The sequence below is a fragment of the Mercenaria mercenaria genome, chromosome 2, assembly GCF_021730395.1.
Source record: "Mercenaria mercenaria strain notata chromosome 2, MADL_Memer_1, whole genome shotgun sequence".
Classification (NCBI taxonomy): domain Eukaryota; kingdom Metazoa; phylum Mollusca; class Bivalvia; order Venerida; family Veneridae; genus Mercenaria; species Mercenaria mercenaria.
Genome location: NC_069362.1, coordinates 19,409,553 through 19,553,731, shown reverse-complemented (window position 1 = coordinate 19,553,731; position 144,179 = coordinate 19,409,553). Strand labels below are relative to the sequence as shown.

General features: G+C 34.6%; 2 protein-coding genes and 1 long non-coding RNA gene across 15 annotated transcripts; 2 read left to right on the top strand and 1 right to left on the bottom strand.

Annotated features, from left to right (window-relative positions):
- Positions 1 to 30,006: 30,006 nt before the first annotated feature.
- Positions 30,007 to 99,752, top strand: LOC128551186 (uncharacterized). Of its 4 annotated transcripts, XM_053531762.1 has the most exons (9): positions 30,897 to 30,976; positions 42,475 to 42,540; positions 45,512 to 45,574; positions 64,246 to 64,311; positions 65,062 to 65,127; positions 66,540 to 66,605; positions 92,474 to 92,524; positions 97,044 to 97,160; positions 98,629 to 99,752. In XM_053531762.1, exons 1-9 carry the CDS (start codon positions 30,949 to 30,951, stop codon positions 98,697 to 98,699), a joined length of 594 nt encoding a protein of 197 aa, XP_053387737.1. In that variant the 5' UTR covers positions 30,897 to 30,948; the 3' UTR covers positions 98,700 to 99,752. The 4 variants fall into 4 exon arrangements, with proteins under 4 accessions (XP_053387743.1, XP_053387751.1, XP_053387737.1 ...); XM_053531765.1 differs by lacking the exon at positions 45,512 to 45,574 and having other exon boundaries at positions 30,925 to 30,976; XM_053531768.1 differs by lacking the exons at positions 30,897 to 30,976; positions 45,512 to 45,574; positions 92,474 to 92,524; positions 97,044 to 97,160; positions 98,629 to 99,752 and adding exons at positions 30,007 to 30,435; positions 84,561 to 84,687; positions 87,070 to 88,141.
- On the top strand, positions 49,401 to 59,488 carry LOC123523958 (uncharacterized). 10 transcript variants are annotated; one of them, XR_008368693.1, is made up of 9 exons: positions 49,401 to 51,311; positions 51,706 to 51,850; positions 52,306 to 52,377; positions 52,837 to 53,001; positions 53,508 to 53,598; positions 54,074 to 54,187; positions 57,205 to 57,293; positions 57,993 to 58,195; positions 58,694 to 59,488. XR_008368693.1 is itself a non-coding variant. In XM_053531797.1 (5 exons), exons 1-5 carry the CDS (start codon positions 51,309 to 51,311, stop codon positions 58,742 to 58,744), a joined length of 360 nt encoding a protein of 119 aa, XP_053387772.1. In that variant the 5' UTR covers positions 49,402 to 51,308; the 3' UTR covers positions 58,745 to 59,488. The 10 variants fall into 10 exon arrangements, 1 of the variants encoding a protein (XP_053387772.1); XR_008368690.1 differs by having other exon boundaries at positions 49,403 to 51,311; positions 52,306 to 52,494; positions 53,508 to 53,591; positions 58,694 to 59,487; XR_008368689.1 differs by having other exon boundaries at positions 49,403 to 51,311; positions 52,306 to 52,494; positions 58,694 to 59,487.
- Positions 99,753 to 135,534: 35,782 nt separating the features above from the next.
- LOC128551185 (uncharacterized) lies at positions 135,535 to 137,598 on the bottom strand. Its single transcript, XR_008368673.1, has 3 exons — positions 137,448 to 137,598; positions 136,737 to 136,837; positions 135,535 to 135,750 (listed from the first exon to the last, which is right to left on the bottom strand). It is a non-coding gene; the product is annotated as an uncharacterized LOC128551185 (long non-coding RNA).
- Between the last annotated feature and the right edge of the window lie 6,581 nt (positions 137,599 to 144,179).

Genomic DNA, 144,179 nt, shown 5'->3' with positions numbered 1-144,179 from the left:
TCTCGTTTAAATGTGTATTATTATATCTTTTAGGTTGCGCCCTTGGAAATATTATTGCTTAAATCTAAAATAAAAATATAAGATTCTAACATAATGATTAGTATTGATTGAAACATTTGCCATTTCTAAATAAATATGTGTTCCCTTCTACTATAGAATGCAACAGTTCTTGTGAATTTTGTGAAATGTCATTAGGTTGTATTGGATATTTCCTTATTTGATGACAGACTATGGGTTTAAGCGAATGTTGTGAATGGCATGTTGAAAGCGTATTTGACTGACAAATCTGGTTGATGAAGCTACGTCTAATGATTCATTGAAAGCCATTAGGTACAGTTAGAAATCTGTATAATTGCTATCTAGATATTTCTCTTCTTGTGCTAATATGTCTGGGTGTCAAATGCAAACATCTACCGGCGGGAATAGGTCTGCTGAAAATGTGATAAACTATCGGTATTTAACGAAAGTGTCACTGTCGTAAAGAAACATTTCATGGTTTGTTTAGAGATATCAAATGTCCATCTTTTCCTAAAATATGTCATCTTTATTTCAAGCATCAAAAAATCAGTCAGTTTCACCTCTTTCAAAAGCAGGTTATACAATGGCTGTTGTATTTTCTATTTAACCTAAATGAATATTAGATTGACCTGAAAACAATGCTTGTTAAAAGTTTTTAACAACTAAACACTTTTTGACCAGGATAACTTTAGAATATTCAGACATATTCAGAACTATAGGTATCGCACAGTATTATGGCGTTTTGAAATGTAAACAAACAAAAGAGTAACTTAAGGAGGTAGGTTACCTTAATATTTGTATGTGCGCATGTCCAACCGGAAGCTAACGGGACGATTTACGACGACGTTTACGACAAACTAAATGTGTTTGTATATCCATTCTTCTGAAAACAAATCATGAACCTGTCTCCGATCTGATGCTTTATAGTTTAATAATGCAAAAATAATGAATGAATTGCCACAGAAACGCTTCAAAACAAGGTTGCCTTAAAATGACGTAATTGACGTCATGACGTTATGTGTCAGTTACCGCGCAAAATTAATAGCTTTTATTTTGAAAGTACGTAATTCTGTGCATTTTCTTTATTTGAACTATTTTCAAACAGCCATTATTTGCTGAAATATTTTTTATGAATCTTTTGCTCTGAATAATAATCAATATTGTGCTTCTTTTATGTAGTAATATTGAAATGTTCTGCGGAATGTAAGAAAATGGATGATGGTAACCACTGTTATTTGGAATATAGTTGATTGAAAGGTTACTTGTTACGTCCATTTTCAAAATAAAAAACTGGCAGTTTGATTTGTAATAACTATTTTTCAGTTTCCGTTGATAATTTTTTACTTATATACTAAAACTAATATCTAAAATTGTACAAATTTCAGTAGAAAATTGTGGTTTCTTGAATTAAATTGATGTTACCATGGAAACGAAGCCCGTGACCTATACATCTAAATGTAAAATTCAAAAGCGTTGACACTGGTCTATTTAAGGAACACAGCTTCGGCTTTTTATTTTCATTTCAACAATATCCATGAAAATAATAGCAGCATGATGAACGATTTTTCCATGAAAAATGCCAGACGAAGGCTACTGCTGTAAGTATTTTAAGCTGTGAAATTTGTTTGAATAAATGCAAATAACACGAAAATATAACTTAAGTTAGAAATAATATGTTTTAAAGCTACATTAGCAAAAAAGATAATTTTATTCAATATTTTTTTTATAAGAAATTGCGACAAAAAGCAATATACAAGCTGTTTTAAACATCCGTGTTGCCATGGTTACTTTAAACTTTAAGAAAAATAGGGTACCATATAAAGTGCTTGGTATTTTGCTAATAATTTTACCCAAATATTCCATGGTGGTCAGTAACTGAAAATTTGAATTTGAAGGGACAGAGATAAACGAAATTGAGATTGTAGCAGTTAAAACATCATATTACACGAAATACAAAAAAATGCTGCGGTTCAACTAATCTGTTCAAGTAGAGACAAATTTCAAAGTGATAGCCACTATCCAAAATGTTTGCAGAGAACTCATTTTACCATTAATTTTAATAAAAGAAACATCAAACTATTGGTAAACAATTCTAAAACAGAAAATAAAAATGTCAATATCATTTTTTCTATGGTGCCTCAAGTAAACGGATTTAATGAGACAGAATTCATACTTCAACATTGAAAAAAATAAGGTCGAATGCTGTGTTTTTGTTTTGAATTTTGCTTACTCCATTTAAAAATAACCTTAGGGCAGATGTAAAACCTACCTAAATTTCTTCCACAATATATAATCTAAGAGTGAAAGCAAAATAGAGAACTTTCACCGCGTGTAACTCAATATTTTTAAAGATGTGTAACTCTACCCCTTTTGTTTAAGTAGTGAATTCACTTTGAATACCAAGAAATCGCTTATAAGATTCATCTTTTTCCATTTTTGTACAAAAAAATCGATAATAAGTCTTGAAAGAAGTAAAAACTTACAAGAAAAAAAGGAAAATAAGGAAAAAAATTTGGTCCCAGTAGGGCTTGAACCTACGCCCCACTAAGAATTGCAGTAAAAGTAGGTTTATGGTAGGAATTGAATACTCTTCAAAAAGGAGGTTCTCTATTAGTGATCTTATACCTTAACAACGTTTCCAATGCTAACACTAATTCCTCCTTGGCCGAGTTGTTACGCACTCCGTTACGTACAATTACAATTTCCAGACCTATTTTTTTTTTAACCTGTATTTTTCTTACTTATCAGTTAGGTTAAACAAGGACAAATGAAGTTAGTTAATTAAGTTCCAATTTTTTCATTAACTGATATATATGCCATTTTTAACACGAAATCATGTTTAAATACCCTTCAACGTAAAGATGATGCAATGCGTTTGAAGCTCTCCTGTGAAATTTTATAGCATAACGCGTTAGTTCTTTAAATTTTATGACAATCTTCAGCATTGCCCTGCATAATTTCAGTTCTGATTTATTTGAAAATGCTGTAATTTTATAAACAATGGATTAGAAACTGGAGAAAAACTTATAAAAAGTATGTTACTAGTAAGCTTTAAGCACTGGTATCGGCAATAGGGGTAAAATAACCTCAAGGGAAGGGTGCGGTCATGACTGTTTCAGGGCGTCAAGTTACCTATATTTACCTATATTTTCCTATATTTTAGCCCTCTACCTATAATAACCTATAAAATCCTATATTTTGCCGAAATACCTATAAATACCTATAATCTGGAAATTTTGTGGTAAGCAAGGAATACAAAGGTCATTCAAACCATTAAAAAAGAAGTAATTCTATGATAATTGAGTTTATAAATATGCTGTTACCTTTTAGGCATTGAAATTTGTATTCCTTTCAGGTGTAGCGACCCTGCCCAGCCCAGATTTAGGAAAGCTTTAAGTAATGGAAGTTCTTTTTTCAATTGGAATATTTTCCATTTCTTAAAGCATTCATGTATAAAAATGTGAATAGGAAATGCACATGTTTTTATTTTGTTTTCAGAATAAACAAGCCTTAATGTTTCATAATTAAGCCTCATAATGCCTGCTAATAAGAGTCAGTTTCGAGATAGGTGGCTATCAGAAGTAGATGGCAATGGACATGAACTGAAATTATGGTGTGTCAAGGGGAAGAGTGACTCTTATTGTCACTGTACATTTTGCAAAACTGACATAAAGTGTGATAATGCTGGACTGAGACAAATTCTTCAACATGCAAAAGGCACTCAACACAAGAAATTAAGTAAAGTTGCTTTCTCATCAACACAAGCTAAACTGAAATTTAAACCTCCAACAGCTGATGAAAACCCATGTTCAACTTCAGAAGGAACAGTCCATGGTAGCATTAGTGAATCACCAGCTTCCACCTCAAAGCAAAAGCAAATTTTAAGCTATTCATATGCTAAAGATGATGTTATTTCTGCTGAAGTATTGTGGGCAGCAAAATGTGCCTATTCTAATATAAGCTTTAGAGCCAATGATGGAATTGGAGAAACATTCAAAGCTATGTTTCATTGTCCAATAGCAGATGGATTTAGTATGAGTCGAACAAAATTGTCATACCTCTTGTCTGATGGGTTAGGACCTTCCTTCACCAAACTGTTGCTGTATGATGTGAGACAGTCAAGTAACTATTTTTCTCTTCAATATGATGAAACTACTCAGGCTCAAGTGAAGAAGTAAGTGGACCTTTTAATAAGGTATTGGTCTCCAACGTATGATGAAGTCTGGTGTAGGTATTTCAAATCCTTGTTCTTTGCTCATGCAGATGGAAAGACTGTTGCATCAGCAATGGTAGAGACTCTTCTTGGGGACACTGTACCAATTAAATATTTAATTGCACTTGGCAGTGATGGACCAAATGTCAACAAAACAATTTTTAGGGAAGTGTCTAAACAAATTAAAGAAACTTCACCTCAGTGGGAAGGACTATGGAATGTTGATACATGTAATCTTCATACCATGCATAATGCATTTAGCAAGGGCATTGAAGAGTATGGTCAAGAAGCAGAAGACCTTGCAATAGCCTTATTTGGTTTGTACAAATGCAGGCCCAACACAATATTTTATACTTGTATTAACAATGTACATATATATGTTGTTAGCAATATGGCTTGGTTTGCCTAATTCCCTGTTAAACTGATTTGAGTACCAGTATTGGTAAAGTTTTGTCTGTTGGTGAATTAATAGTTATGAAAGTAAGATATATGTTAAAATGTTATTTGTTTAAAATCATAAAAGTAGCCACTTTTTCTGTTCCTTTGTATTTTATGTTTAATAAAAGAGAGTGCTGGTAGGTGGTGGAGGAGGATAAAACACTTGTCTGACTTGTTTTCTTCATTATAAACAACCTATATAATCCTATATTTCTGGCCCCCAAATACCTATATTTCAGGATCCTACCTATATTTTTGACTGCCAAAAGCACTTGACGCCCTGCTGTTTGTTACAATAAGGCTGTTGTTATTATTATTGTCATTATTAATATTGTTATAATAACTATTATTATTATGTACAGCGCCATTGAATATATCATTGTATAAAAATAGGCGTTTAATCAAATTATTCAGTTTCAGTTTCAGAAGTTTGCAAAGTAAAAAAGAACAATATCTTGGACGGATCGAAGATTCGAACCTCCAAAAGTATCGCTACAAAATTAGGGTGTTTCCATCGCCAACAAGCCAACTATTATCTAACATTGCATATCTTTTATTCTAAATTTGATTTAAACGGGAATGGTACTGGTTGTTTATTGACTTGATGCCTAAAATAGAAACGCCATAATACTTTGCGGCACTTAAATGTCTGAGAGTAAGTTTGTTTGTTTATTTGTTTTGGGCTTAACGCCGTTTTTCAACATTATTTCAGTTAGTCTGAGAGTAACAGATGTTCGTGAAAGATGTTCCTTGCAATCTTTTGTTCGAGACAGTATTCACCTTTACTTTTCTCAATCCTTCGACTTTCTAATTATCTTACCTTATACGTTGTGTTTCTTTTTATAATTTGTGCATTACTTTTCTTCACTATTTAAGAAATATCGTATTGAAAAATCGTGTTTTAATTTTATTAACATACGAAATTGAGGTTATACGTCCGCAGGAAAATTGCACGAAGACATAGCCCGAGTGTATTAATTCAAGTGAAACTATATATTACATCAATTCTAATATACCCTTTGTCTTAAAACAGAAAATATCTTGGTCGCAACAAAGACATTGCCGTCATTGACCGTTAACGTGATGTCTTTTTCCGTAAACGTATTTTAAAAGAAACAAGCGTATTAGAATATCTTATATTTTATGCTTTCCAGTGAATTATAGAATTTTCTCAGTGAAATAAAAGTGATAATCCACAGTTTTGAAACAGTAGATTATCATTTTTATTTTTCACTGTTTTTGCCGAACTAGTTCCGGTTCTCCCTCGCAATTGACGTCAAGTTGTATACCGAGCGTTATGAATACCGGGGACCATAATGACGATGACGTTGTTAAAATGACGTCATTTGTGTTATGCTTTCTGTTGACCTTTCCCGCGATTTTCGACATTTTATAAATTACGCAACAAAAGTAGAGTTTTACACATGAAATAAAAAGAAAATTTGTTTGTGTCAGTGAAATATCAATTTATTTCACTCGTGAGCACCAAAAAAAGTCGCCACTCGTGAAAATATCAGTTCTTGATGCTCACTTGTGAAATAAAATTGATATTTCACTGAAATAAACAAATTTCCTCTATATAATCGAAAGAGAGTTGCATATGAATACTTCCCACTTCATGTGTAATAAATGCTGTCACGTAATCCTATTTAAACCTTTTTTTTCCGCTTAGGAAGAGAATTCTATAAGATATGTTTTCAAAATCAATTTATCTTTTTCTAAAATTGTTAACTTTTGATGTAATTTTACAAATCTATATTATGTACTCTTTGGAAAAACTGTGGTCAAAACATTAGAGCAGCTTTTGCTCATTGTGGTATTCAGGCCGTTTAACATTTGATTTTAAGTGATTCAAAACTTATGTCAAGAATTTTAAGAAAAACATGCCAAGCTAATAAATAGAGTGTCAATTATCTAATTAATTTGATATTGTATCATAAACCACATTAATCTGACATTGCTCATAATCGTCTTTATCACAAGCTATATACTATTATATTTTAAACGTCCTTTAATGGGAAGATAAGTTACAAGTTACAAGTTTATTAGCAAAATTCAGCGTTTCGTCTTAGCGAATTGAGTTCTACAATTTAAAAGAAGAGCTGTCTCTATAGAATGACACATCCCCCGATGGCACTTTGACCTACGGACCTGGGTCTTGCGCGCGACACGTCGTCTTACTGTGCCACACATTCATGCGTAGTTATTTTAAAATCCATGCATGAATGACAAAGATATGGACCGGACATGCCCATCATTGCACTTTCATGAAAAATGACCTTTAACGTCTAAGTGTGACCTTGACCTTTGAGCTACGGACCTGGGTCTTGCGCGCGACACGTCGTCTTACTGTGGTACACATTCATGCCAAGTTATTTGAAAATCCATCCATGGATGACAAAGATATGGACCGGACACGAATGCACTATCATGAAAAATGACCTTTAACGTCTAAGTTTGACCTTGACCTTTGAGCTACGGACCTGGGTCTTGCGCGCGACACGTCGTCTTACTGTGGTACACATTCGTGCCAAGTTATTTGAAAATCCATCGATGGATGACAAAGATATGGACCGGACACGAATGCACTATCATGAAAAATGACCTTTAACGTCTAAGTGTGACATTGACCTTTGAGCTACGGACCTGGGTCTTGCGCGCGACACGTCGTCTTACTGTGGTACACATTCATGCCAAGTTATTTGAAAATCCATCCATGGATGACAAAGATATGGACCGGACACGAATGCACTATCATGAAAAATGACCTTTAACGTCTAAGTGTGACCTTGACCTTTGAGCTACGGGCCTGGGTCTTGCGCGCGACACGTCGTCTTACTGTGGTACACATTCGTGTCAAGTTATTTGAAAATCCATCGATGGATGACAAAGATATGGACCGGACACGAATGCACTATCATGAAAAATGACCTTTAACGTCTAAGTGTGACCTTGACCTTTGAGCTACGGACCTGGGTCTTGCGCGCGACACGTCGTCTTACTGTGGTACACATTCATGCCAAGTTATTTGAAAATCCATTCATGGATGACAAAGATATGGACCGGACACGAATGCACTATCATGAAAAATGACCTTTAACGTCTAAGTGTGACCTTGACCTTTGAGCTACGGACCTGGGTCTTGCGCGCGACACGTCGTCTTACTGTGGTACATATTCGTGCCAAGTTATTTGAAAAACCATCCATGGATGACAAAGATATGGACCGGACACGAATGCACTATCATGAAAAATGACCTTTAACGTCTAAGTGTGACCTTGACCTTTGAGCTACGGACCTGGGTCTTGCGCGCGACACGTCGTCTTACTGTGGTACACATTCATGCCAAGTTTTTTGAAAATCCATCCATGGATGACAAAGATAGGGACCGGACACGAAAATTGCGGACAGACTGACAGACGGTTCAAAAACTAAATGCCTCCCTTCGGGGGCATAAAAATACCTTGTTTTCATGGGACATGTTCGACAAATAATTTCGTTTAGCAGACTAGAACTAGATTTAGCTTTTTTACATTCTTCATTAAACCAATGAGACTTTTTCTTTTTGTGTTTACTATCTTTTTTATTGTTTTACCAAAACAGTTGTAAGACATGTCATGGACCGTACTAGAGAAGTTATTCATACATTGGTTAATGTCAAGTTCACCAGATAATAATTTTTCATTTAATTCATCAAAACAGCCTTTTTGTTTGATAACAATTCAAGGAATGCTTTTTTTTGAAGTATCCCACACAATTTTATCATAAGTACATGAAGGTTCAGTATTTAGATTACAAAAACAGTCAATAGAATAGGTCACCGGACAGTGATCAGAAAATTCCGTTACGTCTAAAACACACATATCATTTATAAAATGGGAAGATAATAAAACCATTTTTCGTCAGTTGGAGCGTATTAATAGAATTTGTTCAGTATGCTGATTTATTATTTAATTATGTTGATGCAGTGTTGCGCAAAGGATGAACATATGAAAGAATCTCTTTGATGTTTGACCAGTATAGGCATCACTCAATAAAATCAAACCTCAGAAAATAACGCACAATGACATATCAACCAGTGAGAAGAGTAAATGAAAGTAGTACCACTACCAAAACAACTTTTCTAATTTTTTAGCACTTCCTGCAAATAAAATTGATTCGGCTATCAGAAGAGCTGATTATGCAAGCCCCCCTACAGAAAAGTTGTTTTGGTGGTGGCTTTTGAGAAGAAACAATTGAAGCATGCCAACGAATTTAATTTGGATGCATTAAACGCTAAACACAAAGAAGCTGACACGAAAATCATCCTTTATGCTGTTCACTGCAGTAAACAGTCAAATTGTAACAATGTTTTTGTGTCTACCAGAGATATGGACGTGTTTTGCTCTTACTATGGCAACTGCAGAAAATAAATGCAACATTATGGATGATGGCTGAAACAGCAAAAACACCAAACTACATTCATGACAACACAATGTTAAGTAGATCATTAATAACCAAAAGGTCGCGCAGAATTTTAAATTTAAATTTAAATTTGCTTGCCATTCATGCATTCCCTAGCTCTGACAACATCTTATCTCTGATAAATTGTTAAAAACAAATACATTTAAAGGTTTTACAGCCAATGCAAAACTGATAAAAGGTCTTGGACATGGACCAATGTCTTATGAAGTAATGAAAAACTGTGAATATTCATTTGCAAAATGTATGGTCAAGATACTGTAAGCTCTGATACAGAATCATGCAATTGTTCTTTTTCCAGACCTCCCAGCACCTATCGACACGGGATTGAAAGTGGCCTTTAACACACAAGCCAGTTCTTATAACCATGATCCCATTCTTCAAGCTTGTATGAAGTTCATTGCTTGCAAGTGTACATCTGGGTGTAGGGTCCTTTATACGAACTAAATCACCACCACAATATTCCAGACCAATTAAGGCAAAGCGCCTATCAGTACAAACGAACACGCACATGCCACAGCAAGTCCTCTAACCCAATAAGATTAGTTTCGATGCTGCTTTATATACGAGCATGTGCGTGTTCGTTTGTACTGCTAGGCGCTTTGCCGGAATTGGTCAGGTATATTGTGGTGGTGATTTTGTTCGTATAAATTCTCTCTACTATATAATAATTTATAATGCGAACTTGTATCCTATATTTGAATCTGTATTACTTTGAAATGATAATTTGATATGTAGCTTCTGTGCTGTAAACTGATTTCTAACATAAAATTAAAGTAATGTATATAACAATAATCAACATGAAATAGTATTGTTTAATAATCATGTCATTTCGGCAAAAAATAGTCATGTCAGTGTTGTTTTTTTTTTGTTTGTTTTTTTTTTTCATTTTTGCTCTTAAATGAGCACACATTTGAATTAAAAGCTACTTATTTTTGAAAAACTTTGTTTATTTTATCTTGTACTATGTTATTACTTTGTTAAAGAAACACACATATTTTTGGTAGTTGTGCTATTATGACATACTTCTATTAAAATAACTTAATTTGGCGGCCATTTTGTTTTCCGCCATTTTGACCTATAAGGTCACAATAGCCTAAATAATTGTCCCTATATATTCTATATAAAACTGACCTTTCTCAAAGAGCTACCACACATAGCTAGACCCATTTCAGAGAACAAATCCTTACCTCATTTTAAAGAGTTATGATAAAACTGATATAAAATGAAGAGAAAAGTAGGGGTCATGTATCTTCTAAGAGAGATTTCTCTGGTCACATTCGCTTACTGTAAACTGACATCAAAATCACACTGCTGTGACCTGGAAGTACTACTCATACTAAAATTCAGCTTGACTTCACCAAATACAACATGCTCTCCCATGTTCCTACCAAAATGTCAAAAATACATCCACAATGAAATTTAAACAGAAACTCGCCTTAATTTAGACCTCTGTTGTCATGCCAAGTGAAAAATTAGTGTTCAAATACCTGGCAGCCATTACACGACTAGACCAGATGGCTCCCACGCTGGTTCCTTTAGTATAGTTAGGCCTATAAGAATTATTTGTCAGATAGCCAACATATATTTTTGAACTCAGCCTATCCAAATTATACTTTAAACATATATGGGACCAAATACTAACAAAATGCCTGTACCACACACATTTATTGAAATTGAACATCGGACAACAAAAGAATCACTAGTAAAATTTGTCCGCTATACGTAACATTGACCGTTCAGCTTTAACAATATTAAGGTGAAATGCGCCCCAATTTTTTTTGCCGAATATTGTCCTGAAATTTATACTGTACAAAATTCAGGATATATGCGATTGAGTTACGGTTTTACTTTGTCGCCATATTGTTCGTGTTTTTTGCTATTGTGCCATAAACATGGCCCCTGACGTCAGTTTTCGTGCAACGGCGAGTTCCGAATCTTTTCGGCATTTTTCCTTTCCTGCGCCCTGAATGTCATATAAATGAAAAATACAAAATAATTATCAGTTTGCATTCAGAAAAGGCTACTCAATGGTATAAAATTCAGTGAATTGAAATTGACGCTTAGGACGTCAGTGACGATTTTGTGACGTCAGAACTGAAAAAATCACATCAAGTTTTGCTAAATATTTTGCCTTAAAATTCAATTTATTAAAAATCGGCTCGATAAAAAAACTGATAATTTTGGTATGTTGTTTGGCAATGTGTGTACGTCTAGTAGACACATAAATACTTAGGGGTCACCGACTTCAATTTTTCGCAATATAACGTATCTTTACCCTCACCCCCAAATGGTTTGTGGCTATATAACGTTAGAGTAAAAAAGAACGTGAACTTACCATCTCACGTTCGTGTTAAACGAGATGTATTTATTATAAGATCACGATATATTCGATCTCAACTTCAGATGACATGTACTAGTGAAAGAAAACACCTTTGACAAAATATATCTTGTACAATTGTTCGTAAGTATTTAACCTGGCACTTATTAATCTTCGCTAATATTTTCGGACGTTTTCGTTACGTTACGCAGTATTGTATCTTGAAAAGATCTATAATTACACAAATAACCTTTATAGTTAACCGTCTGACTTCCACGCACGTTACCATGGGTACGAAATTACCGCAGACCATTTTCTAAATTCAATATAAGTAGTGTTACCGTATTTGCTTTTATTCTTACAATGTTTTTTGCAACGATTTTCATGAATCTTAATTATTTTCTCTTGTAGTATCTATTTTCGGGAGTATTTTGTCTTTTTATCTAAGATACCTTTAAAGATTTTTATTCGAGACTTAATTACTACAAAATATCTTGAATACAAGTATATTTCTTTCAATAAATTAACCATAAAAAGTAAATAAATAAGTGTATTAATATTCCGTCCTGTAAAATCTGGAGATAAAATTTGAAAATAAAGATGATAGACTGAGGACTACAACCCACAACTTCGAGATTGATGGCTGATCGTTTTGTCCCCGCAGCCACTTGCATATGCGATATTTTTAAAATCATAAAGAATACTTACGCAGTAGTTATTTCTCTGTTGAGGGCCAGGTCAATACTTATGGACAATACACTCAGTTCCAAAAGAAAGTGTGCACTCAGTTTTCTGTTATTTTTTCTCGGTTATTTTCATGAAAACTTATAATGTTTGGTACCAAAATTTAAATCAGTTCGTAAACAAATTGGTGTGCATTTTAGATTTTGAGTTATACCTGAGAGTTAGTGTATGAAAAAATTAAACAAAAACGTCGGGGAATTTTTTGAAATATTTAAACTTAAAAAATGCACACTTTCTTTTGGAACTGAGTATATATCCACTTTTTACTATCCATTTGTTATTCCTATTGATGGTGTCAAATTGCAGATTGAAGAATAGATGTCTTTTCGGTTACTAATCTTCTCAGTCTAATGCAAAATGCTAACTTAGCTTTGTAAAAAAGCTAGTATGCTGTCAGTTGACGATTTAATTTCGTCAAAATAGGTACTTAAACATGTTTTAAACATTTAGAAATTTCGTTCATATGTAATTTTATTACATGAGGGTTTGCCTGATTTTACCAGAAATATTTATCACGCATGTCGGACTGTTGCTCCATTTCACATGTACTAGTATATAACATTGTAATCAGGACGAAAACAGTATACCAGATGCTATATCTGATATGAAATTAATATTTTTTACACGGATTAATTTATTGTGAATCATGAAATAAATTCTACCAATTTAGACATCAATCTCCACATCTCATTCGTGCGAGATTACGAGTTGAGAGAAGGGTCTGTTCTATACGCATAATGCTGAGCAACTGATATCAATTTTTATATCTTTTGTAAACGACTAGCGATCAAAGTCCCGACATTCCGCACGAGAGAGACAAAGCGACAAAGACAATGAGGTCATAGAATGGCAGAGTAGCTAGTCCAGCGAACAGATTTTATTCTTAAACAAGAAATATCTTTAAAAATGATGGTCGGCGAATTGTAATAAGGAAAGAAGTTTATGAATTTTTCATCTAACATTCATCTTTCATCTAACATTTTTCAAATTGCAAAACTAAACACCGCACTTTAACAATTTAAATGGTTCTCTTTTTTTTCGCAAAGGTTTCATAGGGTTGCAATTTTGTTTCGTTTATCCTTAGACGAATAATTACAGCAGTAGTTTGATGAAGATTCATGAAGCGGTTCATGAGAAGAGGTCAATAGACCTGTTTATATTTTTAGCTAAATTGGTCCCTATCCCCATTTGTAACAAAATAGCAGGAGACCTTACGATATTGTTACACATCGAGTTTGATAAAAATCCATTACATTTTAGTGATTAATGCGAAGAAAGGCATATCTACTTTTAGCTATAGTGGTCCCTAATAGGGCCCAAGTTCCTATATAAATAAATTTGGAAGAGGACCTTATAATGATGCTCCAGACCAAGTATGACAAAGATCCACCAAGCTGTTCATGAGACGTTGTATAAAGGCATTTCTAGTTTTAGCTCTAGCAGCCCCTAAAAGGGGTTAAATGTCCCAGCTGAACAAAGTTGGCTGCGGGGCTAATAAAGATGCTACAAATCAAGTTTGATTAGAATACACGAGAAAAAAATCAATTGAAGTATTTATTAGTTTTATTCATTTCTAAAATAGGCCAACTCATCCCGCTTTAACAAATGCATATTCGCTATTCATGAATCTTTGGACAATGACGTCACACCTATAAAAAAGTGAAGGTCAAGCAAAACATACAATTGTAATTATTTCAAGTAATGTTTGACCGTAGTCATATCACATAGATAAACTGTATTCAGCGTACCTTCATTTCAGAGTAATGAGATTCAGTCATTATATAGCATATATATAATAAAACAGATTTCAACTGAGTTCAATATTTGCATACCATACTAAAGAAAAATATTCATATATAATAAATCATTCAATAATTTATAACCAATATATCAAAGCAAACAAGTACTCATTTTAATATGCAATCTGAATAAGTCACAAAAGCAAGAAACCTTTTCATATACAGACGACAATTGTAACAAGGAAAATCTTTTAAAAAACACTTCTCTACATAAAAGACTCTTATTACACCCTTATTCATGTGATACGCAGACCGTATTCAGCTCTTTCTTTAATTTGATATATGTTGGTATTTGAACAGGTTTTTATCATATTTATTAAACTTACTTATCATTTTGAGATATTTTTATCAATATTCTTGCTAAATATACTGAGCCAAAGTTAGCTTTAAAACTGTGAACAGCGTCGTTTAGGATAAACGATTTGTCTACATTTCATTCAGCGTAGCACAATCAACAGAGTGAAAGAAATTGACACTCTCGTCCAATCAGGCAGAGTGTTGCATAAATCTTCCATTTTGATAAATTATCTATAATGCGTTATCAAGTAGTTTGATTTGCAAACTGAAGTCACGTGGCATAGGTAACGAAAACGAATTTAGACGGCGTCGCCGAAAAAAATAGATCTTCAGATGACTATAAAGTATTGCACCTAGTCAGACGCAGAGAATTTATTCTTGAGACAGTGTCTTTTTATAACAATCAAGCACAACTGCTGGTCCAATGCAAATAATTTATTTCCTGGCGGGAATCTTCTGATCAAGTGCAGTTACAAGCTCTTAATAATGAATACTAGAAAATATTTCATAAAATCCTCAACAGTTGCAATTTCCAGATTTAGGAAGTACGGAAAAGTAAAAGCCATATCTGTTTCTCCGGATGCCCAGGATATATATGTAGAAACTGTAGTTTCGTGTTCACACTCAGAACACATGAATTTAAATAATCATAAGTAATATCTAGGAATCAACACACATCAACATGTTGATTAACCAATGATCAGACGTCTTTTTCGATAATATCCTTAGATGCGAATGTCGTTTACATAATTTACACCCTTTATCAAATATCTCATTTTGATATTTCATATCTACAATTCTTCTTTTCGGAACAGGTCCGTAATCACCTGAATGTTATTACATGTTTTAAGGGGACGCATATTGCTACATTCACAGTTCATACAGCAATGCGGAAGGGGTGCATATTCAAGAAATCGATGGTGGGAAAATAAAAAACATATTCCTAAACTGATATAATACTGATGGACACCTGTAATATTCAGTATTTTGTGGATAAGGATGTGGTACTATGAATGTAATAGGAAAACAGAGGTCTTTGTGAAAGTACATTCAACACAAAATATTAAGCTTTTGTATAAGAAAAATACAGGTTTTTTACAATAACAGTGTTCCAAATAATGTTGAAGGGATGAGATTTTCTTTCTAACACACCAGGTTTGCTTAAACATGTAAAAATTTAACGCCACGTCTGTTCATCCCGGGATGGACGCCATATTTCATTGCAAGGGCATAACATGACATTCTACACAATGAATACCTTAGAACAGATATCTAAGATGCTATACAGGTCAGGCGGGTTAAATGCATAATGTCGATCACTTGAAATTCATCTTGAAAAGGTGGTTAATTTTAGTTTGCTTACATGGTTTTTATTTTTCCCACGACTTCTCGGCGATTCACTGCAAATGTATTACTGCGCCGGACGAAAGGTAACTCTAATAAACAACGGGAGACAACTTAGGTGTCAGCACCTGTACGATTTTTAAAAAAACATGTCGATGATTATAATTTCTTATCAAATAATGAATCCTATTCAGATATTCGTCTTTAATATTAGAAAATTATTAATTTCTATGGACATTTGTCAAATAATATTACTTACAGTGGACTACTTTGCGCATCAAACTGGTTTCCGCTTCAGTTGTGAGGCACTTCCGTTATACTTTTTGACAACAGTAACAAAACACAAAATGAATCAATAAAGTCACTTATAAACCGACTGCTACTTAAATCAGTGTAAGTAAAGTTGTTGTTACAACATTATACATGTTCGTTACGTTATTAGATAAAGTTTATCTTGAACTGCATAATCCATTAATTACGTTTAGATGATATTGCATTTACAACTTATTTGACCCCGTTTTTTTACGTGAATGACAGCATTCTCGTGCAACTCGTGCAAACAGAATTATGAAAAGTATGGTGGAGAATTCAAGGACAAATTATAAATGACATTAAAGTGAGGATAACTGTATATTCGTCCAGTTTTGATCATTGACATTCCTGCTGTTTATTAGTAACTTTTGTGAACAAAATTAGAATGTTGCTTTTGCACATAATTATACACATTGATTGGACCTCTCAACCAAATTTCATACCTTATTTTAGGGATTTTTAAGACAATACAATTCAAAAGTTTGTTGAATGTGTTTTGATATTTAAGTGCATTGTAGTTCATGAATACCAAGTTAAAAATTAATAATGGCAACATTTCTAGGCCTTAATTGTAAGCCACTAGACTTCTGTAACGATAAATGTTTAATGTATTAAGGGGAATATACTCTTTTAGTTTTGTAATGTGGCATTCCTTGACCACCGTATCTTTTCTTATGCACTACTTTGTAAACAAACTAAATAATGTGTTTTAGCTCACATATGCGAAATGAAAAGCAAGACAGTGAACTTATTTCACATTCTTTCTTTAAATTAGAATCTGTAGGACATTGATAAATGTTTGGACAAAGCGAAGCACTATTATTTTCGCACCAAAAAGTCTTAATTGTTGACTTTGAATGTACACAAGAAGTCTTATGTAATTCAACAATAACTTTCTTGTTTCAGTTTTTCTCATTTTTATTTTAGTGAGCAATCCTTTGTGTACTTGTAACAGTTGAAACAGTATTCATTTCATTTACCAAAACCTTGTACTTTTTTGCAGGTAAATTTTATAATACCCCACCCACTTTTTTCTAATTTCAAAGTATGCGTCCCCTTAAAAAAATCGACTTTTTCTTTAACACACTTTCTAAGCAAATCTCGCCGTATGTCTCTAAATACTTACATGTCGATTTATTTCATCAAATCATTCCGAATTTACCGTTAAACATGCAGCTTCGCATATTCTTTAGATTATTTTGTTACAAAAATGACGATTAAACGTGCTATTTCTTAATGGGGTAGGGGTAAAATATCGTCAAATATTGAAAAATTGAAGTCGGTGACCCCTACGTATTTATGTGTCTACTAGACGTACACACACTGCGAAACAACATAATAAAATTTTGCATTTTTTTATCGAGTCGATTTTGTATATACTGGATTTTAAGGCAAAATTTGTAACAAAACTGGATGTGAGTGTTTCCGTTCTGACGTCACAATATCGTCTCTGACGTTCTAAGCGTAAATTTTAATTCGCTGAATTTTATACCACTGAGTAGCATTTTCTAAATGCAAAGTGACAATTATTTTGTATTTTTCATTGATATGACATTCAGAGCGCAGGAAATTAAAATGCCGAAAGCACCCGGAACTGGGCGTTTTACGAAAAGTGACGTCAGGGGTCATGTTTGTGGCACAATAGCAAAAAACACGAACAATATGGCAACAAAGTAAAACCGGAGCTCAATCGCATATATTTTGAATTTTGTACAGTATAAATTTCAGGACGAAATTCGGCAAAAAATTTTGGGGCGCATTCCACTGTAATGTAATGTAATAGATGCGAAACATGAAATGAAGTTCGTACCCTAAATCTGACCTTAACCATTCAGCGAACGTTCTAAGTTATACATATGACACATTATTGCTATATGGTCAACACCATGTCATATGTTATAGACCATTCAAGAAAAACAACCTAGAATATTTTACCACTTAAGTTTGACTTTGACATTTTAGTTAGGGGCCTGAGTAGACATTTCAGTTAGGGGCCTGAGTCATGCATGCGACTCTTAGTCATGGTAAGAATAAAGGTTTCTGTTTCTGCACCCTCTTCAAAGAAGGATGTGTATATTGATATGCAGATGTCGGTCGGTCGGTCGGTATGTCGGTCAGTCCGTAGACCAATTTGTTTCGGACTATAACTCAAGAACGCTTTGGTCTAGGATCATAAAAATCGATAGGGAGGTTGGTTATTACCAGCAAACGACTCCTGATGATTTTGAGATCAGCAGGTCAAAGGTCAAGGTCACAGTGACCGGAACAGTTAAACGGTTTCCGGATGATAACTCGAGAACGCTTGTGTCTAGGACAAATGACCCGTATTGATTTTGAGATAAGTAGGTCAAAGGTCATGGTCATAGTGACCGGTACAGTTAAACGGTTTCTGGATGATAACTCAACAACACTTTGGCCTATGATCATGAAAGTTAATTTGGAGACTGGTCATGATCAGCAGACGACCCTTATTGATTTTGTGGTTAGTAGGTAAAGGTCAAGTTCACTGTGTCCCGGAACACTTAAACAGTTTCCAGGTGATATCTCAAGAACGCATAAGCCTAGGAAAATGAAAGTTGATAGGGAGGTTCGTTATGACCAGAAAATGACCCCTATTGATCAGGCCAGTAGGTCTAAGGTCAAGTTCACAGTGATCCCAAACAGACCGTTTCCGGACGATACCTTGAGAACGCTTGGGCTTAGGATCATAAAACTTAATAGAGAGGTTGATCATGACTAGCAGATGACCTTATATTGATACTGACGTTAGTAGGTCAAAGGTCAAGGTCACATTGATCCTGAACAGTAGAACTTTTTATGCCATGTACTAGAGAATGCTTTAGTCTGAGAACATATTTGATACGGAGGTCACTTATGATTAGTAAATGACCCATAATTACGTCAAACGTTCAGTGTACAGTGACCAAATAGTTAAATAGTTTCGGCTTCTTTTGCAGTTATTGAATGCATTAAGGGATGGTGGGGGGAGGGGTTTCATTTCGTATTTTACGAGCTCTTGTTATATGGAATAACAGGCTAATGTTTTCACATGCGAGGCTGATTTGGACTGACGAAAAACGGTGCAAACATTTAGTTAAATAAACGGTTTTCAGCAAGCAAGGACTAATTCTCGGAATAAAAATGACTTATTGCGTTTGCGGAATAGTAATAAAAACTGACAATTTATTCATTTATATAACTTATTATTATTCAACTTTACAATATTACACACTGTATTAGACCAATTGCAAACATCATATGAAACAGACAGAGCTAATACAAAACATAACTGAGCCAATATGAGAAAAACAGGGCCAATACGAGAAAAACAGGGCCAATACGGAATTCAAGCATTTTGATTGGTTCAAAAGAGAGGGCCAATACGGAGAAGTCACTTCCGTTAGATTTTTAAAGACGCCATTTTGTTTTACATCAGAGTTTTAGATAACATTTTTTCTTTCACATTTTGACAAAAAATCATTTAACATGTTCATGTAATAACCAAGTATAACTTAGCGGGTTGCACGTCTTCATAGATTACAATGATAATTTCGCTTATTCGGTATTGTGTAAAATGCAAGTGTTTCCTGTCAGAAATTCTGGCTGTTGTCAAGGAAATAATGAGAAAACAAGGAAACTCAGATTAATTAAAAGGATGAGACTTATCTTTAACAGACATTTTGATAGTGTGGACTATTTGTGCAATGATAAATAGCGATTCAAATACTGGAAATGGATGAATAAATTGGCGGGACAAGAGTGTCAGTTCTGAACTGCAAACAATTTCGGATAAGAATTAAACGAGGCATGGGAGTGTATAATGTGTGCTTGGTTGGTTGTATTATCTTGATCAACACATATGTGTACAATTTTGTGTCTCGTTGCCTGCAGCCTAAAAGGAAATGATATTTAAAGCAGTTTTGTCACAGTTCACATGATAACATAACTCACTACTGTAAAGAAAATAAATAGGAATTCAAAAAATAAGGTAAGTTCTAGTTACTCTTGATTATGTCACATCAAAAATATCTCTCAAAATTATTCTCAAGTACCCACATACAACTCATTCTGTTTTACCGGCTAAAATGATTATGATTTCTAAAATAAGTCTAAACAACTTGTCAAGATTTTTCACCTGAACGCGCATAACTTCCATAAGGTAACTCGCTCACTAGTGAGTTCTTGTACTGTTACCGCCAACAGTCTAAAGTTGAATAATAATATTATCATTAATCAAGCGATTTCATATTGGCCTAGTTATTTGTCCTCGGGCAGTCGTATTGGCCCTCGGCCTACGGCCTCGGGCCAATACGACAACCCTTGGACAAATAACAAGGCCAATATGAAATTGCTTGATTAATAACATTATATTATTGTGCAGCAAAATATTTTTCTAGATCATAACATGAAACAAAGACGTAAAAATAATTGTGTTATAACGCTGGTATACAAATAAAAAAGTAGAAAAATAGTAATATTTATTTATTAACCCTTAGCCTGTTCTGGGACGTTCTGTGTATGAAAAGAATTGGAACCACTGCTTTACTCTTGCATGATCGGAAAAGGCGACTAATAGGGTCTTAACACTTGGTTTTGCAGTAACTCTGTGATTCCAGCAGGTATGCAAATTTTGATTCCATACCTCATGTTTTTATTTTGATGTAAATGAGATGTGGAACCAAAATTTGTAGTCCTGTTTGGCGCCATATAACCTATACTATGTTGGTGTGCCGTAAAACCCAAATAAATAAATTAGCCCGCTAAATTTCTAAAATGACCTGGTCCATCATTTAATTTGGGCAATACCATATATTTGTCGAAGGCGTGTTCACTGAAAATTTACTGACTGAATAGCGAACAGTGCAGACCATGATCAACCTGCACGAATGTACAGACTGATCTTGATCTGGACTGGCCGTAAAGGCAGAATCACTTGCTGCCAGTAGGCTAAAAGTTAAGAGTTTTAAGTTCTCTGCTGCCGGGTTTGTTTTCAATATACACGAATCAGTTTAGTATGATTTATTAGCGCTGTTTCTTTTGCGCAAGCTTCTAGGACCTGCTTGGGCTCTTGTCCGTGAAGTTCTACCTACAACTCGAGATATGATCGGATTTTGAAGCTCCGACTGTTATCCAAGTGGGAGGACGATTTCTTTTTTTTCGGAAAAGACTTCTTGTTTATTCAAAACAAATCGGTTATCGGTTAAGTGTCGCCTGAAATAATAAAAAAAATAGTCCTTTGAGAAATGATTACGCCAATATTAAATTATATTAGACAATTGCTTTCCAAATAAAATTAGAAATAGGAATTATGCGCGCGTGTCTCCAAATCTACAAGTCAAACGATATTTGTATTAGTATTTTGTGTTGTGTTAAGTTATTAGAGGGCGTCATGGGAAATGTACTGCTAATTTCAAACGTTAAGAAAAAGTATAATATCACAAAAGCAGTGGTTCCAATAAGCTTGAAGCTTTCATCACAATCGAGCTAAAACAAATTAGTATTAACTAAACTAAAAGCAGTTTAAGTTTTGTTAATGATGACAATTGTTTCTGCTGTAGGAATTCAATTATAAGCCGCTTGAAAAATCATAAGTCAAGAACCTTTTAATTTTTACATTATTTGTGTTGTTTTATTCCTTAACATTTTATTCATATTACGATATTATAAAACAGAGTTCTGTATACGGACGAAGCAAAAGAATAAATGAATTCACGAGGAAGCGTATATGCATCTGTTGTCAACAACTATAACATTATTACAATGTTATTAATTGGGTAATTGACTATGTATGTTACTCATATCCGAGGACTATTGTACTGCGACAGTCACAGACCACTTAACAAATCACATGAATAACGAACATTTAATCATTATATAATTTTTTTACAACATAGAATTTAATACTGCTGAATTAATTATCATCGTTATATTATTTCATTGAAAATTCTTAGAATGTGGTAAATTAGTTTAACGGATGGAAGTACCTACGATCGCACAATTGTATTGTTTCTTTAATAGGTGCATAGTATCTGCGAAATTCTTAGACAAACACCGACTAACACCAACGTTACATACGTAAGAATAATACCTGCGCACTTGGTCGTTATTGCACTTAAACGAGAAGTGAATAGAAGAGAAATATTTTAAAAGTAAATAACGTTGAATTAACAATGAACCGAGCTTTAAATTGGAATTTATGTAATTATGGAACACAGTAAAGAGTAGGGAGCTTCACATCATTGCCAGTTCTTATTTAAAAATAAAACATTTACTTACATGATTAACGTGTTCGAATCCCATTAAAGCACTTAAAATTTGAGAAAAAAACATATATAGACGTTTAACTCCGTGTCAAAAAAGTTCTTGAATTATTGCGTCGTTTATGTACTCAAGGGAGATAACTGTAATTTACATAACTGATATACCTGCCGGATTTAAGGAAAATGTCTCCTCGTTTAAAAAGTTATACATCAATCGGATGGCTAAGGTAAGTTACTTAGATATTTAGAGAAATTGGTAACATGGTCAGCTCATTGTGACCTTGACCTTTGACATAGTAACCCCGAAAGCAGTTTGGGTATAAACACATCAATACCAGCATACCTATGAAGTTTCAAAGTGCTAGAAGAAATACTTGTCCTGATATTGAGTGGAAGCCATTTTCAATGTTCAGGTCCCTGTGACCTTGACCTTTTATCAAGTGACCCTGAAATCAACAGGGTCATGTACACATCAAGACCAACATACACATGAAGTTTTAAAGTCATAGGTGAAATACTTGTCTAGAGTGACCAAAAAGGTTAACATGAGACTCATTATTCCATCCATCCATCCATCCATCCGCCCATCCATCCGCCCGGACGAACCAAATCTACAAGCCGGATTTTTCTTCGAAAACCCGGTCAATAAAAGCAAAGAGATATACATTTTTTCTGCAGATATTTGTGTATAAATTTGAAAAAGGGAACTTATAGCAGGTTTATAGCATGAATTTTATGTGCATATGAAAATTTAATATAAGCCAGACGTTTAAACGAATATGTAGACCTTCGAAATAGAAATCAAAATTTTTTATCTTATCTTGACATAACATAACTATGTTCTCTCCTTCAGCACAAGACGCTTTTAACGACATCGAGCTGTAGCATGATTGAATCATAGAACATATGTAAAGTACGTGGCAGATAGGCCTTTGTGACCTGCTAAATGTTCCGCCTTCAGAGTTAAGAGAGTTAGATATTTCAATGCTTCATATTGTTTTAATGGGTGAAAACACACTTGACCTGAATACTTCTACATGACACTACATACCAAGTTAAATGATTTAAATTGAAACTAAAATCTTTAAATGTGTAAAACTTGAAAATATATTACTAGTTTATTATCTGTTTACATCATACGGCACGTTTTTGGTTAATCTCTTATATCTCAGATTTAAAGATTTTGGCTGTGGTTTTTAAAAATCAAATACTTGTTTACATGCATTATGTGAATGATATTTCGGGTCAATGTTTATAAATTATTTACTTTGTTCAAATATACAGGAATTATAACATTCAGGTTCATGTTTCAAATAAAATGTTTTAGTATATACTGAAGTGTCTACCACGGTTTGGTACTTAAAAGTAGTTCACTTCTATTTTTACGCATTTTACAAGAATTTTTAACATGTTTCCTTCTAGTGTTATGATATTTTCATTCAAGTCATGTCCTGAAAAATGTCGCTGCATTTCTTCTTTTTTCTATCCTAGTTTTTTTTACGACACGTGCTGTGGGCGTAACACTTTGTATTCTATGAAACAAGAAAAGTTCATCTGCAAGCTGTCTAAGGCAATATTCTTTATTTAAAATTAAGAAAGATACAACCAAATAATGATCTATGAAACTTAAAGCAAGGTCAGTTCTCAACAGCCTTATATGCACTTTTCTTTCTTTTGGGTAAACTAATTTTGAGTTTAAAAGCAGTTGGAAATACTCATAACCAACTGTTATTGGCCCTTAAGGTATGGTTACTAATCATGACTGTCCAATTTTTTTTTCAAGTTGTTATGGTTACACCATTCATTTTGCATCAAAAAGGAACTTTAATCATACTTATTTATTTTTTTGCTGCAGTTACTATAAAGCCATATATATTAAATGATATTTTTGGATAAAATAACAAAAAATTATATGTGTGTTTGTGTAAAGACTGTGTCCTTTCACCTTTGGAAATCACTTTGTTGCCATGGAAACAAATCGTAATAAAACCAAAATCATGTATATTTCGCCATTTGATTTAATATGTACATTTTAAATACAATTCAAAATCATAAACAAATAACAGTGTTTATCCAAGACTGAAAAATATCATGAAATTTAAAAAAAAAAATATTCATGTAATAACAATCTAGGAAAGTTTATTAGGTTTAAATTATTTCAATGGTAAAATGAACGTTCCCGTTATCAATTTACATTAACTTAAGCAGGATGTAACAAAATTACAATGCTCAGTTATTGGGATTTGAAATACAAATATCCCAGCCATTTCCATCCAGCAGATTTTTGGTGAATATTTTAAATTTGATATTTCTGGACCAAGATACACATTCTTCCTTTAACAATCAAAATAAGTCAAATGATCTACAGAACAGTTAAGTCAATATTTTGCTACATACAACTTTAAATGTATCTATTTTTTTTCAAACTATCAAAACAATGACCAGACTTTTTATGGATAGCTATATATAATGTAGATTTAAGACTTGACTAAGTTTATTCAGAAAAACACTGATGATGCACATTCCAGTGCTAGTAAATACTCAGTAAATACAAACTGCACTTACAGACAAATCTCCTAATGCTTTCAAAAAATTATCAAAATACACAAATAAATCTACTTTATTTATTAATGTAAATACATGCTGGTAAAATAAGATGTTATATTGTGCCTTTTTACAAAAATTCAAAGACTTCCATGTGTCTATTCCATTTAAATATGTTCAAGTGCATCTTTTTCAAAATACATTAAAGTTTTATCAAATTTAAATATAACAAATATAATGTAATACATGCAAAAGTAATCAATCAATATCAGATTTTTTAATTTTAATTTAAAGACAAGAGTTAAGATATTTTTCTATTAAAGGGCCTTTGTTAAACAACTATCAACATTTTTAATAAATGACATTCTAATTTTTTTCCATAAATCTGAAAAGAAACATTAATGCAAACAGCATACATGTACTTCTATTTTCAGGGTGTCCAGTGTGAGTTCTTCCATTTATGTCAAATACACTAATTATTCTTCTGGTCTGTGGCAATCCAAAAAAAAGGACAGATCTTCACTGTTCAGATGTCCATAACTTATTCCAAAAGCACTGATTGATGATTCCCTACTTTCAGCCTCGATCTCTATTTGGAAAACACAAAAACACTACTTTCTTAAACATTTTGCATTCACAGTGACACACAACATTTCAAACTTGTGTCTTCTACTTTATAGATGAAATGTCATCTTGTCAATACTAAACTGTACCCGGATAAGACAGTTAAGTCACAGACTGCATATTTGCAAGTTACAGAAAGTTTTTTAAGCAGTCCTTGTTATTTTCATTCAATACAGAATCTTAAGAAGGCTGGCTGTTCAGGTGACATTAGAGGTCTTCTGACTGCATTTACTTTTACCATGTACTGAAAAAAAAGAGATGTGAGAGAATAACAATCTGCTCACAAACTTGTAAATGAATAAAATTTACATATACTATTTCAATCATTTCATAAATTTTATAGAAGTAAATGTATAGTATATACATCTTTCCTTTATTCTTTTGATGAAAATAATTTATCACATAGACCTCCCCTTCCTTGAAATGATTTTAAAAGGAACAATTGCATTCACTTGGGGCGTTGAATTCTTCATGTGAGGAAGCCATCCAGCTGGCTTACGGAATGTCGGTGGTTCTACCCAGGTGCCCGCTCGTGATGAAATAATGCACGGAGGGGCACCTGGGGTCTTCCTCCACCATATAAGCTGGAAAGTCTCCATATGACCTGAACTGTGTCGGCGCGACGTTAAACCCTACATTCTAAGAATTTTCAATGAAAAAGTTTAACGATAATAATTTATTCAGCAGTATTAAGAATGTGGTTAATTAGTATAACGGGTGGAAGTACCTACACTCGCACAATTGTATTGTTTCTTTAATAGGTGTTAAAGTATCTGTGAAATTCTTGATAGCTAAAGAAGACTAACACCAACGTTATATACTTAAGAGCAGTACCTGCGCACTTGGTCTTTGTTGCAATTAAACGAGAAGTGAAAAGAAGAGAAATATTTTTAAAGTACATAACGTTGAATTAGCGGCGAACGGAGCTTTAAATTGGAATTTATGTAATTACGGCACATTGACCTACAGGATTAACTCGTTCGAATCCCATAAAAGCGCTTACAGTTTGAAAAAAAAAAAACATGTATAGACGTTTAACTTCGTGTGAAAAAAAGTTCGTGAATCTTATTGCGTTTATGTATCTGAGGGAGATTACTGTAGTTTACATTACTGATATACCTGCCAGATTTAAGGTCAATATCGTGAGTTAGTACTTTCCATTTAGGCATGAATTAAATGGACGTGTTAAAGGTTTGTGGAAACCAACTGTTCTCAACCCTAGTTAAATCACGTATGTATTCAAACCTAATAACTAGTACTCAAACCGTGTTACAGAATCATTTCTCATTTTAATTGTTACAGTTTCGGGTATTTTGAAGTTCACTTACTGCGGTTGCTGTAATAGAGACATAAATGTAATAAATCACAAGATTAAGTATTTTTGAAGTCGGCAAGACGTCAACTTCACTTTACCTCATCCTGATGAAACATATGTTCGCTTTGTCAGCACAACGCGCTTTTGATAGTATCTAGCTATAACATAAATGTACATTAAAGGACGTAGTAACATACGTAACATGAGTGGCAGATAAACCATTGTGACCCGCTATATTTCACGCCTTTTCGGTCAAGAGAATTAAACTTCAGTCGCTTTATTATCGTTTTACTGGGTGAAAAACATATGACATAACTGTATTCCTACAAAACTACACGCCTGGAGTGATTTCTGAAGTTTAGTAATTTAAACTTATCTATAAATGCGTAAACCTTAAACCTTACTTGTTTGTTTCGTACGGTATATTTTTGTTTAATGTCTTGTACTTTAGATTTAAAGATTTCGGCCTTTCTTTATAGAAGACAGATGGTAATTGTAGATGTATATCACTAAACGGTTCTCTCTGTGTAAAGTACTGACAAAATATTGCATTTGACGTAAGTAACAAAAGCTCGTCCGTGAACCTAAAATATAATAAACATTATAGTGTAATTAACCATAATCAACTTGAGTGTCCATTTTTAGCTCACCTGTCACAAAGTGACAAGGTGAGCTTTTGTGATCGCGCGGTGTCCGTCGTCCGTCGTCCGTCAGTGCGTGCGTCCGTCCGTAAACTTTTGCTTGTGCCCACTCTAGAGGTCACATTTTTCATGGGATCTTTATGAAAGTTGGTCAGAATGTTCATCTTGATGATATCTAGTCAAGTTTGAAACTGGGTCACGTGCCGTCAAAAAGTAGGTCAGTAGGTCTAAAAATAGAAAAACCTTGTGACCTCTCTAGAGGCCATATATTTCAATAGATCTTCATGAAAATTGGTCAGAACATTCACCTTGATAATATCTAGGTCAAGTTCGAAACTGGGTCACGTGCCGTCAAAAACTAGGTCAGTAGGTCTAAAAATAGAAAAACCTTGTGACCTCTCTAGAGGCCATATATTTCAAAAGATCTTCATGAAAATTGGTCAGAACGTTCAACTTGATGATATCTAGGTCAAGTTCGAAACTGGGTCACGTGTCGTCAAAAACTAGGTCAGAAGGTCTAAAAATAGAAAAACCTTGTGACCTCTCTAGAGGCCATATATTTCACAAGATCTTCATGAAAATTGGTCAGAACATTCACCTTGATAATATCTAGGTTAAGTTTGAAACTGGGTCACGTGCCGTCAAAATCTAGGTCAGTAGGTCAAATAATAGAAAAACCTTGTGACCTCTCTAATTTTCATGGGAACTGTATGAAAGTTGGTCTGAATGTTCATCTTGATGATATCTAGGTCAAGTTCGAAACTGGGTCACGTGCGGTCAAAAACTAGGTCAGTAGATCTAAAAATAGAAAAACCTTGTGACCTCTCTAGAAGCCATATATTTCACAAGATCTTCATGAAAATTGGTCAGAACGTTCACCTTGATGATATCTAGGTCTGATTCGAAACTGGGTCACATGCCATCAAAGTCTAGGTCAGTAGGTCAATTAATAGAAAAACCTTGTGACCTCTCTAAAGGCCATATTTTTCATGCGATCTGTATGAAAGTTGGTCTCAATGTTCATCTTGATGATATCTAGGTCAAATTTGAAACTGGGTCACATGCGGTCAAAAACTAGGTCAGTAGATCTAAAAATAGAAAAACCTTGTGACCTCTCTAGAGGCCAAATATTTCATGAGATCTTCATGAAAATTGGTCAGAATGTTCACCTTGATGATATCAAGATCAAGTTCGAAAGTGGGTCACATACCATCAAAAATTAGGTCAGTAGGTCAAATAATAGAAAAACCTTGTGACCTCTCTAGAGGCCATATTTTTCATGGGATCTGTATGAAAGCTGGTCTGAATGTTCATCTTGATGATATCTAGGTCAAGTTCGGAACAGGGTCATGTGCGGTCAAAAACTAGGTCAGTAGGTCTAAAAATAGAAAAACTTTGTGACCTCTCTAGAGGCCATAATTGTGAATGGATCTCAATAAAAATTGGTCAGAATGTTCAACTTGGTGATATCTAGGTCAAGTTTGAAACTGGATCACGTGCCTTAAAAAACTAGGTCAGTAGGGCAAATAATAAAAAAACCTTGTGACCTCTCTAGAGGCCATACTTTTCATGGGATCTGTATGAAAGTTGGTCTGAATGTTCATCTTGATGATATCAAGATCAAGTTCGAAAGTGGGTCACATGCCATCAAAAATTAGGTCAGTAGGTCAAATAATAGAAAAACCTTGTGACCTCTCTAGAGGCCATATTTTTCATGGGATCTGTATGAAAGTTGGTCAGAATGTTCATCTTGATGATATCTAGGTCAAGTTCGGAACAGGGTCATGTGCGGTCAAAAACTAGGTCAGTAGGTCTAAAAATAGAAAAACTTTGTGACCTCTCTAGAGGCCATACTTGTGAATGGATCTCAATAAAAATTGGTCAGAATGACTTTGGTGATATCTAGGTCAAGTTTGAAACTGGATCACGTGCCTTAAAAAACTAGGTCAGTAGGGCAAATAATAAAAAACCTTGTGACCTCTCTAGAGGCCATACTTTTCATGGGATCTGTATGAAAGTTGGTCTGAATGTTCATCTTGATGATATCTAGGTCATGTTTGAAACTGGGTCAACTGCGGTCAAAAACTATGTCAGTGGGTCTAAAATCATTAAAATCTTTTGACCTCTCTAGAGGCTATATTTTTCAATGGATCTTCATGAAAATTGATCTGAATGTTCACCTTGATGATATCTAGGTCAGTTTCGAATCTGGGTCACGTGCGGTTAAAAACTAGGCCAGTAGATATAAAAATAGAAAAACTTTGTGACCTCTCTAGAGGCCATATTTTTCATGAGATCTTCATGAACATTAATGAGAATGTTCACCTTGATGATATCTAGATAAAATTCAAAACAGGATCACGTACCTTCGAAAACTAGGTCAATAGGTCAAATAATAGAAAAACCTTGTGACCTCTCTAGAGACCATATTTTTCAATGGATTTTCATGAAAATTGGTCAGAATTTTTATCTTGATAATATCTAGGTCAAGTTCAAAACTGGGTCACATGAGCTCAAAAACTAGGTCACTATGTCAAATAATAGAAAAAACGACGTCATGCTCAAAACTGGGTCATGTTGGAAGAGGTGAGCGATTCAAGACCATAATGGTCCTCTTGTTTCTGATACTTATCTCCAATATACGCAATTTTGATCTTTTTACCTGCATTATGTGAATGATATTTTCAGGGTCAATGTTCAAAAATCATTTTCTCTATTGAAATGTAAAGGAAATGTTAGTGTCAAGTTTCGAATAAGAATGGTTTAGTATATAAAGTGGTACCATTCTTTTTTGTCACAATTAACATGGATTGTGACGTTTAGTGGAATATAACCTTTGTAGTTTAATGATATTTTCATTTAAACTTCATGTTTGGGAAAAGAGGGACGGAAATTACCGATAGATCATGATATTACAAAAAAAATGAAATTTAAATATTTTGAGCGCGTTTTGATGTTATACAATAATAAGACACTGTTGACTTAGTTCATAATTATAGTAAAATTTAATGTTTTACGTCCGTTCTACCAAACGTTTTTTGGGAATATTTTCAGTTTAATTGAATGTTTGAAAACCACACGGTTTGGATAATTTGGAAAATGAAGGTAAGATATGTCTAATAAAATATATGTAAACTCTATAAGCAAAGTCGTTTGATATATCTAGAAAACTGTCTTTGTGAAAACAAAAATGAAACAATACAATTTCCAGGACATAAATCTCTGTCATTTTAGACTATATCTGTTTAAGGTATAAAACTACAAAAGTGTGTTAAGTATTAGACTTATGAAATTAATGAAGAATGTTTTAATAACAGTAATCAAATGTTAACGACTACGTCTTTGTGATTAACTGTATATTATCCATTCTTAATGGTCTTTGTTGCGATTGGCTGACAATACTTTTTATGTTTTAAACAGGTCTCAGATATATTTAAAAGAATCGTAATAATAAGTTTTTTTACATATTAATATAATTACAATGTCAGTCTCTAGAATATATTTATCATAAATAAATTATCGATATATATTAGGTACCAATCGTGTAGTTATGCACCTGTGACGGCTTAAATAATTAGCGCATGTGCAGTTCTATTTCCTTTTCCGCTATCCGGTAAAATGGCAGCAGCCGGTGAAAATACCACTGGTAAAATATGTTCGTTTTTTATTGCATTGTATCAGATTTAGAGACTTAATAGCCAGGTTAATAAGATCTGGTATTACTCCGTGCCATTTTTGATATACTATGAAAAATGTAACTGCATTCATTCTTTTTTTTCTGTCCTAGTTTCGTTTTTATACAGCATGTGCTATAGACGTAACACGTTTGAATAGCATTATATAGCTTTAAAGGTAATCTGCTTAAGGCATCAGCATAGGTATTTTGTTCGTCTTGTTGTAATTTCTGGTTATTTCAGTGTCCTTTCAATGTATATTACTAAAGATGCCACCTTCAGCCAATGCCATGGGCGAGGATGGGTGGAGGTGTTGAGAGATGTTATTCTTTTCATTTCCTCTCGTGAACGACTATCAAACCGCGTTTTATTTTTTTATTTTTATTTTATTTTTTTTTCATTTTGCTTTTTCAGCCCTATGCTTCCAAAAGATCTTACTATGTATTTTTTTACTATTGTCACTTCATACTTAAAGATCTTATTTTTACCTAATCCATTTTGTTGTTCCGGACAGTTGTTATGACCATGGTTATGTTTGTTTAGTCGTAAATGGTATTGGTAAATATGCACAATTTAGGGTATAAACATGCACTGATTTCTTAACCAGATGTAGCATGTACAACTGTATATCACATTTTATACAAAAGATCAGAACAAAAATATAACAGAATATCCTAAACAGAACATCTTTTTATCTGATATTTAATAAGGCATAAATCAAAAAATGGGTGTTTCAATGTTAATATAACACACACTTCATGCGGCATGATATATCAGTCTCACACCAGACTTGTGGCTATTTATTATTTACAAAATATGATACATATTTTTGGACTTTTAAAAATAAATGTGTGAAAATGAGCATAATGCATATAAGGATAGTGGATTATTAAAACAATCCATTAACGATTTCTTATCAATAATGATTTAGAACTCGAATACAACCCAAAATAGCTGTTTATGTCGTAATATTGATTCTGTTTAATTTTCATTTTTTTTTCAAATCTTTTAAATCTTCTCATCTGTCAAAAGTTTAAGAAACACATATTTCATTTATTCGCATTTAGTGAACTACACTGTCGAAAATAGCTACGTTTGCGTTACACTGCAATAACGCAGGAGTTTACATTGATACAACGTATATATCAAATATCATACCTTTAGAGGGAGTTCCGAATAGGGAAAAATAAATATCTTGTTTTGTTTCATTGTTTCAATATTGAACGTACACAGTTTGCAAATTTAGATCGCCTAAATCCTGTTTCAAACGTACCTCTTAAGTCCAGTTTTAGACGTTTTGTTGCTGACTGATCATTGTTTAGATTGGATGGACGTAACAACATAGAATAATGCATTACAATCAAGGAAAAATTGATATTTATTCACTTAAAGCTTGTTCGGTAAATCAAGAGTCATAAAAACCTTAATAAAATCTCATTTAAGTTTTAATATTAAAAGAAACAGAAGCTGAGAAATCCTGGCAGTGTAACAATAAAATGAATTGTCTAAAATATCAGTATAAAAAGGGAAATAAAGCAATATTTGACAAATCTGTTGATTTAATTTATACTGCAAATGTAACCAGATGACAAGAAATTCCAAAGAAAGCAAACTACAGATATGCAAACCAAATAAACATGAACAAGTATTATATAGATAATATATAAATTAGTTATAACAATCTTTCATTTATACAGTCTGTTCCTGCCCTCGGTGCTCAAATATATTTTAGGCGATTAGCCCCAGAGTGAACAATACGGTTCAGATCCTCTTAATATCATATGTCTGCAAGCAACAGTAAACAATCGCCCCCAAAATAGTCCTAACATTTCCGAAAAACAGTAATAACATGTTATCTCTGTTATCCTTTCAGATAACATAAGAAAATATTACAGAATGAAGGTAAATTAATTAGCCCCCTATAAATGAAATATGCTTATGAATGGAACTTTTCGTCTTTGATGAAGAAAAACTCAATGACATAATACACACATTGTGTAATGTGCAGAGATAAAGCTAATAAATCATGCGAAATTTAAGACGTATTTAACTAAAATATTCAACACATCGAACTAAAATTTAATAGAAACACTTTGATACTGTTTATGTTTTTTAAATGGAAACGGGATTCCAGCGACCACTTCGTTATAACTTATGACCTCTGTCTTTAAATAGGTCATCAAACAAACATTGGTTCCAAGCACTTTTTCATTCATAACAAGCTTCTCAATTTCAATATATTGTTTTAATTATTGCTTTCATGATCATCAAATGTAACATCAGGATGTGTGGCTCTATAGCTGTGTTTGGGGTGTTCGATGGTTCCGGGAAATCTACCCTTCCCTTTTATCTATTGATCTTAACAAGGGACAGACATCCATTAGTTTAGGGTCGAATAATTCAAATGTCAAGGTCACTTGGATCAAATTTTGTAATAGTATAGGTTAATGTTTGACTTATAACTTAAGGTGTTTCTTGGCACTGGTATCCTTCGCACACTCATTCTGACTCCTATCCCCACTTTCTCCACCCACCTCGTTAGCTTTTACACCCCTCTAGCAGTTATAAGTCCGTCTAAACACCGCGATCGCAATTTGTCTCATAATTTTCTTCAAAACCCTATGTCGGCTAAATTAGGATTACACTGAAGCGCATATATTGTTTTCGCAAATTAAACATGATATCGCTTGAACGACCGTATCATATAAGTGGTATATCATTATAATATGGCGAGTATTTTGCATGATTTATCGATCGTTATTTCTTTTCTCAGAAACATCAAAAATTAGAAAACAAGAAGCGGTTGATGTGTATCCGCGAAGTTTTGTAGCCGCGAACCAGCCAGATACCATGAAAACGCGAAAGTTTGTAGTTTTCCTTGTACTTGACAACAATGCTGTGATTTGTCGTTTATCTTCTACGCCGATTATAGAAACCTACTTGGCACTAGAAAAGTTTTAATGTTTTAATAATGTAGAAATTTCTTATTATAGTTTATTTAATATATTATATACTTATATGACGAATGAAGTAATTTAAACAAACATGTGATACAAACAGATACATCATCTATGTGACAATATGCAAACATCTAATTTTAGCGAAAATAGGTAATTATGTCAAACACTGACAATAGTAAAATATTTGTTTGAGCCTGTTATTTTAATCACCTTGGCTATGTTACCGTATCAGACATTAAATTTTATTGTTAAAACACTGTTACCTTGCTCAGCAACGGTCCAGTTATTACAGGGAACAATGTTTAATAAAATATGATTGTTTGATAAAAATTGATCACAAAAAATTCCGTATAGACATATTGGTCTGCTTTCTTGTGCTACTAAACAGTGATTTGTGATTACAAACGGTATATTGTGGAACGTGAATTTCACTCACGATCACAAAGTTAGGTACATTAAAAATGTATTTAGGATAAGTGACCAATTACTAGTATTTGCACATATGTGCAGCTTTATCTGTAATTCTACCTGCGACCGTTTGTTATGTGCTAATGCTATTAGGTTTCAGCGTATTTCGCGACTGGCGTATTCCGCGAATCTTTATAGCCGCTTAATCGTCTGTCGTCATAAAAACGCGAAATATAGTGTTCGCGAACGTTTCTAGGTTTACAGTATATATATTTCTTGCATGTGATTTATTCAGGCCTGCTTCAAGCTTAGTACATCGAGCTATGAAATATCATATGACATACATAAAAACAAACGGACTTGGAATAGAAATGCTATGGTGAGTATAGTGTTATAAAGGTTTTAATAAAATCATCGTGAGCTAAAAACAAATGGAGGAAATCTGATATAAATCAGTCCTAATCTGATATAAATCAGTCCAGAGGTTTCTAACTTAATCATCTGAGTACCCTGATGACACTGATGAAACTTCGAAAGTCTTGTCAGAAGTTACTGAGAAATATCCATTCAAATTCAAATAAAGGGAGGATATTTGTATTATCTGTCGAAAATTCATTCCGGACTTGTCTATCCTGAGTGTCTGGGTCCACTTGATCACTTAAATGAAATTTGGAACCAATCATACAAGTAGTTACGAAAATATGTTCATTTTAATTAAATACAAATGTGGGTAATTTGAAATAAAATCAGTCCAGAGTTATCTTCCCTGAAACCACCTGATGATATATACTTGAACTTTCAAATCAATCACATACACATGATTAGAACTGGTGAAAAAAGAAAATGCAAAACAATGTGAAATGTAGCATTTTTATTTTTTTTAATTTAAGAGCACATAACTCTGGTCCTACTAAACTGATTTAGCTCTTGGAACTCATCCAAGATCTTTTTATCATACATATTCTGTGTAAATAATATTTGGACTGGTGAAGAAATGAAGTTGCAGAAAAATAGAGCAATTTCTGTAAAATCAATGTCGATTAACTCTAGTCCTTATAGTCAGATTTCACTCATAATCGAACTCATCTGAGATCTTTTGCTCATACACATTGATTTGGATTGCTGAAGGAATGAAGGCGTTATAGTGTAAACTAGTAAAAATAAAGGGATTTTTGCAAAATCAAGGGCCCATAGCTCTGGTTCTACTTGTCTGATTTTATCAAAATTGAACTGTTTCAAGGTCTTATGGCAATATATATACTATGTAAATATATGTTTTGGATTGGTAAAGAAATAAAGGTGTTAGAGTGTAAACAATGTAATATATAGTAATTTTTGTAGATTTTGCTCATAATCGAACTTATCCAAGATCTTGCGGTTTTACACATACTATCTAAATATGATTAGGATTGATGAAGAAATGAAGATGCTAGAGTGTAAATGATGTAAAATATAGCAAATTTTGTCAATCAAGGACACATAACTCTTATCCTACAGGCCCGATTTCGTTAATAACCTAACTCATCCAAGATCTTGATGTCATACAATTTTTCTGGACAATATTTTATTATTATCCGAAAACGATTTTTATTCTTGAACACCAAAACAAGTTTGACCTATAATTACATTCTCACCCATTGATCAATGTACTTTTGTTTAATACGTAAGGACTGCATCAGTCGAAAGAAAAACAAATTATAGTATGCTATTTTTCAGGGGACATAGGTTCAAGCCCCAGTGGAATCTATATTCCTTTTTTCTAGTAAGTTTTCAAGACTTATTGTTAGTGTATTGTGGAAAAGTGAAAAAAATTAATTTGATAAGTGATTTCTTGCTGTTCAAAGTGAATTTACCTCTGAAACAGAAGGAGACAGAGTTAGACATCTTCAGAAATACTGAGCTACACGCGGTAAAAGTTCTCTATTTTGCTTTACTCTTTAAATTAATATTGTGGAAGAAATGTAGGTAGGTTTTACTTCTGCTACAAATGATTTTTAAATGAAGTGAGCAAAATTTTAAAGATTCCCTCTGGGCTCGACCTTTATTTTTCAATGTTGGAGTTGGAATTCTGTTTCATTAAATCCTTTTGCTTGAGGCACCCTAGGAAAAAAATAATATTCACGGTTTTATTTTGTGTGTTATAATTGTTTACCAATAGTTTGATGTTTCTTTTAGCAAAATAATGGAATAACGGATTCTCTGCAAACGTTTTGGACAGTGGCCACCACTTTGAAATTTGTCTCTACTTGAGGTGAAGGAACTATCATGCATTTTACAAAATTTAAAAAGACAACGTCACGGTAAAAGTTGTTAAAATTTTGCATACAAGTCCCTCACTGGATAGTACATTGCTGTAAAATTGTTATTTGAAATATTCACCATTGGGTTCGCCATACCTTAATTCTCTCATAGTGCTACCCATTAGTATCCAATTCAAACTACTCCCTCTCCGCCACAAATGTTATCTCTTCTCATCCCTCAAAAACGTGTTACTTTACGTTTTTAGTAGACATTATAATATCTTATATGTTATATGTTTATATGCTCTCTCTCTCTCTCTCTCTCTCTCTCTCACCTCTCCTCAGAGACACTGCTATCCCAACATCTACTCGGAGGTCTTTTAATATTCTGACTCAAACTTTAATTGCTTCTTAGACACCTTCATACCTCCGTATCCAACTTCTCTACCAAGCACACACATATACCCCTAGAGTGATTTGTTTTACTCAAGTGTCACATTTATGTTTTCTTATAATAATATTAATTACATTTTGGTTAATATTTTGTAATAGTTAACAGATCTTGTCACTTGCATAACTTTTAGTGCAGATCTTGTTGCAACATGGTGTTTACTAAAAATGAAATAAACTTTTGTTTTATCTCCCATAAGATTCCTACATTTTCCTTGGATGAAAGTGGTCACGTGGTGACCCCCTACAATTTTTTCTGTGGAGGGTCAATAGATTTTCATGTCGTTCTAGGCTCAAATATATGTCCATAAACCAAGTTTAGCGACCCTGATAATCATATCGGGTGAGTATGATAAAAAGGAGGATTCGGCTAGCACCTCGCCACCCCGCACTCCTCATCATACTGATTCCACATATTTCCTTTCATGTCACTAACAAACCCAGTAATCAATATATATATATAATTATTCCATTACATGTAAATTTCTATAATTCGCTGAATCTTCTCATATTTACTAAATTCAAATGTAAACGAATATCCATTGACTTAAAAATTCTGCAAATAAATACTTCTTTAATTTCATTGTGTTTTAACATGCAATTATTGAAAACCAGAATTTATACACTGCCTAATCTTGGCAGTGCTGGGAAACCTTTTCTTTTCTTCTTTTGCGCATTTTTTAAAAACAACGGGACTAAATATGGAACGACGTTGTCAGTCCGTCCGTCCGTCGGTCCGCCAACATTTCCTTTCACGACTTTCAAGTCAAAAAGAATAATAGCTACAGATTTTAAATTGTACTGATTAACTAGGCACATCTTGGGAAGGTAACAATTAGTAGGAGACTGAAAATGATTCCTTGAGTAACACTGAGAAAATATGAAATATGAATATGAATTTTGTTCTGGAATATGAGCTTTAAAATAGAAAGTGTAAAGACTACGGCTTTAAAACACCGTACAATGACTGAACACTTCGGTTTCGGTGGCTCACAGAAATAACTACCATGTCACTCGTTTACCTTTCAATTCAGTTTCTTCATACTGAGACTGGGTATCCGTTATCCAAAATCCTTTTTCTATTTTCGGATTACTCCAGAACCTGAGAAATCACATCAAATCCATTGCATCAATATCATTATATAGATAATTAACTGTATTGTTATTGCATTATATTATGGTCCAACCTCCCGTGTCAATGCAGCACTAATCTATTGTTCAAATTTCCAGTCGTTCAGTTTTTGTTTACCATTTTAAACAATTATTAAATGTCCAGAAAAATTATTCAATGGAATTGTCGTGGACTTAAAGCTAATTTTAATGAAATTCTGCGCCTTAGTGAAATATTTTTAAAGGAAACCGACAATGTATCTTTAAATAATCACAGTGTATAACTTTATTAATTCTAATGCAGAAAGAGCTTCTGGTGGGAATTCTATTATTATAAATAATGCATGTCCAGATAGAAAAATTGTTCTCAATACTAATATTCAGTCAGTTGCATTAAATGTTACATTGCATCGACCGATTACTTTTTGCTCGATATATATATACCTCCTAAGTTCAAACTTTATCTTGAAGATCTGGACCATCTTATAAAACAATTACCACAGCCCTTTTTCCTTATGGGGGATTTTAATGGTCATCGTGAATTTTGGGGCTGTTCTGACAGCAACAGTAGATGTCAAATTATTGAAACATTTTTTGAAAGAAATTCCCTCTGTTTATTCAACGATAAATCGAAAACATATCTTCCTCCTGCAACAGGTAACCTTTCTTCACTTGATCTGACAATTTGTCAATCAAACAGTTTTCTCGATTTTGAATGGAAAGTACTAGATGACTTGCATGGCAGTGACCATTTTCCAATTATTATTTCAAATGATTCTAACCCGCCTTCAGACAACCCTTCATATTTTAAATTTAATAAAGCCGATTGGAAGCAATTTCAGACTCTGTGTAAAAATCATTTGACTCTAGAGAATTTCACAAATCTTTATGATCCTGTTGATCGGTTTTCTGTTATTTTATCCGCTATTGCTGACAAGTCTATTCCGAAAACTTCAAAAAATGGAAAACATAAAAATAAACCGTGGTATGATGACGATTGTAAGACCGCTGTTAGAAAACGTAGAGCTGCGATTAAAAAAATTAATATAAGGCCAACTAAGGAAAATCTACAATCAGTTAAAATTTTGAGAGCAAAAGCGCGTAGAACAATTAAACAAGCAAAGAGAAAGTCCTGGCAATCATACGTTTCTAACTAAGGTCTTCGTATTGCTCTCGGTGCATTTAGAACATCGCCTGTTGAAAGCTTGTATGTTGAGGCAAACGAACCCTCTCTTTACACACGCCGAGAAAAAACTTTCATTACAATATGCTTTAAGTTAACTGCCAACAAATCCAACCCTGCTCATAAAATCATTTTTAAGCCCAAATACTTTGATTCATATGAGAATAAACCAAAACAAATCAAACCGTTTGGATTTCGCATAAAATCTTCTATGAATGAAACTGACATTGAATTCGAAGATATCAAAGAAAATTCAATTTCGGATACGCCACCATGGACTCTTGCTTCCCCTACAGTTCTTTTTGATTTGAAAACAGCCTTTAAAAAGGTCAGAAACAAGTCCTGAAATATTTAAATCCAAATATAATGAGATCAAGTCACTTTACAAGGATTATTTTCCAATTTACACTGATGGTTCGAAAGATGATTCGGGGGTGGGCTGTGCGGCCATCAGCCACCTTCATCAGTCAAAATTGCGTTTACCAAATAACGCAACAATATTTTCAGCCGAGGCAAAAGCTTTTGATTTGGCCCTTAATTTTATATCAAAATATATTGAAGAAAAGTTTATTATTTTTTTCCGACTCGCTTTCTGTTTTACAGTCAATTCACAACCGAAACACGGAAAATCCTTTCATTCAAAATATTCTTCTCAGGGTTCATGCACTATCTTTCAAAAAGTCTATCATATTCTGTTGGATTCCTAGCCATGTTGGTATTGATGGAAACGAGGATGCTGATACTGCAGCAAAGAAATCCATTTTATTATCAAAATCTAATATGAAATTACCATATACTGATTTTAGGCCAATGAAGAAATACATTTTATCTAAATGGCAATCGTCATGGAACAATGCTTCGTTCAATAAACTTCATGAGGTTAAACCTACTTTAGGTGAATGGCACCAAGGGAACAGATCAGTTCGCAGGGAGGAAGTTGTTCATTCTCGTTGTCGAATAGGTCATATCCGTTTGACTCATTCTTATCTTCTGAACAAAGAAGAACAACCTGAATGTGTACCATGTCAGACACCGCTTACTATTAAACATATTTTAGTCGACTGTGTGGACTTCGTTCCACAGCGCAGTACATACTATGACGTTCAATCTTTGAAACAGTTGTTTGAAAACATTTCAGTCAGCAATATCTTGTCCTTTTTTAAAGCAGATAGACATTTATCACAAAATTTGAAATCATATATTTTTCTTTACACATTTTGCAATATTGTTGTTTGTCACTAATATTTTTACCCTTTATATACGTTTTTGTATAAATGTTTTAGACGTGCTTTCCAATTTACTTTACATTTTATATGTTTATACATTTTTACAATTTACGTTTCCAAAGCGCTTGTTTTCGGCGATATATGGCCTTTTTGTGTCGGTTCGCCGTAAAATCTAACTCACTCACTCACTTGTATGCATCACATTTCCAGCACATAATAACATAGCATTTTTCTGCATTAAATTTTGCACACAACATCGTGCAATTTTCCTCATGTAGTGCATTGCATTTTCTGGCATATATTTCTTTGCATTTTCTGGAAAACAGTTCTCTGCATTTTCTTGCAAACTTTAGTGCATTTTCATGCAATTAGTCAGTGCATGTTCTTGAAAACAGTACAGTGCATTTTCTTGCAATTAGTCAGTGCATTTTCTTGCATAACGAAATTATTTCAAAGCTGAACCTGAATAGTGCATTAAACCATTTTTCTTTTGTTTTGGAAAATGTAATGAAAATTAGAAACTAGAATTGTAGCAAATGGAATATTCTGGATTCACAAAAACCCTTATTTGCTAGAATAGAATACAATACAGAAAGCTTCCACTTACCCAGGATTCCCTTCACGACCATCTCTCAGTGTTTTATTTTAGAATTTTAAATAATTTCTCTACCTAGCGATGTTTGACCTTAAACGGCAAGTTCAAAGTGAAATAGATTACTTCTAGCAATCTATCTAATATTGGTCAACTTATTCAGGTGTAACAAAAGTCACCTAACGTGTTATACAGTATATTTAAAGATGGTCCAACAGTGTAATTACACAATTTGAGATAAAAGTAATATATAAAATCGGAAATGTTTTTAGTAAATAATCAATTGCTATATATTTATTTCAGAAGCATAGGTGTGTCAATGGTTTTTATATATGAAATATTATGAGAAACATTCAGATGGTCAGCTACTGAAAGTTTAAACTATATCTAATTTCTTCACTCCAGAAATATATCCAAAGGAAGAAATATCGGCTCAATCAAATTCAGTATACAAGTATCCATTATTTTCAATTTCATTATTCAGTTGTTAAGCTTTGATTGTGATCGAACTATATGATTGCCAGGAGTTATACTTAATCCATAGCCCTCTGAACATTTACGTTATGCATAGTTTTTTCAACTGTTCTAAGACTTTTTTTTTATTAGATTTGCAAGTTTATAATGCAGAAGAACTTGACGCAGTCAGAATCCATGCCCTGGTATGGATAAAAGTCTTGCACGCTTTTACCAAGCTAACACCCATGATACTTAAAAATGTTCATTCTAGCTTTGTCAGTTAACTATTCTAGAAAATATGTGCAATAACAAAGAAAGCATGTCAGCCCATTTCCCTTTTAGCAAATAAAATATGTAAAAAGATCATTTGGAAGCATAGAATGCAACCAAGCAAAATAATAGCAGACTCGGTTTGACTGAGTCTGTTCATGAGAGGTAATGAAATGTGCAACACCTCTCACGCCCCCTAGCACCGGCTTAAGCGGAACTCTATAATGGACTCATGATCCCAAAGACAAGTAATGAAAAAACTACTTGACAAAATAATTTGACAGAAAGCAGTATCTGGGCAATACAGTCATAATGGAAGGTTTTTATCGAAAATAAATCCCCTGGTAAAACAAAGCAACCCCATCACTTTATTTCACAAAGATGCCACTTGGACTAATGACAGCCTTTCACGCGGAAATGCACTTTCTCAAGTCTGAAATTACTTTGAAAAGATATATCAAAGATATTATTATTTCAATCTTTCAGACGTATATCTTCGAGTTTTAAATTTGATGTCTTATTTGAATGCGAATGAAAGTTATGAAGTAATTTTGATCTTATATTTAAATTGCAAGGTACTTCAAGCGATGCAGAGGACCAACCAGATGGAAGTAATGCATTTACACGTCCATCTACCCAAGGTAAGTGATTAACAATTCTTTTGTTTTTATTTTTAAAACCGTAGTTTTAGTGTTGTACAGATTAAGTTTAGTTGTATGGATTTTTAATAAAAGAATATATATATTGCAATAATTAGTAAACATTTACATAAAGCTGGTGCTAGTGGACGTGATAGATCATTACCTGTCATGCCCAGATTTAGTTATTTAGCTGAAGTAGTGATTTTTAGCAAACCATTCCTTGTGGTCCTATGACTTTTTCCTATCTTATTATCCCTCATATCCCGCGTCATCACCCCAACATACTTCAACCCAAACCTCTCCCCCCCCCCCCCCACCACCACCACCCTCATCGCCCAAGTAAATTCATTTCTTTCAGTTCAGTTTCTAGATGTTGTAAATATCCGTTATCCCGCACGCTTGCCCACATACACTCCACTGTGACTGTACTGATTAATTCTTACTTTCAGTTCAGTTTCTTAATATTATATTAGTAGCATTCATACACATCCTGCACAACATCCTCATTAGCCCTTCTCCGCTTCTGTATGTTTTTATTTTCAGTTTCTCTATATTGTATCTTAGTATCTTCTAGTTATAGTGCATCCGCACATATTCCTTTCACCCATCTATGCCTTGAATTTTCTACTTTCAGCTAGGTTTCTTGATATTGTAACTTGATATCGGTAAAACACATCCCGTTGCCCACACATACGCCTTCTTCAATCTCTCCTTCCCTGTAACTTTTGTTTTAATTCTTTAGTTTAGCATTTGTTTATTTGTGTTTATTAATTTGTATCATGTTTTCACCTGCAGTCTCTTTTGTTTCTAAATTACGTATTTAGAGGCCCTTTTCTTCTTCTCGCCACGTCTATACCGGCCGCACTCTTATATTTTGAAGTATATTACGGCAACATCAAACCATAGGGGGAATAAGACCAAGAAAAATAATACAAAAATACATGTTTTGCAAACTATTTTGTACTTCATAGGGGGAATAAGACCAAGAAAAATAATACAAAAATACATGTTTTGCAAACTATTTTGTACTTCTGTAACAAGTTCTTGTAAAACATGATCTTCTGATGTTATCTATTTAATACACAAAATAGATGTTTGAAATGGTTCTTCAGACAATACAACAAAAATGTTAAAAAAGAATGATTTTATACTTCATAAATCATTTTCCAGAAGATAATATGCTTCTTGAAAAAAAACAACAACAGAGAATTCCTGCTCTTTAATAATAATTGTTTTACCGTAATTGTATCATCGATAAAACAAAGATTTCTTTTTCCAGCTCTGATTATCGTAGGAGAAGTTGTCTTTGGTGGATTTACTCTTTTGTTTCATTTAAGTGTTAAATCATAAACATTCGTGTAGACTACTTCCAGCCCAGACAGAAATTAAGTTTAAAGGAATTTTCGCTTTAGTGAGTTTTCCCCATTCGAACCACGTTTAAGGGCCTTTATTTCATAAATACTTGTACACACATTAATACAATATTATGATGTGGAATACAGCAAATTACAAGACCAACTGTAAATGTATGATATATGAAATTATTTTATAACTGTATAAATTATTGTCATCTGCAAATAAGGTAAGATATTTTATGTGAATTAAGATAGAAAAATAAATGGAAAAAAAATGGGAAGGAAAGTAGGAAAATAAGGACTATTTACTTTCACAGAAATTGAAACGGAAAAACATTATAATGATAGGAAATTGATCAGGTTTAGAAAAGAAAAGCTGACTGCTGTGATAGAAAACAGCTGTTGTTACAGTGTTGTACGTCATTAAATATTGATCAGTGATATGAAATTCCTCTAATCATTTTCGAAACTATCGAGATAAGTGTTGAACTGTCCTATATATTTCGATTTTTATTCTGTTTAGTTAGTTATACATTATTTTACTTTAAATGTCCGGATTTTTTTAACGGAGGTCATATTCTTCCAGGTATATCGATATCATTACACACAGAGCTTGTTTTTACGAAAAATGTATGTCTCCCATCACATACGTTAATATGCATGTTCTTGTTATTTAGACAATATACCAGTCTACAAGAAGCTTTAAATAAAAGAAATCGGATACTAATTTGAAAAGTGACGTCTAGGTGAACCAACGTAGGAATATGCATACTTCTACTAAAAACGCAAATGGTGGCTAACAACATATTATGCGTGATCGTTACTAGTATATTCAATTTCTTATATTTCATTCGATTTATAGTATTTTTAAACAAGCTTGGTAAAGATCATTCATTTAATTAATACAACATTTTTCAGCCATAATACTATCAATAACGTAACATGTTTTACGTCTTTTAATTTACTTTTATTCAATAAGTTTCCCCTTTTAAGTGGTTTAGTATATTCGTATAATTAACAAAACACTAATTACATAACGCACGAAAACTGTAATCTGCCGTGCGTTTTTTTCCAATGTTTTGATATCGGTATTTTTTAATTTATACATTTCCCAAGAAATTCACATTTTTCTTTCAAATAAGTTATGGTAGTTGAGAAATTTTGCCCAGTTCTTCAGATGTATTGAAAATTGTTCAACCTTGTAGGAAGACATTTTTATGCTGTGCATTCCGTTTTGCTGCATGTTGCAGAAACGTGTTTTTTTTTCTTTTGGATACTACCTATAAGTATCTGCTCACTAGTAAAGTATTGTCTAGAACACTTGTAAGAGAAACACTATAATGACCAATGTAATACGATAAATGTTCAGTAAGTCTAAAGTTACTAAGAATGTAGACAAAACCAAATTGTTTATGATTTCTTGAAACCTAGTTCCTGTTTGTTTTATTAAAGGGGTTTTGCATTTTCCATAACCTCCTCTCATGAACAAATTCTTTAAAACAAAGTCTACTATTATGTATCTTTGTAGCGCTTTATGCTTCCAATCTAATTCAAACGATTCCTTCACGTTCTATCGGACTTGAATGCCTATGAAAATAATGTTTTCTTTTTTCCAGCAAGAACCAACCAAGCAGTAGAACATGACCAAAGCGGTGGTGTTTTTAGATCTAATGCTATCCGTACGTTAATATAATTTTCCTACTTTTGGTATTATAAACCAATCCTTTCGTCTTTAAAGTTTAAATTGTTATACCTAAACTAGCAGTCAGCAAATTAATAATAAAACAATATGGAAAATGTTACAATGTATACATTCTTAATACAATTTAAAGTTTGATAGATAACCTTGACAGCAATTGCAAACTAATTGTTGGATTTGTGTAGATTAATTTGAAATTTACTTAAATTAATATAGGCCCTGTTAAACATAAAATCTGGATATTAATCTATTAGGGGGCCTTCGTGGCCGAGTGGTTAAAGTCACTGACTTCAAATCACTTGCCCATCATCGATGTGGGTTCGAGCCTCACTCGGGGCGTCGAATTCTTCATGTGAGGAAGCCATCCAGCTGGCTTACGGAAGGTCGGTGGTTCTAACCAGGTTCCCGCTCGTGATGAAATAATACACGGAGGGGCACCTGGGGTCTTCCTCCACCATCAAAGCTGGAAAGTTGCCATATGACCTGTAATTGTGTCGGTGCTACGTCAATTTCCATACTCTTTGGGTACACCTAAAAATAACTGATGAACTGCAGACACCAAGGCACATCTGGACCTATATTACCTCCCAGTGAGGTGGGTTTTTTTCAATTTCGGAAAGGGGAAAATGTCGCACGCGGCCTTGGCTGGGCTGTAGGGAGAGTGCGACAATACATTGACATTTTCAGAGAATATGGCATTTTGATAATTTAAAGGTATAGGCATACTCATTTGCTTTAGAATTCATGCTGCAAATTTTGCTAGATAAGTAGCTTAAAACTGATAGTAGGTGGTCTATATGAACGTGCACATTAACTTCTGCGTATCAAAATGTTTGCCAGAATCTGTACTTTTCAGAGCTGCCTGTTGCCAGTTTCTAGTCAATGGGCAAATGCCTCATATTCAAGATGGCCGCCAAGATGGCCGCTGATACATGAAAATGACATCCAATATATAAAATTGCAAAACAAAAGCATTAAAATGCTTTAAATTCATTTGGAATTATTATAACATTTTTAAAGTTATAAATCAACAAATTTATATGCATAAATCGATATGAAATAAGACTTTTTTTGACACATTTTATATCAATTTCATATGGACTTAAATGTGATAAATACTATTTTCTTGAACTTACGACCAATATACTTCGTTTGTGTGCTTCCATTTACTGTTTTGTACCTTACACTATGCAATCCCGAGTTGATCAAGTAATAATAAATTGTAATAGCATTATTATTTTGTTAAAGGGTACATCTAAATTATTGATAATATATATATTTTAGTAGGTGAGGTAAGTCAATACAAAATATATTTAATGATAGGTGAAATCAGAAACAAATTAATAATCATCTTTGGTAATGTATATATCCTTCTATATATCATCATTATCAACACAATGTAAAGTACGAAATATGTATTAAGATGAAAATGTAAAACTATCAAGTTTATTTTAAAAAAATGGCCGCTAAGATGGCTGCCACAGTATTTTTGAACCGAAATATTATTTACTGGCAACAACTTTGAAGAATATGCTTCAGCTTGTTGATTTCTTTACGTTATACCAGTCGTACATCAGTTAATTATTCAAATGCATTGTGATTTACACAAAAAAATTGTCATATCTTTTTACATTTATAAAATAAATGCATCAGCATAATGGTGTATACATGCATACCAGATATAGGTTGTAAATGTTAATACTTATATACATATCTTATGAAAAGTTAATTATCAACAGTAGCATGTTATCATATTAGCTCATCTGAGCACAAAGTGCTGAGGTTGAGCTATTGTGATCGCTCACTGGCTGGCGTCTGTCCGTCCACACTTTCCTATGAACGACATCTCTTCCTAAACCACCGTGTCAATTTTGATGAAACTTCATAGTGATGTTCCTTGGATAGTATTCTTTAAAATTGTTTAACAAATTAAATTTCCATACAGAAGTCTTTTTGCCATGGCAACCGAAAGGAAAAACTTTAAAAAATCTTCTTGTCCAAAACCACGGGTCTTGGGGCTTTGATATCTAGTATGTAGCATTATCTTGTGGTCTTCTACCAAGATTGTTCAAATTATCCTCCTAGGGTCAAATATGGCCCCGCCCTGGAGCTAATTGGTGAATAAAGACGTATTTGGGGAAAACGTTTTCTTTTAAAAACAATTCTTGTCCAAAACCAAAGGGCCCTGGGCTTTGATATTTAATATGTAGCGTCATCTAGTGGTTCTCTACCAAGATTGTTCAAATTATATCACTAGGATCAAAATTAATATGGCCCGACCCTTGAGGTTACATGGTTTATATAGACTTATGAGGAAAAACTTTGAAAATCATATTGTCTAAACCCACATGGTATAAGGCTTTAATATTTGGTATGTAGTATCATCTAGTGGGCCTCTATCAAGATTGTTTAATTATATCACTAGGGTCAAATATGTCCCCGGTGGTCACATGGTTCATACAGATTTATATAGAGAAAACTATGTAAATCTTCATGTATAAAACCACAGGCCTTGGGCTTTGATATTTTATATGAAGCATGATCTAATGACCTTCTAACAATATTGTTCAAATTATCTCCTAGGGTCAAATATGGCCCCGCTCTGGGTGTCACATTGTTTATATAGACGTGTTTAGGGAAAACTTTGAAAATCTTTTGGTACTAAATCACATGGCCTAGGGCTTTGATATTAGTTATGTAGCATCGGCTTATATAGGGAAAAATTGTTCAAATTATACACTTGGGGTTAAAACTGGCCCCGCCCTGGGAGCACATGGTATAAAAAGACTTCTATAGAGAAAAACCTTTTACAAATACATAATGTATTATATTATATACGGACTAGAGCAAAGATATTTAGTATGTGGCATGCTGCTGTAGTTCTCTACCAAGGTTGTTCAAATCATGATTCTGGGGTCAATATATGCAACGTCCAGGGGTTCCCTTGTTTTTCATTGATATAGGAAAAATATTCTTGTCCAAAACCATAAAGCCATTTGATGTTTGGTATTGTCTACTGTCAGGTTTTTTCAAATCATGACTCTGGGGTCAAAATTGACTGCACTCCGGAGTCAACTGTTTTTACTTTGGCTTATATAGGGAAAAACCTTTAAAACTCTTTTTTGAAGGCATAAGTCCCAGAGCTTAGATATTTGGTATTTGGCATACTCTAGACGTTCTCTACCAAGACTGTTCAAATCGTGACCCTGGGGTCAATATAGGACACGTCCGGGTGGTCCCTTGTTTTACATAGACTTGTTTGTTTTTGAAGCAGTCGGATAGAAATTTGGACCACAAGTATAATGTCTGATACAGATTACTCATCTTGAACAGGAAAGAAAGAACGAAGTCCGATTTCATGGTAAAGTTGGAAACTATACAAGTTGACCATGTAACGTCTCTTGAAAGTGCCGACTGTATTTTATTGACAGTATGGCAGTTTTTTAAACGCTTGGGGCACCAGCTTTGTAATCCACATTCTAGGATATGGCAAAGATATTCCTTGAACATATATTGGTAAAGTCAAGATGTGTAAGTGGAATGAAGCAGATACATATCATTTTTGATAAATACGATTGCAAGTATCAGAATGAAAAGAGGTAACATATACATATCTAAAAATGTATATGTACAAGGACACTAACGACTTCTAAAAGATTGGAAAAGTTTTCTCCACTTAATGGACAACACAAAGAAAACCTTGTACTGATGACTGAACTGATATTATGCCTGATTGTTACAGTTCACATTCATTCAGGTGTATGTTACTGCTTTGAAAGAATCAACTTTTCTGATTTTTGATATATATATTGAAACGTACACGGGGTCTGCTAGCCCGCACACACTTCAATATCCAAACGTGGGTTCTTCTCAAACACACGTGGGGGAAAATAGAGAGATCTTTTGGAGTAAATTATACGGACACCTGAAATAAAGTTATAACACAATAATTTATTTATATATCATTTCACAAACAATATAATCGGATTTGGTTAATCTGTATAATGGCCCTGGTTCCTCGTCTACCTCTGGTCAGGAATGTTCGTCTGTTCGTCTATGCCAATTAGAAGTTCCACATCTAGATGTAGTTCCAGAAATTCTAAGAGTAAAGAAAGGCTTGACAAAAACTGTGTCACGTCTTGCCTTGTTAACATAGGAGGCTTGACAAAAACGGTGTCACGTCTTGCCTATATGGTTTTATCAGGAAATCTGGTTGATACTGGCACTCGGAATGAATGAAAGGCTATATAGTTGAAAGGAATCTATGTTAACTTTAAATATGGTTCTCTAGAAAGACAGATTATATTGTATATTAAATTAGGAAATATCTGTACTAGACCGGTAAAATGGTCCTAGGTTTGTTAGATAGGTAGTGGATCTTTATTATAGATATAAAGATATAAGGTTCTATCTAGTCTTGGATTTGGTAATTTTATATAGGACTTTATTATATTTTCGTAGGTTTATGGAATACTGACAAACTGTCAAACCCTGCCAGAGATTCTAGGCAATCTTGTACTATGGTTACTGTACCTTCTTGGTAGCAGGTGACACATCCATAGGATGTTTTGGCATTTAGGAGTTAGGATAATAGTGTAGTGGCTAGCACAAATTCTAACCGGGTACTGACGACAGTGCCAGGGTCTGCCAGCTATTTATAGTCTCAGAGGGGTGGCTACATTGGTATGGGGTGCCAAGCTTGGCAGAGTCGTCATCTAGTGGATGACGTCAGCGCGCGTGCGGCAGAATTTTAGCCCTAGCCGGATATGGCATCTACGTTTGGCGACAGGTGGCTAATTAGTATTTCTTCGTCTCTAATATGGCTCGTTTAATATCTAAAGGCATTATAAGTTCAGAAATATGTTCAGGAGGGATTGATCTCTTGATCCACATCGGGTATCGGTATGAGGACGGTCTCATAACATAATCGAGGTACGAATATTATAGTGTACTAATTTCGGATAAACTGTATCCGGACGTAAAATGATGATGGCATAGTCGTTACATTGCACCCCTTCCACATGGATTCAGCCCCTGAATAGGAGTTTTAGTAAGTATATCTACAGTAAGTATAGCTGGTTATCATTTTATGTGGAGTGTAATGGGTTTAATTCGTATTTACACTTCTATATATCTGGTTGTTGCTAATTGAAGAACAAACACCTGTCATAGGAGGTAATTAATTTGGTATCAAGACATAAGTACACCTGGACTGGATTTCCATTAAACCTGTGCAATTTATGGTGTTGAGGAAACCATTCTGTAACTGGTACGGCTAAAATGAATTATTATTTGACATATTTTCACATGTGATTACTGGATATGTCAAAGTTGGGCAATATATTTATCAAAGGCATTAAGTATTATAATCAACAATACTTGTAAAATTGTCATACTCAGAAATGGCATTTTTAATAATGGATCATGTATACATTATTCATTCATACGGTACTTCTGGGTAACTTGAAGTTTTCATTTATAAACAGCTAACATTCATACAACTTTTCAGATGTACAATTTTCCTCAATTATTTCAGCGCTGAGATTTCATTCATACAAGAAATTTAATACATGTGTATTTACAGGGAATAGAGAGCTTGACAGTATTTGTCGATTGGCCACCTGGAGAACGGTATAAACCAACGGCTCATCTAAACAGAAGTATACTCCATTTCGTCCTCAACCTAAACACTCGCAGCGGTGTACTGCACAATCATGGTTGGTAATATTTACAAAAGTATTCATAATCAACATTCATTTGCACATGGCCGGCAAAATAAGTCACATCGACAGTGGTAGCTACAATATATAATAATGATAATAATAAATTTATAAATGGCCAATAACTAGGTACCCCCCATGGTATACCCTTACTTCACATTTGGGTTACAAATGTGGCATCACGCTAATTTGTGGCATCACTTCTATTTTTATAGAAAGTGGAATACAAAACATTGCACCTTTTTGTCAGTATTTCTATATGTCCGGTTCAACACCCTAGGAATATAAAGCTGTCCATTAAATGACATAGGTCATAATGTTTCATGCTATTATTAATGATGATAAATAAAATATTCGTTACATACACTAACTGTCGTCTATTCTATTTCAGGGTTCATCTAGGGTGAGGTTCTCCAGGTTATGTGAAAGGGACCTCCAGGTTAGTCATAGTTCGGGTAAAAGGACCACTCTGATGTGCAAGCAGAGGAACGGTGGTGTCCACCTGAGGCACACTATTTCAGTGCAACAGGGAGCGGGTAAGTTAAATTGTCCACCAGATGAAGATGCAGTTGGTTAGACTGATGTTCAAATGGGAGCGAGAGGGGGTCCACCTGAAACTTGTCAGTGTAAAGGGTTGACTCATAACAGGGAGCGGTATTTTGGAATTCCATATAGTCATATCAGTATTAGTTTTACCTCGAGTATTATGTACATAACTGACTTATGATGGTATTACCATAAACAGTGTCTGAACTCAACTTTTCGGTTTGGATATCTGTTATAGGGTTAAGTTGTATAATGACAAGACTACAACAACAACTGGTACATTTGCAATTTCTGCATGTTAACTGAATATTTTTCCATGTATCAATATACATAATATAAATAGCATAACTAGGAACAACTATAGTTTCTTTTTGTCACAACTCTCATCGGGTATTTATATTGTTCATTTAATGTCCTCTAATGATCTTTATCTTTCTCTCTACAGCATCTACCAGCTTTGGCAGAATGAAAAACTCCGCTTCTTGTTTAATTTCATTCAGGACCTGCAAGTCATTTGGTAGGCATCCTGCAGGCATTTGTCTGTCATACCGTAAATAGTTCAGGATGAACTTAAAATGGGATGGATCACGGTCAATGATAATCTTGGAGTCTCCGTCAGTAGTTAGTCCGCAAGGTATTGAAATTAATGATTTTGGTTCTTTCATCAATGTTGATTTTGTGGTGTCAAAACACTTGCCTCCTACACATAAAGTGATCTTTTCGGTCTGCCACATTTGCATTTTCGTGATCTGAGGTCTCATTTTATCAATAGCAGCACGTATATCTTCCCCTAAGAGATCACACTCACTGTCCTCTACTAAGTTAATTTTTCTTGGTGGGGAGTTTTGAATAACCGCCGCACAATCTTCTGCAGTAATAGTGAGTACATCACCGAATGATCCTGGTTCAATAACACCTTCATCAAATTCTAGTGGTTGAGCAATTACTATTTCACTGCTTAATGTTTGTTTTTCAGGAGGTAGTGGTACTGTGGCAGTTTCAGTCGGTAGTGCAGGCATAGAGAGTGTTGGCTTCTTCTGATTTATGGTCGGCTTATACGGATGGTAATGTGTTTTGGCAGGATGTTTGTTATGACTGGCACCAAGTACAGTTTCTCTTATTGGAGATAGAGGTTTCTTAGGTATAAAGTTAATTTCTTCAAAGATTTCATTTTCAATTTGTTTGTCGTAACCTTGTCTTTTCTGGATGGCAGCAATACCTGTAAGTCCAGATTCTCTATGCGCTAAAACATACTTCGCGCCTTGACAACAGTCATGATCTTTCTCCGGTCTTCTAGTGTTGGTTTTTCCACAGCCAGTACACTGGTACATAAATCCATAATGGAAAGTCTGGAGATGTCTTTTGCAATCTCCCTGGTGGTTAAAAGTTCTAGGTGGGTTGACGCATTTCATGCAGAAGAACTTGGAGTTCTGTAATAAATAAATGGCATATTTGGGATCGTGGCAATACATGGAACTATTGTAAACTATTGGAGTAAATATATCACATATCTCGTATAACGGATCACATCGAATTGTTATATATCTATATAAAGATAAAGTATCAGTTTATATAATTAGTATAAGTAGTTAAAAATCATGTAAATAGCAGCAGTTTGACAGTTTGACAATATATCGTCTATTTCAGAGGTGTGAGAGGACATACATGGAATGGTTGTTCCTGGATGTTACTGATAGAGTACTATTTTGATGGCAGTCACAGGGATATATGGTAATAGGTAGTAACTGGAAACTTCACATTTTACAAAACATACTATTATATGGGGTACTACAGGCATACTTTCCACAGTATTTGGTAGATTCTGTTGTAACTGAAGAGTTACTGTTGCTTGTACCAAGTTGGTTTGTCTGTTCCAGTATAAGGCTTCAATCTGTCATGATGGACTACCTTTGTAGGTGTCCTAGGTTGCTTTTGTATTCTGAATAAACAGTCATTTATTCTTTTTACAATTACCATGGGCCCAGTCCAAGGCCTTTGTAGTTTTGGACTGATACCTTTTGTACGTCTAGGGTCATGGTACCAAACTATATCACCTTCTTCATACGGGTGATAATAGGTCACTCTGTCATAAAGTCTCTTCATTTGAAAACTTGAGATGTCTAGTCTTGTCCGTGCATAATTATGAATTTCTGACAACTTGTTTTCTAACTCATATACATAGTCTACAGTTTGTTCTTTTTCATTCTCTACAGGTTTACCCATTACAAGATCTATGGGGAGGTTGATTTGTCTGCCAAACATCATGGCACAAGGAGATACACCAGTACTCTCATGGACGCTTGACCTGTACGCTAACATAAGTAAAGGTAAATGAGAGCACCAGTCAAGTTGATTATCACTACCATATGCTGCTAACATATTTTCTATTGTGCGATTTGCTCGCTCTATCATTCCATCCGAGATTGGTCTGGCAGCAGTTGTTCGTGTCTTGTGTATGCCTAAAATTTTACATGTCTCTTGAAATATCTGTGACTCAAAGGTTGTGCCTTGGTCACTGTGTAGTTCAAGTGGTACTCCAAAGATAGAAATAAATCTATTTACTAGTTTGGTGGCCACATATTCAGATTTGGTATTTTTAAGAGGGATGGCATCTACCCATTTTGTAAAGTAGTCGCCTACAACAAGGATATATCTGTTTCCACGTTTGGATTTTGGATATGGGCCTTGTATGTCTATGGCAATTCTTTCTAAAGGCATACCCACATTATACTGTTTCATTGGGGCTTTTGCTTTCCTTGGAGGAGTTTTTCTCCGAGCACATTGGTCACAGGTATTACACCAGTACTGTATATCTTGGCGTAACTTAAACCAGTAAAATCTCTGTAAGACCTTTTGTGTGGTTTTCTTAATGCCTAAGTGTCCAGCAGATACACTGCTACGTAACTGGTCAAATATGATATGCTTAATCTTGTCTGGTACAACTCTCAATTTTGGACTTGGTTTTAAGAAGTTAGGGTCTTCAGTAATATAGAGGATGTCATCGTATACTTCCAGGCGGTCAAAATTTTGCCAGAAGTATTTTACTCTCCTCGTCATGTTTTGATATTTCTTGCCAAGTAGGTTTCTGACTATCATTTACCCATTGTCTCACTATGGATAACTTTGGATCTTGTTTCTGAAATTCTGAAAAGTTTTGTAAACTGTCAATGGAAGGAGAGTCTGTGCTACATCCTGCTTTAGGTTCATTTGATTCTGTAGCACATACTAGTTCGATTTTTGGAACAGAAGTGCTATCTTGTGAAGTGGTTGACAGAAAATCACAGCTTTCAAGGTATATTTCTTCAATACGGGTGCAGTATTTGCACGGGTCATCTGTACATTGTCTACGGCTCAGGGCATCACTGTTTAATGAAATTTGTCCTGGTCTGTATTGTATTGAAAAGTCATATTGACCTAAGATTTATAACCAACGTGCAAGTTGACCTTCACAGATTTTGTTAAATTTTAGACCTCAGACTTCCATGGTCAGTAATAACATTAAAGTGTGATCCATATATGAAATGATGGAAATGTCTTATACTACAGATTATACTGAGCAGTTCTCTTCTGGTCGTACAGTAGTTCCGTTCAGTTTTGGTCAGGCATCTAGAATAATAGCCTATAACTTTCTGTTGTCCATCTTGCATTTGGTTTAACACAGAACCTATTGAAAATTTACTAGCATCACATTCTAAAGTATATGGTTGTCCCTGAACAGGGTATGCTAATATAGGGGAACTTGTCAAAAGATCCTTCAGTTTCTGAAATGAAGTTTGACATTCATTATCCCAGTGAAAGATTTTACCTTTCTCAGTAAGGCGGTGTAGAGGTTTCGCTATCTCGGCAAACCTAGGAATCATTTTTCTATAAAAGCTAGCTAAACCGACTATAGATCGGACCTGTCTTGTGTTTTGAGGGGTTGGCCACTCTGCTACAGTTTTGACCTTCTTTGGGCAGGGTCGAATGCCATCTTCACTTATCTGATGTCCTAGGAAAGAAACTGTTTTCTGAAAGAAATTGCATTTACTGGGACTAAGTTTCAGGTTGGCTTCTCGTATCCTTTGGAACATCTGGTCTAGATGTGTCAAGTGTTCATCAAAACTTTTGCTGTAACATAAAAGGTCATCTAAATAAATGAGGCATATATTGTAAGCTAAGCCTGCAAGACATTTTTCCATCAATCTCTCGAACACAGCAGGACATGTACTCATACCAAATGGCATCCTAGTATACATATAGGTATTTGAACCAAAAGAAAAGGCTGTTTTGGGCTTGTCTTCTTCAGATACTCCTATTTGATGGAATGCTTGTTTCATATCTAAAGAACTGAAATATTGATTGTTAGCTAAGGCCTCTAGGCATGAATCAATTCTTGGGAGAGGGTGGCTGTCATATTTGATTTTTGTATTTATTTTCCTGTAATCTATCACGACACGAGTACTTCCATCTGGTTTTGGTACTAAGATTAATGGAGAAAGCCATGGGGAGCTACAAGGTTCTATAATGCCCTGGTTAAGTAATTTGGCAATTTCTTGTTCGGCAACTTTCCTTTTCTCTAACGGTAGTCTGTATGGAGGGGTACGGACAGGTGGGCTGTCCCCAGTATCAATGGTATATTCTACTAATTTTGTAAAACCTATATCAGTAGGGGTTTTGGAGAATATGTCTTGATTTTTAACCAAAAGTGTTCTGAATTTCTCTTTCTGTTCATGTGTCATTTCAGTAGAACATCTGTTATATGCATCTATGAGATGAGAAGGGATTTCATTAGGGTTTTGGTTCTTTGGATCAGTACTAATCTCCTGAACATTTTCAGATTGCATTACCTCAGTGGGTGACAAATTACCTATTACAGTACATTTGTTAATTGTCAATTTCTCATCAAAGATATTGGCTAGTCTTACTGGTATTGTTCCTTCTAATGGGTTTACAAGTCCCTTCCCTACAAGTACTCCACTGCGGTCTATAAAGTCTAGTTTTCCTTCTACAACAGAAGTCTGGTATCTGTCAAAAGGATCTATAGGTTTTGCATTTACAATGATTTCTGTCTGTGGTGGAATTTCAATATATTCAGTAGTTGCTATCCTAGCACACATTGGCTTAGCATCACTGTCATGTACAAAGCAATCTATTTTCTGACCATTTATAACAAGTTTCATTTGACTCAACAAAATGTCACAGCTGTTACTAAAAAGAAAATCTCTACCTAGAATTGCATCAGTTTTGATATCTGCTACTAAAATGTCATGTTCAAAGACATTACCACCTATATCTATGTTTAGTTTTGTTTTTCCATGAAATGGCGATGTTTCTCCAGTTGCTGTAATAAGTTGCATATTTACAGGTTGTAATGGCGGTCTAGAGTCTGGTGGGAGAATTTCATACTTGGATCTCTTCAGTATGCTAACATTAGAACCAGTATCAAGTAATGCGGTAAGTGTTCTTGTTTGAAATCTACAGTTTATAAAACAACCATGGTCAATGTCAGTCTCATTTATTGATTTGATTGGCGGCCCAGATGGTTGTATCGACCTGTGGGCCTCCAAGTCGACTTGTTGGCGTTTCCCGAAATGTTTTGCTCATGGCGTTGAGTTCTATTGGCATTATAATTTCTACTACTGTTTTCATGACGATGGGCAAACCCATGTCTGGGCAAGTTTTGTCTTGTGGTCTCATAGTGGTTATTTGGTTTATAAGGCTGCTGTGGCAAAGAGTCATTATTTCTGTTTCTCTTAATGTCTGTCAGGTCTTTGTTTATTAGTTCAAGTGACTTGCATATTGCATCAAGCCTTTTATCTTTTCTATCTTGAAACGGATCATTCTCAGTAACTGTTGCTACTAGCTTATTTCTCTGTCGGTCAGCAGTGCGGAAAGCTTCAAGTCTTACAGCTGCTTGTTCAGCATCTAGTAAAGTTTTGGGGGCTATTTCTTTTAACCTTAACCTGATATCTGAGTCAGTGATAGCATCAATAAAATAGTCTAAGGCTATGGCTTCAATAACTTCTTTAGAAGCACTGGTATATGTGTTTCTAGTAAGTCTGTATATATCTTGAGACAGCTGTGAAATTGTCTCCCCTTTTTGTCTTACTCTTGATTTTAATTTTGCTCTGTATAAGTCTGTTCTGTTTGCAGGACCATAACGTTGTGTTAGTAGGTCTACTAACAGTTTGTAGTCATAGTGGTCTCTGGAATCAAGTTCTGTCAACATGGAACGGGCATCTCCTTTTAGACAACTAGCAAGGCATAATCCTTTGGATCTTAAATTCCAGTTATTCAAGTCACTACAAATTTGGAAATATATTAGAAATTCATTCAAGTCGTCTGTACCGTCAAAAGTAGGTGGTTTTACTTTAATAGAATTTGTGTTTGAAATTCTCTGGATATTGGGTGTCTGGTCATAACCATATTCAGTATTTCTGTTTTGTGTCCCAATAGAATTTGAATTTCTATTTTCAAAACGATCTTGTCGAGACTCAATGTTTTTAAGTCTTTGGTCAACGGCTTCACCCATAGAGGTGAGAGCATCCTTCATTTGAGTTGCAATATCAAGCATTTTAGTTTCTGATTGTGTCATAGTGTCATTTTGTGTCGGTGAAGTTGGTCTCGAATAATCAGAGTCTTGGGACAATATGTCGTCTCTCTCATGGTCATTAGCTCTGTGAACTTCAGCGTTCACATCAATTTGGTTCTCTGCCATTTGGGTATGTGGCACTAGGTATATTTATTGAATAAATATACTAGATGGTATATATGGAATGTGTTGGGTATATCAACTAATAATAATAATTACAAATAAAATATAATGAACAATGTCTGTTCCTTTCTGCTTTCAGGTTGGCCGGTCCAGAATGCAGTCAGCAAAAGGCATTCAAATAAGGCTGTAATGGTAGATCCAATCAACAATTTTACCTGTTTGATTGAATGGTCAGCACCTGGAAAAACTATGGAATATCAGTAACTGAAGATGTTGTTAAAACAGCATAATGAAATGAATTGTAAAATAGTCAATAAAATATTCTGTGTCACTGTCTCCCTGTGGTATTCCTGGAAGAATAAAGCAGACTGGTTGATTAATTTTCAAAGATAATCCCACTTCTGACACCAGTTGAAACGTACACGGGGTCTGCTAGCCCGCACACACTTCAATATCCAAACGTGGGTTCTTCTCAAACACACGTGGGGGAAAATAGAGAGATCTTTTGGAGTAAATTATACGGACACCTGAAATAAAGTTATAACACAATAATTTATTTATATATCATTTCACAAACAATATAATCGGATTGGTTAATCTGTATAATGGCCCTGGTTCCTCGTCTACCTCTGGTCAGGAATGTTCGTCTGTTCGTCTATGCCAATTAGAAGTTCCACATCTAGATGTAGTTCCAGAAATTCTAAGAGTAAAGAAAGGCTTGACAAAAACTGTGTCACGTCTTGCCTTGTTAACATAGGAGGCTTGACAAAAACGGTGTCACGTCTTGCCTATATGGTTTTATCAGGAAATCTGGTTGATACTGGCACTCGGAATGAATGAAAGGCTATATAGTTGAAAGGAATCTATGTTAACTTTAAATATGGTTCTCTAGAAAGACAGATTATATTGTATATTAAATTAGGAAATATCTGTACTAGACGGTAAAATGGTCCTAGGTTTGTTAGATAGGTAGTGGATCTTTATTATAGATATAAAGATATAAGGTTCTATCTAGTCTTGGATTTGGTAATTTTATATAGGACTTTATTATATTTTCGTAGGTTTATGGAATACTGACAAACTGTCAAACCCTGCCAGAGATTCTAGGCAATCTTGTACTATGGTTACTGTACCTTCTTGGTAGCAGGTGACACATCCATAGGATGTTTTGGCATTTAGGAGTTAGGATAATAGTGTAGTGGCTAGCACAAATTCTAACCGGGTACTGACGACAGTGCCAGGGTCTGCCAGCTATTTATAGTCTCAGAGGGGTGGCTACATTGGTATGGGGTGCCAAGCTTGGCAGAGTCGTCATCTAGTGGATGACGTCAGCGCGCGTGCGGCAGAATTTTAGCCCTAGCCGGATATGGCATCTACGTTTGGCGACAGGTGGCTAATTAGTATTTCTTCGTCTCTAATATGGCTCGTTTAATATCTAAAGGCATTATAAGTTCAGAAATATGTTCAGGAGGGATTGATCTCTTGATCCACATCGGGTATCGGTATGAGGACGGTCTCATAACATAATCGAGGTACGAATATTATAGTGTACTAATTTCGGATAAACTGTATCCGGACGTAAAATGATGATGGCATAGTCGTTACAATATATTTGAATATGCAGAAATGTTTGTTACTTGAACAGAAGTAACAACGTCTTACAAGTAAACATAAAATGACTGATACAATATCGCCTATGTGTGTTCTTGACATGCATTTTGTACAAATCCTCCATCAAAAGATTTTTAGCATCGCCCCATTTATATGTTTTCAGACAGTGCCTAATGAAATTGTCACATATTTTATCAAATTCATTTTTCAATCATAGGAAATAAGGACTGGTGTAGCATTTGCGCTGGGAGTGCAGAAGATAAAGACAAAGAAATGACATTGTGTAAAAATATGCTTAAATTTTTAGCCTGCATCGTGTGTGGCAGTAATACAGATGTTCTCATTTTACTAATTTATTTTTTCAATCGTGAATGTAAAACATACAGATAAAACAAGACAAACATACTTACATATTTAAAAGTATTTAAATTACCTAAAGACAAAATACTGTTCTACGTTGTTTGGTGAAAAGAAATATAACGTATCGGTCAGTTAACGGCATGTTGTACAAAGAGATAGGTGTTTAGCAAGCTTTTGAAAGCAGCTAGCGTGTGAGCTTCCCCGATCTTGACTGGATTAGAGTTCCAAAGCTTTGGAACAGCGAATGAAAAGGTGTTTTTGCCATACATCATGGTTTTAGCTTTTGGCATAACCAGTGACAGCGTGTCTTGTGATCTTAGGTTTCTGACTGGTTTATACTCTTCTATCATATCAGGGAACTGATTTTGTAAAGCCTTAAAAGTGTGGGTCAGAACCTTGTACTTCACCCTTTATTTCACTGGCAACGAATGGAACTCCTTCGGAATCGGTGTTATATGATTGTGACGGGGCGACTTAGTGATGACGCGAGCTGCCGTGTTCTGAACATGCTGCAACTTGTTAATATAGATATAAGTTACTGCAGAGTAGTACATGTATTTTATTTCTACAGAAACAACTTATGTTTTACAAATACAGGGCGTCAAGTTACCTATATTTACCTATATTTTCCTATATTTTAGCCCTCTACCTATAATAACCTATAAAATCCTATATTTTGCCAAAATACCTATAAATGCCTATAATCTGGAAATTTTGTGGTAAGCAATGAATACAAAGGTCATTCAAACCATTAAAAAAGAAGTAATTCTATTATAATTGAGTTTATAAATATGCTGTTACCTTTTAGGCATTGAAATTTGTATTCCTTTCAGGTGTAGCGACCCTGCCCAGCCCAGCTTTAGGAAAGCTTTAATTAATGGAAGTTCTTTTTTCAATTGGAATATTTTCCATTTCTTAAAGCATTCATGTATAAAAATGTTAATAGGAAATGCACATGTTTTTATTTTGTTTTCAGAATAAACAAGCCTTAATGTTCATAATTAAGCCTCATAATGCCTGCTAATAAGAGTCAGTTTCGAGATAGGTGGCTATCAGAAGTAGATGGCAATGGACATGAACTGAAATTATGGTGTGTCAAGGGGAAGAGTGACTCTTATTGTCACTGTACATTTTGCAAAACTGACATAAAGTGTGATAATGCTGGACTGAGACAAATTCTTCAACATGCAAAAGGCACTCAACACAAGAAATTAAGTAAAGTTGCTTTCTCATCAACACAAGCTAAACTGAAATTTAAACCTCCAACAGCTGATGAAAACCCATGTTCAACTTCAGAAGGAACAGTCCATGGTAGCATTAGTGAATCACCAGCTTCCACCTCAAAGCAAAAGCAAATTTTAAGCTATTCATATGCTAAAGATGATGTTATTTCTGCTGAAGTATTGGGGCAGCAAAATGTGCCTATTCTAATATAAGCTTTAGAGCCAATGATGGAATTAGAGAAACATTCAAAGCTATGTTTCATTGTCAAATAGCAGATGGATTTAGTATGAGTCGAACAAAATTGTCATACCTCTTGTCTGATGGGTTAGGACCTTCCTTCACCAAACTGTTGCTGTATGATGTGAGACAGTCAAGTAACTATTTTTCTCTTCAATATGATGAAACTACTCAGGCTCAAGTGAAGAAGCAATTGGACCTTTTAATAAGGTATTGGTCTCCATCGTATGATGAAGTCTGGTGTAGGTATTACAAATCCTTGTTCTTTGCTCATGCAGATGGAAAGACTGTTGCATCAGCAATGGTAGAGACTCTTCTTGGGGACACTGTACCAATTAAATATTTAATTGCACTTGGCAGTGATGGACCAAATGTCAACAAAACAATTTTTAGGGAAGTGTCTAAACAAATTAAAGAAACTTCACCTCAGTGGGAAGGACTATTGAATGTTGATACATGTAATCTTCATACCATGCATAATGCATTTAGCAAGGGCATTGAAGAGTATGGTCAAGAAGCAGAAGACCTTGCAATAGCCTTATTTGGTTTGTACAAATGCAGGCCCAACACAATATTTATACTTGTATTAACAATGTACTGATATATGTTGTTAGCAATATGGCTTGGTTTGCCTAATTCCCTGTTAAACTGATTTGAGTACCAGTATTGGTAAAGTTTTGTCTGTTGGTGAATTAATAGTTTATTATGAAAGTAAGATATATGTTAAAATGTTATTTGTTTAAAATCATAAAAGTAGCCACTTTTTCTGTTCCTTTGTATTTTATGTTTAATAAAAGAGAGTGCTGGTAGGTGGTGGAGGAGGATAAAACACTTGTCTGACTTGTTTTCTTCATTATAAGCAACCTATATAATCCTATATTTCTGGCCCCCAAATACCTATCTTTCAGGATCCTACCTATATTTTTGACTCCCAAAAGCACTTGACGCCCTGCAAATATACTTTAAATTGCAAATACATATTATGCATGATTGTGTGTGTTTGACGTATACAAAGATACCCCATGAAAAAGTTCCCCGATAGCTTTCTACATATGTTCTCAATGGCCTTTTTCAACCTAAGAATTTTCTACATTTTGTACTGGTATAATTACCATATACTTTTGTAGTATGAGGTAATTATAGCAGTATAATATGTAGAAACATGTTTCCTAAAATAACAAATAAATAAAATTAAAATTTTGGGTTTTCCGATGTACAGGAGATAAGACATTGAAATGTGTAAAAATGTAAACTAAACACACATTGTGTATGCTAGCGACTTAGGTTACTTAAATCATATTATGCCAGTTTGTATCAATCAACATTTGTTCAATGGATGTTGTTTTGTAATTTGAAATTCACATTATAAAGGTTCATGTTTTATTTATATTATTAAAAGATGTATCTTTCACTGATGTTATAATATCTCACAAGTTTACAAGTAATCTTAAAATGTCGAAGACATTGTTACGTATGTTGCATTTGAATCATGTTTACATTCGCGTTTTACAAAAAATAATGAACTGAGTTTTTAAATCAGCATCTTATGTGATTGCTACAAAATTTTCTATAAAATGTGATTTTAATTTTCGAATTAACATTTCAGTCTGTCTTAATTACTTTATAGAAGGAGTTAAGAAACATATGTTTTCTTAAACATCGAACCATGTCATAATGTGAAAATAATATATTTTCATCATTTGCAGATTAACCACTCCCATTATTTAACTTAGTTTTACTAATGTCGGTATATACCAAATTTTAATCATGTTATAATTCTTTTTCTCGTGTTTGTTCTGTCTAATAGAAATAGTTTGAACATTAAAAAAACTACACCTTTACTTAACATGAATTTTAAAGTATTACACTATAATCTTACGTAAGTGTACATAGATTTTCCCCACCCACTTAGCTGTTTACTTAGCCTTTGATTGTTGGAATAATAGATAATAAATTAATTAAAAGCTGTCATGTAAAATGCCGATGATATAGTTTATGAAATTACTGGACATAGTAAAGCACAAAAATTGTAAAATATAATCAAGCAATTAAAAGTGATAGAATTATTAAAGGAATGTATCTACAACAGTATTTTTTTCTTATCATTTTGCATGCAATATCCTCCATATTTTGTAAGGATATATTTCAATTTACTTGAAGATAAAGTATACTGGTTTACGACAGTAAATATATAAATGTTGTTAAACATAAAATCAAGACATTCAATGTAACTTAATTTATTACCTATTAAATTTGCAGGAGCTTTTGGGCAACACGCAAATGAGCAAGGCGGTGGAAATAACCCTGATATTGGTTCTGCTAGAAGTAAGTATTTTTGTATATATCTTATATTTTAAATTCGTTTCATATTAATTTCATACACATACATAGCAATCGCAATGTTCTTAGAGTGATTGATGACAGTTCGTGTATTTGATATTGCTAGTCTGTTTCCTATGTTTCTAATACTTTCTCCACCCCCCCCCCCCCCCCCCCCCCCCCCCCCTACACTCTCTCTCTCTCTCTCTCTGTGCTTACAAACTGTGGAAAAAAAACACATATACGAATGGTGTTTGAAAACATTTTTAAATGACACATTTTCTCCGAGATATTATTTAAAGTTTAAATTTTATGTTTTTGTCTACTTAACTTCAAAAACGTTCCTCTTTAACCAGAACGCATCGTTTCATTCTTTAATCAAATTAATTAAAAGTTGATAATTGAGTTGAGAACGCCTCGTTTCATTCTTTTAATCTAATTTTTGAAACAATTTCCATACTCTTTGGGTTCATTCACAAATAAATGATAAACTGCAGACCCCTAGACACATCTGGACCTATATTACCTCCCAGATAGGTGGTTTTATTTTTCAATTTCAGAAAGAGGAAAAGGTCGCACGCGGCCTGATCTGGGCTGAAGGGAGGGTGCGACAATACATTGGCCTTTTCTGAGAATATAGCATTTTCATAATTTAAAGGTATAGGCATACTCATTTACTTTAGAATATATAGGTGCTGTTAAACATAAAATCAAGACATTCAATGTAACTTAATTTATTACCTACTGAATTTGCAGGACCTTTTAGGCAACAGGAAAATGAGGAAGGCGGTGGAAATCACCCGGAACCTGGTGTTGCCAGAAGCAAGTATTTTTGTATATATCTTATATTTTAAATTCTTTTCACATATCAATTTTATACACATACATAGCAATCACAATGTTCTTACAGTGATTGATGACAGCTCGTGCATTTGATATTGTTAGTTTGTTTTAAATGTTTCTAATACTTTCTCTCTCTTACCCCTCCCCCCCCACCCCCGTCTCTTTCTCTGTCTCTGTCTCTCTCTCTCTCTCTCTCTTTCTGTTTACAAACTGCGGAAAAAACACATATACGAATGGTGTTTGAAAACATTTTTAAATGACACATTTTCTCCGAGATATTATTTAAAGTCTTTGTTTTTTATGTTTTTGTCTACTTACCTTCAAAAACGTTCCTGTTTAACCAGAACGCATCGTATCATTCTTTAATCAAATTAATTAAAAGTTGATAATTGAGTTGAGAACGCCTCGTTTCATTCTTTTAATCTAATTTTTGAAACAATTTCCATACTCTTTGAGTACATCCACAAATAACTCATGAACTGCAGACACCAAGACATATCTGGACCTATATTACCTCGCAGATAGGTGTTTTGTTTTTGTTTTTTTTCAATTGAATGGGTCCGTGCAAAAAGGTACCTATCTCCATTTTTGGTAAAAATTGAGTTAGGGCATTTGTTGCATAAAAAAGAACATTCCGCATCTGATTAGCTCCCCCACCAGCGTATTCTTCTGCTTAAAACTGAAATAAATGCTATTTCATGTATGCAACATTGGGTATAACTCCACAACGAGTAAATATCAGAGAGTACAGGGCTTTGATGACTGTTTCCGATAATAAAAAGATCACAAGCCTAATGTAAACAGACTATATCAGTAGTTTCAAAAGTCATCAGGTATGTGAAATTAATATATTTCATTGATAAATTTAGGCAAAAATGATTTGCAAATCATTGTTTAAATGCAACAATGGTCATAACTCCACGGACTTGGAACCTTTGTTGCATAACTGTTTTGAGTTAGATCCCTTGTTGCATAAACATAAACGACAAAAACAAGATTTTTTATTATAAAATTGATATAAATAGTGCAATATACACGAAACTTTGTAATATGACTGTTTAAAGAGTATACAATCTATAGCTGCAATAATTTTGGGAAATATCACATTTCATCGAAATTTTTCAACAATGCGTTTTCCCTACATTTTTGCGAAATGGAGATAGGTACCTTTTTGTAAGGACACCTTCAATTTTGGAAAGAGGAAAATGTCGCACGCGGCCTGGTCTGGGCTGTAGGGAGGGTGCGACAATACATTGGCCTTTTCAGAGAATATGGCATTTTGATAATTGAAAGGTATACGCATACTCATTTACTTTAGAATATATAAATGCTGTTAAACATAAAATCAAGACATTCAATGTAACTTAATTTATTACCTATTAACTTTGCAGGAACTTTTAGGCAACAGGCAAATGAGCAAGGCGGTGGAAATAACCCGAAAAATGGTGCTGCTAGAAGTAAGTATTTTTGTATATATCTTATATTTTAAATTATTTTTATATATCAATTGTATACACATACATAGCAATCACAATGTTCTAACAGTGATTGATGACAGTTCGTGTATTGATATTGCTAGTTTGCTACCAATGTTTCTAATACTCTCTCTGTCTCTCTCTCTCTCTCCCGCTCTCTCTCTCTCTCTCTCTCTCTCTCTCTGTTTACAAACTGCGAAAAAGACACATATACGAGGGGTGTTTTGAAAACTTTTGCAAATGACACGTTTTCTCCGAGATATTATCTAAAGCTTTTATTTGTTATGCTTTGTCCCTTAAGCAGAACACATCATTTCATTCTTTTAATCAAATTTTTGAAACCATTTTCATACTTATTTTTGGGTTCACCCATAAGAAGCTGATGAACTGCAGACCCCAATGCACTTGTACACCTATATCTCCTACCAGATAGTTTTTTTTTTCAATTTTGGAAAGAAGGAAAAATCACACACGGCCTGGTGTGGGCTTTAGAGAGAGTGCATTAATACACTGACATTTTAAGACTTCAAAAACTGTACTAAAGTTGAGGCTTTGTGGGCTGAAGCATTGTCATGTAACAAATAGACATACTGGAGACCAGATTTTGGACGTACTTTTCTCATTTTTGTTCGCAATGTTTTCGGAACCACATTCTTATAGAAGCTGCCAGACAACACCCCTACCTTTTGGAACAACAATTTGCATGGTTGGCCCACAATTTATGAAGAAATTTGCGAATAACACTTTTTTTGCTGTCAGTATTCGTTTAGCAATACTTGGCCTTTTGGTATGGTTCAGAGACCATATCCTGGTATCAACTTTCCGCTTGGGCTCATAAAAATAGACAAATGTCTCATTACCAGTTATGAGACTATCAAACACCTTTTTCTGATATTTTGGATACTTGCTGCCATTTGCACCCTCGTACGTTTCTGCTCATCGATGAGCAAATGGAGGATCAAGCGAACACTTATCTTCTTACCTTAAGAATTTTCTTCAGAATGAAGTGGACAGATGCTAAACTAGCCTGGCTCCCTGGCTGCATGGTCATTTTTATATAAATACATGAAATGTTTTATTAGAAAATTTTAAGCCTCTAAAATAGCAGAATTTTATCTGATGGCTGAACCATACAGCCTGGTGAAAGTTGGTCAATGTAACCCTAGATTACCCCTGTAAACTGGTAACTACTGAGAACCCTATCAATTGTTAAATAATTACCTATCCAATGTAATGACAAGTTCTCCTTATCAATTTGATAAGGGTCATTTTAGAAAACATCAGATGTTGTTATTTTCTAGAAATGTATGATACTGAGCCCATTCATGATTCAACAGTTTGCTAGTAAATGTAAGTGTGAAATATTGTATGTGGATAATTACACGGAGGTGACATATATTCAGGATCTTTTTTATGATTTTTAAAAGTTTTATTAAATGTTAAATATGGAAACTACCGAAAGTATCTACTGTTATGATAAAATAAACCCGTACATAAAAAGTTCAAATGTATTTTATATGGAGAAATGAAAGAAAACAGAAAAGAAAGCGCTTGTATCATGGTCAAGAAAAAAATCAGATTTGTAAAGGTACATAACTTGCATGCAAAATTTGCTTTAACCAGGATTTTCTAAGTCTAAAAGGGGGTCGTAATTCAGCCAAAATGCATATCAGAGTTATGAAACTTGATGATATCGCCTATTTTTTATAAACAGGAAGACACATGTGAAGTTCCAATTCAGTACATACAATCATTAGTTTTGGGGATGGGAACTTGCACGCAACACATTAACCTGGATTTTCTAAGTCCAAAAAGGGGGTCATAATTTGGCCAATGCAAGTCAGAGCTATGGGATGTCACTTCAGGTACAAGAGGTGACTTAACAATAATGGTACATTGTGTGCTGTTATAATGGAAAAAGAACAAATGCAAATAGGGCAATTTCAAAAGTAAAGCTTTTAATTGCCACTGCCACTTGGTCAACAGAATAAAACATAATTTCCTTTTAAATATTTTTTTTACAACATGCTCTTGTCTTATTTGTTCATATTTTATAACTTTTAAGTATAGCTTCATCCATTTCATGATCACAAATCCTCTAATAAATATGTAAAAGCGCATGACTCCCTTAGGTAACACGTCACAGTGATAGCAGCTGATTGTCACGAAAAGAAATTAATGGGAATTTATCTCACAAATTTGTGAGACACTGATAGCCAACTTTCATCAGTTCCTATGTTTGGAGTGGAGCCAGTGGCAATAAAAACTGTCAGTGTAGAATAACTTTCTGGAGTCACTTCCCTTTTAATGGAGAAAACTGATTTATGTGAATAAGAACAAACAAAGGGACAAGAGCCAGTCTAATGCTAAACCAAAGTTTGTCATTTGTTCCAGCTGTCTGACAGTGAAACGCGCATCTTTCTCAATGATGGATTTGATCTTATTAATATTAGATTTGGTTACTGCAGACCTCGGCCTTCCTGAATAAGAGACATCTTTGACTGATTGCTGAACGAAACTGAATTTTGTAAAGCAACTATAGACTATGGAAAATGGCATTTGTTTATCACAATAAATAACACATACCTCATCATGTATGTTTTTGACACTCAGTCCCAATTTAAAGCGGGCCATTTTATAACCCCTGATTTCAGCAACATTTTCTATTTTTCTATTTGTTTTCTAACCATTTTAACAGAGTGTCTATGAATACACCTGAAAGCAATCGGAATTGAATATGGAGCGGTCTGTGGATTTCAATTATATTTAAACACAATGTACATTTATTAGCAGTCATCCGTTTTGTATTGGTTTTGCACAATTGCGGATAAATCTGGTGATGTTCAAGTAAACAGTGCGTTTGCAAAAGTTTTCGAACACTCCTAGTAAATGTTCTGAGCTATTTACATATTATTTTAATTTTGTATGAAAAGTGAGCCATTTTACGATGAATCGGCATAAAAAGCTCGAATTTTACCGAGAAGACCTAAATTGAAAACCATCTCTAAAACATTTATGTTAAAGACACTGATTCTGGTATGCGAGGTATGTGGCCTATCGGGATGATACAATCTGCATATTGACGGTAAGGGCCAATACATGACTGGACTATTGATAAACTAGCTTCAGTTTAATATAATAAGCTACTGTATCGCTACTGTGCAGTACATAGGTTGCATGTGATATTTCTAACCTTTATAGCAAACCAGTTCTCACCTTTATAACGAGTTTGAAAACCTGATTAAGGGGGAATAGCACTTTGTTATCTTTTTACAACCCGCTTATCATTTTGATATCAAATATAAGTAGAAGTCACCCCCGGCATGAATGTGTAACTTTTGTCTTGGATATAAGTGAATCATTTTAGCTGCTGTGACGTCGCAAACATTGCCATGCACGTCTGTTTTGGCGCTACTTTAAAAGCGATAAAAAATCGTTAAATTTTCTCTCATTTGTTTTTTTTTCAATTTACAGCAATGAAACTTACATCTTTTTGTAAGTCATGTAAAGGTCTACGGTGCTAGACAGTATTTATCACTTTTACTTTCAAAAAGATGGAAAAATGAAGAAAAACGACATTTTCAAATTTTCATTTTTTTTTCTTAAAAAATTACTCATTCGTCTTAATAACGGAAAAAACGGCTCGAAATTTTTTTGCCAAAATTTTATAATTTGACGATAAATTTATATTTGACAGAATATTAAAAAATCAAATACTTTTGCCAACCAGTAATTTTTATAATAAATGATTTGTTAACATACCCGTCAGTAAAAAGTGACGTTAAATTACAACGCATAAAAATCTGTTCAATTATCGTTGCGTCAATTGAATGATATGGATGAAAATGTTCAATGCGTATTCGCTGTTGGTTTTTGGTTTTTTATTTGCATATGGCAGAAATACCAAAGTATCCATCTTTCAATAATTCTCTTTAAAAGCATTTAGAACGGTTTTTTACTGAAATAATTGTTATATAAGCGGAAAACACTTGCTTACATTTTACAAATAAATTACATCTTTTTCCTCACGCTACTCATAGGTAAAAGTATAACTTATAAAATTTATGTTTAACGAGTCTATTTTAGCGTGTGTAATAGAATTTTACAAGCTATTATATTCTGCATTTCGACAACTCGGACGTTTAAATGAATACTAAGAATTGAAATGCTACTTGTATGTGTGCATTTACTGCAATGCTGAAACGTGTGCAAAATTGCACTTGCTAAAGTACATTTTAATTTCATAACTGGTCAAAATGCGATGACATTGAGTTTATTATTTTCTACCTGTTAGTTACAGTTGTACTTTTTCCGACCTTCTCAGTTAATATTGCACGTATGCCCTGTTCACGGTCACGACAATGTGCCAATTTAAGCATTTCGTATGTCAATCCACTTTTGCATATTTTCCTTGCCATACCATGTCACACAATTTTGTTGTTTTTGTTGTTAATCGAACTTTCGAAATTGTCAATCGCTTGTTTTATGTTTTTGTTATGTCGTGTGTTATTGAATGTACTTGATGTATCTACACTCAATGCATAAATCTATGCATTCGAAACTTGAACATTTTCAAATATTTTTGCAATAGCTTTTGCGTCATTGAGTGCATCATGTCTGTCAAATGTTTCGCCGAACGTTTCCTCATACATAACCCGAAGACTGTACTTTTTTTATACTCCCTGTTTCTAAGAGCTGTTTTTAAAACATGAATACCGTCGCAAACTCCCGTTATTGCAGTCTCTGCATTGTTTACAAGCTCTGCTGACTCTCACTGTTTAAATAATATCGGGAAATCGAATCTACTACCGTTGTGAGCGATCAATATCTTTTTCTTGTCGGAAATAACGTTAAGCCATTCAATAAAAGAAGCGGGTCCCGTCTGTTTATCCACTTATCAACTGGTAAACCGTGTTGATACATTTTCTTTATCCCGAAACCAGTTATTGCTGTAGCACTTTATCTTATACTTCATAATGTACGAGTTGTAGACGGTAGAACTGTCAACAAAGGCAGCCAACTGTATAATTTCAGCATTATGTCCCAACCTGGTGGTTTCTAAGTCCACATAAACCGGAAGAATGTCTTCTGCATCAACTATGGTGTTTACTCTATCGTCCGGAATACACATGGTATTAGTTGTATCAGGGTTTTGCAAAGAAAAATCCGTCATGTAGGTAACTGCTTCTTTCACACCATAAACGATTTCCTTTTTTGATTTCTCCATTTTCAAACTTTTTCTTGCCTTTTTAAATTCTCTTACTTTTATAATCTTTTTGGTACTTTTGTTTCCGGTTTTGTCGTTCATTAAATAACTGTCTTTTTCTGCGGGGTGAATTTTGCGGTTTCGCAAACGCTATCGGCATATGTCCTACCCTCGTTGAATTGACATACTGCTCCTGCACAACGGAAGTCGAAGCTTTCACTCAGGGTGTATGTTCTGAACTTGGAAGCTTTACTCCAAGCAATACTTTTCAATGACTCATTAGCCTGAGAATGTCCAGTTGTCAAACGTTTCTGGCTGTTTGTTATAAATGGTTTCAGCGATGTTTCAAGGTCCGACCTTAGTTCCTCGTCTGATAAATCCTTTCCGTACGGCAATTTGTAGTGACGGTATGGGCCATTTATGGAATCCGCGTTTTCCATGTTCACCGGACATATTTGGCTGTTTTCATTTCGTCTGCAGTTTTACTGTTATTTTGATAAAACGCAGATGTAAAATTTATAAGAACGGCTGTTCTGACGGTTTTGTGAGTGATTTATGTTTCTTGCTAATTTCTTCAAATTTGTTTGATATTGGTTGCCTAATATGCCTAATGTCTGAATACTTCTCACGCCAGAATTCACTTTTTTCTTTTATGTGTTTGATGGCAGACGAATCTTCATCTCCTATAACGGCTTTGTATCTTAGACCAGCTTCTTTTGCTTCTGATTGTAGTTGTACCTCTACGTCAGCCTCCATTTATTTGGCAGATTTATCCCAATTCACTCTACAGTCATGCTTTGGCACGTTCCTGTTTCGTCTTTTGTAGTAAGAGCAAGTCTTGCATTGTTTAACTCTTGTTGCAAAATTGAGACAGCGTTTCGTTCTTTTGCCGATCACGTGACCCCATCCTGAAACAGGGATAAGTAAAATATACAAGTATAAGTATATATTCAAATATCGTTTTACCCGAAATATAGAAAAAAATTGTCTACTTGACGCTGTAACCTAAAATCTAAATAAACGGACAGACAAGATATTTTCAGAGAGTGATTTTTTCAGAACAGATTATTTTTCTTCCATGTAACATAACATGTCAATATTTTTCTAGTATGTCATAGGTCTACTTAATGACCATATATGGTTTTCATATCACTGACATGCCATGTCTAGAGTACTGAAAATGAGGTCTCAAGATTTCATTGTTTATATGAAACGAAGAAGGAACTGAATTATGCTGCGCGCGCCGGTGTCCGTGGTTTAACCGAATGCTGCTGCTTAGCTCGCAGTTTGAAGAAAATACTCCTCTGACTCTCGTCTAACGTTATTTGAAGTTAGTCGTGCTAGAATCGAAATAATAGGTATCTATTCCGCCTTCGTGATATATTCATACGCATAAGAACTCCAAACTCGGGTTATTCTATGATAAACCTAATTTTGATACTTATTATTTCTTAAATATATAATCATATAATACTAAATTTATGTATTATCATTTCCATGATAAACACGTTCAATGATGCTTTACAGACAGACAGGCAGACAGACATCAACAGTTACTTACGGGCGCCAAAATCACCTACACCTTGTTTAAGAAATAATTTATAGCAAAAGATTGTTTAAAGATTATTTATGCACGATGGGCGGTTATACTCGGGCGTTATTATTTCTTGTACGACGTATTACCGCCCGAGTATATAAATAGTGTTAAAACACGGTTTTGCTATAAATTATTTCGATTCTTATATGCCCTTAATCTAAAACAGTAGATAAAATATAGTAACGCTCTTTCTTGGTCCCGACATAAACATTGACGTCACCGCACGTTAACGTGACGTCATTCTAGTGTAAGCGTGTTTTAACGGAGACAAGCATATTAGAATTCTATATATGTACAAGTATACGAGATATCAAGTAGATCAACGTGCCACAAAAAATAATTGAAATATCATATGAAAATCTTTTTTCTAACAAAACTAGGTCCAAAATGTGATGCGAAATAGTTTGGGAACCCGTCTAAGGCTGCTACTTTGATATTGGCCAGTTTTTAAAAAGTCATTAGAAAGCAGCCAAACAGATGCTGGCGTTTTGAGACTGGTGTTCAAACTCAGATTTATTAAAATTAACTAAATTATAGCATAGTTACCAGACAAACTGTTCATTTCCCTACTAGTTTTAGGCCATGCTGCGTCTTGACTTACTGTTGCGTCTGCAATATTCATGTCTTAAAAATGTGACTGATTTTGAAAATAAGACTGGAATGGAGTTGCCTCTGGTATATCTGAATTTATTAAATCCGTTGTCTGCAAATTCATAAAACGATTTATCAGTTTGATGTGACACTTCAATAATCTACACAGGTCGCTCAACACGACAAAAATGAAAATGTTGCAGAAGTATTGAACAGAACAGTGCAGTGCAGTGCAGTACAGTACAGTACAGAACATTTTTTACTGTCGGTATTGCATAATAAATTAACATTTAATTTAGCTATGAATAGCTATTTACCGACTCCAGCCGAAATGTTACCAGTTACACAAAAGATTGAAATAAACAACTCTGATTAAGACATACAATATAAGTATTTACTCTATTTACCTTTTGTACCAAGTGAGAAAGGTGAGTCAACTTCATCGCATTTGATACAAGAGTTTATTGTACAAATTTAAGCTTCTTTCTGGCAAGTAACTTTATCCGGATCGTTTTGTCCTGTCGACAAAAAAGTCGTAAATAATAATTTGAACTAGAATGTTGACATATTTTTAAATTCATTATTCTTTTATATAAACATCCTTGTGTAGAAACAAGATCGAACTTTACAGGAGCATGATAGTGTGACAATAACTTTAAAATGCGCTTGAAAAAGTTTGTTGTTCATAAATTTACGCTGACGCCTGACATTTATTGATCAATGTTATAGTAAGCGTGAACTGAAACTGGAAGGATCAAAATTGCTACATCTCGCTATTGGTAACGACATCGGAAACCTCTTTTATTGCCGCGGTGGTCCTGGTTCGATTCCCGACGCGATCATCTGTTTTCCTCCATTTTGCATTTTTGAAATAGCTCAGAAACAAAAACTCACATTGTAATGTTCATAATATGACCAAGTGAGTGAGTGAGTTGGGTTTTACGGCAAATCGACACAAAATGGTCGTATATTGCTGAGAAGAAGCCATATTGCGAACGCCAGCTGTAAAGCATAAACATTTATGTAAAGATGTAAAGCGTACCTAAAAACATCCATATAAAAATGTAAAGCACACTGCACAATGCAAAGCATATCTAAATTATCCACGTAAAAATGTAAAGCATATCTAAAAGCAGTTATGTAAAATGTAAATACGTATGTGATAAAATATCAGCTGCAAACATAATAATATTGCAAAATATATGTAAATAAAAATATGAAATGTTAGATTTTTTTGATAAATTCCTATCTGCTTTAAAAAAGATAAAATATTTCCGACTGAAACGTTTTCAAATAACTCATGGTCATAATATGTACTGCGTTGTGTAGCAAAGTCCACACAGTCGATTAAAATATGTTTAATAGTAAGCGGTGTTTGACATGGTACACATTCGGGTTGATCTTCTTTATTCAAAAGATAAGAATGAATCAAACGGGTATGACCTATTCGGCAGCAAGAAAGAACAACTTCCTCCCTACGAACAGATTTGTTCCCTTCGTGCCATTCCCCTAAAGTAGGTTTGATATCATGCAGTTTATTGAATGGCCAAACTTCAGCTTTAAAGAAAGATATGATATTTACCGCCTATGGAAAAGTCTTCCTGTAAGACATTCTCTTTACTGTTACACTTGCATGAATCCGTTGTACTGTAACCCCGTGTGACTTCACTGCAGTCGTGAAACTCTCCTTTACAGTCACGTGATTCTCCGTGATTCAAATCTCGCGCATCTTCACGAACACCACCATGCTCGTCTGCTTCTTCCTCCGCTTCTTCTCAATAGTTTTGAAATAACAATTATTGATATATACCAATTTAAATTTTGTTAAAAATTCATCCTGTATTTCACAAATAAATATAGACAGGTAGAAAAAATAATCCGTATCGTGTACCGTTTGTATTGTATGTTGCCGGACTATTTTCATTTGATATGCATGACTTTATACAGTTCGCATATAAAAGCTTTACTCAGGTCTATTTCAACACCGATTAACATTGAACATTACAGAACATTTCTTTCAATAACAAAACAACAAACAAAAAGGTAGAGGTATATAATAAAAGGTTCATTATAACTGTAGCTAGATCTTGGATTTTGTATTCGGCTCTCGTCGATTTTGTAAGGTCGGATCACACTCGGCACGCAATCCACTCGAGCCGAATACAGCATCCCAGATCGAGCTACTGTTATAATAACCCTATAATATTTTACGCGCATTGAACCATGAATTCGTAGCACCGCTGTTAGTACTCTTTTATTGCCGCGGTGGTCCTGGTTCGATTCCCGACGCGATCATCTTTATTTCTTGATTTGGCATTTTTGAAATAGTCTTGAAACAAAAACTCGTATTCTAATGTTCATAATATGACAAACTTCAGTTTCAAAGAAAGATATGGTATTTACCGCCTGTGGAAAAGTCTTCCTGCCAGACAAAAATGTCTTTACTACCACACTTGCATGAATCTTTGGTATTGTAACTTCGTGTGACTTCACTGCAGTCACGAGATTCTCCTTTACAGTCACGTGATTCTCTATGATTCAAATCTTCACGAACACAACCATGGTCATCTGTTTCTTTCTCCGCTTCTGCTCAATAGTTTTGAAATAACAATTATTGATATATACCAATGTAAATTTTGTTCGGCCTGTATTTCACAAGTAAATATAGACAGGTAGAAATAATCATTTTATTTTTTGTTGAATAAAGATGGGAGTTGTCTAAAAGGGTGAGAATTCCTTTGCTATAAGAGTAATAATTCAATTGGTCAGGACATAACTCAACATGCCTGAGCAATTACAAGCTAAAATAAGTTTGTGTGTATTCTGAAAAAAAGCTGCATTTTAATCAATAAAATGCAAAACACAGGAAATAACCAATTATCTGTACATATCAATACTGTTTATGATCCTCTGACGTGGACTACATGTCATATTTACAGAGGTTTTATGGACCCTCATCAGACTGGACCAGACAGGATCCTTTATATTGGGGATTAAGATGTCTGGCATTTAGGGGGGTCACTTATATAGGAGATTTTCTTTGCCTATTAAAACATATATACAGTGTTAAATATATCTGTTGAAAGCATAATAGTACCGCAGTAAATATGAATACAAATATTCATATTCAAATTTTATAATTGATGCCAATGATGTTGACAATGTCATCCAGAAGATTTAGCTTCATAGTATGCACTACGCTGTAGAGCGAAGTCCATACACTAAGAAAATATATGTTGATCTTCTGCCTTCAAGAAATAACATTTAGTCAAAGATATTTGACAGCGAGAAAAAATAATCTCCTCTCTGCAAACAGATATGTTTGCTTGGTATTATTCACTTAAAGTATGTTTTTATCATGAAGTTTACTAAACGTAGAATTGTTCAATGGCGATGGCTATTTACATAAATTGTATGGGTATATTGTAATTTCAAATTAGAGATTGGTAATGAAAGAGATTTCTTTGCTGTAGTATTACCATTCTTATTTCCATTAATTCAAACATGACACTGAATCCAACAAAGTATGCCTTTTTTAGAGGTATCGCATGGACTATGAAAAAATATTTTGAATGAAAGGATTTTCCATTTCTGGTTCTGAATCGACTGGAAAACAGAAAAATGGTTGATAACTACATTTTAGATACGTGCGACAAAAACGTTTAAGCCCTTTTCATGCATATTTACTTAGTCAAGGGCCATAACTGCCTTGGCCGTATTTGGTGACTGTGGTTTGATGACGTCAGTATAAATAAATAATAAATTTTTCCAGTATTTTGATGTTTGTATGGGCTATTTCTCAGCAATTATCTGCAAGATTTCCACCAAACCTTGCGATTATTACCAGTACAAGCCTAGTACCATACACATGGAAGAAATTTGTCCGAGCTATTTCTCAGTCATTGCATGCCTGACTTTTCTCAAGCCTTGTTATGATTATCATCAGTACCAAGTGTAGTTGTGCGTGTGTCAAGCACGTTCCATTTGAATGCTTTATAACGAAGTTATGGCCCTTTGTTTCAGATATGAATAGAGTTACATTGGATAAAAAAAAACTTCAATAACTTTCTAACATATTTTATATGCTGTTAAGTATAACGAGTTGATAACCCTTTCATGGATTTCATGGTCCCTTGGCCATGACCTTGAGCAACTGACCTGCTTTTTTCTTCTTTAAAATATTACCTAAAATGTTGTACAGTTTTGAATACACATCTCAAAACTGACTTTCAGTTACCTTGATGTTGCCCTACTGATCTACTTACTTCTTTTTAAGGAGCAGCATGAAATTTGGAGATCTTATAGAGTTTTTCACAACATTTATTTCTGCATCATTGTATATATTATCCCTGTACAAAAAGCAAATGCATTGTATCATTTTTTCATCAACTCCGTCATGACAATAAGCTGCTGGCTGGGGGTTTTCATCACCATTAGAGATATGTCTTGCTGTAATTAAAATCTAAAATTGTTTTTCTTAAGCTGGTTTAATACTTCCAAAACGTTGAACATAACAATTTGATGAGTGTTTTGGACAGATTGTTACTAAAATATTGGCATCATCTTCTTTTGCAGAGGCAATGGTCTGATTTGATTTAACATCCCAAACTTTTTTCAATCGATGACCTAGACAATTACACTGGATTGTTTTTTACTTCACATCTGGTTATATTGTTTCAAATGGTAAACTGAAAACTAAAACAATAAAATAATGTTGCACTGACTCGGTAGGTGTGACCATTTTCACCTTTTCACCATCATTGTATAATCTGAACTTGGAGGAGGAGACAGCGATGTGTCTTCATCATCATCCGATTACATGTTAGAATCAAGAGAATATCGCTTATTAATTTGTATGAGATCATCTGACACTTTCGGTTTTCAAATCAATTATTTCTTTTGATTCGCCCCTAATAAAGTAGAATAAAACTTTACGTACTCTTTAACTTAATGGCGACGTACTTTGATACTTTAATACATTTTGTAATACTGGTGGCAGTGTTGGTTTAGCTGCTGAATTTTGAACATGTGGCTGCGACAGATGGCTGATTTTGATCAGGACAACGAGTGATCCCGCTTGAAGAATTCAGAGTAAGGTGTGCAATAGACTTACATGGACAGTTGAAGAATGATGCAATGCCTAGTAAATTGTTTGCATTTGATACCTTTTCAACTTCGATTAGTCGATCCTCGATACTTTATGTCTTCACAATTTTCTGTACCTATCTATACTTTCGAATTGTTTCCTAAATTACAAAATGAGAGATGCTTTTCAATGAAATGTCTCATTTGTGGACTGAATTAAAAGAAATCTAAGAAATGTGTTGTTGGACGCGAATGACCATCTGTACCGTCAGAGTCTGTTTTGGTATCCGGTCGTATATTTTTATTTGGGTTGTATATATTCAATGACTGAGCTTCGTCACTTGCAGTCCCCATCAAGAGCGGAGTTCAACAGGACGTAAACAGAACGGATATCTAGCATATACATGTTAGGACTTTTGTTGTGATATATAAGTATTTTACAGTCTTGTTTCATATAAAAAACTGCAAATAACGGTGAAGAAGAGGGTGCTATATTACACCATCCGATTTGAGCTAACCCCACCGTCTTCTAGATACATATTACATCAGCGATAAATAATTTCCTGTGAACGTAATGTAACGTTTGTTTAACGCAGTAATATATTTTATTTTGTAGTTTTGCCTAAAAACTACAAGTATATGTGCAATGCAGAATATAACAAGATATGGAAGCAATATAACATAATACAAACGAAAGATGTAAGCGTAAAATAAGATTCCCTAGGCCTAGGGCTTGGCATGACTAGCAAACTGATTGTATTGGGCAAATACGGCAGAAAAAAACGTCCATTGATTAAGAAGCCAAAATTGTATATTGGGAATTTCAAACGAAAAGGGGATATACACATGAAAATAAACTTCCTCTGTTTGTTTTTGTGCATGTTTGGTGATTTACCCTCTACATTTAGTCGCTACACTTTCCTATTTGATGGTGCAATGACTATTAAAGTGTAAAACTTCGTGATGCTTTTCTCCTAAATCCTACAAATACGGAGGGGGGGGGGGGGGAATTTGTAGTGCAATTTGCTTAGTCGTGCCCTTAAAAGTAAGGCTCTTGGTGCTATGACTTTAAACAAGTTGTTGAGTACATTGGTGTATACCTTAGAGTGGTCTTAATTATAAATTTTACTTTATATGATCTGGAACTTTGTCACTATATTAAAGCTTTTCTCGACAGAGAGTTAATTTATTTACACTGTCTTGTCTGGCTAGTTGAAAATGGGATATGCGAGGTTGGCATGCCCTAAACGCGTTTAAACTCCCAGTTTCCTTAATAAAGGTTATTGGTTGTTCTTAGGCGGCTTTCGGTATAGAGCCCCACCTTTTTATTTACCCCTGTTTGTCCCCAACTTTCTCGAAGAAAAGAAAATGGTGCATGGAAATTGGCTCCGTCTGTCTTTCGGTCCGGCCATCCGATTCGTATACGGTTCATAACTCTGCCATCCGTGAAGGGATTTTGATATATCTTGACAGATATATTCCCCATAGTGAGACAACGTGTCATGTGAAAGACTCAGACCCCTAGCTCCAAGGCCAGTGCCACAATTAGAGGTCAATCAATTAGCAGTTCTGTTAAGTGAGCGGTCCATTTCTTTTTTATCGTCCATGACTGGATTTTGAAATAACTTGGCACAAATGTTCCCCATAATAAGACGACGTGTCATGTGGAAGACTTAGACACCTATCTCCAAGAAAACCTAGACCTCTTGCTAAAAGGCCAAGGTCACACTTAGAGGTCAAATGTCAAAATGGTATGTTATATATCCGTCCAATAACTCTTCCATTCACCAAGGAATTTTAAAATTGCTTGACACAAATGTTCTCCATAACAATATGGCGTGTCGTGCTCAAGACTTCGACCCCTGGCTCCAAGGTCAAGGTCACGCGTAGAGGCAAAAGGTTTACATAGTCTCTTGTTCAGGATCATGACTCTATTATTCATCAAGGGATTTTGAAATTACTTAGCACATATGTTCCAAATAATAAGACAATGTATCTTGCGTAGACCAAGACCTTGTACGAATGGAAATTTAAGTAACCTGACAGTCTCCGTCATAAATTTATCTGTTGCATGTAAGATTCAAAAGTTCAAGGTGACTTTTGAAGATAAAACATGTTCTACATTTTTTTCTGCTCTGTAACTTTCGTCATGCATATATCTATTTTTAGCTTACCTGAGCACAAAATGCTTATGGTGAGGTATTGTGATCACGCTGTGTCCGGCGTCCGTCGTGCGTCCGTTCGTCCGTCCGTCAAGTCGTCCGTACGTCGTCAACAATTGTGTTTAAACGACATCTCCAAAACCACTGAATGGAAACTTTGCCACAATGTTCCTTTTGTGGTCCTCTACCAAAGTTGTTCAAACGGTTCCGCTTGGTTAGACATAGAGTCTGCCAGAGCTAAAAAAAGAAAAACACTTTAAACAACATCTTCTTCTAAACCGATGGTCCATTTTTTGAATAATTTCACACAAATAGTGCTTATGTCACACTCTACCAATACTGTTCAAATTATTCCAATTCGTCATAAAACGTGGCCGCCAGGAGGCAGATTGTCATATTATGGGGAACAGTTGTGTCGTGTAACATTAAAATGTCTTCATGGACAACTGTGTCATGGGCCGGAGGGGACAAAACCTATTGACATTTGACCTCTAAGTGGGACCTTGACATTTGGACTAGGGGTTTGTGTATTGCACACGACATGTCGACTCATTTATTTTGAATACATTCGTGTCATTTAATATCAAAAACCCTTCAAGGATGAGAGTTATGGACTATACAGGGAAACTCACTACTGACATTTGACCTCCAACTGTGACCTTGGCCTTTTAGCACGAGGTCTAGGTTTTCCACAAGACAGGCCATTAAATGATTAAATACATTTGAGCCAAGTAATATCAAAATTTCTTCAATGACGAGAAGAGTTATGGACCGGATAGAAAAAAGTACTAGTGATCTTTGATCTCTAAGTTTGATTTTGGTTTTTAAGCTAGGTTTCTGGGTGTTGCGCGTGACACATCGCCTAATTAAGGGAAATATTTGTGCCTAGTAATATTAAAATCCCTTGACGAACTTTTGAGATACAGTCCGGGAACGAAATCGGAACGAACGAATAGCTGGACGCACACTGCAATTACTATATGCCGCCCCCAAGTAGGGAGGGCATAGAAATAATACGATGTGAACAATATCTGTAACGATAAACCGTATATATACAGCTGTTGAACAACTTCCATAAAGATAATTGTTTAATATACTTACTTTTTACCCACATTATTTAAGTGACATGCTTAATACTATGTCGGTGCGACAATATTTACATTTACATGTACTAGATACATCTATTTGTTGAGAGAAGGCAATGTTGTTCTAATATTAATTCCACCTGATAGGATTTCTTAAACCAGTTAAACAAGTGAGAGAATTTTCAAAATCAGCTTACAAATGAGAAGGTTATAAGCATTTAAATATTTGGTCGAAATGGCGGCCAATTTGTCTCCATGGCAACAGAAAACAAAATGGCGGTTTTATCAAATTTCTACATACATATTAAAATGTATTTACTTATTTTTGTCAAATACTTTCTCAACATTTTCAAGCTGTAATGCAAGAAATTACCATGTTACAAATCATACACACAAGAAACATATAAAATTAATCTATGTAAAAAGTTATTTGCTAAATAAAGAATTCAGCAGTGTGTAAACTTACGTCATACACACAATAAAATGGCTTCCTCCATGATCAGCCATTTTCTTTAATTTCAAACTGCCGTATCTTTTTCAATAATTAGTCCAATTTTTCAGTGTTATGGAAGGCTTGGAAATGGCTTTCGTATGGATTAAAGTTGTTTTTTAAGGCATTCCTTGCCATATATAACCTATAATTATTCGAAACACTGACGCTGTCGGAATGTATCACCATGGTACACTTAAATTGGCAGTCGTACCAGTTTTTTACTGCCAACTACAAAATAACTTACATGATCAGAATACGTTTGCCACTTATTAAAACCGAAATGGAAGCAAGAAAGTTGCAAATCTCGAACGAGGAGACGCGCAGGATGTCGGTCAAGTTGTATTCGCGTTATGGTCCGGCAGAGATATTTTCACTGATAACTGGACCTATGCTAAAGATTAGCATGTGTTTCGGGTCCTGGATAGTAAACAAGATGTTTTAGAAGAACATCTGAAAGTGAGCGGAATTGTTTATGGTGTGTTTAGTGACGAGCACATGGTTTCGTAATTTACGCAACAAGAATTTTTTTATCATTTATTGTTCTTTCACTGATAATAAAATGATAATTGGAAAATAAACCAAGGCTATGAAATTATCAGTAAACTGTTATAGTATGCATGCAGTTTCTAATTTGTATGACATTTCTAGTATGCATGCAGTTTCATGTAGTTTCAGGTATGCATGCAGTTTCTACTAAATACTTCTGTGTAAATTGTTCTTTAAAGACACATCTGACGGTTTCCTATATGTATATAAGCAAAAAATTTCCTACGGACAGAATTTCTTTAACCTTTGTGTACTAAATGAGAATATCGTTTTTAACGGAAATATGTATAAAAATCATAGGTACCGGTGCTTGGTCTTGATTTATCTGTCCTTGAAAAATAGATTTTTCAGTAATTTCCGAGTTTCAAGGGCAGACAATTCATGACCAAGGCTGGATACCTATGATTTGCTTCATCTTATATTTCTATATGTGACTTGATTCTATGTCAGTAAACACAGTTCAAAGAAGAAATTCTATCCGTAAGAAGATTTTGCCTCATATCAATATAGACACTGTGGCAATTGTCCTTGACTATGAATATGACAAAATGATACCTCAAAGTCCTGGTTTTTCCCATGAACCGAATTTCTTTAAACTTTGTATACTGAATGCAAATGATGACTTAAACAGAAAATAAATATTAAAATGCACAGTTCTCTTGCCTTAATCTTGAAAATCATCTGCCCTTGAAAATTGGATGTTTAAGTATTTTCTGATTTTAAAGGGCATATAATTCAAGATCAAGCACTGGTACCTATGATTTAAATACATATTTCCGTTTTAAACTTCATTTTCAGCCAGTACACAAAGTTTAAAGAAATTCTGACCTTAGGAAGGTTTTTGCCTATATACATATAGGAAACTGTCAGATGTGTCTTTATAGTACTAGTTGTATGGACTTTTCTTAACACTCCTTTGGTCAATAATTTTCAGCACCTTAGCAATTAGTTTAAGCCCTTGCCTTCTAGATAGATAATTACAAATATGTTAGAAAATTCATATAATATACTGACAATAAAATCCGTTCATAATTGCATCTATCTGATATATTATGCCATGTCCTATAATATTAGAGTTGCATGTTTATGAAAACCTTTTCGCAAATAGTTCACTTCAATATGTGTTCATTCGTTTGTTCGTTTAGTCCTCTTGTGTTTACTTTCTTTGTTAGCGTGTTGGGGGACGGTGGGATGCTATTCGTATGCACAGGGTTGCGGTTTGCAGAGGCTGCGTTTTTTGCTCGTCGGATATTCATCCTAGTTTTTATGAGCCTGTGTCACGTCCAACGGATCAGCTCAGTATGTGTACAATTATGTGGTTCTTTTAAGTGATTCGCGTTACAGTACTTAAATTCTTTGAGAAAGAAATCAAGTCGTACAACCTAATAAAACTAGCCTTAAATATATGATTTTTTAAGTAAAGCGTACGTACTTCTTGTTCTTGGAGGAGAAAAAGCGCTACAGTATATTGCAACTATTCACATGTCGTTGATAGCACCTCTAACCTCAAATTGACAAACGATCCAACATTATCCAAACTATATCAGCAGATATTTAAAATGTATGCTGCAAATCAAGCGTAGAGCAACTAAAAGCACATTTCCTACGGTATAGCTAATGTAGTACGTTTACTGTTTGGTTCATATTTTGCGTGTGTGTGTGTGTGTGTTGGTGCGTGTGTTCGGGTTTAACGTCTTTTTCAACACTGTTTGAGTCATATAAACGACGGTGTCTGCTTGTAGCAGTGAGCACAATGCCCAACTTTATAGTGCTGCCTCACTGGAATATCACGCCGTAGACACGTGGCATGATACCCCGCCCAGTCACATTATACAGACACCGGGCTTACTAGTCCTAGCACTATCCTCTTAATGCTGAGCACTAAGCGAGGAAGCTACTAGTGCCATTTTTACGTCTTTGGTATGACGCGGCCGGGGATCGAACCCACGACCTCCCGCACTCGGAGTGGACACTCTACCACTAGGCTACCGATTTTGCATAAAAATTGTCTTTCTTGATTTCTATTTAAAGATAGTCTGAACTTATCTTTTACTTAAACAAATTAAATTTATATATCTTTTTTAAATGTTGAAAAGAGTTATTTAGCTTTAATATAATACATATTTTATTTGTATGTAGAGCTACATTCATAATTAAATGTATCGCAATAACAGTGGTGTAACACATATTAACATACTGTATTTAGCTATACGTGCATTGTGCACGATTTTAAACGTAATGCATAGTACTTAAATACCAAGAGCTGTCCATAAGACAGCGCGCTCCACTATTCGGGGATTTGACAGTAAAATAAATATATGTCTGAATAAGAGACATCTACTATAAGAGGAAGATACTAAGGGGCATAATTCCATCAAATACACAAATTAGAGTTATTAGGATTGTTACAACAAATGCAGATGATGATGGTAAAGATATATTGCGAGTTTCAAGTCATTATCTTATATAGTACCAAAGTTATGTCCAGAAAACAAAGTTTGTTAAAAAAAATTAAGTATAAAAGGAGCATAATTTGGTCAAAAATACAAATCAGAGATATGGGGATTGTTACCACACATGCAGATGATGGTGATAAAGATACATTTTAAGTTTCAAGTCTTTATCTTATATTGCATTAAAGTAATATCCAGAAAGCGAAGATTGCAAAAAAAGTTTAAGTACAAAAGGGGCATAATTCTGTCAAAAATCCAATTAGAGTTATGGGGTATGTAACCACACATGCAGATGATGATTATAAACAAATGTTTTAAATTTCAAGTCATTATTTTTTAAAGTACCAAGGATATGTCTATTAATAAAGCTTTCGAAAAAAATTAACATGAAAATAATTCCAAGTATAACTCCTTTGTGACCTTGACATTGGGTATAATGGGCCCAGCCCCTGCATATACTATGTTTGTATATTGGGCAATGTTTATGAGAACTTACAGTAAGATATTGATAAAAGTAACAAAGTTATGACAGAAAAACAAATGTTGCCGAAAAACTTTAACCTTACAAATAACCTAAGTATAAGACCTTGGTGACCTTGACCTTGGACAAAATGGGCCCAGTCCCTGTACATACTTTGTTTGCATACTGGACAATGTTTATGTGAAGTTACAGTAAGATATAAGCAATAGTAACAAAGGTATGACAGAAAAACAAAGGTTGCCGAAAAACTATAACCTTAAAAATAACCTAAATATAACACCTTGGTGACCTTGACCTTGGATATAATGGACCCAGTCCCTACACATATTTTGTTTGCATACTGGACAATGTTTATGTGAAGTTACAGTAAGATATAAGCAACAGTAACAAAGATATGACAGAAAAACAAAGGTTGCCGAAAAACTTTAACCTTAACAATAACCCAAGTATAACAGCTTGGTGACCTTGACCTTGGGTATAATGGGCTCAGTCCCTACACATACATTGTTTGTATACTGGACAATGTTTATGTGAAGTTACAATAAAATATAAATAATAGTAAGAAAGATATGACAGAAAAACAAAGGTTGCCGAAAAGCTTTAACCAAGAAGGGTCACGCCAACGCCGACGCCGACGCCGGGGCGAGTAGTATAGCCGAATAGTGGAGCTAAAAAGTAACATGACATGTTAACAAAGACTATATGTAGAAATAATTGTTTATGGAATTTCATACTTTCTTGCTTCAGATATAGACACAGAAACCGCAAAACAGGAAAAAAAGGTTGAAAACATAACAATGGTTTAAAAGTCCGTAAGGAATTGACGTCTGTCATTATCAATACCGTCCAAGAAATATTACAAACGGAGAATGTCCTTATCAGATCGCGTTAAGGGGCGAGTAAATCAAGTTCCAAATGTGGAAACATAAAAGCTGTTACTTTTTCAGTACATCTAACTAATGGCATTGCGAGGCTTTCACAAACCACTTCTTCTAACACTGTTACACATGTGTTGATAACTGATGAGAACGTGCTCGAACTGTCTATAAGCAGGATGTCACGAGAATTACGTCGGAAGAATGTGACGACAGTGCAATAATCTTTCTAAAGGAACCACTGGCGGCTTCCAGTTTAAAGATGAGGGTCAGCCATGATTGCTTTAAAGAACCGGTCAATGGTACCAATATTATGAGACCTGTCAGAAGATAGCGTTTACCAGACATGGAAATTATTGAAACTTAAAGTTGTAGACGACAAATGTTCAGCAGCAAGCAAGAAATTTATGAACATCCTACCAGAATATATAGATGCCATAGCTGGAGTTCTCGTAAAACAATCATGTTATGAAAATTTCTAAATTTAACTTAATCTACGAAAAAAGGGACAAGGCCCGTAACTTGACATCACAAGAACTTGAAAATAAATCAATTGAAAAAAGAAACGCGTGTGCAGGAGGGAGTTGAGAGAAAAAATGAAGGTTGCAAAATAGAAAATAAAGAAGGAAAAGGAAGATGCTGTAAAATCGAAAATAGTCAAATGCAACACTTATCACACCTGCTAGCACCATCTTAAGCGGAATTCTATCACAGTTCAAACTCTTCTGCGTTACATGCTAGTTTATAGCTAGGTAGAACAAAAATAAACTTTAGCGATGAACTTTTATCAGTAGATTCAATATGTGTATATATACAGGATATTTCAAACAATAAAAAACTCAATTTAAAGTTCATTCAATTTATTTGTATCTAAATTAAGTAATAAAGTTAGAATCTGTATACTTTTAATAGTTTTAAAGATTGTTATTTCAAATAAAGTTGTCATTTTCTCCGCTTGTTTAGACTCTATGATAAGCAGTTTTTAAATCCCACTAGGACTGAACTGTTTTGATACCTGTCTTCCGGCCTGTTTCGTCGGGCCCTTAAGGGTGTTTCTCTTGTTGATCTGTCTTCTGCAAAGGCATTGAGTATATATGTTTTTGGTTCTTAAGGCTTGCTTTTTATATATTTATACAGGAGCATTTTTGTGTTTTACATGCCATGCCTTTTTGTTTCCATTACGTGTGTTAGAGATTCACCTGGCGGGGATTACTTTTATTTATACTGTCCCGTGTCTTTGGAAAATGGTGGGGGTAAGATTGAGGTTAGGTGCGCACGATAAACCGGTTTAAGCTCCCCAGTGGTGTTTTTGCCACTGACCGTTCAAAGGCGGTGCCCCACTGTGTTCCTTTATTTGTTCGTTTTGTCCTCGTGTGTTTGCTTTGTATGCGAGTGCGTATGTTTGTAGTGTGCACGTCTGCGTGCTGTGGGTTTCGTTTTGGGGAGGCTGCGTTTTTGGAACATGGCATTCCCTGTTTGATATTTTCTTTGTTTTTTTTTTTTGACAACCCAACTAAACGACACTTTCCACACAGGGACATGGTTGTTACCGAGTAAAGGTTCCGGTGGTTCATAAGTCGTCGGTGCTGCATATACCATCTTAAGTTTTCTTTCTAATGTTTCTTCCAGAAAACAGTTAAACAATAGATTAAATATGTTACCAAAGGATCTTTTTACAGATTGGAACATGGAAACACTATTTAGGAACGGACTGGTTCTAGAGTTTAAAATAACTCTTACACGTCCTTTTAAAAAAGACGTATTATGTAATGGCACATGCATCTGTCCGTCCGTGTTTGTCTGTCTCATATTTCGTGTCCGGAGCATACCTCATAAACCGTTCAAGGTATTGAATTTTACCTTGACATATAGGCAGGTGGCAAAGAGACGATGAGTAGAGCGCTTTCAACATATAATCAAAGGTCACAAATGGAGCTCAAAGGTCGTATCTTTTCATCATATTTCATATCCGAAGCATTGCATTCAAGGTATCGATTTAAATATTGGCAATAGGAAGGTGGCAATAAGAGCATGAATCTAGTCTGCAAGTCGAAGGTCAAGATAACTATTTTTACCAACTCCTTCCACACTATCAGTCTGATTTGCCTAATATCTGACTTTAACAGATGAACAAGCTTGATGTGCAGATGTCCATCTGATGAAAAAATATAAAAAAAGGAAAAGGAAAAAGGTTCAGAAAGAAACCTCCAGTATTGTCACTTACGAAACTGAGAGTTTCAGCAAGTCCAGCAAGCGCAGAAAGTCCTAGTTGTGAATCACATACATTAACAGCAAGATCTATCAAGCGCAGCAAGTCCAGGTTGCGCAGTACGTGTATGGAAAATAGCAAGTCCAGCAAATCCAACAAGTCCAGGTTGTGCAGCAAATCCAGGTTGTGCAGCGAGTTCAGTATGAAGAGCAAGTCCAGTAAGTCCAAGTTGCGCACTAAGTCCATGTTGCGCAGCGAGACCAGTAAAAGGAACAAGTCCAGTAACAGCAGCAAGTCCAAGTTGTGCAGCAAGTCCAGGTTGTGCAGCAAGTCTAGAAGATGAGCAAGTCCAGTAAGCGCAGCAAGTCCAAGTTGCGCAGCAAGTCCAAGTAGCCCAGCCAGCCAAGTGTCACAGCAAATCTAGGGAGTGCAGAAAGTCCAGGTTGGGCAGTAATTCTAGTGAGCGCAGCAAGTATTATAAGTGCAGCAAGTTGAGGTACCACAGTAAATCCAGGAACCACAGCTATTACAATAGTACATTGCTTGGAGGATACCTGATATAATGTCACCTTTGATAGTAAACCCCAAAAACTTGACACTGTCTACTATCACTTTTATCTTCATATATCACAATTAAAATGGCATTGTCTATTTACAATATTTTACTTTGGCGTACATAGATGTAATATATATTTGACAGATTAAATACAACTTTCAAACTGGCAAAAACAATCGGTTACAAAGATAAAATGGTTGTTATATAATCGTAATATAACGGTGGATTGTCTATCTAGTCTTTTCGTGATTACAGCAAATGCGTCAATCTGTCCAGAGGTTACATTTTGAATCAAGTGACGACGAGCATTCGTAAGGCTATCATTTAAAAAAAAAACATAAAAATAATAATACCTGTCATGTGTTTACGAATCGGATAGAAATATTCGTCCTGAGGGCACCTGCGCATATATATTATCAGTGCATGAACCACTAGTTGTCATTAACAACACGAGAGTCATCTTGCATGGGGAGTGTCAGATGGGTTTTGACGGCATGGGTAAAATCACCGGAAACGCCAGTCCGGTGTGCAAGAAAACGAGTGCTTTCAAAATAAAGGATTTGCTATTAGCTTACTTTAAAATATATTCCTTACCTTCATTCTTAAAGTTCCAATGAGTTACCAAAGGTAAACATGATCAATATAAAAGAAGCCATATTGACTTTCAAATCATTAGATGTTACATGTATCTACATTTGAAAATTCATGATAATTCTATTAACTACACAATTTTTCTGTTAACTTATTTCACTGTATTCTTAACGAATGATAAAAATTATCTGCATTTCCCGCTGTATGTGTCGGGATACGAGTCATGTGACCTAGGGAAGTGCCTACGCCTTTAGTATCTTGGGCGCTGAAATGGCTCAATCGCTAAGGTGACGATGTCTCAGAATATCTGATAAACTATATAGAATGTCCTTTGTTAAAAAGTACAGCTGGTGAGACCATATATCTCATATATAAATCTTTTCTCATGCTGCTTCGCCCGATAAATGATTCGTGTACCAATGATTCGTAAATGATTTCATTTATGTGCTAGATAATTTAAGGGATCAGGCAAATCACTCAATTTTACAAACTACCAACCTTCATCTTATGTTAATCAGGTCAAAATCCTATAGGCTCGAGGTACTGTACTTTATTTTGAATCAAAAGTATACGAGTCCTATCGCACAGATATTTAGGCTTTGTCTTCTTAATTGAAGTTGCAGATCAGTATGATTGCTCTGATTTCTGGATGTTCAGCGCCTTTATGCTATAGCTACTATATAGGTATGACCCCCAATACCTTGGCTGTACTTCACCATTAACGTTATACCCCATCTATAAGCTGGAACTCTTTACTGTCTCAGTGTATTACCAAATCATATGTCTTTGCCTCAGCATTCCGATGCTCAGCCTGTATTTGCTATAGTCTATCCCGTAAAAGTTTACCTTTTATGTGCAGGACCTAAAGCTCGAAACTTTGTTACCATTCTTCAACTCCCTTTTTGTCTATGAACGTCAAACTTTTTCTTTTAAATATCTTATCCCCCTGGTTGCAATAACTCTCTCATCAAGTACTGGATAAATTATTACTCGAATCATCGATGTGTCTACATCACCCGATGGATGCAGAATGAATTCACTGTCATCCATCCGCGTATTTATACCTTAGAAGAAAGGAGTTTTGATTGGTGCTATATATAGATTTTGTTTCTGATTAGTCCAAATTCGTACATAGTATTTTACAACGGGTACTTGCTTAAACAAATAGTTGATACCTTTTAACTACTGTATATAACTAAATGTGTGATGTTGGGATCCAGCGATCAACATAATTAACCCAGAACTGTTAATTTAACCCTTTATATGTATATACGTTTTTACATATATATATTTAGACATGCTTTGCAATTTACGTTTTTACAGATATATTTTAGAGATGCTATACAAGTTGTGTTTTTAATAAAATTTCTTTTCGGCGATATATGACATTTTTAGTGTTATTTCGCCATAAAATGCAACTCACTCATTCTCACTCACCAATACTTTCAGTGACCTTCTAAGTATCCATGCAAGCTTCCGACATATCAAATTTTGTTATCAAGTATAATTCCTGACTCAAGTTATTAAGCGAAAAGTTTTTTTTTTTTTTTTTTTTTTTTTTTTTTTTTTTTTCATTTTTAGTTGTGGTGCGTTAGTCTTAGAGACCTTATATGCAACTAACCACTCCCATTCTATGCAAGCTAATATATCTCTCAAGTTGCATTGCAAGCCATTCTCTTAACTCCTGTAATTGAACAGAAACCAAAATTTGACACCACACATCACCACCCATAGTCCCCTCTCCACCACATCCCTCGCGACATTAGCCAATTCGCTAATATCCAGGGTCTTTTTTTTTTAAATGTAAATGAAATAGCAAGTTCTCTTTATCAGTTATCACACTTACAACTAGCTGCACTTCAAGAATGGGAGGTTAAACAAACTTGTATGGTCGTTAACATTATTGTTTTTATATTTCAGTACGCCAACCAGTAGGTCAAGGCCCTGAAGCTTATGTCATCAGTACCATATGTAAGTGCTTCTTTGGCAAACCTAATCTATTATTTTAGTAGTTTGACAAACAGTCAATGGAAATAACTATAAACAAAACGTAAGCATTTGTTGTAATATTTCTTTATTAACTTGTAATGGTTTTATTCATATACTTCCTTTGAAACATTTCTTTATTTATCTTTTTGTTGAAAAAAACCTTCCACTGACATAACTATAATCATAAGTTACATTCCAGCTTTTGGCTGGGTAGAAAGACCCGAGGTGGCCATCTGGGCCTCATTTCATGCCCGAGTTGTCACATGAATAGAACCACGACTGTAAGCTAACCTGGTGTCTTCCTCACATGTAAGAATTCTACATTAAGTGAGGTTTCGAGTCAACGGTAATAAGGACAGATGCTTTGAAGTCAACTACCATAACCACTCGGTCAGGGAGTTTTAGACATCATAATCTGTTAAATTGTGTAAAACCTTTTACGTTCAGTTTGTTTTATTTATAAGTGTTTATAAGTATAACATCATGTTAGATCATCTGACAAATAACATGTTAAATTATCAAATCTCTGTTTTGACGCTAGTTCTGTTCTCCTTCATTTTGCCTTTTTCCGGTGCAGTTGGTGTGAAACCATTTTTAAAGACACAAATAAATTGTAAGAATTGCTAGTACAGATTCGATCTACGACTGGAATGCATAGGTCTATCCGTATTTAGCATATTTAAGCGCTTACAAACTGCCATGGGATATAGTTTATATTGTGGCGCATGTCTGATTAATTCTTTGAAACTTAGAAAAGGTTTAAATGGCTATTCGACAAGTTAACGTAGAATGTCCCGTAGCCCTAAGTTCCTTTTACAACTACATTTTCATTTCGAATTTTGTTGCATATTCCGTATTTGAATTTAGGATTCTTAAGGTGATTTGATTCATTTACATATTTGTCAAAATGTATGGCATGTTTGTTTACGTTATCTACGTGCTCACTACGTATGTATGTAAGGCTAAAGAATATGTGTGGTTCAGGTAGCATTGGTAAAAAAAAATAGAGTAGGTAGTTAGGCTTTTTTTTCTTCCCAGATTCAAGTGGTTTCAAACAGATGTAGTCACACTTATGTAATAAACATATCACTAATATACTAGCATATGCAATTCTTAATGGCATTTTGTTATTACATACACCATATTGTAGTAGGATGGTCTAGTGGTCAAGACATAATCCCTTCTTCGGATTGGAACCCAAGGTTCGAATCCTTGTCCTTGCAAAACTATTAAACCAGAGTTCTGCGTGGAATTCAATTGTTTTAGCAATTCTAAAAGGGGACTATCCAAGAAACATTCCTGTGAAGTTTGTTCAAAATTGGTCAAGTGGTTTAAGAGATGTCATTTGGAGCCTCCCCTGGCTCTTTCACCCTTATAGCCATGACTTTAGCCAATTGCAAAAATCATGGAGCCATTTTATATCCAAAATTGCCAGAATTACTAGCCATTATTTCTGTTTAATCTCTATTTCATTTGATACATTAGCCATGCAATTCGCTCTTGAAACAGTACATCCTAATATCCCATTGAATCAAAATTAGTTTTTAATCTTCTCATTAAAATGTTTTAGCCATTTTTCAAGAACATTTTCAGAGCAAAAGTAATTGCTCAATATATAAAATTACCCCATTAATAGTTTGCCATTTTTGAATTATCTCCCTTTAATGGGCATTTTTCACTACTTAGATGTTTTTTTAAACATGAATATTTAGCACAATATTTTTTACCTTTGTGTCTCAAAATTTATATCAGGTCATTTATCACAAAACAGAATCGTTTTATTTTATTTTATGACTTTTCAAAAGCTTTTTAAAATGCTTGAAGATTCATTATATATACAGATGGGGATTTTAAAAATTCATCCCGTGTATCAATGCTATACATTGAACACGTGAAAGAACCAAAGGAAATGCTTTAGTTCATTTGCATCTCAAAGATTCTTCACTGAAATTTTTCGAACGGACTGAACGTGACGAACGCGCATATTTTACGATCGCGAACGCGTAGATTTATTTTACACATTTTACGATCGCGGATATATTTTTATATTTATATTTATTAATTCTTTGCGAGCGCTTCGACTTACCATTATTTCCAGATTTTTGTTTCGGTTCTCGTGAACGACCAATACTTCAGCTACCATTACTTCGGCGAATCGGCTTGAACCACACATACTTTTTTTCAACCTAAATGTAAATCATATTCGGTCTTATGCCTATGCCTGAAAGTCTGCATCTCATAACACATTTCTTGTAACATACCATTATCTGAAATACGGTCAATATAGACAATTACTGTCCTCATGTGTACGAATTTATTCCTCTGTTTCGAGCGAATGATTTTGTTTTAAAACTAACTGCGGACAAACACATACTATGTGATGTAAAAGAAGAAACCGTTGCGAAGATAATTATACAAGTTATCTGTCTGACATGTTTTATCATACTTATGTATTATCGGGTTAAGTTACATATGTTGTTTAGTTTCACATGTGTCCAGTTTTTAAAGGAACACATGCGTCGGGGGAGTCCACAAAAGTTTTCTAACTTGAGCAAGTCTTATCAAATGTTCACCAAACCTCAGCTAAGATCGGTAATCAGTTGGATTCTCTTAGACACTATTGAGTTATTTCGTTGGATTACTCAAAATTGCAACCATTGAAAGTGTCCGCTCAACCATTATGTTCACGTAACACGGTCACAATATCAATGGATATATTCTATCCAGACCAAGTTTGATAATCTGCTTGTACTCCATGTGTCATTGAAGGTATTGCCTTTAGATTATTTTCAAGTGCGAAAAATAACAGTGTTCGCTCTAATTTGTGCAGTTTTTAACCAATGTACATCAAATACGATCAAAATGTTTAAAGGTACAATAAGTCGATCAAGGTCGTTATCCATACGGACTGTCCCAATGGCTCTGGAGTTACCTTTGTGAATTATTTACAATGCAAGCAAATGATAGTGTCCACCCTCTATAGCAGTTATTATTCATTTTTTACCAAATTTGGTCGCAATATTAATGGGCAAAATATGCGATAACCAACCAGAAAGTCCCGATCACCCTTAAATTACTTAAAAGTGTGGAAACCGGTAATGTGTAATAAATTAAGCAGTTCATATCCAATGTTCATTAACCATATTCAGAATTTTTATAGCCATATTATCTTTGTCAAGTTCGATAACCAGCCGTTTTTTTTTTCCTTTGTAGTTATGACCACTGAATAAGTCAAAACTTAGAAAATTGAAATTTAGTTTTCTAAATAAGGAGAATATCAAAGTTACAAAGTAATTTGCAGTGACGAGCGTGTATTTTGATAGTTTGGCAATCTTATTTCTGCTAGTACTCCGTTGTGTGTGTGTTTTTTGTTTGTTCGTGGTTTTTTTTGGTGTTTTTTTTTTTTGTTGTTGTTTTCTTTTTTTTTTCTTCTTCTTTTTTTTTGCCCTTGAATATTTTGGAAATCATCTTTCTTATTACATATAGTAAATTTATGAAGTTTCTCACACGTTAAGGATAATAAGTTTTAAATCACTTAGTGAAGTTTATTTTTAAAAAATATGTTATGATAGCATTACAATTATTTCTGATCCCAATCCACTTTTGAAAAAGTTGCAAAAATACACTTAAATGTCTAGAAGTTACAAACGAACGAATTTTGATGCAAGGCAAAAATGTGGAAAAAAAAACAGAACGGCATCTTTATTTTGTTATATATGTATCTTCGGAACAAAGTTTAATTTGGCTTGATCAGTGAAAATTCAAAACTTGCACCTCTGTACCCTTCTGAATGATATGTTAATAAAAATAATCGTAAAAATATTTGTGAATTTTAAAAAATGGGTAGAGGTTGTAACATGAATGTGTGTGTGTGCGGGTTTAACGTCTTTTTCAACAATTTTTCAGTCATATAACCGACGGTATCTACTTGTAGCAGTGAGCACAATACCCAACTTTATAGTGCTGTTTCATTGGAGTATCACGCCGTAGACACGTGATATGATATCCCAACTTGTCACATGATACTGACACCGGACTGACCAGTCCTAGCACTACCCTCTTAATACTGAGCGCCAAGCGACGAAGCTATTAGTATCGTTTTTTTACGTCTTCGGTATGACGCGGCCAGGGATCGAACCCACGACCTCCCGCACTCGAAGCGGACGCTCTACCACTAGGCTACCGAGGCGATGTGTAACATGAATAAAATAGTATTCTCGAATAACACTGTTTGGCTGCAATTTTACAAAGTGATAAACAACCTGTATTTCCAAACATAGAAAAATTTATAAACTTGATATATATAAACCTTTATTTGTTTGTTTTGATTTTTGTATGAGTGTGTGTGTTGGTAGTGTGCACATGCGTGCTGTGAGTCTCGTTTTTGGAAGGTTGCGTTTTTGGAACGTGGCATACCATGTTGGATATTTATCCTTGTTCTTCATAAACAGATTTGCAGACGGGCTTAACGTAAGAATAAGAAATTGTTTTTAACTTCCAGCGAAAACGTTATCCGTCAAAGGCAACCTAGAAAATTTACCAGCTTCAGTAGCAGTTGGCAGCGACTCATCTACAGTTAATATACTACTGGAACCTTTAGACGGTCTGGCTATTTCTGGTAGGTAAAAACTAATAAAAACAGAAATACGCATGTAGGTAAAAACTAAAACAGAAATACGCATGTTCGCTTGATGCCTTTGCAAACGACTGAGCAACATGAAATACTAGCCTGTTTTGTTTTTGTTGGGTATAACGTCGCACCGACACAGTTAAGATCATATGGAAACATTCCAGCTTTGATGGTGGAGAAAGACCCCATGCGCCCCGCCGTGCATTATTTCATCACGGGCGGGCACCTGGGTAGAACCACCGACCCTTAACTTCTCGGCCACGGAGGCCCAAAGTACTAGCCTAAGTACGAAGTTTTCATGTAAATGAATAGAAGTAAAATAATCCCGAAAGAATATAGCAAAGCAATGAAAAAGAATTTTTACATGTATCTATTACAAAATAGATGATATAAAAAAATAGAAAAATTCTAACTATATAACTGTAACGCCGTCCAATCTTATAAATTAAGTTGAAGGTATATTTTCCAATGCTAACTGAAAGCACATCTTTATTCCAATCAATCTTATTTCCACGTGCTCGCATATTATGGGAATATTGATCTTTGTCGCATAATATTAAATGGCTCATTTTTATCTTTGAAGTAAGACATGTTCGTATTGGTGTAATACTTGCTGCAACATGTAATTACTTATAATGGAACCTCTGTGACCTGCTGACATAGAGTTACTTGCCCCTACCGCTGTGAGTTCAAAACCTCGAATGTGGTATAGGATTCTTTCATTTGAGAAGCAATCCAGTTCCATGGTTATAATTAGGAGCCCGTCCGTGCCTGAAATAATTATTGGAAGGACTACTGGGCTCTTCCATCAGCATCAAAAGCTGAAATCTGCCTATAATTGTGTCCGTGTGACGCTAAGCCCAAGATAAGTTCACCACCAGTATGATATTAGTTATTTTATAGACGTTTGGGCCCTATGCTTTCTTCAAGATAAATTATTTTTCAAGATATCTACATTTCACTTGATTAAACAAAACTTTAATTAATTCCTTTCAAGTAAATGCAAAATAAGAATGCGGTGAAATGAAAAACAGTTATACACACGAAACTTAAAACTAAGTAAATAATTTTAGACAACATTATAGTTTATCATCTGTACATTTAATCTCCGCTCAGACTCCAAATTTAGTAAGAGCTTTTCAGGAGTGATTGCGCTGCAGTTATCATATTTATACATATAGGTATTCATTATAATAAATAGTACACAAAATATAAATATTTTACACACAAAACACCATTTGCAATAACTTTGGCACTGCTTTTAGCAATCAGAAACAAGATCATAGCATAAAATTATGAATTTCACAAATTTTACTTATAAATCAATTGATTCCTTCCTTTTTTTTTTTTTTTTTTTTTTTTTTTTTTTTGGAAAAGTTTTCAACCTCTAACCGTAAAGGGCGTAATATATGTGTTATATTTCTGGTCTAACTGTCCTTATTCTTTATGTTTGCAGGAAAGCGGCGCTCTTATCAAAAAAATATCGCAGTATATGGGAACAAAATTCTAGCTGCTGAAAGGTTTTAAACGATCCTGGGGCATTTTACGGACAACTATTTATTTTACTGGTGGCCGCAAAACTTATTATAAACAACAGACAGATAAGATGTGCTAAATAAAACACCAAACATGTAGGTGTACGTGTACGTACGTGTAGTTAATATCTTTACACAAAATAACAATATCCGCTATTTGTAATCCGAAAAATCTTTACGTTTAAACGTTTAACATTTGTTGCACATGTTTGTGTAAACATTTACGGCTACTTTGTTGAAAAACTTACACCCAAAAACACAATGAAATCCTACACGTATGCATACTTGTACATGTACAAAACCTGTATTGAACAGTTCACAAATGACATTAGTCGATGTACAAGAGGCATGCGGCTGCTTAAGTAAAGTGAGCTTGAAGATTAGTCAGTCGAGAAGTTTGTGAATATAGTTTCTCAAGGGAAGTGTCAGCTTAACAATGGAATCCGATGTTTTAAAATCGTTTGCACGATGTCAGTACAGATATAAAATTGTTTCATATTACATATAAAAGCAACAGAGCTTGGCGGGAAATGACAGCGACTTAATTTCCTCGTTATCACTTGGTATTGAAAAATTGAAATTATCAAATTAGTGCAATGAATGTGAACGGAAAAAAATCACTAGCTTACTTATCTACACAGGTACGGCAAGAAAGCAAAGCCCATAAACTGATAACGATGCAGATGCTTCTACAGTCATAGTTAATTAGGTGTTTGTCAGACAAAGAAATACATGTGTTCTTAATGTAATTTAAAATCTTTTTACAATAGTTAACAATGTCCCCCGCCAAGGGCCATTTTTCACAAAACGTATTACAAGCCATTACAACATCTTTGTTTATCACTTTGTAAGTAAGGATTAAAAACATACTTAAATGTTTACCAATCATAAATACAGTATGTATAACATCATTCATAAAGAGGTATGTAGTTTGAAAATTCCTGGAAATTTATAATTATAGAATGATTGCAAATGTTAGTATCTGCATTTAAAATATGTTAGGCGATTTTATATATAATTGGTAATAAAAAGAAATAAAATGTTATGCCTTGAAATATTTCATAACATTAAAGGAAAGTAATTAATAAACAAGTGAAATGCATGACTTTTGGAGACAACATTGATATGCTGCTAATGAATCTTGCTTTTACACTACACAACAGTAAAAGTTAATTCCAGTGTTGGTCACTGTATAGAGCAGCAAATAAATCAACCTAACATATTGTAATTCTTATGTTATATGTATCTATACATACATTGAATGTATAACTGATGCCTTGGTGTCCGTACAAGAAATCTACACTTGTTACCAGATTTTATGTCTAGTGTAAAAGTGATAAAAGAAATCTTTTATCTCCAAGTGTGACCTTGACCTTTAGATAGAGGTCTGGTGATATATGTAACATTTAAATTTGTTATGGTGACTGCTTGTGCCAAGCAACTTGCAATGTGAAACCGACACCATTGGTGTGACTCCCTCGATGAATCATGAGTTATTGGCCACCCTTTAAACTTTTGATCTGCAGGTGTGACCTTATCCTTGGACACAGGGGTATGTGTCTTTCGCACGACATGTTACACAGAGAACTCTGATACTCCGCGTATTCTATGTTTTCGTCAACGTTACAGAAAAACAACTTGGATGAACTTGTCACGGGGCTGGAGGGCGTGGACGGAAGCCATGATGTCCACTACCGTCCATAAAAAACTGGCTCAATCATTTCGTGGAGGTGGGGGGGTTGTTGTTGTTGTTTTGTGCGACCTGTGGAGTTTCCACTTTTTCTGTTATAGCCTGATGGTATGTAGAATGTCAGGATTGACATTAGCAACACACGTTAAATTTTGACTGTAAATAGATAATACATTTACTGTATACTGTAAAGCATTACTGCGATACTCTCTTGTAAGTCTGCGAGTTGTTTTATGGGTTGTGTTTAAATGTACATGTATATGAGGTAAGCATGTAATTATTTGAGTCCCTCTGAAAATTTCCTCTAATAACAAAAAAAAATCTAATGTAGTAATCAGTGTCAAGATATTTTTCTGCGCTCCAGAAGTACATGAATAGTTTATTTAATATAGATAGGAAACATTTAACCACAATTGGGACTAACCAGTTTGGGGTAAGGCGAATTCAGGACCTTGACCCGTAACCTGCTAAATTTCTAAAATGGACAGGTCCATCATTCAATTTGGGCAGTGCCACTTATTATTTACAGGGGTGTTCACACAGGCTGATCTTGGTCTGCACTGGTCGCAAAGGCAGAATCACTTGCGGCCCGAGCAGGCTAAAGGTTAATGAGAAATTTAGAATGTTATTTATTCGTTTGCTATTTGAATTCAGAAAGATAGGTTTGTATTAATTGTAATATTCTTACCATTTTAAGGCATTAAAGACGAGATAATTAACTTATGAAGACTTTTAGAAATATGTTAGCATAAATTTACTATTTCTGTCGTGTTCATGGGGTGTTTTAAAAAGGAGAGTAAGCGTGTGTCAACAGAAAGATTCTCGCGCTCACCGCGCTGTTGACACATTTTTACATATGCGCGTTCTATGCAAAGCGTAAACGTATTACGGCCCCATAACGGATGTCGAAAGAAAATGACGTCAACGTGGTAAAACAACGCTGACATTCCCGTGCACTTATGGACATGTAATAACGCTGGTGGACAATATATTCACTTTTTTCCTTTTTACATGTTTTATACTAAAATAGCGTAAGCAAATACTCATTTCATGTTATAACATCCCTGGTAAAATGTTGGTGCTCTCGTCCTACCAGGCCCGGGCACCAACCAAGCCGTCGGGATTCTACAGATGTAATAACATGAAAAATTGCGTTATCCCTAAAGAGAACACAACTTTGAAGATTATGTTTATTATGCAGAGGTTTTTACTCTGAAGGGTTTATTTAGAAAGAATTTTCTCCAATGGAAAAGAATCTGTGTTTACACGCGGGTATTTGTTCTTTGGAGGTCTACAAATGTAACAAATAAAATTACTTCGTAACTGATAGCGCCGAATCTTAAGATAACTAGAAATTATAAATAATGCTTCAGTAATCTGAAACTGGCGTATTTGCAGCACGAAAGTAACCAAGTGTGACATCAGGAAGTAAAATGGTAGTTTACGTTTGTTTTTAGAAATATATGTCTTTAAAGACTTTTCCTAATATTAATAAAGCATAGAAGATACAAAAGTAAAATGGATGAAGCTGTACAACTTAATGAAGATATAGGTGTTTCTGACTTTAGTGTAAGGACATGGAAAGACGATTTAGTATTGACTGTGGAGGACAAACAGCTGTTTGTATGCAAGCAGATTTTGGGTCTGATGTCGCCAGTTTGGAGGGATTTTAAAGAGAAAAATCCGGAAGAGTTGGAGTTGCCTGAGAAAAGCATGACGACTTCTGTGAATTTCTACGGTGCATTTACCTGAACATATTACAACATGTGACTCTACAAAATGTTAATCAAGTGTTGCCACTAGCGGAGGAATATCAAGTGATGCGTTTGAAAGCAGAATGTGAAACCTGCCTTGTGAAAAGCCTTTCAAAAAGAAAAGGCCCAGAATGGACTTGACGGTTGCACTCCCGCCTGATGTAGAAATAGATATACAAAAGAGAATGCTAAGAATTCTAAAGGCGTATTCCAGCCAAACGTACGAGAAAATTAGAACGTTGACAGCTTTGAATGGGTGTCTTGCTGCATCAATAAAAGAAAGCCAAGTTAAAGAAGAATACGCTAAGGGACAGTGGGCAGGTGACAGTGCAATGTTTGAAGTAAATGTAAAAGGTGATCTTAAGGAATTTGAACTACAAGTGGGTGAAATCAAGTTCACCATGAAAATTACGGAACGATACTACGATGCTAGACTGTATATGACGTTGCAAGGTGTTTCGTGTAACGGGTATGATGTCAGAGTAATGGGAATTGTCATTGTGAAAACCTGGATGAAAGAACAGCCAGACAAAGTTGTTTTCTTTACTGGGCTCATGCGTACTTCGTCCTCACACATTGAAAAGGAAATTGGTACCTCCATCGAATTGAAAAACGAGGCGAATGGATATATCTATCAAGATGGGAAAATTACAGGGGACATTTATGTGCTGGTTTTGGACGAGTAGAAAAATTTTATGCCTAGATATGACAAGGACAGAATAAAATTGTTGATTCCCAGCTGGCAAATAAATATTTCACATTTGCGATCTTACAAGTCCTTATTTGGTTTACATAATGTTAATTTAGTTTTGTACATTATTTGCTTTTACAAGCATGGACTTGGTCTTGTTCATCTGTCTGTCTTTGTCTTGCCTTACCTTGCCTTAAATTGCAGTGTCCTGTCTGTCTTTACCTGATATTTGCTTTGGTTTTTTGTTTCGATACTGAATATATTTATATATTGTTTTCTTTTTACCTCTTGACCTGTCTTATTTGTCTTGTCTTGTATTGCCTTTCTTTATCTTTACTTACATTGCCTTAGCTTGTCTTACCACATACTCGCTTTGTTTTGCCTTGAGTTGTCATACTTATCACCGTATCTTGTTTCGTATTGCATTTTCCTTCCCTTGTCTTATCTTCTTTAATTCGTTTGTGAACTTTTGATATTTTTTCCTCTGTTGCAGTTGTAAACCATCTTTGTATTTCGTCCGTACACACATGTGTGCTCTTCATATATTTCATCTGTCTATCTAAGAACTCTCGATGTATTTCGTCAGTAAGCCCTTGAGCTACTTATTCTGTAAACGTTTTGCTATATCTGCCTTTGTATCATGGTCTACCTGCAGTGTCATTATAACTGTTAACTTCTATCTGTAATATTCTTCAACTGAGGAAGAGGTGTGGCTATAAGCCGTACTCTAACTAAGTTAGAGAACATGTCTTAGGTCCCGTCTACATATAGAATACTGTAGGGAAATGTTGAACTTTCTGAAACCGTTCTCTATTTCAGTTAGAATACGCTTGTCACGTGACAGTACCAACGCTTAAAATGGAATCTTTACTTGTCAATCAAAATTAGTAGCCGAATGCGTTGTTCATATTGGCGGACCATGATACAAAACAGAAAGCGTAGGGGCCACTCGAATAATGAGGTTATTCTCGTGAACCCCTACTATTTCTATTACGTGTACTTCATTTTACATACCACGTACATTTATCTATAAACGTTGTAAACGCTCTATTAACATCAAAATTTAATAATGCATATGAAATATACACCTGTCTGATACACATGACATATCTGCATACTCTATACGTACATCAGTCTGTGTACACATGATACATCGGTTTGCCCTTTTTGGTACATTCATTTGTATGCCTATGATATATCTGTTTGCCCATGTAATACATCCATCAGTATGTCTAAGATATATCTGCAAACTCGATATGTACATTAATCTGTATACCCATGATGTATCTTTTTGACCCATTAGTACATTCATTTGTATACCCATGATGTATCTTTTTGACCTATTAGTACATTCATCTGACGAACAACGATATATCTGTTTTCCATATTAATAAATTCTGTATACCCACGATATTTGTTTGTCCTGTAAGTGCAATCATCTATATACCCATGATAAATCTGTAAATCCTGTATACAGATACTTATTTACACCCATATTCATCTGTATACCCATGATATATCATCTGTGTACCCATAATATATATGTAAACCCCATATACACATTCATCTGTATACTCACATTCATTTATTTATCCTTGATATATCAGTAAACCAAGTCGCGTTGAAGACAAGTAAAGTACATTATAGCTTATGTGGGGAAATACAATTTTGATGGATGTTGATACTACATATTGAATGTTTTTATTCAGGGAACAGCTTATGGCTCTGTTCATCTGCCTTGAGACACTGTCATGTTAAAGTAATACGCCTTACAAACTTAAAATATAGTAACTTATAATGGATTTATGCAAAACACTGTTTCCATCTATAAGTGAATAAAATCTGATAAAAAAAAAATGTTAGCTTCCTGGTGTACGATAGGAATGGAAGAGAGATAAATCTTACACAAAGTGTAGAATTGAATTATAAAGGTTATCTGTCTTAGACCTGTAGTACTTTTACGGAATGTGATTAATCACCTTTAACAAATGTTTGGATCTATCGTCTGGTTGAAAAATTATCGCCCCATTAAATAAAACTTGATTTGCGTCTTCTTTAGCCAAATACCTGAAACACTTTTTGTATATTGACTCCTCCTACAGTTTCCACACGATTCACGCGCGCCTAAGAAATAATTGTAGTAATTTGCATGGCGATCCGTTAAAAAACTATTTGAGGGAAACTTCGGCATGCAATTGTGGATACTTTGTTGAAGATGCTGAACATTACCTATTTCACTGTCCCATATTCAAACCTCAACGAATAATACTCTTTGCAGAAACCAGAATCTTTATTTTGCTTAATGTTGATTTATTACTTTTCGGTAGTGATTTGTTAGACGTTGAAAATAATCAAAAAGTATTTACAGCTGTTCAAAAGTTTATTAAAACTACGAAACGTTTTCATAACACTTGACTTTATTGACAATGTGTATACGCTCTTTTTTAAAAAAATATGTGTTGAAGCGTTAATACACCACAATACTATTAACATTCAGTTATTCCAGAATGGTGTAATCACCGAAAGTATACTGGGCAGTACAGACTATGATATGGGAAACGTTTTCAGTCGCGCCAACGTCACATGCGAAAGAATTTTGCAACATGAAAGCAACACAAATATTTTAAAATTGAATATCTTGGTCATTTATTAACCAATTAATGGTGTCACGACCTTTACGATTTGTCAGTTTTCCTTGCCGACGTTTAAACACACTTATCTAGGTGTTAACAAGGGAGATAATTTTATCGATAAACCGGAGCGATGTATGCATAAGTCAGGTATAGAAGTATGATAACGTAGCCATATAATATGAAACTGACGGAACTCCAAAAACACTATGTGTCCAAGAAGTTCGATGACATAGACCACACTAAAAGTAGGGAATAGAACGGGGTTGGTCCAATCGAAGGGCACTGTGGACATACAGCCTTACACGAAAGTAGATAATAATCAAATACCTTTTTCTGATCAATAGTCACACCTACACAAGGGAGCGAACGCAAAGCATTCGAATCCCTGTTGAAATTCTTTCAGAATTCTGCAGACTTCAGATATATCTTATTCATTTATTACGACTTTAATGTTTATGTTAATAAAGTTTCGGATATGGATAATAGTTTAGCAATATGAAACCGCTGTGCGAAAACCAGCCGTGAAGTCTAGTCTGAATCCATATGTTCGCTTACCTATCGCTGACGTGTCAGTGACTTCTGTAACTAGACAAGATAACGTCTACGCCGGAAGGCTGCTAGGCTGCTAATTTCATGTTGCTAGGTCGCTAGACCGCTAGGCTGCTAATTTCATGTTGCTAGACCGCTAGGCCGCTAGATACTTTCCAGCGACCTGGCGGCATAGAATATGCCTTTTCAAAAAGTCATATTTTTTACCCTAAACTTTTAAATATTTAAATGTAACTTGTATCAAATAAGTCACAAGGCCACCCGGAACATATAACTCATGCTTTAAAATATTATCATTCTGACTTCATTTTAATTTTCGTGTAAATTAACATACATTTCCTTGCTTAACGTTTGTTTTCACAGTTTCCTTTAAGTTTTTATCGTGTTTCGAAATTACTTCACGAGTCTGCCGGGTCGCTAAGCCACCAGGCTGCTAGATTGCAATTTTCAGAGTAATGAACAAAATAATCAGTTTCTTATTTCTTTGTAGTACGTCTACTCGCATAGGCTGCTGTGCAAATTTACAGAGTTAACATTCTTTTTGTGTTTTAGTGAGTTTTAACGTCTTTATTTAGTTTTTGTATATTTATCGTTATATTTTCAATAAAAATACGAATCTTTCGGGCTGCCAAGTCGCTGGACCGCCAGGTTGCTAATTCCAGGCCGCTAGGCTGCTAACGTCAGTCCGTTAGGCCGCCAACATCAGGACGCTAGGCCGCCAACTTCAGGTCGCTAGGCCGCCAACTGTTAAACCGCTAGCCCGCCAACTTTAGAAAGATTGTTACAGCGAGTCAGAAACAGCAACTAAGACAAACTATTTTGCTTCGAAGTCCCGCAAACATGCATGTTTCTGTTGGAAAAGTATGGTTTTGGGATTTCTGGTTACAAGCATGATATCAATAATGTGTTAAAATTGAACTGCTTATAGGTTTCTGAGCATGTTCCCATCTGGTTGAGTATGGATTAAAACTAGTTTTAACTCCGCAGTGACAGTTCCGCCACTGACCGTTCCAAGGCGGTACCATGTTGTTTTCTTTCTTTTTCATACTTGTTTGTGTCCATTTGTTACTTCTATGTTATATTGCTGCGTTCTTGTTTACATGTACACATGCTCAGCTTTTGTATACGGTTGTCTTATTTCAATGTGGAATGCTGAATGTAGCTATTCCTGTTATACGTCTTGTTCTTTGTGAGGTATTTGCTCATCATAGGTAAGTTTGGTTATTATGGTACGGTATACTGATTAAATCAAAACAGCATTTTATTGAACTTTTAAACCCTTACAATCAACATTTCAAAGCATTGGTATAAATTTATACTTTATTAAATTTAGGTGTAATGTGCAAACGACCTTAATAATATGGAATCAAAACAAGCAGTGGTCGCATAAATTTATGTAAATCCGTGGTCCATTTAAGGGTACGGCATGGCGGTGACTTGGAATTTGTTGCCAGAGATTTGTAAGCAAAGAATGGTATTATAACATGGTATCGAGAAAAAATGTAAATAGTAAGACTATGTTATATTTCGATCATTTCAAGTCATTCAGGACTGCATTTTTGTTGTGTTGTGGTTGTTCCAATTCTCACACTTTAATAGTTTTTGGTATAATTTAAACACCCTTTGAATATGGAGCCTGCTTTTTAATTTTATCTTTAGGCAGAATCTGTAATACGCAGAATCCATAACCTCAGAACCCTTCCTCTAAATTCCAGTTTGTTTAGTTATTTCTATTGTTTTCTCAGTTAGGGCAGAACCATTATTTTAACTGAGGACCATATGCCGTTTTTATTGGAATTGCACTCTGTATATCATTTAAGGTTCTATGTACACCATCGTATCAATACATCTTTGGGCGTCTCTTGATTTTGTTATGGCATTTGCAACATGTGTAAATGTTGAGTTCGCTGAACACGGGGCTAGAGTCATGGACGCTACCTTGCATTTCCACTAACGTCCATAAACAGGCTCAGTCAAACCGAGCCTGCCACGTTTTCATTTGAGTCGTGTTGAACAACTTGTGGTTTTCAAGTTTTTCTATTGATAATTTTAAATCATTTTATCAGTTCGATCATACACCCTTATGCTTGACATTGCTGTATTGAGAACACTTGCTTTTGAAGCGGCATTGAGGCATTTTAACTTCTTAAATGTAAATGCCAGCCTTATTTGGGGAAAAGATACAAAATGTTATATAAATAAAGTGCAAGTAATACAAAAAAGAGCGGCCAAGATTATACTTAACAGACCGATAAGCTAAGGTCACCTTCATTAGAACTTTTTAATGATTTAAAAGGCTTAAAATTAGTAACAGGGTAAAATATCACACAGTTTTGATGGTTTACAAATCTATGCATAACATGGTACCGATCTACATGACTGAAGTGTCTCAAATAATAAATTGCATAATCTACGATCAACAGCTCACAAAGATCTTGTTTTGCTTGTTTTGCGTAAAACACCTCGTACAAATTATCTTAAAGATTCGTTCTCGTACTTCAGCGTTAATATTTGGAATAAAATACCTGCTGAAATTAAGGAATCAAGTACAACAAACACTTTGAAAGTCCCACTAACCGGGGAATCGTTATCAGCAGAGTTTACTGTATATATTTCCAGCACAGTTCAATTTCACTTTCTTTAAATTTTATCTGTATGCCACAGCTTTGATTTGCATTCATTCTTACTTTTTTTGCTAAAGGTTCCCTTTTCTCCATTTGTTAAACAATTTTTACTTTTTAATGTTTCTTTTCTGGCTTAATTTGAGAACACAACAATAACATTACTTCAGCAGCTGTCAAAGCAAAAAAAAAAAGTATCAAATTCCATACGCCGAATACCCGTGTTCCTGAGCCGTAAATTTTGGAGCCTGCTTTGTTTCTCGTGTTTACTGCCGTCAAACCGTACTTTCGTTTTCTATTTTTGAACATGAATGTGGTCGTGAAGGGCAAGGTCGACGACAAGGTATGCAAATGAAACTGAATCATAAGCATTATAAAATTCAGCTTCATATCATACCATAACCGCAAACCTCGCTGTCTATACTTTTCCACTTATCGTTAGGAAATGAAAATTTTCGCTGCATCCAAGCAGGAAGCAGAGTCAATCCACCATTTTGGTCACGCGCGTGACGTCACTGTTACTATTTTGAGAGCTAGGGATGTCCGGGATTCCGTAGTTGCGATATTAAGATTTTCCTTAAATGCATAATTTTTGCCTAAGGAGAAAATTTGAGTTTAAGGATATTCTTGCCTAAGGAAAAACTTAAGGATGTACGAGCGAATTTTTTCTAACGTTAAGAAATTTTTCATAGCCTGTGAGCTTGAAGAACATTAGTTTCTAAGACAAACAAGAGCAGAAAAAACATAGGTCACCGAACTCGTTTTAATTTTATAGGGTATTTTCTTTACCCACTGTTAACGCATTTTTGAAATTTTGTAAAATTGAAAAAATGTTGGTACTTGATAAAACATATAATATCCTATTTAATCTTATAGGGATTTTAGGTCTTACAGGTTAATATGAATATATGGTAGATGTCAGTATTATATAAGCATAAATGTCACTAACAATTTCTCCATTTGTTAAACAATTTTTACTTTTTAATGTTTCTTTTCTGGCTTAATTTGAGAACACAACAATAACATTACTTCAGCAGCTGTCAAAGCAAAAAAAAAAAGTATCAAATTCCATACGCCGAATACCCGTGTTCCTGAGCCGTAAATTTTGGAGCCTGCTTTGTTTCTCGTGTTTACTGCCGTCAAACCGTACTTTCGTTTTCTATTTTTGAACATGAATGTGGTCGTGAAGGGCAAGGTCGACGAACAAGGTATGCAAATGAAACTGAATCATAAGCATTATAAAATTCAGCTTCATATCATACCATAACCGCAAACCTCGCTGTCTATACTTTTCCACTTATCGTTAGGAAATGAAAATTTTCGCTGCATCCAAGCAGGAAGCAGAGTCAATCCACCATTTTGGTCACGCGCGTGACGTCACTGTTACTATTTTGAGAGCTAGGGATGTCCGGGATTCCGTAGTTGCGATATTAAGATTTTCCTTAAATGCATAATTTTTGCCTAAGGAGAAAATTTGAGTTTAAGGATATTCTTGCCTAAGGAAAAACTTAAGGATGTACGAGCGAATTTTTTCTAACGTTAAGAAATTTTTCATAGCCTGTGAGCTTGAAGAACATTAGTTTCTAAGACAAACAAGAGCAGAAAAAACATTTAGGTCACCGATCACATGACACATGGTAAGGTAACTATATCCTTGAAAAGGGAATTGAATCTATCCATATACATAATATAAGTGCTCACTACTATTTAGGGGTATGATATAACATTAAATAAAGAAGGATTAGAATCCGGCCAAACAAACAGTCGTTATAAGCAGTGTTTACTGTACAATGTAAGAGTGCTTATAAGTACATAAAATTATTGTGTACATTGTGGAATCGATAATGCGTTTGAGGTCAGTGAATTAGACCACACGTTGTGACAGTTTGCAAGTTTTTAGTTCTCATTTATTGAATTTAAAGTAGTACCGGTATGCTCCAAATGTAAGACTAACAAGAGCTGTCTGTAAGACAGCCAGTGCTCGAATATTTAGATTGTTGTCCCAGAAACAGGAGTTTTAATATAAAATGTTAAAATATCTATAGACTTTCAATCAAGTATGAGGTAATAACTTGCATGCAAAACTTAAACAGTATGATTAAGTTAAAAAGGGACATAATTTTGAACATTTCATGTCAGAGTTATGGGACTTGACCAAGTTTTATAAACCCTAAGAAATGTGTGAAGTTTCAGGTCAATATCTGCATTAGTTTTGGAGATTTGTAACTTGCATACAGAACTTTAACCAGGATTATCTAAGTAAGTTCCAATGAAAATTTGGCCAAAATACATGTCAGAGTTATGGGACTTGACCCAGTGAAATTGGTAATTGACCTAAAAAAAGAAGAAAAAACTATGTTTCAAAGCAATATGCCTTTGAATGATAGCCATATGTACTTGCATGCAAAACTTTAACCAAGGTGTGAGTAGAATAGCTAAACCATTCTTTGAATAGTTGAGCTAAAAAGGCAATTGACCTTACGCCAGTGTTGATTGACAGGTTCCAACTGACCAATCAGATAACAGAACTGATAAGCCTTGTTGTTAGCCGCCATTTTGTCCGCCAAACTTAGTGCCGGACTCGCCAGTCAAAGAATATAAATACCACCGAAAAATCGTCCAAAATGGTAAAAGGGTGACGTTACGACATCAGACACAGGGAAGAGAGTGTAATACTAGAGCGCTTCCCTTTTCCAAATCCACTCTCAGACCTCGAATATTGTCAACGATGTATCAGGCTCTGTGGACGTCCTCAAGAATAGTTGATCTTAAAAATCTTATAAGAGTGTTTAAAAGCAAAGCAATTCGACTTAGCACTCATTGTGTTATAACGTTTTAATTATTTCATTTAAATCAGTGTAAAATTCTTATTTAACAAAAGTGCCTAGTATTCTTTATTCAATAGTAAAAATATTCTATCAGTTACCAGAGTAACTGGTATGTACTGATAAGACACAAGTATTTGATGTTCTATATTATTTGAATGGTAACGTGTAAATATTATGCCTTAATGTACCGGAAACATGATTTATGCATTTTTTAAGGTTTACATCAATCTCCCACTGGTGTATGTTAAGTCATACCTGGGTGATAATACAACAAATAATAAACATGATAAAAAACTATGATTAATATAAGATTATTTTTAATGAGTCTAATCAACAATTTTCCAGGCGCTCAAAGTTTTGACTTAGCACTCGGTGTGTGCTTTCGTTCTAAATTTCATTTTAATAGACAGGGTAAACTTCGTCTAAAATTCCAGAAAAAATAGTATATTTCGTATAAAGAAGATATGTTCTTAAACAAAAAATTATACATTCATTCTGTATACTTTATAAAGAAATTTGGTAGGCTCAAACATTGTTTTAAGCTGCGATGCGCCGGTATATGTCTTGAAATATGAATATGGACTATATCATCGCCTTGGACTATATCTTATTTATTTATCATTTACACGTTTTAATTCTAATAAGAGAACTTTCTTTACTTATACTTAATACACATCATGTCTAAGTATTAGACATTAAATGCTATGTATCTGAATAATGTTGAACAATGATATGAGCATCTTAAATGAGTTCCGGTATTTCGAAATCCGACGTTTCTTAAATGACACAAGTGACAATTTTTACATGTAAATTACCTTATTTAATTTATCTAATTATTTTGAAATAGGATTCAGAATCCACAGTCTGATTTCAACCTTAATTAATAAAAATCGATGTTCTAGTCTGCTTAATATAGTCATACCCTACATGATTTCCGGGAGATCGAAATTTGACGTTTCTATAATGAAAAAGAAACGGACAATTAAAAAAAATCCCCAAAATCAGCTATAATGGTTTCAGAGATTTCCGTCTTTTTTACGTGTTTTCCGCTCGGCCCCCTGCCTTGTTTAGTTTTCCTCATACTCGGGTGTAGTTCCCGGCTTTTAACAACAACGTATCGTTGTTTTTTGTAGAATTTATGTTTCGCTACAGAACATCCACTTATTAACGTGTTTTGTGTTTTGTCTTTTCACTTTAGAAATACGTGTGAATTCAGGTAGCGTACGCCGAAATCAACTAGAATGTCCGGCAAAATATTTCTGCTTTGTTTGTCGGGCCTGAAAACTGGTAGGCGTGGCTACAGGCTATCTGGCGTAAGGTCAATTAAAATGTATCTTAAAGAAAACAACAACAACAACATTAACATGAATAATGGGGGTACTAGTAGCTGTATTAAAGATTAAAGCGACATTCCAGAGAAGGTATAAAAAAATTCCCGCGAAGCACTGTCATTGGGTAAATAACAAGGGAAAGATACGTAACAAACAATAAAGCCAGAAACTGCGAAAACATTGGACAAGAATATTTAATGTACATGATAAATCATTACCGGGTAAAAACTTTGATGCCTCATCGTGAGAGATGTAAATTAGCTCATTTATTATGCTAGCGCATGCGTATGTTGAGCGCAAATAACCAATCTGCGCTATTTACCAAACGCGCAGCGCATATAACAAATGTTTGTACGTTGGTTATATGCGCAACGATTTACCAATTGTTGCGCAGGATAAATTTACCCTGCGCGATTTACCAAATGCGCAGCGCAAATAACAAATGTAACTTTATATATCAGAAATTTGCATTTCGTGTTTGATAAATCATGCAGTTGGTCAATTTATTAATAAATATAGATGTCAAAAAATGCTGAATATCTTGGTACTTAAATTATGTGTCATAAATTTGTTTCTACATCAGTAAATTCACGGCAGTCGGTCACCAGGTTTCAATACCTCCGATCTTATACAAGATGCAATAAAACCGAAACATGCGTGAAGGTGTGATTTCCTCCAGCTTGCACACGTCGTCCTCTGGTATGTTTTAGGCTATTTTTATAATTTTCTACTTCACCCGAGCACACACTTAGCAAAATATCGTTTTTATTATATTGAAATATCTTGAAATTTCACAATAATATTCTTTTTACCAACGGGAGCATATCTCTCAACATGTCTAAGATAAAAGATAAAAATAAAAAGTCACAGAATTAAAAGAAAATTCTTACAGATCTTATCTATATTATTATTATTAGTAGTAGTATATTAGTATTATTATTTTATAGTACAAAATCGATTGAATAAAGGGTAGGCCTAATTTTCATCAAAACGTAAACGAAATTTTATATTTTGTAGCTGCACAAGATATGTGTTCGGTGCCCTGCGCTAAATGAAAATCTGGAAATTACTCTGATAACTTGAATATCTTTTATAAATCATATTAACTTTTACTTAGATTTACGATTACAGACTAAAACTATAGTTTTTTTTTACAAATCTAAATGGATCTATAATGTTGCACGTGTAACTTGCGTGGGAGGTCGGTCCTGCGCTAATAGCAAAGTTTGAAATTACACTGTATTTCAAATATATTTCATTCATAAAACATACTATTTATGTAACTTTCAAATGAATACTGTAAAAAAATGAATATAAAAAGAGTGATTTCTGTCATAACGAGAACGAAAGCAAGATGTGTGTCTGCGCTAATAATAAATCTAGAAATTACTCTGATAACTTGAATATCTTTTATAAATCATATTAACTTTTACTTTGATTTACGATTACAGACTAAAACTATAGTTTTTTTTACAAATCTAAATGGATCAAATGGATCTATAATGTTACACCTGTAACTTGCGTGGGAGGTCGGTCCTGCGCTAATGGCAAAGTTTGAAATTACACTATATTTCAAATATATTTCATTCATAAAACATACTATTTATGTAACTTTCAAATGAATACTGTAAAGAAAATAATTAGAAAAAGAGTGATTTCTGTCATAACGAGAACGAAATATTACATTTTTTATCTGCGCAAGATGTGTGTCTGCGCTAATAATAAATCTGGACATTACTCTAATAGCTTGAATATCTTTTATAAATCATATTAACTTTTACTTTGATTTACGATTACAAACTAAAACTATATTTTTTCTAAATGGATCTATAATGTTACACCTGTAACTTGCGTGGGAGGTCGGTCCTGCGCTAATAGCAAAGTTTGAAATTACACTGTATTTCAAATATATTTCATTCATAAAACATACTATTTATGTAACTTTCAAATGAATACTTTAAAAAATGAATATAAAAAGAGTGATTTCTGTCATAACGAGAACGAAATATTACATTTTTATCTGCGCAAGATGTGTGTCTGCGCTAATAATAAATCTGGAAATTACTCTAATAACTTGAATATCTTGTATAAACCATATTAACTTTTACTTTGATTTACGATTACAGACTAAAACAATAGGTTTTTTTACAAATCTAAATGGATCTACAATGTTACACCTGTAACTTGCGTGGGAGGTCGGCCCTGCGCTAATAGCAAAGTTTTCATTTAGCAAAAGCTACAATTTCAGCCTGTAATCACAAAACAATGATAAAGTTAGCATGGTTTATGAAAGATATCCAAGTTATCAGGATTATTTCCAGATTTTTTTTACTAGCGCATGCGCAGATAACAAATGTAATATTTCGTTCTCGTTATGACGGAAATCAGGCTTCTCTCTATTTTTTTTCTACTCCGAAAACATTTTTTATGAAGTTACATAAATAGCATCCTTTAGAATTGAAATATGTTTGAAATATCGGCATCAGTTCAGAATTTGCTATTAGCGCAGGAACAACATCCCGCGCAGGCTACGATGAAACATTATATTCAGATTTTCAAAAACTACATTTTTAGATTGTAATCGAAAAACGAAGTAAAAGTTAAAATTGTTTATAAAAGATATTCAAGTTATTGGAGTAATTTTCAGAGTTCTATTAACGCAGGACACACATCTTGCGCACCTACAAAATGTAAAATTTCGTTCACATTTTGACGAAACTTATTAGTTATTCTATCTGTCTCACTATAAAACATTAAAAATGATATAAGTATAAAAGATCTGTAAGAATCGTCTTTTAATTCTGCTTATTTTTGTTTTATTTTTAATCTTGGCCATGTCAAGAGATATGCGTTGGTATGATGAAAAAAAGCGATATGGTGAATTGTGGTAAGTGTGTTGCAATTCAGTCTTTTATGTAAGTCTTCTTTATGTCCTATATCCGGTATAAAATGACTGCGTGTGATCGAATCAGTTATGAAAAGAATAGAGAGGACGATGTGGCTATCAGAAGGAAATCACACCTTCACGCATGTTTGAGTTTTATTGCATATTGTATCATACTCGGACCATTGTAGACCTAGGCACAGCCGATGCTTAAAAGTTTTAGATAGAGTCAAATATCTCTGTTACTATCAAGTTACTTAAAATAGTTATTTATTATAATAGTCCAATACAGGGGAAACAATCTTCATACCCTTGATTCTAAGTTTGACAGATTTATGTCCCTTTGTTTTAACCTAGTCCTTTTGTTAAAGTTTTATCCCTGTCACAATTAAAGCTGTTAAACTAAAACTAGAAATGGTTAACAGTGTCCACACTATAAGAAATAATTCACAGGGCTCTGATTAGAATTTTCACAGGTTTACATCCCTTATGCTGGCAATGCTTCAGTTTATAGTCGAGCACTGAAAAGTCTAGCTTTCCGTCTTATGGACCGCTCTAATCACTTTTAGAAATGGAAATGATTAATTGAAACGGAATATATTTTTAAATGGAAACAGTGTAAACAGGTATTATTTTTAAATATAGAAATAATTTTTAAATGAATGGTACATATTTTAAAGTTAGCAGTGAAACATTCCCAGTGTACATCTAATGATTAAATTTGTTGCTTTCTGTATTCTTTTTGAAGTTTAAGTGATTGTAATTAGTAATTTTATTTATCTTTAGTCAAGTGTACTAAATACATCTCAAGAGTAGACATAACTCATGTTAATATGAATAAATAAATAAAGTAAATTAAATAAATAGAAATACTCCTTTCAAGAACTAATATTAACATATTTTGTACACTGGAAAGGTTTCCTGAAATGCTATTTTTCAATATTTGTACAAATGCTGCTGTATGTTTTAATATTTGTACATACAAATAATGCTGTTGTTTTATGTGCTGTATAGTCTCAAATAATTCTTATAGAATGGCTGTATACATGTATATTTGTTTATAATGTATATGGATGAGACTGGAATAAATAAAATATAATATATATACTGCAGATATTGAAACCTGGTGACCGACTTCCATGAATTTACTGATGTTGAAATAAATTTATGATATATTTTTAAAACCAAGATTTGCAATATCGGTCTGTAATTGTTAAACAATGTAAAAGTTAGCACGGTTTATGGCAGTTATTCATATTATCAGAGTAATTTCCGGATTTTCTATTAGCGCAGGACACATCTTGCACAGCAACAAAAATTCGTTCACGTTCTGGCGAAAATTACTCTTTTGTACTACAAAACATTAAAATATATCAATACGATCTGTAAGAAATTTGAAATATCGGTGTCATTTCAGGATTTGATATTAGCGCTGGATCGACATCCCGCACAGGCTACGGCGTTTAAAAGTTTAAAAAAATAAATAAAAAAAACTTGTGTTATTAAATATACTTTGGATATTTTGTATCATTTTAAAGTTTTTTAACACCTATGACAAATGACTCTTGATACCGTCGTCAACGGAAATTTTTAGTCCATAAACTACCAGGGACGTGAGCATCTCATTGAAATTACCGCATAAATACGCTCATTTACTTTAAAAAAAAAATGTTTTTCTTGTTCTTTACAAATTAAGCACAGTCAATTCACACCTTTACGCGTGCCTGATCACCGTCAGTTTTAAAATTAAACAGTTTTATATAGGCCTACAAATCTAACCCTCTAATGATATTTAATTTTATCGGGAGATATCATCCATATGTTAAAAGCGCAGACTCATTTACCAAACGCGCAAGACAGTTACCCTGCGCATATAAGAAATATATAAGGTTGCCCGATTTACAAATCGTTGCGCAGATAACAAATTGGTAATTTGCGCTGCGCGATTTACCAAATGCGCAGATTGGCTATATGCGCGTAACACGTACATTACTTTATAAGCATGAAGGGGGCATTTAGCCGGATATGCCTCCGTGGTCCACTCGAATGTAGTCCATATCAATATATAGTGCCAGATATAAGCTTTATTGATGCTTGATTGTAAAAAGGAATGTCCGCAGATGATTTTAAGCTGCGTTATATGCTTCAAAAGTTGATTTGAAGCTGCCTTGTAAAATGAAAGTGAAAGTAGGTATTTCCCGATGTCTACCTACGCAATATTAGCGTTTTCATCACGTGTCTCAGTCACGTGACCATGGTTTCACTGCATTATGGTCAACCCCATATATTTTTTGAGTATATTTTGATTGCCTAAAGACAGACCTTCAAGACAAGGGTAGTCTCGCAGGAAGTGAAAGGCTAGAAATCTTGATAAAAATATGTTATAAGTTGTTAATTTTATATAGAAAATAGTAGCGGAGGCATTTAATACCTTCATACCTTTACACAACATAAAATGGCGGAAGGTGGCGAAGGAACGATAACGAGAGTACGCTCAAAAAATCCGGAAAGAAAGCGTGAATACCAAGAAAGTCACCACACTCTGAGGTTAAGAACAGAAATATGGGAAAGGTGGCAACAGAATAAATCAAAACATAGATTTAAAACGCACGATGAACTGGCCACGGCATTGATGAATCTTTGGTAAGTTGAAAAGTGCAACTTTGGGCTATTCCAGAAAATATCCGCACCCCCCCCCCCCCCCTCCCCTGGACAAGCATAAGTATTGGAAAACACCCCCCGGGACAAAGAAATTATTACACAGTGTACCCCCTGGACAACCTATGGAAGGCATTTTTCCAGAAAAACACCCCCCTGGACAAGCCATCTCAAAAGACCCCCTGGACAGACGTAGAGAGGTCAGCGTATGACTTATTAATGTATTTACTATCTGACTTCATGTAAATGATAGGTGTTTTCAAATGTCGGTAAAAGCTCTTTACAAAGTTACTATAGAAGAAATTGATGTTTAGATATACATATTAGATATCAAATTAACAGTTAGCGCTAAAAGTTGATTTAAATCAATATATTTCAATATAGGTAGTAACGTTTAAATATTGACTTATTTGTTGCAACACCGTTATTATGCGCCGCCATTTTGGAAGTTACTGTGACGGTGGGTTTCTTGGAAAAGCTGTCAAATTCTTAGTTTTGATTGGATTCTGAATCTGATCACGCGCACTTGTTGGAGAAGGAAGCGCCCTCTGTCAGAAGTAATAAAAAAACAACAACAGAAAAAACACAGTATGCGGTCAAAATTGCCTTATTTTGGTCAGCTTGAAATTCAAGGAAATAGTGAATAGAAAAGTCTAGAAAAAAAATAAGTAATGATTTAACGCCTTAAGTCGATAAAAATGCTTGTTTTGTCCGATTTAGGTGAGGTGCAAGCTGGCGCAAGAAGTTTAAAGTTGGCATATAGGTATGAAGGTATTAAATGCATCCGCTTCTATTTTCTATATAAAATTAACAACTTATAACATATTTTTATCAAGATTTCTAGCCTTTCACTTCCTGCGAGTATAAAAATTTTTTTTTTTTTATTTATTTTGTTTTCGTCAAAAAATTGTAATGGTTGACAATAAAATTCTTAAATTAATTTTTATTGCATACTGTACACTAAATTTTAACAAAAATGGAACTTTAAAAAAAATCTCGCGAAATTATTTGAATCGGGGCAAGTTTAAAATGAATAGGAAATGAAAACATAAAACACGCGGACTTCAACGCTAGTCGTGAATAAGGCGGCGGCTCGAGTTTAAGCGATCAAGTCGGGTTGCCCTAACTTACGTCGATGATCTACGATGACCCTAGCCCGAGTGAGCAAAACAAAAATTTCTGGGACAATTACCTCCCTTCTTGAAAAGTTTTGTCTTTTTTATTTTTCTTCGATTAACGCTGAAAAAAATATTAAGAAAGACATAAAAAAACCCGGGTTAAAAAGTAAATAAACTCTTCAGTGAACCTCGTTTGTAAGGTTAAAAAAAATTTTGCAATAACCTTGAGCTTTTTTTTTCTTCATATGTACATAAAATCGTGAATCACTATATTAAAAGAATAATAAAAGGGAAAACGATGCTTATATCGCATTTCAAATAACGAGCATATCAGTTTTTGCAGCCCTTTGCTGAAGGGGGTTAATACAATTTATTTAAAACGAGACAAAAAGTATCCATAAATTCATAAAGTTTGGGACACCTGTCCAACTAATAGACGCTTCGAAACGCATATACCTCATTCAGGAGATACAGGCTCCCAAAGGAGGTGTATGTCGCGGATAAGGCTCGAGTGAGCGATCAAGGGCCTGATAAACTGGCACAAGGTCAGGAAGAAAAATCCTCTGTACATGTTATATCTCTAGGTATACTATAGGTCTATAAGAACAATGGTCATAAATGGGAAAATGTACTAAACTCATTTCAAACGAGCATATTTCACCTAAATGCAGTTTGATCAATGGGTACTATGCATATTAAAAAACTGGTAAATCTCAATATTTCTTATCGCAGAGACACTCCGATATTTCTGCTTTCGTCAACGTTACAGAAAAATCTTGGATGAATTCCCATAATGACATATTTTAGGCGAAACGTTTTATTCAATAAAACAAGAAATGATAAATGAAAGATTAAGAATTCTATGGCGGGTGATTTGTGCCATTTCGTTATTTCGTCTGTCGCCGGGTGTCGCCCCGTCGAATGTTGCCCCGCCGATGTCGCCCCGCCAAGTTTTTTCTGTGACGTTGATGAAAACATAAACTACCAGTGTTTCTGTGATAAGAAATACTGAGGCAATGTGACCGGTGCACCATGCCATGAATTCCCAGTCCAATATTACCACTTTAGATTTTCGCAGTAGCGAACTGGGCAAGTCTATTTTCTGCATGTAGTGCTCGTGTGGCTGTCGGGTTAACATTATCAAATCGCATTTAAACCCTTAATTATAGGCTATAGCATTTATTTTTATCCATCTGTACTTAAAAAAATTAGAAGTGTTAAAGACCCACCAATACCTAGTGGTCTACTTTTTCCTCCCACATGAACTTGGTGCAAATCATTCTGGTAATAATGGTATAATACAACTATTCTACAAGATGACAGGTGGACAATCTAGGCCATGTTTTCACAACTTCATCTGCAAACGTATTCAGCCATTCTCTTCTCAGTATAGTTTTATAAACACAGAATAATATCTATCTTACACTGTAGAAACAAAGTGTGGGTCTAAAACTCACCTTAATACATGAAGTTACCGTGCATACTACTACATTAATTGAATAATATATTAGACATAAAATAAATTGTCTTAGCCTATATCTGTTACTGTCAAATTGTAACTAGATACTTGTTATTTCTCATTTCTCCTTACAAAACATGTATAACTACCATCATGGAAATACAAAAGATTACAGTTATTTTGTGTTTGTCTTTAAGGTAACTTGACAATAGCCACTACTGACCTTGACATTTATAGGGAAAATACAAGTAATATGAGCCGTGTCATGTGAAAACCAACATAGTGGGTTTGCGACCAGCATGGATCCAGACCAGCCTGCGCATCTGCGCAGTCTGGTCAGGATCCATGCTGTTCGCTAACAGTTTCTCCAATTCCAATAGGCTTTAAAAGTGAACAGTATGGTTCCTGACCAGACTGCGCGGATGCGCAGGCTGGTCTGGATCCATGCTGGTCGCAAACCTACTATGTTGGTTATCTCATGGCACGGCTCATATAACTCTCAAAATATACTAAGTATTTAGAATTGAAGCTCAAACAAGAGCCGGCACTGTTAGTGACAAACGCCCTGCCCCCCCCCCCCCCCCCCCCCCCACCCACCCACCGCACGAAGTGTGCCCAAGAATGCTACAGTTTTCTGCGCAAAATATGCCAGAATAGTTTAGGTATGACTCATTTTGCGACCAGATAAAAATGTTCTCCGAAGGTAACCTTAACCTTGGAGCTAGGGTCTGGGTCTTGAGCATGAGACACCAACTCATCATAGAAAAGAATTGTGACAAGTAATTTTTGATGAATGGCAGAGTTATTGTCCGGACAAGAAACATACAATGTTAACTTTTGACGTCTAAGTGTGACTTTGACCTTGAAGCTAGGGTCTTGGGCTTGTGTCTGACACGTAATCTCAATATAGGGAACGTTTATGCCATGTAATTTTAAAATCTCTTCATCGACGGAAGAGTTATGGAACGGACAAAAACACACCATGTAAACCGGTAACCTCTAAATGTGATCTTGACCTTAGAGCTAGTGGTCTGGTTATTATGCATGACACGTTTTCTCGTTATGGGGAATATTTATGCCAAGTAATTTCGAAATTCCTTGATGAATGACAGAGTTACGAACCGGACATGTAACAGACTCTACTAACCTTTGACTTGACTTCTAAGTGTAACTTGATCTTGGAGCTAGGGTCCTGGCTTGCGCGTAACACATTGCCTCATTATGGTAAACATTTATGCCAAGTTGCTTCAAAATCCCTTTATGGAAAACAAGTTATATACCGGACACGAAAAAGATCCTATTAACCTATGACTTCTGAGTATGACCTAGACCTTGGAGCAAGGGATCTGGTCTTGCGCATGACAAATGTTTGATTATGGTTACCATTTATGCCAAGATATTTCAAATCCCTTCGTGGATGGCAGAAATATGGACCGGACACAAAAACAGACCCTGTTAACATTTGAACTCTAAGTCTGACCTTGACCTTGGAGCTAGGGGTCTGGGTCTTGCCCATGACACGTCGTCTCATTATGATAAACATTTATGCTAAGTAATTTTAAAACCTCTTGAAGTATGGCAAAGTTACGAACCGGACACGAAACAACACTTGCCATAGCTTTCGCAGAAGCGGTGGTTCCATCGCCGCGGCAGTGGAGAAGTCTTCGCAGAAGCGGTGGATAAATATGGCCGGTTGATTACATTACGGTAAGTTTTCTAATGAGTTTTCTCATATTAATTACGTTTGAATGAAAACAACCAGTGAGACAGGAGCCCACATGTGTACTCTTCCAGCGACAAACACTCTTTGTCGTTCATGTAAACACTTCTGTACAGTTTGACGAGGTGTAGTTTGACAGAAGTGCTTACATTAACGACAAAGAATTTCACTAAAAAAGTGTTTGTCGCTGGAAGAGTACACACGTGGTCTCCTGTTTCACTAGTTGTTTACATTCAAACGTGAATGAATATGGGAAAACTCATTAGAAAACTTACCATAGTCAGCCGGCCATATAATATTTATCCACCGCTTCTGCGACGAATCCTTCACCGCCGCGGCGTTGGAACCACCGCTTCTCCAAAAGCTATGGCCAGTGTGGAAACAAACCCAATTTATTAACGTTTGACTTCTAAGTGTGACCTTGACCTTGTAGCTAGGGGTCGGAGTATTACACATGAAACGTCGTCTCATTAAGGTTAATATTTATGCCAAACTATTTAAAAATTCCTTCATGGATGGCAGAGTTACAGCCCGGACAAGAATTTACTAAGTTACGGTCGCACGGACGGACGGACAATGCGATTTTGATTGCCCACCTTCGTGGGCATACAAATCAAAGAACATACTGTAGTGTAAATAAAAAGTTATTTGCTGAAACATCGTAAAAAGATGTAAGGATGTTATTAATAAATAAAAACCTAAAATTATCAACTGCTTTTGTAAAATTCTTAAAATAGATATATACTTAAAAACTCTATAATAACATAATACTAGGGTTGTCTGGTACTAGTATATTAACAAAACCTTAAAAGTAGATCCCTCGGAAGCACCGAGGACAAGGCAAATAGTGAATATTGCAGACTCGATTTGATTGAGACCGCATTAGCTCTAGTTGGTTTAAGGTTCGATGGAGGCCTTGAGAAACAAAATCAACAAACACCAAATCATAGAAAGAAAGAGTTGTTTGACATGAAAATGAACAGCATGTAAACATGTATATTACTTTACGAAACAAGTGTCAGTATACTGATATAAACACTGAATTCCGGAAAGGGCTGCCTAAAGGGGTTCCACTTCCGACAGTTAAACGCCTTTAAAAACTCACCATTTTCAAAGAACAGTTACACATGTTCGTTTTGATGCATTTGCAATAGCGTGCGAGTGGTGAAATTTCGCATAACAAGTTGGAACACAGTTTTCAGCAATTGTTTATCTTTATTTCTTTACAAATGACATTCATTTTCAAAGGAGACAACTGTTCCCGATTATTTTAAGTACAGATGCATTCATTTTCAAGGGAAACAACTTTTTCCGATTATTTAAGTAATCTTTGTGAAAAAGTTGTCTCCCTTTGAAAATGAATGCCATTTGTAAAGAAAAAAAGATAAACAATTGCTGAAAACTATGTTCCACCTTGTTACGTGAAATTTCACCACTCGCACGCTATTGCAAAATGCATCAAAACAAACATGTGTAACAGTTCTTTGAAAATGATGAGTTTTTAAAGGCGTTTAACTGTCCGGAAGTGGAGCCCCTTTAGGCAGCCCTTTTCCGGAATTCAATGTTTATATCAGTATACTGACACTTGTTTCGTAAAGTAATATACATGTTTTACATGCTGTTCAATTTTCATGTCAAACAACTCTTTCTTTCTATGATTTGGTGTTGTTTGATTTTTGTTTCTCAAGGCCTCCATCGAAACCTTAATTTGTACATTAGTCAGCAGTGTACATGTATTTAGATAATTTACAACCATGCTTTGCACGGAATGTCACGGATCAGAGGGATAGACTGGCTATATTCATTACTACAACCCGGCAAACTGTAGGGAATCTAAAGTGGTAGTATATTCATGGCATTCGCCTGACTGAAGATAAATTTTCATTTGTTAAATATACATAGTACCCATTTACCGAATTGCGCGTTTTAGGTCATTTTGCGATTCTTTTGGTCATTATGGCCGTCTTTGATAAAAATGTGACTGCCACATTTTTTGTTATGAACGTAAAACTTATTTTTTCTTGTTAAATCCAATGTTTGATAATTGGTTTTCTCATGTATTTGTCATATGTTTGACATTATTAACATATCAGAAAGTACTATAAAATGCACTGCAGCTATAGCGCTTGTTCATCTTTCTTGATAGTCCAAATAACTGGACGTTTCGGGACAGCGTGATAACTTTTGACTTAGATGGATGGCAACTATAAAATATTAGATCATAAAATAAGTCATCCCGATAAGCCAAATGAATAAGGCTACTTTCTTGAAAACTGTAATAACGTTAGCTTTGGAATTTGCATACCTTCTTTTAATATCATTAGATGTATAGTAGGCCAAAAATCTCGAGCATTAATTTTAGTTAGATTGAAAATACATAAGTACGGTTTGGTTATCATTATTTTTGTTAAGAAACCATTATATGAGTACTATAAGAAAATGTAGTTTGAAATTTATACATTTCTTTATCATATGTAAGAAGGCCAAAAACCATATTCTTTTTACATTTTTAAAATGTAAAACACTCACTGAAAGGAGCATATGCAGAGGCCTTTGGAGAAACACATTTTCATCAAACAAACAAAAAAACATTTGGAAAATATGAAAATGATGTTGCCAAATTCATTGAAGAATACAAAGATGACAACCTGTTTAACATTCAACCTGGAAGACACCACCAAGGTTTTGAAGGTTTTTCTGCAAGTCAACCAGTTTCAAATCCTGAAAACTTAATACGAAGGCTTCAAGGTCACTCAAAAAACATTGACTTACAGAAACTCCTTCAAAACTGATGAGCACCATTTCTAACAAAGAAATGGATTGACTGCAGACGAAACTCTTTTTCCTGCACACCAGTAGTTGCAACCATGGTGGCATGATCTTTCTTATCTGTTTTTTCTTGCATTTTGGGCCTTGCAAATCATTACAAGAAATTAGAATATACATTACCACAATCTTACTTTGGACAAGTCAAGATTAAGAACTTTTTAAGTGTATGATTTCTTCCTCATGTAACAAGAAAGACCAACTGTATGTTATAAAGCACCAGCTGCAGAATTTTTCAAGACAATAGCTTTGAGAGCAACAGAGATTTTTGACTTCTGTGGACGGTCCGTCAGGGGAGGTAACTAGAGTCACGGATTGGGACTAATACAAAGCTAACAAGTACGAAAGTTGCTGCAAGATGCAACAAAAGGAAACTCCGCGCCAAACAAAGCAGTGTACGTAATACTGATCGAACAGGAGATGATATAACGATACTGGTGTGTTTGTTGTAGACCCTAGGCAAACAGACGGATGGGGTTTCATGAATGTTGGAGAAAAAACATTGCCTTTGTAGAGTGAGCAGGATTTTTATTGTTGTATTTAGTGACCTAATTATTGACTGATCATGACCCATAAAATTATGCGAAATTGACCTTTGAGTTTCGGTATATGGAATGAAATGTATTGTATACACAAGGTTGTGCTTAAATTCAGACATACGTGGTTGTTATCCGAAATGACTGAGTTTCAAACTTAGCTTAGATGTTATCAAGACCATTATTCTGATAAATATCTAATCAGGAATGTGGGCTCTATATGATACTTTCAAGTTAAATGATGAGGAAGGACTAAGATGTACAATGAATGAAACACAACAAACATCATTTCACCCCGCCTAGGTGCGTGAAACTCACAGTTTAAAAGGAACAAGAAAATTATAACCCAAGTGTTTATATGTTGACGATTACGTTGGTGTATTTACTTAGAGGTTATCGTCGTTGTTTTTTTTTTCACTTCCTCCTTAGGAGAACAAGGCGAACAGCTTCTGAATACGCAGCAATGAATACTGACTAAACAGTTCACAACTATAAACACCTTTACCACTATATCAAGTCATATACTGATCATTTATTTTATTTTTGTTTTGTTGGGTTTAACGTCGCACCGACATAATTTAGGTCATATGTCGACTTTCCAGCCTTGATGGTGGAGGAAGACCCCAGCTGCCCCTCTGTGCATTATTTCATCACGAGCAGGCACCTGGGTAGAACCATCGACCTTCCGTAAGCCAGCTGGATGGCTTCATCACATGAAGAATTCAACGCCCCGAGTGAGGCTCGAACCCACATCGATGTGGGGCAGTGATTTGAAGTCAGCGACCTTAACCACTCGGCCACGGAGGCCCCCATATACTGATCAATTTGTTTTTTGGAAGGATAAATGGTCAATGTTGTGCAATCAGCCACCTCTCAAGAAAGAACATTGTTCTGATATTGCTAAAGGTCAGCCTGTAAGAAACCTACGCAAGAAACTTTAAACTTCAAGTCAGCTTGATTCAAAGGCCAGTTTGTTGCCTTATTGTTAGGTGACATTTGTAAAAGGTTTGACTATGATTATGCATATCAAACTTTAAACATAAATAAATACTTAACTTAAAAAAAAAAATTAAAGTATAAAACTGAAAATATAAGACACTGTTTATGGCGTGCATTAGACTGAGTTACAAACTTGATATATAGAAACATCGACATATTATCAACATGATACACATATCAACATGATACACAAAATACGCACAAAATTTGTATAAAGCTTACATATATATTGTACCAACAGAAGTAACACAATAGAAAGGTTTAAAAACTAGCATAAATTAACTTTACAAAGAAGTATCTGGAATTGCGGTTGGCATGAAATGCCTATACTCCATATCATATGAAATAAATGTGGCAAATAACAATGCCTACAATATGATAAATCAATATTTAAATAAAATAAAGAATAAAATTATTACACACGAAAAGGGTAACCTTCTTTCTGGCACATTCATCAAACTGAAAACGAAAGGAATTTTCAAAGTGATGTCCTGCTTCTTTTTTTTCAAGTAAACCTTATTTTTCTCGTTTGTGTTGTTTAATCTGATGCCATTATTATGGGCCAGATCAGACATTAAAAATGAAAATTTGAAATTTTGCAAATCGAAAAGAAAAAAATCGTCATTTACGGCATACACTGCACAACCTATCATTATAATCCCCTCTTTACTTAGAATTTCAGTTTTGATGTTTTGATGCACTTTCACTATATCATTGTTATATACTGAAACTTGATATGACATAAGGGCCATAACTCTAGCACAAATATTTCATGCATTATGATCCCTTTTTATTTAGAATTTGTTTACTGTTTATGCCTTTCAGCCATATCTCTGTTTTAACCGAGTCAGACTTAAAATGGTTGTCCAACATCATCACTGATCATATGGCACAATGTCCATAACACTGGCACCAATATTTATGAATTATGTCCCCTTTTTATACGCCCGTCTCTGAAAGAGCGGGGCGTATTATGTGAACACCCGTGGCGGGCGGGCGGTCGGCGTCCAAAGCATGTCCGCTCTCTAAGTCAAACAGTTTTCATCCGATCTTCACCAAACTTGCTGACAATGTTTGTGGGTATAATATCTCGGCCAAGTTTGATAACCACCCAAATCGCCCCAGGCACTCTTGGATTATGGCCCTTGGATTACTCGAAAAACTGCAAATTTAGCCTTGTCCGCTCTCATAGTCAAACAGTTTTCATCCAATCTTCACCAAACTTGCTGACAATGTTTGTGGGCATGATATATCGGCCAAGTTTGATAACCACCCAAATCGCCTCAGGCACTTTTGGATCATGGCCCTTGAATTACTCGAAAAACTGCGAATTTAGCATTGTCCGCTCTCTAAGTCAAACAGATTTCATCCAATCTTCACTTAACTTGCTGACAATGTTTGTGGCCATAATATCTTGGCCAAGTTCGATAACCACCCAAATCGCCCCAGGCACTCTTGGATTATGGCCCTTGAATTAGGCCAAGTTCGACGGGCGTATTTTGTGACAGTCTGGCACTCTTGTTTAGAATTTCAGGTTGAAGTTGTGATGCACTTCTGCTCTACCACAGTTATTACCAAATGGATTTGATTCAAGCGTAAAACAGTTGTTCCACATTATTAGACATGGTGCATTACTCAGGCAGAAATAATCCTTGAATTATGTCCCTTTGTACTTAGTTAATGTTTTAAACTTTCACTCTGTTATAACTGAATACATTACACATACTTCAACTATTGTCCAATATCATCATCTACATTGGAGTCTTTAAACACTCCAGTGATATCCAGCATCGAAACAACTGTCTGCTGTGACTGATGTTGATGTAATCTGGTAATTAGCATCATAAGAGGGGACGTTTTAGGACTCAAAAGGGTTGGCCTTTTTGCACTTGTTTATATCTATGTTGTCATCATTTTATTTTTTTAGTGACAAGGCTTTTGAATAGTCGAGCGTTGCTGGCCTCCGACATTTCTTGGTTTTTAAGTTAGTTTCATAAGAGTGAAAAAGAATATAGGCGAAGTCTCTGTGTGAAAATTCATCTATGCAATAACAAATAAGTCCTAAAAAAATCTTTGTTTCCGGTAACATGCTTAAAAAAGTTAGGGTAGGTAGGTCGGATTTTTTTTTTTTTTTTTTTTTTTTTTTGATTTTTTTTATTAAAGGCCTAGATTTTGGCAGTGGGCCAAGGGATTTTTGTCTTCACCAGCACAGTTGGGGGCTAATGACCATTACAGTATGGCTCCAATAAACAAGGGTCATTGTTTATTGGGGAGTCAGTCTACCTTACAAGGGTATCTGTTAGTGAGAAGGGAAAATGATGTAATTTGTTTTAAATTAATGAGTAATTGATAACTTTTAAAGTTATACTAGTTTGTTTTGGCATTTCTATGTAAAGAAAAATATTTGTTGATCAAACACAATAATAAAATAATCAGAAAGTTATTTTCACAAATTTTTTTTATAATGAAATAATGAGAAACTTTCTTAAAGAAACATGCAAGTTTTTATTTTTTCATATTCTGTCTGGAGAATTGTGATATTTCTGAAAAATGTGACATTCACTCATCTAAAGCTTGCAGAATACTGTAAATAACATTTGTCTAAATTGAAAACAGATTGTGAATTTCAAAGTTACAAAGCAAAGCATGAAAAAAGTCCCTTTTGGCAACATACTGAAAATGAAAATTGAGTATAGATGGAACACAATAATTTTTTATTCAAATAATGTTGATAACCTGAATACATGAAAATCAATTTCCAAATCGAAAAATATTGTTTGTTAGCACAAAGAACTCAGGAAGTTTTCACTATACTTGTGTTTTTTTATCATTATTATTTTCAATATTATTACTGTATCTTTTATCATCCTATATGTAATATAATAATAATAATAATGATAATTAAAATTTACTAATGATAATACAATAATAATAATAATAATAATGATAATGATGATAATAATAATAATAATAATTATGATTATGATCATTTCTATTATTATTATTATCATTATTATAACATTAAGGTAATAGTTATTACCATCTACATAATATCAAAATAATAATTACTATTATTATCATTCCACATTTACTGAAGAAAAAATAATTTCTTTCAACTCCACTGCACACATCTTCATGGTCTAGTTGGGGTCCCTGCTGTGCTAATTGCCCTCTAATCAGTTGCTATTACATAATCGCTGATAAACAGCAGATAAGATGGGAGTTGTATATTGGATTTGGGCGGGGGGGGGGGGGGGGGCACTTATATAGTAGTGAATCTAGGCCTTTAAGTGAGACTTGTTGGAAATTATTTTGGTGTCAAAAAATGAATACAAATAAGGGGGTTATGCCTTCAGAGCATCAGTAAGTTGATTTCTAACAGTGCAGTTTTGCAACTTTTTGTTAAAAACTTGAAAAAAATATTCTCCAAGGCCATAAAAACATTTAGGGTCGGGCCAAAAATTTAGGGTAGGTCGGGATACCGGAAACAAACAAATTTTTTACGCCTAATCAATCTTATTTTTTTTCTATAAAACCTTTAAGTGAAACGACTTTCAACGTAAATTAATTTGGCGTACTTTCAATTTCTAAAAATAGATGCCAGTAATAAAAACACGGCAGTTTTCTGAAAATACTGAGGTTTTTTGAGACGGCCTTGAATAATCAAGGTATTCTTTTGATACCGTAATTATTTACTATGACAGTCACGTAAACATGCATATTTGATTACAGTACTAACCGGTTTCGAAAAATTAGATAGCAATAAGACCACGTAAAATATTTTATGATAGTAATTTGACCGTTACAACATGGAAAAAGGTAAAGAAGATTTCAATAATAAACAAGAGCTGTCCGTAAGACAGCGCGCTCCACTATTCGGCGATTTGACAGTAAAATGAATTTATGTCTCAATAAGAGACCTCTACTTTAAAAGGAAGATATATAGTACAAAAGTTATGTCCAGAAAACGAAGTTTTTCAAAATATTTAAGTATGAAAGGGGCATAATTTGGTCAAAAATACAAATCAGAGTTACGGGGATTGTTACCACACATGCAGATGATGACGATAAAGATACATTTTAAGTTTCAAGTCATTATCTTATACTGTACTAAAGTTATATCCAGAACGCGAAGATTGCCAAAAAACTTCAAGTATGAAAGGGGCATAACTATGTCAAAAAAAACAATCAGAGTTATGGGGATTGTAACCATACATGCAGATGGTGATTATAAAGGAATAGTTTTAATTCAAGTCATTATCATTTAAAGTACCAAAGATATTTCTATAAACGAAGCTTTCGAAAAAATTTAACATGAAAATAATTCCAAGTATAACACCTTGGTGACCTTGACCTTGGGTATAATGGGCCCAGCCCCTGCACATACTTTCTTTGTATGCTGGACAATGTTTATGTGAACTTACAGTAAGATATAAGCAGTAGTAACAAAGATATGACAGAAAAACCAAGGTTGCCGAAAACCTTTAACCATAAAAATAACCTAAGTATAACACCTTAGTGACCTTGACTTTATGTATAATGGGCCCAGCCCCTGCACATACTTTGTTTGTATGCTGGACAATGTGTATATAAAGTTACAGTAAGATATACTATTCTCCGAATAGTGGAGCTAAACACATAGGAAGGTTTTGCCAATGTTTGATATTAGATGTAAAGTGTTTTATACCTCCCTCAGGGGAATTTTTGTGTCAGGGTGTACGCCTCAAAAACGTTTGTTTTCCCTTAAAAGAATACCAAATTGTTCAGCGTTTTCAATATAGTTATAAATGTTAATAATGTATACTTCGGCATACACGTTCTATTTTAAAATTGTAGAAAATATCAAACCGTTTGTCAGAAATATTTTTTCTATAACTTTCTTTTAGTTGTTTGATATACTAATCTAGGTACTCTGAGAAATGAAAATTGATTAACTTGTATCTTCTTTTTTAGCTCTTTTTTGTCTTTGTAAAATCTAGGTCAAGATTGAAACTGGGTTACCTGAAGTCTTAAACTAGGTAATTTGGTCAGGTCATAGAATGAAAAACCTTGTTAACACTTCAGAAGCGCCATATTTACTACTTGATTATCGCGGAGGGATATTGTTTTGGCGTCGTCCGTCCGTCTTTCCGTACTTCCGTCCGTCTTTCAGTGGGTCCGGAGCCATATCTAGGAAGTGGTTTGAAATATTTAAATGAAACTATATATACATGTTCACCACTATAGGGAAATGCGGCCTGTCAAGTTTCAGTCAGATTGCCCAAATCACACCAGAGTTATGGCCCTTAGTAGTTTCTAGTGTTAACTATATAGGGTACTATAATAATGGCAATTTCTGCTTCATAACTTGTTACATATTTAACCTAGAACTATGAAACTTGAACCAAACTTAGATCACCATAATGTGGAAGTGCACACTCAATTTCGTCAGGTCAGGATCTCTATAGTAACTTCAGAGTTATTGCCCTTTAATTGTCTAAAACAATCCACAGATTTGTACATAACAGACCAACCAATTGGTAGAATTTCATTAAACTTCTTTCATTTTTTTACCATGAAAATTTATTATCCAAATGTGAAGTTATGTACCAACACCGGGTCACCCATCTGCCTTGGTCACACCCCGTACCCCTCCCCACCCACTATTCCCACATGTTTTTTTTTTTTTCATTTTTTCGTTTTGTTTTAAATCTTAAACCTGCCATGAATATTTACTTGATCTTCATAAAACTTTTTATACACCCATCTGAAAGACGGGACGACGTATTATGGGAACGCCCTTGGCGGGCGGGCGGAAGGCCGGGCGGCGTCCACAACCTTTGTCCGTAGCATTTCTGCTTCATGCATGGAGGGGGTTTGTAACTTGGCACAAATGTCCACCATCATGAGACGGAGTGTCATGCGCAAGAACCATGTCCTTAAGTCTAAGGTCAATGTCACACTTAGAGGTCAAAGGTCAAATTCAAGAATGACTTTGTCCGGAGCATTTCTTCTTCATGCATGAAGGGATTGTGGTGTAACTTGGCACAAATCTTCACCGCCATAAGACTGAGTGTCATGCGCAAGAACCATGTCCCTAGGTCTAAGATCAAGGTCACAGAGGCCAAAGGTCAGATACAAGAATGACTTTGTCCGGAGCATTTCTTCTTCATGCATGGAGGGATTTTGATGTTACTTGGCACAATTATTCACCATTATTAGACAGAGTGTAATGCGCAAGAACTAGGTCCCTAGATCTAAGGGCAAGGTCACACTAAGAGGTCAAATGTCAAATATATCAGAATGAAATTTCCTTGTATGGCCTTTTAGTGGGTTGATGAATGCTTCTACCTATTGTAATCAAACTATATATGCAGATCACCCATGACACTCATTTTAGGTCAAGGTCAATAGGTCAAATGTCAAGGCACTGTGACTTCTTTTATTAAAATGCATATGAAAGGTGAATGATTCCATCTATTGACTTCAAAGTTCATTTTAAGGTCACCGATGACACCTATTTGGAGGTCAAGGTCAATGGGTAAAATGTCAAGGTCACTGTGACCTTTGTTATAAAAATGCATATGAAAAGTGAATGCTTCCACAGGCTCTCGACGGGCGTATTTTTTTACTATGGCACTCTTGTTTCAGAATGTTATTCTCTATGAACTGTAGCCTAATTTCGAAACTGGTTTACCTGAGGAACAAAACTATGCCACTAGGTCAAATAATCAAAAAACCTTGTAGAGGCCACATTTTGCATTTGGTCGTTAAAAAGAATGTCAGAATGTTTGTCTCTATGAATTATAGTTCAAAACTAGCTAACCCGAGATCTTTAAATATTTCACTACATCAGATCATAGGAAAACAATGTTAACTCTATAGAGGCTTGGTCTTGATCTTCATAAAACATAGTTAAAATGTTTGTCTCTATGAAATAGAAAATGTGACATTTAAAACTAGATTATCTGACATCTTGAACTAGGTCACTGGGTCAGATCATAGAAAAAGCTTGTTATTATTCTAAGTCAACATTTCTGACTTGATCTAATAAAGCTTTGTAAGAATGTTTGTCTCTATTAAATCTAGATTAAGTTCAAAATTGGTTTACCTTAGGTGAAAAACTAGGTCAAATCATAGAAAAAGCCAGTAACACTCTAGAGACCACATTTTCAGTTTGATCTTTATAAAAATTGTCAGAATGTTTGTCTCCCTGAAATACAGGTGGGATTCAGAATTTAGTTACCCGAAATCTTATAAAAAGTCACCAGGTCAAATCAAAATAAAACGTCGTTAACACTGTAGAGGCTACATTTTTTACTTGTTCTTCAAAAAACTTAGTAAGAATCTTTGTCAATATGAAATATAGGTCGGGTTAAAAACTAGATTATTTAGGTCAAATTCTATGTCACTGGGTCAAATCATAAAAAGAAAATAATAACACTGAAAAGGCCTGATTTTTATCTGATCTTCATTTGACTTGGTCAGAATGTTTGTGTGTTTTTAATGTAGGATACATTTGTTACTGGGTCATGTGGGAAACACTAGGTCATTAGGTCAAATCATAGAAAAATCTCTGTGAACACTTAAGGGGATTTTTTTTCAACTTATCATTGTAAGTTCTTTGTTAGAACGTTTGTTTGTACGAAATCTAGGTCAAGTTCAGAAAGTGGTGTACTTAAGGTCAGAAACTATGTCAATAGGTCAACTCTTTGAAAATAAAATCTTGGATAATGATCTACCTGATTTACATAAAACATGGTCAAAATGTTTGTCTTCAAGAAATCTAGGTTAGGTGAGCCGTAACATGGTCTTCAGGGCCCTCTTGTACTTTATATTTTTACAGTTCTATTTAAACTATAATTTTGCAGTTTTTGCATTTTTAATGTTCATGTTTTTTGACATTCGAATTACTTGGATAAATGTGTTAGACACCACGACAAAATGTGTTGAAAAAGCAGTTTGACATCCAGTGCGAAACTTGGACTACAGTTTAATGAAGGCAAAATATATTGTTCTATACCAAGTTGTTCTGTCTTCTTCAAAATCATTCAGTTCACATATTGTGATATACAAGGTATAAATTTCACCTGAGTGAAGTATTAAATTACTTCACTTGAATTGAATAAAAGAGACTTCATGGGATCCTATGACCTAATTTCATATTTGCAAATTGAACAAATACAACACTGCATCGAAGTCAAGACGAAATATAAACACGTTTGTACACAAACTGTATTGTGTGTTAGGTTACAAATAGTACAACCACGAAAACAGTAAACAGTGCCAGTTTTTTCTGTTGTTTTTTTTTTTTGCAACAAATAACTGTTACATGTAATGAACTTTACTTGTGAAAGCATCTTTGATACATACCCTGACATATTTATAATTTAGCCAAGTGAATGGGGATTTTCTACATTTTAAGTTTATATCTAATGATAGAATATTTAAGTGAAAGATGCTCCTTGGACAGTTTTCACAACAGCTAAAATCCAAAATAATCCATTCAAATAATTTTAAAGGTCCTCATTTATGTTGACAAAATAATTCACAACATTTATAACTATTTATTTTAAATATTTTTGCACAACCATATTCACAACACAAAATATAATCTGCATTTTTTTAAAGTTATTTTGTGTTTTTCTTCAGAGCAATGCGTCATTTTTTCGGCGCCTGGTGCTTTGGGTTGTTCGGGTTCATCTGGTTTGCGTGGTTGTCTAGGTCGTCCTTTGTCCCTTTACCAGCAAACCCAGGGATGTGCCCCCTGTAAAACACAAAAGTAGTTGGAATTCTGCATATTTTGATATGTTTTAGTGAGCATGTCTGTAAAATATATCATAAATAGTTGGTTATTGGACAATATTCTATGCGTACTCTGTTGCCGAGTTATTACTGTCATTGACCTCGACTTTATTTACCCCCTTTTCTATGCCACATATATGTAGGGCGAGTGACTCAAAGAGTGTAGGTTCTAGCAAACTTGCATTTTCCAAGACCTCAGTCATGTAAGGAAAACATTCGGTTCGCTCCGCTCGCAAAATTTTATAATTGGCCAAAAGACCTTAAGTCAATAATATTAAAGGCTGGAGTGTTTTTTTTTTAAGATGACATTTTGTCAAATATACGTTACATCTGTCCCTTTAAGAAACCTCCTTAAAATGCGCATCTCCCCCACTTCCCGCCCCCAAAAAGTCTTGAAACACTCCTTGTCAACACTCTAATTTCCTAGAGCTAAAACAAAATCGGTTGCTATGTCCGCCTTTGTTAAAAATTATATCCGGGTGGCCACACTTCAAAAAGAATAAAATCATGTGGAAATTACATAAACTTGGCATAAAATCAAAACATATAGAAATTCTATACACCGCAATTTAAGGTTATAAAAAATGAATAAAACTCTGTAGTCCATAAACTCTTTGTCGTTAGAAAAAGTTTCGCAAGTGATGATTGTTCTGCATAACATCTAAAAACAAGGTCAAAAATCACATTCAAAGAACGCAGCCACCCGTACAGCATTGTTCCAGGTTTTCTTTAAAGCTCAACATGCGGACACCTTAAATGATACCGACAGGGATAGGAATTCTAAATCTGACATCATAACATTATTTAGACCAGAATGAGACAGGTATGATTTGAGGCGATATTCATTCACTATATTTTTCAGAGTATTGTTCAAGTGGAGAAAGGTTAACAGAATCATATATTCCTATCAACTGGCAAAATAACGAAGCAGAAAGCTGTTTCACTTACTGATGGTTGGGGTTATTCGGATTGCACTGGTTCGCATGGTTATCAAGGTCCGGCTTTATTCCAGTACCCGTGTTACCGCCACCTTTTTGCTGACTTGACATCTATATTAAAACAAAACAAAAAAATATCTTCAAATCATATATATATATTTTTATACATATTTGAATTATGATCAGAATCGGAAGTAATATAGATTTGTTTATCAGTGGGACCCAGATTTAATTGTGGTTATAGCAAAGGTTTCGGGGGTAAATAAACTATTTGATTTCATCTCTTGCTGATAAAACGAATTAGTTTTTATTCGTCCTTTGGTCTTTATTTTTCTTTAATTCTGCAACCACGACATCCAGTCTCCCAAGAATACTAATGATTTTGCAATTACTTGTGTTTGATAATCTGATAAGGCTAGTCCTATCCATTAGTGGGGTTTTCGCCGACTAAAACTGAAGCACGGAAACATTAAAAATTTAACGTATATAAACGAACGATCATTAGAAGCTCCGCAATAAACGTCTTTCAGCCAAGTGCTAAACAATCATTTCTAGAAAAGAAATAGTTTATACTGATTTCAAACATTTTTTATGCAAAGTCGAAAAATGGGTAAAATGAGACAGAATCATCAAAATAAATTTACAGAATTAACAATTAAAACAATATTTCTCTTACGCGCCATGCAGAAGCTACTTTAAAAATAAACGAAAACAATGTTACCTTTGTTTAGTATGTTATTTGCTCCACAAATAAAAATCTTATGAAAATGCGCTACGGTATATCTGACTATATGTTGTTTGCTCCACAAATAAAAAGCTTATGAAAATGCGCTACGGTATATCTGACTATATATATTGAGCGTGTGGTGTAATTTTCAGAAAATGTACGATAACATTACCATTCAGAATTGTTGCCAATTGACTTGGCAGAGGGCCAAGGAATATAAGTCTTCATTAGCGCTGTTGTGGGCAAATGACGTTCCAATAAACAGGGGTACTTGTGACCCTAACCTTTGTCCAACTGAAGTCAAAAGCAGCAAGAGTTAGCTTCTGGTGGCGTTAGCTGATTACAGGAAATTGTCCTATGAGTTTGAAGGCAGTACACCTACGTGTATTTCGCCTTGAAGGTCACTGTGACCTTTGTCTTTGATCTTAATCAAATGAGGCCAAATACTGGCCCAAGCAATCATTCTATAAATTTTGACTGCTCTAGGTCCATGTAATTCCGTTATGAGGCAAAAACAATTTGTAATCACTTTGATGCTGGCCCCAAAAATACTATGGGTCAACAATTAACTACTGACCAGTTGAAGACAACAATAATTATATGACTTTAAAGGCAGCAGCCTAGACTTAGGTGTTATTTGTTAATTGATCTGAAACTCGTTTAAATCTCAAGGTCACTTTGATCTTGACCTTTGGTCTAAGACAATAGTGGTCGGCTACTGACCCAAGCAGTCATCGTATAAATTTCGACAGCTGAAGGTTCAATGGTTATTCGGTTAAGGAACAAAAACAATTTTAGTCTCAAGAGAATCATGACCTTGACTTTTGACCCCCAAATAAATATTGGTCACTTTTACCCTTCCAGTGTAATTTTGGTTACATATATATTTGAAAATAATCATTTTGATTTAGATAATGATTATGTAGCTGTAACGAAGTAAACATGATAACTTAAGAAGTTATTTCATACAACTTAATACATGGTATAGTTTTGCTGAGTTTCCATTTCAACAGTCTGTCGTGGTAATTATGTATATAGGTAAAGTACGTCATTCTATGCCGTTGCTTTCTGTGTTCCACTTGGCCCATCGAGATTTTTATTTCTGAGCCCAATACCTAGAAAGTTGAAATCACGAAACTACGATGATGAATGCCGAAACCACGATAATGATGAAAGATCAAAATCAAGACTCCCCGAAACTACGATGGTGAAAGTAGAAATCACGAAGGTACGATGATGAAAACGATAAATAAGTTTGCGTTTCACCGCAGTGGTTTCGTGTTTTCGTCATCGTGGTTTCGACTTTCACCATATCGTAGTTTCGAATTTCACCGTCGTAATTACTACTTTTACCGCCGTGGTTTCGACTTTCTCTGTCGTGGTTTTGACTTTAGTCTGCCTGCTGAATATATCATTCTTACATCTTTTTATCCAATGCACGTGTGTAGTTGAATATGCAAGAACGTCTTCGTTTCAGTCACTGACCCTTTTAATAACGTTTTGGTTGAAGGTAACTTAAATTGAATTCTTTGTATAAATCGCGGGTCAATATTTTGTACTACTGGTTCGGACCGCGGGCAAATAGTTTTGACTATTGACCGACAAGCTTTTCACTTAGTGATACTATTGTATACTATGTGTTGTGTTAAAAATTTTGTTGCGTTAAAATTATTTAACTGTGCAAGAATGCACTGCACTTCTAAAAGGGCATGTCTATTTTCTACAAAAGCTATTGATCGCTATCATTAGGTACAATAGTATCAAGGACTTGAAATTGTATAATGCTTACATGAAATACAATGTTGTGTCATTGTTTTCAATACCCTGTTATAAATCCTAAAATATACACGAAGGACTAATTGGTCTTGCCTTTCAACCTCTAGAATATCTGTCATTTATTTATGTTACAGAGATTTTCTGAAAAAACTTAATCAATAATAGCTGTCATAATATTTTGTTTATGTAATAAATAGTTTCTGAAAATACTGGATCATTTTAAGGAAACCTTGACTCTGTGACTTTATATCTTTTGTTACATTTTGATACGGGGTATATAAACTTAACAGTCGAGTAAACATGCATATTATATCAACGGTAACTTGTAAACAGAGGAAATAAAAGGCCGTCAGTCACTATCGAAAAGCGTGCAAATAGTTAAAAAATATTGATATTACTTTCTGTGCATGTATTCAGTAAGGTCGCGTAAACGCATTAAATAAACACACAGCTAAAATACATAAAAGAAGACTTTGACAAAACACACTGCGGATATTGGATTGTTATGAGCTGTTGAGTTATTAAGCAAGTGGCCATTGGCTTGATTTTTGAAGAGCATGTCATGTTTGTTGTCGCATATTTTTTTGCGGTTTTCACGTTCATGTTGCATTTTCCACATAAATGTACCTTCTCGGTAGATTTTCAAAGTATACATTCCGTAATTCTGTAGTATCTTTCCGGAAAAAAAATTGTCGAGTTGGTGGTAAGCTAAACTTACGTTTAAGATGCTGAAGTATCTAAGCGAATCTCCTAGAGTTCTACTTCTACTTTTTCGAATATCAGAATTTCCTTGTTTGTGTATTGATACTAGGCTATTTGAATACGGAAATATATAGAGTAGTATTTACTGTGTTTAATTTTTACTGGCAAAGCTCTAATTCAGAGTTAAGCACTGTGAAAAGTCGAGCGCGCTGTCTTACGGACAGCTCTTGTTCTTTAGCTAGTCTCTTGTAATTCTATATAGAATGGCCATTTACTGATGATATGTATGATTTTTATTGTTTGTATATATGTATAAAATGTAAATGGATGAGACTCAAATAAAATATTAAAACCTACAAAAGAACTAACATAATTCGTCAAAAAAGTAAAAATATAATACAAAGAGGATATTTGTTTGTTTCATTTTAAGATTGAAATAGCTTTCACGATTGAATGCCAGATACAATATTTTTACAAGTGGCATAGCCACGAGTGGAAATATAAGATACGGGTGAAAGATATTTTGAATTTACATGTAAAACAAACAACTTTTCTTTTTATTTTATGTTTTGACAAAATTTCCCCAAATTTAAGTTTCTTACCAGTGAAAAATTTTTGATTTTTCCCTTTTAAAAAAACACCGTTATTTTCCTCAAAAATTTTCGAAAAATTCACGTATTAAATTTAAAAAAGTCGTTTTTGAGGGCCCGGGAAAGTTACTTTCCTGACAAAAGAAAAAGCCAAAAACCCAATAATTTACATATTTGGGTCCCCTTTAAAGGGGAAAATTGATTTTCGTACTTTCCCCTTTTTTTTCCCAAAACTTTGTATTCCATTTCCCAAAACTTCTTGATTTCCCTTTTTCCCCCCCCCCCCCCTTCCCCCCCCACCCCCCCTTTTTCCCCCCCTTCCCCCCCCCCCCCCCCCCAACCCCCCCCTACTTTTCCATTTTTGTTTTCAATTCCCAAAACCACTTCTTATTTTCTTGACTTCTTCTTCCTTCTTCTAATTTTCGATTTTTGGACTTTTAACTTCCGCATTCTGACTTCCAAACTCTCTGACTTCTTACTTCCGATTTCCAATTTCCCAAAACATTTTTACTTCCGATTCCCAAAAGGGGGGGGAATTTGGGGGAATTTCTAAAGTGGGGAAAGTTAAAAGTCAAAAGGGTGCGGAATTTAGAAGGGGGAAGTAAGAAGTCAAAAAAGTGGGGAAGTTAGAAAAAAGGGAAAAAAAGTAAAAAGTCAAAAATTTGGAAGAAGTGTGGAATTTGGGAAAAATCAAAAGTCAAAGTCAGGAAGTTGGAAGTTAAAAGTGCGGAAGTTAAAAGCCCAAAAGTACAAAAGTTAGAAAAAGGAAAAGAAAGAATTTCGAAAGAAAGAATTTTGGGGAAATTTGGGAAAATCAGAAGCCCAAAATTTTAAGTCAGAAGTGCGGAATTTTAAAAGTAGGAATTTATAAATTTTTGAAGTTTGTGTCCCTCTGAAACCTGCCAAATTTTTGTAGCTTTTTCATGAGAATTGTTGGTAAATTAGTAAAAAAATGAAAAAAAAAAATTTTAATGAAGGGGAATATAACGTGTCGGGGAGTGAAGAGCCGGGAAAATTTTAAAAAAACGTGTGCCAGATTTTCCCTTGGGAAACTAAATCAGGTCCGCCCTGGGGGCTTCCTGGTTGGGGGGCTGAGCGTGGTTTGTAAAACCTAAAACAGCAAAAGCAGAAAAAATTTTTTGTTCGCAGATATTTGAAAAACTTTAAAAACCATATTCAAGGTTTCTTAAAAATATTTTAAAACTTAAAAAAGGTTTTGTAGCCCCAAGGGTTTTTTTCAAAAATTTTTTTTTAGCGGCCCTTTAATGGGCATTAAAATTCGCGCCCTGGGGAACTCAAAAATTACTTGAGTTTAAAATCCAAGCCCCCAATATGCATTTACTGTCTGTTTTTTCCTAAAAATTAAACCGAGGGCAAATACATTTTGCTGATTAAGCAAAAAGAGCCAACAACCCATTGTTTTTACAAAAGGGGAAATGGTTTGTCCCGCAAATAGTTGTGTTTCAAAAGGGGTTTCCCGGGTTATTATTTAACATTTGGGGTTTATTATTTTTAGTAATATTTAATATTTTTAAAATAATAAAAAAACAAGATATTAACATAATGTAAATAAAAATTTTGAAAAAACCCAAACCTTTTAAAGTTTTTAAAAATTTTTAATTTTAATAATAATAAAAAAATTTTTAAATACATTTTTTAATTTTTTCGGGCCCAAGAAATTGTTTTGTTTTGGGGGGGTTTGTTCTCTAGGGGGTTTTGGGGTTTTGTATCGTAAAAAATTTTAACCCTCATCCCCCAAACCCACCATCATTCACCCTTCCTCTTTCACCCTTTCAGCAGTAGCAGCAGCAAAAGCAACAACGAATTATTAGTTTTTGCTCTTTTCAAAACCGGGGGCGTCGGCCCGGTATATAATGTCTCGGGTTTTTTTAAACGAGAATCCTTTGGTCATCTTGAAAGAAATGGCGATTGAACCCAAAGAAAACGGGGGGCCTTTTTTTTAAAAAAAAACATTTTTAGACAGGATTTTTTTCTTTTTGATGAATTTGCTGTATACTCTTTCGATAGCCACATTGAAGGGAGATCGACACATTTTTTTTTGGGGTGTACATTTGGACAGTAAAAAAACTTTGAAGGGAAAAAAATTGTTTTGAAGTGCCTTTTTTTGGTTTCCTATCATGTTTTGTTGCAATTTTGGGGGCCCAAAACAGCTTTCTGCTCCGGGTAGTTTGACTGTATTAGGTAATAAATTTTTTTCTCTTTTTCGGAAATTTTTTGCATTTTTAAAACTGGCATCGGGGTTTTTTTTTTTTTAACTTTAAGCTTTATTTGGTTGTCGTGGGGCCCCATTATGAAATTTTTAATGTATCAACCGGTTTCAAAAATAAAGAAAATAAAAGGGTTGAAACTAAATGCTAATTTAAAAAAGAAAAAAGGGTTGTTTTTGGGAAGGGTTATTGCGTGTATTTTTTTCCAAAAAGAACATATAGTTGCTCGCCAGGGCCTGGGAAAAAGGATTTTTTTTCCGGGGGTTTGCAAGCTCGGGGAATTAGATTGGCTTATTTTTGAAAGCCCTAAAAACAAAAACGAACCCTTTGTTAGGCCGCCAAAAAGAGAAATGACTTTAGGTTTGAATTGATTACCTCCAATATTTGTTCGGGTGGGGCCCGGGGAAATGTACAAGGGTTTGTAGGTTTAGCGAATTGACCTAGTTTTTCATCTAGGTGAACTTTTGCCCAACTTCAGGAAGATCTTGTAAAATTTTATGTGGCCTTAAAAGGAGGTCAAAAGGTTTTCTTTTTTTAGACCTACTGGACCTAGTTTTTGAAGGCACTTTAACCCATTTTTCCGAACTTGTTAATCATCAAAGGTTTAAAATTTGACCAAAATTTTATGAAAACCTTGAAAAATTTTGGCCCCTTTGGGAGAAAACAAGGGGTTTTTTTTATTTTTAGACCCACTGGGCCTAGTTTTCGAGGCACGTGACCCGTTTCGAAGCTAACCTAGAATTTTTCAAAGATGAAAATTCGACCCTTTTATAAAGATCCCCTGAAAAAAATGGACCTCCCAAAAAATGTCCAAAGGGAAAAATTTACGGGGGCCGGGGCGGCGGACACCGCGCGATCACCCAAAAACCACTTGTCCCCTTGTGACAGGTGAGTTAAAAAAAATGCTGCAGGGTTTGTTGCTTCCTACCCACTTATGATGATGATGGGATGATTTCGTATTATTTGATGTTGGCCCTTGGGCACAGTAAAGTGGAGCTAGGATTCGGGAAAGAATTTTTTCGCAAATACAGAAAAAGAAATTCGATGTCGGCAAGGGGAAAATGATTTAAACGTTAAACTCGTGACCCATTTAAAAATTTATTTATAAATTGACCAAAATTCAATTATTTTAAAAAGTTTTTAGTTTTTATTCATGTCGTAAAAAATTTTTTCGTACGTGGGGTTGGGGCCGAAAAAGTTGAGTGTGGATGGATACGGGGTGTCCCCTAACGTGAATTTGGGAAAGGGGCTGTATTAAGTTTAACAATTTTTTTTAAAAACGCCTGTTTTGTTATTGAATTAAAAATCGATAAGATTTTGATAAAAATGCGCCCAAAAGTTTAAAAAGTTTTGGGAATTTTGGGAAAAAATGTTTGTTTTCGAAATTGTACTGGCTTTTTCGTTTAAATTTAAAAATTTTAAGGGGCATT

Bases quoted from the DNA above. Each gene is read 5' to 3' on its own strand.
- LOC128551186 (XM_053531762.1), top strand. From the start codon at position 30,949: ATGGCAGCAGCCGGTGAAAATACCACTG. The intron at 42,541-45,511 runs GTAAGTGATTAA...TCTTTTTTCCAG, and splicing joins TACACGTCCATCTACCCAAG to CAAGAACCAACCAAGCAGTA. The intron at 45,575-64,245 runs GTACGTTAATAT...TTAAATTTGCAG, and splicing joins TTTTAGATCTAATGCTATCC to GAGCTTTTGGGCAACACGCA.
- LOC123523958 (XM_053531797.1), top strand. The intron at 51,851-52,305 runs GTAAGTTAAATT...TTCTCTCTACAG, and splicing joins TTCAGTGCAACAGGGAGCGG to CATCTACCAGCTTTGGCAGA. The intron at 52,378-57,204 runs GTAGGCATCCTG...GCATATTTACAG, and splicing joins CAGGACCTGCAAGTCATTTG to GTTGTAATGGCGGTCTAGAG.